General features: G+C 39.8%; 2 protein-coding genes and 1 long non-coding RNA gene across 4 annotated transcripts in view; 1 reads left to right on the top strand and 2 right to left on the bottom strand.

Moving 5' to 3' along the window:
• Window positions 1–16,476: 16,476 nt before the first annotated feature.
• Window positions 16,477–20,795, top strand: LOC137096641 (uncharacterized). The gene is made up of 2 exons (XR_010909571.1): window positions 16,477–16,571; window positions 19,912–20,795. It is a non-coding gene; the product is annotated as an uncharacterized lncRNA (long non-coding RNA).
• A 43,838-nt stretch (window positions 20,796–64,633) lies between these two features.
• EFNB2 (ephrin B2) lies at window positions 64,634–130,942 on the bottom strand. 2 transcript variants are annotated; one of them, XM_060769589.2, is made up of 5 exons: window positions 130,043–130,942; window positions 100,084–100,367; window positions 72,258–72,350; window positions 71,359–71,472; window positions 64,634–68,055 (listed from the first exon to the last, which is right to left on the bottom strand). In XM_060769589.2, the coding sequence occupies exons 1-5, from the start codon at window positions 130,195–130,197 to the stop codon at window positions 67,673–67,675; spliced, it is 1,029 nt and encodes a 342-aa protein (XP_060625572.1). In that variant the 5' UTR covers window positions 130,198–130,942; the 3' UTR covers window positions 64,634–67,672. The 2 variants fall into 2 exon arrangements, with proteins under 2 accessions (XP_060625572.1, XP_060625573.1); XM_060769590.2 differs by lacking the exon at window positions 71,359–71,472.
• An 11,653-nt stretch (window positions 130,943–142,595) lies between these two features.
• The window catches only part of ARGLU1 (arginine and glutamate rich 1), a 14,914-nt gene continuing 13,330 nt past the window's right edge, over window positions 142,596–144,179 (bottom strand). Inside the window, exon 4 of the mRNA XM_060769592.2 lies at window positions 142,596–143,393. Within this exon, the coding sequence (XP_060625575.1) occupies window positions 143,229–143,393 (165 nt within the window). The 3' untranslated portion in view covers window positions 142,596–143,228. The remainder of the gene's footprint in view (window positions 143,394–144,179) is intronic.

Here is a 144,179-nt window from a genome sequence, read left to right as displayed (position 1 = left end):
TGGCCCATGTTTTTCTGGCCCCTGGGTCACTTTCTTTTATAATGACCTCGATGGGGGAGTAGAAAGCATACTTACTGAAATTGCAGATGACACCAAATTGGGAGGGATAGCTAAAATCCAAGAAGACAGGATCAGAATCCAAAAGAAGCTCAACAGATAAGGAAGTTGGGCCAAATCTAAAGAAAATTAAATTCAACAGGCAGAAATGTAGGCAGAAAAAAAATAAAACACATATTTCTTGAAATCAGTACACATGAAAAGGATTTAGGAGCCTTAGTAGACCACAAGCTGAACAAGTATCAGTCGTATGATGGGGCAAGAAAAGAGGTCAATGCAATTCTAGACTGCATAAAAAAAAAAAAGGTATATCGAGGAGAATAATGGTGCCACTCAATTCTGCTTTAATCTGACTTTACCCAGAATACTGTTTGCAGTTCTGGACACCACAATTCAAGAAGGATATTGACAAGCTGGAATGTGTCCAGAGGAGAACAAAATGGAAGCAAAGCCCTATGAGGAGCAGCTTAGGAAGCTGGGTATGTTTAACTTGGAAAAGAGAAGATTAAGAGTGGACATAATGACCATGTTTAAATATCTGAAAGAATGTCATATTGAGTGGAGGGCAAGCTTGTTTTCTGCCATCCATTACTAGGACCCAAAGAACAAGAAAAGAGACTCAACTTAAATATTAGAAAGAGGGTTTGACCAAGTGGTTTATGAGGATCATAAATACCTCTTTGAGTCAAAGTAAAATGCCAACTTGCCTTAAACAGGCAATAGTAAAACTAATCCTGGAAAAGGCTGCCCTTGGCCCATCTGTTTTGAACAACTACTGGCCAATCTCAAATCTTATTTATTTATTTATTTATTTCAATTACTCTTAGATGCCTGAGTTAACTAACAAATAATACAGAAAGCAATTCAACAGTTAACAAATTAAAAACATCAATACATAGTAAAAATAGCAAAACAATCTCATGCTCAGTGTTCAGAGTCCGTATGTCCATTCCATTCCATCTGTCCTTATTTATCATCAGATCCTTTAGCTGCCAGAATGACCAAAGACTTGGTCCCAAATCCAGGTCTTCAATTTTTTCCTGAGCGTCAAAAGGGAAGTCGCTGATCTTATCTCCCCGGAGAGTGTGTTCCACAGGTGAGGGGCCACCACTGAGAAGGCCCTGCTTCTCGTCCCCGCCAACCTCACTTGTGATAGTGGCGGAGTCGAGAGCAGGGCCTCCCCAGATGATCTTAAGCTTCGAGATGGGATCTTCCCTTCTTGGGCAATGTTTTGGAGCAGGTGATTGCGACTCAGCTCCAGGGATTCTTGGACGATACCGACTATCTAGAACCATCTCAGTCTGACTTTAGGCCTGGTCACGGTACAGAGACAGCTTTGGATGCCTTCTCCCTGTCCAGAGAATTGGACAGGGGGAGTATGTCTTTGTTGGTTCTCTTAGATCTCTCAGAGGCTTTCAAAACCATCAACCATGGTATCCTCGGTTGACTCTCAGGAATGGGCTTTGGGGGCATTGCCTTACAATGGCTCCATTCCTTCCCTGGAGGGTCATACCCAGTTAGTGAAGCTGGGGAGGGGGGTACCTTCTTGGACCCCTAGCCATTGACCTGTGCGGTCCTGCAAGATTCTATTCTTTCCCCTATGATATTTAACATCTACATGAAACTGCTAGATGTTAAATCCGAAGTTTTGGAGTTCGGTGCCATCTCTATGCAGATGACACTCAACTCTACTACTCTTTTCCACCTAACTGCAAAGAAGCCCCCTAGATCCTTGACCAGTGTCTGGCTGATGTGATGGGCTGGATGAGGGCTAATAAACTGAAGCTGAATACTGACAAAACAGAGGTCCTCTAGGTCAGTCGTCTGACCAATCGGGATATAGGGTGGCTACCTGTGCTTGACGGGGTTACACTCCTCCTGAGGACATAGTTCCACAGTTTAGGGGTCCTTCTGGACTCCGCATTGACACTTGATGCTTAGGTGTTGGTGGTGGCTGGGAGGGCCTTTGCACAATTAAAGCTTGTGCACCAGCTGCACCCATACCTCGTGAAGGTATGGGCGCAGGTACCTCAGAGTGCAGGTATCTCCAGGTTGGATTACTGCAATGGACTCTACATTGGGCTGCCTTTGAAGACAGCCCAGAAACTGCAATTGGTGCAGAGATCAGTGGCCAGGTTAATAACAGGAGGTGGCTACAGGGAGAGGTTGACCCCTCTGTTTAAATAGCTCAACTGGCTCCCAATAAGTTTCCAGTCCCAATTCAAGGTGTAAGTGATTACCTACAAAGTCCTAAATGGTTTAGGACCTGCCTATCTTTAAGATCGCATCTTCCTCTATGAACCAGCACATACTTTAAGATCATCTGGGGAGGGTCTGCTCTCACTTCCACCACCGTCTGAAGCATAGCTGGTGGGAATGAGAGAGAGGGCCTTCTCAGTGGTGGTCCTTTAGCTCTAAAACTCGCTACCCAAAGAGATCGGATTGGCCCCTACCCTTTCCACTTTCTGCAAGAAGTTAAAAACCTGGATGTTCAGTTGTACATTTGATTAGGCCCTCCACACTCAGCACTTATTCTCTCAGCTATGATACTGTTTTTAAAATGTGTAATGTGATTCTAATGTTTCTCTGATGTTGCAGTTGACTTTATTTTGTCTATTTTATTGTGTGTTTTTAATCTGTATTTTATTGGGCCTGTCCCCTTGTAAGCTGCCCCAAGACCCTTCGTGGAGATGGTGGCGGGGTATAAAAATAAAGTTGTTGTTGTTGTTGTTGTTAAAGAACTTCCTGCTGGTAAGAGCTCTTCAGCAGTGGAATATGCTGCCTAAGAGTGTGGTGGAGTCTCTTTCTCTAAAAAAATTTAAACAGAGGCTGGATGGCCCTCAGTTGGGAGTGATTTGATTGTGTGTTCCTGCATGGAAGAGGGCTGGACTGGATGGGATATGTGGTCTGATTCTGTAAAATGTGAAAACTAGGAAAAGTGGCAAAAATGGTCCTGAACCCTAGAGAACTCTGAGAGCAATTGGAAGCAAAAAAATTAGGTGTGGGGGCACTTCAGGCAAGGATACATCCCTCCAAGATCTACCGGGTAGATAATGCCCCCATTCCCATTTTATCAGCCCCTAATATAAATATTAAATCTTATAAATAAATTTCTGGTGGGTGGAATTTGAACTTTTAGTCTTTTGGTGCTATGATTAAAGCCAGGCTAGTATTTCCTATCTATTTGAATTTGCTCTTGAGCATTTCCTTAGAATACTTGTAGACAACCCCTGATTAATTGTGATGCACCATAAAAATTGGTCAGACAAAATACTGTTTTATAATATTACATAGATCCCTCTGAAATTGCTTATATTTGGAGCTTTCTTGTGCTGTTTCCAATTAACCCCACAGCTTAAAGGCTGTGAAGATGCGGACATGTTTTGCATATTAATACACTCCTCCGCACTAATGTTGCAATTAAAGTCGCTTCATTTCTCTACAGCATTGGTCTTCAGCTGGCAGGTCATGACCCACAATTCAGTCTTGTCCTGACCTAAGGTGAATCTCACAAGGAGAACCACCAACATTTTCTCTTCAATTTCTTTTTATAAGATAAGAAGGGGGACGGGGGAGAGACAATACAATATGCACAAAGAAAAAGACAAATATGAAGAATATATATAGCAGTAAGATGATTATCAATAGCAATAAATGAAAAGTGACTACAAGCAAGTTTGAGTTCGTGTCTAAAATTGTTGAAAAATATTGATTTTATCAGGGCCAACCTGATGAGGCAAAATAGAGCAGGTGTCTCAGCTGGTAGAAAAGGCAGGGTGGTGATAGCAGCAGTAGAAAGAGTCCCACTCCACCAGTCCTCCTGAGACTCTGATGATACATCCACACTGTGGAATTAAGGCAGCTTGATATAACTTCAACTGCCATGGTTCAGTGCTATAGAATCTTGGGATTTTTAGTTTGGTGAGGTACCAGCACTATATGCTAGAGAAGGCTAAAAATGTTATAACTTTCATGAATCCATAGCATTGAGCCATGGCAGTTAGTGTTACCAAACTGCATTAATTCTACAGAGCAGATGAACCCTGAGCCACTACCCTTCTTTGGAGAATGGAGCTCACCCTGTGCCTCTGAAGTAATCTTCTGTCCTCTGAGGTAGTGAGATTTGTGCTACTATTGCCAGTAAAGGAGATTTGACTGCCATTTCAATTGACTTGACAGTGCATGCAATAGAAAAGCAGGAATCCCAGAAGCATACAGCCCATACATTCAAACATGTTGGAAAGTACATTGGGGTAGTTAGTTAGGAAGCCATGTCTGTGTCTAACAGTAAACTAGTAATCTGGGAAAATGGAGTATAATGTGATCTGTCTTGGCCACTTGCCCATGTTAAGGAAGCAAAAGTTTTATAGCAGAGAAAGGGACAGGGCTAATCTTCTGGTATAGTGTGATTACTTGAATAGATTTGGAATGACTACAGTGTACAATTTTTGGATTATGCGATTTTAATATTTATACTACGGTGCAAGAGCTGGACCATAAGGAAGGCTGAGCAAAGGCAGATAGACAGTTTTGTACTGTGGTGCTGGAGGGAAATTCTGAGAGTGCCTTAGATCGCAAGACAATCAAACCAGTCCATACTTCAGGAAATAATGCCCAACTGCTCACTGGAGGAAAGGATATTAGAGGCAAAGATGAAGCTCTTCAGCCAGATAATGAGAAGACAGGAAAGCTTGGAGAAGACAATGATGCAGGGAAAAATGGAAAGAAAAAGGAAGAGGGGCCGATGAAGGGAAAGACAGATGGATGTTATCCTTGAAGTAATTGGCTTGACCTTGAAGAAGCTGGGGGTGGCGATAATTGACAGGGAGCTCTGCTGTGGGGTGGTACCTGAGGTTACAAAGAGTTGGAAACAACTGAACGAATAAACAACAAAAACTGGAATGTTTTTAATGCTGGTTAAATGCTTAAATGTTGTTTATGTCTCATGTTTAATGGTTTTAATGATTTAATTTATGGATATATATTAGTGCTTAGTTATTATTTTTTCTGTCCACGTGTATGTTGGCATTGAATTTTTGCCATGAGTATATTGCAAACCATCTTCAATCCCCACCCCACCCCAGGGGTGAGAAAGGCATTATATAAATATAATAAATAAATAAATAAATAAATAGGAGTTGACAAAAAAGATTGGCCCAGGGCAGGTCAATGGCAGCAAAATATATAAGGATAAAATGGTATCTCTTGTTTTGTCCTTCATTCTACATATAGAAGTTGACCAGAAAAGCAATCACAATCTACTACGCCTAAGGATAACAAGGTGGACAGCTTTATTGGGATAAAAGGCAGGCTGGACAATACACATGACTTTGTAATTTAACACCCCACTCTTATTCTCCCAGCATCTGCCACCTATGTTGCTGTTTCATTTACCTCCAGTTTTCTCATTTTTTTAAAAAAAACAATCCTAACAAATAGTACAGAGAGCAGGAAACCAGCCCCTGCTCTTCAGGTGACATTCCTGCTGTCTTTCATTTAAAATATCTGAGATTTTTTTATCTTCATGAACTGTGCCTGTAAAAAAATGTATGTTCTTTTTGCCCTTTTCTAACCTGAAATGAAGGTATCAGTATTGAAAACTCTGGCAGCATGTAATGCAGGTTTCAATGTAGACAGGATGAAAGGTAGAATTATCATGCAGTTAGCTTTACTGGTCTGCAGGTTTGCATTAAATGGATGTCTTTGCCTTGCTATCCTTCACTGTAATTGCCATGTCTGGGAAGCTGACTCTCCCTTGAGATTAATCTATTTTAAGTTTAATGGATCAAGGGAAGCTACTGAAAGACTTATTTTTAAAAAAGAAAAGAAAACACACCCTAACTACACTTGATTTCTTAAGACCAAAGGAAAACAGCATTGTCTTCATCTGTATTAATTTGAGACATCTTCTTGGCACCATCCCAGGCAAATATTTCCATTCTACGACAACACATTTGTATTTATAAGTGCTGAATAGAATGTAAGAGTAACATGGAAGTGAATGGTCAAAACTGCTCTGGAGGAAAGTTTAAAAAAGAAAGCAGGCATGAATGCTCACTTTTCACATCAGATTTTATATGAAGAATCAATTGAAGGGGTTTGATCAGCACCATCTGTGTTGTTGAAAAAGTATTACTTTGTGTGGGAGAGAGAATCTCTACAAAATTCTGCACATCAATGGGAAGATGTTTTCAGTTTGTGAAAAAACACCACACCAACATAGCGTTACAAATATTATGAATATATTGGGACTATGAAGGGATTAATGATCAATTCAGATTGAAAAAAGATGCCAGACATGTGAGGATGGTGGTGATAACAATTTAATTCAAAGAAACATGTTTTATGTGAGATCAATACTTAATAAAATCAGGACAGACCTGAAAGGGCTTTTATTAAAGATTGTGCCAACAAACCAGATCCAATCCTACCATTCAGGGCATGCCAAAGCACTCCAAAATTCACAGAGAGTAAAAAAGACATTAACTTGAATTTTGGCAACTATTTATCTTGACCTTTCATATTGCTCTTTATAACCCAGGTCTGGTTATCAAAATGATATCTCTTATGGTACTTGATCCAAATGTCAGTTTATTAAGCACCTGTTTCCGTTTCCATCAATGGTCTGTTGCTATCACTTTCCCTACAATGACTTAGTTTTTCCTTCCCCGTGAAATCTTGGTGCTGTGAATAAAATACACAACAGGTTGCACCATATCTTCCTTCATGAATGAAGGCCTGTGTGATAAGTTTTGCTGACTCAAGAGACTGGAGTGATTGACTGGAGCAGAAGTCCAGTAGGAGAACAACTTGCTGGGGGTGTGCTGGAAGAGACAGCTGTTAATTCCTTTTGAATATGCAGAGTTCCTTATAAACATATACTGTACTGAAAAACAAATAAGCCATTGTAGAAGGGAACTAAAAGTCTCTTAGGGAAAAATGACTGAGATTCTTTTGCACCTCTGCTACCCTACTCAATGTGTCTCAGGCAGATGACCATTATCAGTAGAATTTTATGGACCAAAGATTTTCAACATTACTGGGGACCTTTCTAAGGATCTAAAGAAGCCAGTTATACTTGACCCAACTTAGAATTTACTGAATTCTCCTATAATCAGCAGAGTATTCTGCATACTTGATGTTCACAATCATATTGTGATAGTGGAAAATATAAGAATATCTTATTGGTGTGGTGATCTGTATGGATAGTTTAACAATTGCATTTTTCCAACTCCAGAGAGAGAGATACTATAGACCTCTTCACATGGGGCTAAATAGCCCCGTTTTGCTGCTTTTTCCCCCACAAGCCTGGATGGGGACTGCAGAGTGCCATCAGATGACGGTTGGCAGCCCCTGCCCACATTCCTCGCAAAGTGGAGGAAAAGCATGGGAAGAAGGTTTCTCTTCCACTATGGGGAGGAAAGAGTGTTTTGAGTAACTCCAGTGGAGCTATTCACACTTTCCTCCCCTTTTCCCCAAATGATGGGGGAAAGGGTGTTGATGAACTATGCCACCCTTTCTCCTATCTGATGGGAACAGGGTGCCAACACATCCTGTCCCTTCCCCACCATGTGATGGGGGAAGGAGGGAGGGTGTGATGGGCGCCACAAGGCACCTCTTGCACCTTCCCTTTTGCTAGCAGCTGCCAGTACAATGTCATGGTCCCCCTGGACCATGTGAAGAGCTCCTTTAACTTTCAGCATGATCACTCAGAGAATATAAAGACTTAGATCCCTATATGTAGATATACATAAACGTAAATCACAAATCCAGATCAGTAGACCTTACTTTCAACTCAACCAAAGTGACCAATTGGGTCATAATTTAGCAGTCTTCATTTGCTTTATTTTTTATTGATGCCTTTTATTATTAAGGTTGAAACATATCCCCATGATACTTCCCAGTCTTTTCCATTTGTTAGTGACAGTCTCTTACTCCAAGATGATTTTGGCACATCTGGTGCATTCTGAATTCAAAACCCACATATACACCTATTATTTTTGCTTATTTAATTCTGGCTGATGCCTTCTATGTGCAATGTTGTTGACTATGGGCACTAACTTTTCATGCTCCACCTGGCTTTTGTTCTCCATTATAAAGTGGAGGAGGGATGAAGGAACTTGGGAGTCTTCCTGTGGTGTGGAGAGAGTTGGCAAATGCTGCTGCCTATAGCCATTTTCCTGTCAAGAAACTGAGCCATGCTTACAGATGGGAAGACAAGGGGAAAGCCATCAGAACATGAGAGTAAATGTGTGCTATGTTTGCCTTTGTTGATTTTGGACTGTTTTTCCAGCCAGTTTCCAGGGAAATGTCCAGCTCCATCCACTGAGAGAGATGTTTTTCAATTATGCTTTTTAATCTATCTAGACTGCTAGTGCTAATTGTGTATATGAGTGTGAAAGCTCAACAATGAAGAAAACTGACAGGAAGAAAACCCATTCATTTCAAATGTGGTGGTGGGAGGACTTCTACAAAAACAGTGAACTGCTAAAGAAACAAATAAGTCATGGAGCCAATAAAATGAAGATGATTAAACTGAGGCTGATGTTCTACAGACATATGATGAGATGGCATGACTCGCTGCAAAAAGACAAGGATGATTTGTAAAGTGGAAGGCAGTTGGAAAAGAAGATGGATTCATTCAAAGAAGCCATGGCTCTGAGACTGAAAGATTTGAACAGTGCACTTGATGACCTAGGCTCCTGGAGGTCTCTTTCTCATAGGTCTCAGTCAAAATCAACTTGATGACAAATAACAACAGCAAATTATATGAGCTGTTGTAGAGATATTGATTTGTCCAATCCAGTTTCCCTGCCCCATTTTACCTCTAGCTGAGTTCCAACTTTGCAATCCACACATCTACTTTTCTGTCTCTCTAAGAATCTTATTTCTTTTTTCTTTAGAAGTAAAGTGCTCTTATGCTGGAGTAACTGAGTCCCACAGAGGTCTTCCCATGATGCACAGCCACTTTATCTCACCAGCATGCAAAGAAGGTCAGAGGAGTTCACTTTCAGGAGACAGGTGTTCCCCGACTCCTGATTGAAGATAGTGGCAGGAAGCAAAGGAAAGCTGGAAGAGGATGGGGAAATGTTGTAAGAGGATGGTCATCCCTGAGGAAAGCTGGAAGAGGATGGTCATCCCTGAGGATGAATCTTGGTGTCACAAACTGTGTCCCCACTCTTAAAGATGCTTTCCCCTGTTTCCCCACTTCTCTCCTACTCATTGGATAAGGTCCATAGTCAACTACAATGTTGTTATTGTTGTGTTTGTTTCCCTTGAGCAAGATCACCCACTTCCACTACACACCACAGAAAATGTGTTTGCGATAGGTTGATCCTGCTGTAGCACCATTATTTCTGGAATATCTCTCTATACTATATCATTTTAGAACTAATTTTAACCGATCTGAAACATCTGTGGAGGTGTGAGGAGTCTAAGGCATGAGTATAGTATAGTATAGTACATTACATTACATTGCAGTAGAGTAGAGTAGAGTAGAGTAATGTAGACCTTCATGATGGTTGTTGACCTATGGCAATGCTGTGAAATTTGTAAAGTTTATTTTTGCAATGGTAATTCAGATATGGATTGTCATTGCCTTCCTCTGAAATATAGCCTGCAGCACCTGGTATTCTTTAATACCTAAAGTTGTAGTCCATGTCATAATCCAGGGTGTCCTTTTAAGAAAATTCAGAAGAGCATTTCAACAAGAAAATGACAAGAAGCATAATGTAGCAACATGCAATGATGCTGTATAAATTGGCACAAATCACTGAGCCTTGAATGTGATTTAAGAAAGTTCAGTAACCTATATTTTTAGTAGCCAATTAAATTTCCATATTGTGCTGTCATTTTCTGAACCAAGTTGTCTATGAATAGCTTGAGGAGAAGAACACAACATTTAAAGAGACCACCTTGGGACTGCCAACAGCTCAGCAATGTTGCTGCTATAAATTAAAATTGCCTTCAATATATGATAATGCTGCATTTTGGCGCATGCTCCTTTTTTAACAAAAAGTTTTTATGTGTGCAGTGAGGGGACTTTTCCTGTAATTAAACTGGCAATGAATAAATGGTTACCTCTGTTTTATCCATAGCTACTTACCACATAACTGCTTACAAAAAAAAAACCCATTCAGTAAAAGGCTTTCCTGAAACCCAAACGGAATGTCCTCCCTTCAAATGTGAGCAACAGGAACGTTTTGTCTCCTGTCAGTCACAGCCCTGACAAGCTCTTCTTCTTTTAAAGCACTTCAATTTTTCAAGCTGTTGGAGGGATTGCCATAGATCCTGGGGGCATACGCCTGAAAGCAAGATCATAATTCAGCAGTAGGAGGTCTGCTTATCTCACTCAGCAGTGAGCTGGCAAAGGACAAGAGCTTGGGTTTTGTTTATGAAAGCAGTAAATAGTCCGCCTGTTTTGTGGCCGAACTGGTTTTAAGGGCTATTGCTGGAGAGATGTTTGGTGGAGGATATGTGAGTGTGTCCAAGCACAAGTAGAGAGCTTGTGCCCTTTAAAAAAACTTTCTTGGAGTTACAGCTTCTTGATCTCTTTGTTCAACCGTTCTTTTTAGGGGCCCATTGTCATTCAGGAAATGCCACCACAGTCACTAGGAGAAAAGGGGAAAGAGAGAGAGAGGAGATGGGGGACAGGTGGCATTGAGTGATTCTGGGTAGTGACTGAAACTTCCCAGCTTGTTTTATAGACAAACACAATACAAGTAATGGAAATGCTTTGAAGTACTCTTTTATGACAATTGGCATGCAGTCATAGTTAATAGCACTATTAATAGTTAACTATTCTGCCCATTCTTTTAGAAGTGAAGAAAACATTTGCTTTAAAAAAAAATAAAACCTGCAAATATAATGATAGCAAATTACTTTTGGAGCATTGAAATTGTAATTTTAAGTATTTTTTTCTAAAAAAAAATAACTTTTAAAGTTTTTCTGTCTGCTATAAAGTTATGAAGAGTCTCATTTAGTGTGCTTTGCAATTCTATCTAAAAGAGGCTACAGTATGACTCTTGTAGCTGCAGAACCAGGACCCATTATTTCATTTACTTGTGCCTGAAAACATGTCTAGGCATTTTGTAGGTCCTCCCGGAGAATCTATGGTATGAGTCCATCAGAAGTTAACTATAGGGTTGTGCTGGATGACCTAGCAATGTTTAAATAAATATTCTCAAAGAATCCTACAGGTATGCTTCTGCTAAAAGTTGTTTGTTCAATGAGGAACCCTATTACATGCATCTTGGGAGATCCATGCGAAGTCCTGAAACATATTTCCTGTAGAATGAGGGTCAAACTGTATTAGTACAGGACTTATATAAAAAAAAGTCTATGGCAGTGGTTCTTAATCTGTGGGTCCCCAGGTATTTTGGCCTACAACTCCCAGAAATCCCAGCCAGTTTACCAGCTGTTAGGATTTCTGGGAGTTGAAGGCCAAAACATCTGGAGACCCACAGGTTGAGAACCACTGGTCTATGGTGCTTAATGATATGAGAGTGAGTGGGTAGTCTATGAAGCGAGGCACACTGCCATAGTTCCAGGAACACTGTGACATAGCTGTTCATTACTAGTTTTCATATTTGGTATCGGGATAAAACATACTTCCTTATTCCATAGGGTCCAAGAGTGCATATAAGCATCAAATAGCTTGTTTATTTCTTCAGGTTCCTAGCACACAGGCAAAATCAGCATAGTATAAACTTTTTTTAAAAGCTTCACTCACCCATTGCTATTATCCTTTGTCATCCCACTTTTTTTCTGTTTTGAATTGTCCAAGCTCCTCTCCTCCACTCATTTTCCCACTTCTTCCTCAGCACTGCAAACTGAGTTGAAAGAGGAGGATATGGTTTTCTCTATAGACTAAGGGGCCTTCCAGAAATGGCTAGATCCTGGAACTGGGATATTATATCCCAGTTTCTCCCAGGATTTAGTCCCCACACTGACCCCAAACCCAGGGCTTTCCCGAGGGGTGAGGGGAGGCAATATGCCCTCCTGGGATAACCAGAGATTGACCCAGGAGGGCATGGAGCCAGCCCCCAGCATGCCATTTATCCCCTGAGGGGCCTGGAGATCTGAGAAGCCTGGGGGATGAGGCAGGAGTTTTCAACAGAGGGGTCTGAGCATGCAGCCAGGCCCCTCAAGTAAATTTAGGGTGCAAATGGGGAGCTAGAATGGAAGGGTAGGGGCGCCATCCTGCCCCTTCAGGCTCCAGGAGCCCAAAGAACTGGGATTACTGTGGAGATTGACCCCCAGGATCGCAATCCTAGGAGTCACTCCCCATAGGGCCCACACTTGGAAAGATCCAGACCTTATATTATTGTTCGGATCTTTCCAGGTGTCTAATTAATCCAGAGTAAACCGGGAAATCCCAGTTTACTCCGGATTAATTTGGGTTTATGGTGGTATAATTTGGATACCTCGGATAAACCCAAGACACATCCCACATCTGTAGTGTCTCATGTTCTTCATTAATATCCTTTGCTATCTTTACCACACTCTGGGTTTTTTTGGCCACACGCACCCTAGCTTTCATTTCTCAGATTTGGACAGTGTGAGATCAGGCACTTTGTCTGCAGCATACCTCTCAATGCTGCTAGTAATAATCATGCTATGCCGACTAATAATACAATGTATGTCCCATCTTTTTCCAGATGATGGGGCAGAATATTGGAGATGGTGGTGGGACAGAGAGAATGCCCTCTCCAAACAGCTCTGAAGAGTTCATACAGGGAGATACCATTATTCAAATAACTTGAACCCACATTGTATAGTACTTTATTAGTCAAAATCTGCTATATTAACTGTGGCCAGAAATGGACTGGCAGCCAATGGCACTGTTCCAATAAAGGAGTAGCACTTGTGAAACCTTCTTTTTCAGAAGCATAGTAATATGATGGGTGGGGGGTTGTAGAATGCATTATTCTACCAGTCATCTAAAGCAAATGGTTCAATGTACATATTTCTTATTATATTTGGTTACTGGAGATATAATCTGCTTTGACTGTTGCTTTTCATGTCTCTTACAGAATTTATAAATATTATCATATTCTTCTTGGACCACACATTATTTTTATCCTGTAAAGTAAAATTATTTGAAAGTAATCTTAACTCTTCTGAAGCATGCCATGGACTTGTTTACTCGTGCATGAAATATACTAAACAGGAACGAATCAGAAAATTAATTGCAAAAGAGTAGCCTTCCCACAGGCCACTGATTGAATCTGACTAGTAGATAGACTCTTGGTATGATTTGGCTTGGGTCTTTCAATGGTCTTAAAGTTTATTTCTTTTATGTGCTGCACTTTAATGAAGATCCACAACAGAGCTACAGAGAACTGCTGGGAAAGCTAGGGCTAGTTTTACATTATAGGATCAATGCAGTTTGACACTACTTTAACTGCCAGGGCTCAGTTGCTATGGAATCCTGGGATTTGTAATTTGGGGAGAAATCAGCACTCTTTGGCAGAGGAGGCTAAAGGCCTTGTGAACTGTCATCTCCCAAGATGAAGGGAACAGCAGCTCCAACCCAATGTGTTACATATTCCTGAGAAAGAAATGTAGATAGGTGTAGGGTTATGTGTGAGAAAATGTCTAAAATGCACAAAGCTTCTGGTAGTAGAGATAAAAGAGATCATTTTTACCTTGTTTCAGTAACAGCTGAAGGTGGCCTACGACATCCTCAAAATTAGCAGCTAGCCCACTGATAACCACCTAAAATAGCTGCCATCAAAATCAAATCACACAATGGCCCAGAAAAGCAACAGAATTGGATTTTGCCACTTTCACCACCCAACATCTGCTTGAACAAATGGCTTACAGAAATTCAAGACAAATCATGTGTTCTCTTCCGACAGAGCATATTCTACATGCTGGTGAGATGCTGCTCTCTTCCCAGTAATGATTCAATTGGAAAGATAACAGTACATAGAACAGCCCATCTTGAGGACTTGAACTGATGGAGGATGGGTATGCATAAACAGATATGCTTCTCTAGATAACCATGAATATTCCTTGGCTTTTACTTGCTGTTCTCTTCAGAAACTGCTGCGTGTTTGTTTGAAACTACTAGACCCAACCAGATGTGGAGCAAAAAGAAATGTAGCACTGGTGATTATGATTAGATGGTGTTGATAAGTTGGCACAGAGACTAAGTTTGAGGCAGAGATGCTGGGAATGAGAAACCCATGGGATTTAATTTGCTTCATTGTAATATGCTTTGTATGATGGGCAAAAAGTGTAAAACTGCATGGGTTCTCTGTTTAAAATGTTTACAAGCAGAAGCTTAACCTTTTCCTCAGTTTGGTGTAAGAGGCAAAATACATAGTAAAAATGCATTATTAAAATGCAGTTCTTGTTCCAGATGTTAACATCCCATTAAAATACAATGGTCATTTCTTATTTTAGAACCATGTAGCTCTATGGTGCATAAAATATTTGTATCAGAAGCACTTAACTTTGTGAATAGATGCTCAGTCTTTATAGATCTCTAGAAGTATTTTTACTTTCTTAGATTTGGCAATCTTGTTGTATGCTGTTATGATTTAAGAAAAAGACAGTGTATTGTGTTGTTGGGTTTTTTAGATTCTTGGGAAAGAACCAAGATAAATGTTACATTAGTAGTAGTCTCTTTTTAAAAAAAATAGTGTTCAGCTGTTCTCGTTGACATGAACTGAACCTTTTGGTGACCTTTTGATTTTAAAATGAAGTACTGTAGTAACAAAATCAAAACTTTGTTTAGTTCAGCTAGATTTGATGTCATTACGCTTAAGGCAGTCCTCATAATTTAATATCACAATAGCACAATATTTTTATCCAGACCAAATGCTGAGGGAAAGGGGCCTTCAACTCCCAGAAATCCTAACAGCTGGCAAATCGGGAACAAGCCACGAGAATAAAGATGAAGATCCACCCAGAGGAAAAGTGTTCTTGCCATACATCAAGGGAACCACTGACCGCATAGGGAAGCTGATGAGGAAACACAACATACAAACTATCTACAGACCCACCAAGAAAATCCAACAAATGCTACGGTCAGCAAAGGACAAGAGGGATCCTCTCACCTCTGCAGGAGTCTACCGTAAACCATGCAGCTGTGGAGAAGTCTGCATAGGGACCACCAAACGCAGCGCCCAAACACGAATCAAGGAACATGAAAGGCACTGCAGACTACTTCAACCAGAGAAGTCAGCCATAGCAGAGCACCTGATGAACCAACCTGGACCCAGCATATTATTTGAGAACACAGAAATGCTGGACCATTCTCACAACCACCATGTCAGACTACACAGAGAAGCCATTGAAATCCACAAGCATGTGGACAATTTCAATAGAAAGGAGGAAACCATGAAAATGAACAAAATCTGGCTACCAGTATTAAAACCTCTAAAATTAAAACAGCGAAACAACAGAAGGAAAACAATCAGGGACATCTAATCACCTCTCAACAAAAGATTGCTCCAGGCACTGCCAGGCTATCAAATGCTAATCAATGTGGTCAGTTGAAACATTCACACCTAGCTCCAGCAGACAAGAGTCCTTTGTCCCACCCTGGTCTTTCCACAGATATATAAACCCATTTTTCTAGTTCCAACAGACCTCACTACCTCTGAGGATGCTTGCCATAGATGCAGGCAAAACGTCAGGAGAGAATGCCTCTAGAACATGGCCATATAGCCCGAAAAAAACTTACAACAACCCAAAACAGCATCTATATAAGTAAAAAAGGCAATGTCCATTTGTGAGGGACCTCATATTTCCCAAACTACTTAATGGATTGCTACAAAACTTGGACACAACAAATACTTGAACTGGTGAGTGTTTTAAAGTATTTACATGCCTACTATCACAAACCAGTTGGACCTGAGACAGGTAAAACCATTACTCTTAGCAATGTCCAATCAAGCACCTCCTCACTTAGCTACCGTCATAAGAGATGGCTCCTTTTCTTAACACCGTCCAAGCAGCCTCCTCCTTTAGGAACCATTGTTGCAGACAGCACCTCCCGTTAGCGACAGCGCAAGCAACAGCCAAGCAGTCTTCTCCCTTTAACAACCGGCGTGCGCGAGGCTGCAAGGGATGGCCAGGCCTGCCTTCTTGCCACTCAGTTCGGCTTGCCAAGTTACATGAAGCTGAGACTCTGTGGGCTAGCCATGGAAAGGAGGGATACAGCGAGTGAAAATCCTTTTCATAAGCTTCAGCAAGGAGAGAGAGAGATACCATAACTTATATTATTATTACATGAATTTTGGTCCTAGATTTATAAATGTCATTATTTCTTAGGGTTTCATAATAAAAACAATGAAAAAGCTTTATTAAGTTGCAAAAACAAATGTTGTTATGGGACATCCTGCACCACTTTATATTATTATATTACTGTTAGATATTTACTGTATTTTTTTCCCGTGTCAGGAGCGACTTGAGAAACTGCAAGTCATTTCTGGTGTGAGAGAACTGGCCGTCTGCAAGGATGTTACCCAGGGGACGCCCAGATGTTTTACCATCCTATGGTAGGTTTCTCTTTATATATCTGTGGAAGGACCAGGGATTGACAAAGAATGTCAAAATTGGCCAGCTTGATTACTATTGAATAGCCTTACAGCTCCAATGCTTGGCTTCTTCCTGCCTTGGAGAATCCTTTGTTAAGAGGCATTACCTGGCCCTGATAGTTTCATCTCTGGAATTCCTCAGTTTTCTAAGTGGTTTTTTAAAAGAGTTTTTTAAATACTGGTAGCCAGATTTTCAATAATAGGGAGAAAGCAGCACTATGGTCGCTCCCTGGGAGGGCTCTATGGCCTCTCTTAGCAGGAAAATATTATTTTCCCCAAGGGGAGGGCAGACAAAGAAAGAGATCTATATCAATCCATCTAACTATGTTTAGACTCAGAGACTATCTTTGAAATTCTATGGTTTACATCAGGACACAGATAGCTTATCACATGGACAGTAATGTGTTCCGTGTTCCAGAGTCACCAAATCACACAATCTCCATATCTCCACAGACAATGGCACCACCTCAAATATTACCTACCCACAAGCATTGTGAAATCACATATATTTGCAACCTCCTCTTTCACTATCCTTTCCTTCCCATTGAACCAGTCTGAACCACAGTAACGTGTGGCCAGGTACAGCTACTTAACAATAAAAATTATTATAAAACATGGCACCACCATGATTAGGAAAGAAAGAGTAAAATACCCAAGCAATACATAGACATCTGGTGATTCTTTGCAAGAGCAATCAATCAATTCAGCCTTGTGAATTATACCAAGCTGCTAATCTACCAGATGATTTTGATATTCACACCCAACCCTTTCTTATTTTCTGAAAGTCAGCCCACCAAAAGGGGAACATTTGTACCCTTGCCTCCGTCATGTCCCATGAAGACTATAGATCTAGTAACCTCATTCACAGTCTCAACATGCATGAATACATATTCTGCTTTAGTGATACATCCAGATGATACTTATTTCACATTATGCTTCTATCTGCTCCCTTTAACCATAAATATGAAACATAATGTGAAATCTTCCTTTGGGGTGGTTGAATGTACTGTAATGGAAAGTATTGCTTAATGTCCTACAGTAATCTGTATTGTCAAATACTTCAAAATAAGAAAGTTCAAACAACACAAAACAATACTGTAGCATCATACTTTGTTCAATAGTTATGCCTTCCAGATGGTCTGATGCCTTATTGTCATGCCATTATCCTGGAAGGAAATAGGGCTCTTTGATTTTTTTGGGTTGCTGCTGTTTCTTGTAATCTTTTAAGGAGTCCTTTAAGAAAGTTGAAAATCCATTTGATGAAAGCTGGGAAAGCTTGGGAGAAAAAGAGAAGAGTCAAGTTATGAGGACACACCTACACATTTGCAATCATCAAAACACCAGAAATAGCATTCTCATTATGGAAGTGACTCCACACAGGCTTTAAAAACACACTACAGAAAGGCATCACACCAAATCACTGCAGTTTACATTTACTGAATTATTCTATAATGAAAACAGTGCTGGGAATAAAAGTTGGAATGATTGGAACAAGAGAGACATTGTGTGAATGATGAATAACAGGACATAAAGACATTTGATTTAACACTTGAAATGCCACAGTTCTCTCGTCTCAATTTCCCCTATGCTTCTGTTCCATTCCTGAGTTGCAAGTCTTAGTCATCCGGTCAGAAAATAAAATAATTTAAAAGAAATTATATAGATCAAGTTCTCATGAAAATGGGATCTTAAAAGGGTGTTTTTGAATATATATATATATATATATATATATATATATATATGCATTTTACAAACAGCGTGATTTTTGAAGAAACAGATTCCATTAGCTTAACTAAAACAAGAAAAGTGCTAAACATTCAGGGGCCCATCATCATCTGCTGCTGGCCTGTGGGGGGAAATGTCATCTCTTCAGCTGTTGGCGCTTAAGGAAAAACAAAGTCTGCACAAATCTATCAACACAGGGCACCATTGTGGGCTGCGGCGGGTCCTTTGAAAAAGCCCCGGTGTGCTGAATATTAACACCATTTCACACATTCCCAAGACGTATGCAATTACCTCCGGGAGAGGAGCTGGGAATGTGAGGTCTCGAGGGCTCAGATAATGACATAAAATAAATTGCAACAATTATCCATGTATTTTTCCAAGAGACATGTTATTTAAAGCCTATCTGGGCCTTCCAGAATGAAAGACAGAGGAATGTCCACTTTATGAAATTGCTATTAATGTGTGACCTAGAGCTGAAGACAAGGTTAATTATGGGTTTTTAACAGAAGTTTCATTTTGGCTTAATATCAGTGCCTGGCTCTTAAATATTGAAGTAAGTTACATTTTTCAGGGACAATTGCCTTTGAATGAAGAATGACAGGGCTCTGATCTTTGTTGACCCTTACAACTCCCACTGTGTAATCCATAGCAACTATGTTTCTAAGGCAACCGGAGAACACGTAGTAGAACAGGATAAAACCATGAAATCTGATGTCATACTTTCTCTGGGATACAAAATGGAAAGTAATCTCTTAAAGCATACTTATTAAATATTGGCCCTATTGTGTAGAAAGAATGAGATGGTTTCTGTTTAATAGACTTCCCATTCCATAGTGCTCTGAAGACAGAAAAATAAGTGCCGACAGCAAGTTAAGCAATTGCAAATATGTTTAGGATTGAGGTGGGTGACGTGTAACTCCCAAGTACTCCACTTCATAGTAAGTCAGGAATTAACAGTGAGCTACCTTTCTATCCAATTAATCTCATGGCTTTCTCCTTTATTTCTCATAGAAATGAGGCTCTGAATAGAAATTCCTTCAGAAGGACCAGTCTATTAATTATCTTCTTAAGCAATCAGTCATGAAGAAATAAGGTTTGGTTGCCACAAAGCTAAGGGGGACTGGGATTTCTGTAGTGCAATGTTGCAGTTGGTCATTTCATATTTAACAATTTGGCTGTTTAGATTAGGTTAGGAATGCTTCCTGGATAGAAGGTTTTAGGGTTGCTTACCATCACCCTAAGAAGCCAATGGCAGTCCAATGGCATCTGGAGGATCACCATTTGCATACCACTCTTTTAGATAGCAAGGGGTTAGCTTCATTTAAGATTGTGAACCAACTCTCAGGACACCCCTACCATTAGACAAAAGGAAACACCAGTTAGGTGAATGTTACAAGAAGCAAACCTTTTATATATTTTTGTTAACAAACAGAATAAATAATTTGTGGGATTTTCTGTTTTATTAGTATCATAATGCATTTGTGGATGTTTCTGCATCAGATTTCAAAATATTCAACTGACTTTAGATGTTACAAAACATGTTCATGTGAATATCCAATTTTCTTTCCTGTTTCAGGCAGCAACGTGTCATTGGTTGGTTTTGCCCATTCTCTTGCATAGAACTGTAGACTTCTGCTCCAGTGGCCTGTCTTGAAAAAAGCCCTGATGTAGTAGGGTGTCCTTCAACCCTAAACAATGTATGTTACCCTTAAAAGCATAGAATACTACAGCTGGAAGAGACCACATGGGCCATTGAATCCAAACCCCTGCCATGCAGGAAAAGCACAATCAAAGTACTCTTTCTAGAAATATGTTCTAACATGTTATCTCTAAGAGCTTTGTTAATACTACCTGCCTATCGTTTTGTTATGTGCCTTCAAGTTTTTTCTGACTTATGGTGACCCTAAGGCAAACTTATGAGGCTTTATTGATTAGAATTATTCAGAAGGCCTTTGCTTTCCTTGGAGGCTTAGAGTATGACTTGCTTAAAGTCACCCAGTTAGTTTCCATGGCTGAGCATGGATTCAAACCCGGTTCTATGTAGTGCAGTGCTCAAATCCACTATACACATTGGATTACTTGGCAGGTGTTAAACTTAAGAAATCACAAAATAACGCCTTTTTTTCCAAATATACATTGATGCTAGTTACATCCTAAAAAGCAAGCTGACCGGTTTCTGTAGGTCCTTGAGCCCCTTTACTATGTTGAAGTGTGCATCCAGAACTTGCAAATGTAACCTTTTCTGAACTACAACTCCTAGAATTTCTCAGTCAGCATAGTCACTGGAAAATTCTGGAAAAACAGAGCCATCCAAGCTCTATGACTCTGCATCTTGAATAATTCTTCACTGAGCTTTTCTTTGCTCAAAGAGAAATATATGTATTCATGCAATTATTTTCTTTCTAATTTGTATCAATAAATGGAGTCACTGTAATAAAGTTTGGAAATAGTTTAATTCTGGCTTGATGTCTCCCTGTGAATTATTATTTGAACTGCAAATAATTAACTGGACATCACAAAATCCCTTGTGCTAACAATACTGCAAATTAAACCATTTATCTGTACAAACAAAGGTACAGCCAACAGGGTGGGAAGATGCTAGAACTATCTAAATGTATATATCTCTGATGACTTGTGTATAATATTATGGCTGTTAGAATAAAAGGAACACTCTGCCTATAATTTTGAAGATCGATCCCATCCTGTGAACCAATTGCATGCCTGATCCAAAGGCCCAGGAAATGCTTATACCCATGATCATTCATATTCATTCCTCACATAATTGGAGCTGGAGCTCATCCAGACTGGTGAAAAGCAGCAAAGGCTATTGCTTTATGGATAAGATTTTTCCAGGTTTATTCTCCATTCCTGGGACTGAGTGGGGCTTTTGACACCCCGGGCAAGAGGTATGGGTTTTTTTAAAAAATCTCTTAAGATCTGATATCAACTAAGGGAGCTTCCTGCATCAGGATCCATTCATTTCATTTTTCCTATTCCTCTAGGCATCCTGTTTGCATGGGGGAAGACACAGAAGGAACCAAACTCAACCCACACAACAAATAACCACAACTCTAGTACAATGCAAAGTCCTAGTATATTTATGATGTGACTGGATGTATCCTGAATCTATTCATGATAGGCACAGATTCCACTGGAAACAACTGAGCACGTGCTTCCTCAATGCATGTTCTACAGAGATCTTAGAACTAATCTCATTACACCATGGCTTCTAAAATATCCAGGGCGCAATGAAAAATATTATTCCACCCTGCTGCTTTCGGACTCTAACACTACAATAACTTAGAGTGTTGCTAAGTTCTGTGCTGCTGCACTTAAAACTAGATGTATGATGATTGACCCCACAAGGCAACTCCCTGTTGGGAATGTAGTTAGAGCCACATGTTACAGCTGAAATGCTACTAGACTCGCAATGTGCCCCTCCCTTCCCCTTTAGTACTCCCCCAGTGTTTTTGACCCCCTCCTATCAATCTCTCCCCCCTCTTCAGTTCCATACCTGTTACAATAATCTGTGTTTTAAAATGTGATTTTAAACTGTCTCCTAATCCACTTTCAAATAAGCGCCCTGGTTGCCCTTCCCCTACTAGGGAGCTTGTGCCCTGTTTTGTACATTCCACTGAAGAAGTTTTCCTATTTCATGGCTTAAGTCATAAATCTTCATTTCCCATCCCATGCATATCAGAGTGGGATCACACCTACAGTATTTATTGTGTGTTCATTTAAGCCAGGATTTCATTGGGATCAACTGCTTGTTCTACAAACAAGCAGTTGATTTTCCCAGTGCTTGCGCACAAAAGCATCCACTTCCTCATTGCATGAGCAGATGCTGTGCTTCTGCAATGGCATGTTCCGCTTGCCCAGTTCTAAACATATTTTGGCAGAAATATGCCAGCATGTCTTTCCACCCTGCCAGTTTTCAATTTGATTTTGGCCTCTAACTGACCAACAATCAGGATTGCCTGAATGGTATGCTGTTTATCTATTTGCAAATATTTAAACACTGTTTATACCTGAAAAAATTTAAAGTAGCGCATATCAATAAAATATGGAATGGGCATATTAAAGAATATACATTACCTACAGAAATTAACATACATTCTTTTTGAGATTTATGAAAGAGATATCTATTTGAACTAAGTAGGGGAGATGTGCTCACATAATATGAAAAGTTGATGCATGTCATAGTTCTAATGGCAAAGCATTTCACATAGTTGAAATTACACTGAATATATTTCTAAAGCTCACTACCATTAAAACATTAAATACAAACAGTAAAATTGTGTCTAGAAGGTGACATGTTATGACACCAAGAAGAAGGCTAGTTGCTAAGTTGTTTTTCTTAAAGAAGTATGTAAAACCATAATAAAAATAGAATAAAAAGAGAAGCAAACTAAAATCAAAAGTTATGAATAACCACCATTCTTAAAATGTCTGAGAGGATTAAGAAACCCAAGATCTTGCACCAAAAGATTGTGACACAGATCTTTGGAGAGGGCATTTTCAGATTGGGAGCCACAACTGATAGGTCCCTCCCTCTTGTGACTATTTGTCTTGCCTCATTTAACAAGGATACTTGGAATAGGATATCAGACAAATCATTAGCATATGGGTATGCATATATGAGAGCAAGCACAACTTTTCATGACCAGTTAAAGCTTTAATCATTTAAAACTTTAAAGATTACAACTGGACAAAGATTGGGAGTGCAGATGGCATAGTACCATTACATCATAGAGTCCCATCTCAGTACTGTTGTGATTCAAACAGATGAAGATTAGAGAATTGGGATTCCAGAGTCTGGAGAGCCTGGGAGAGTGGTGGATGGTTTTTTTGATGAGAGGATTTTAGATCAAGATTCTGATTCTGAGACAGGGCTTGAAAATGAAATTGTTTCAGAGACCAGCAGACAGGGAAACAGCCTCTTGCCTATAAGTAGCTAGCAACTCCTGATAAAGACCTGGAAGGCCAAGCTAGCTCACCTGAGAGAGCAGCTGTGTTAGACAGGCATAACAAGCTTGATCTTACGGAGAACACCATCAATTTCAGGAAATCAAAAAAGCTCTGTGAAAAGGCAGAACAGAAAAAGTCTCCCAAGCCAGATTGCCAAGGACAAAGAAATGGCTTCATGTTTTAATGTTTAATGATGTCATGTTTTATGATTTAATTGATAATTGTATTGCTATGTTAGGTTTCTGTATGTGAGGCATTACATTTTGCCATAATTATGTTGGAAACTGCTTAGAATCTCCAGTTGGGGTGAGGAAAACAATATACAAGCGAAGTAAATAAATAAATAATGTTTTGCAGAGAGGAGAGGAGTTTCCTTGAGAATTCAGATCAGGCAACACTGCATAATAGTAAGGATATCAAGTCCTGCTTCAGTTCATGGTTTTAATCTAAGATCTTGGGTATTTTGATTCATGTTTCAAAAAGTTTTTATAGCCTTGTTTTTGGATTCATGCTCATGTTTTGATTCATAAACTAGATCCTGAGGGTTAAATTAGGAAGACCAGAACACATGCTGTTTCAAACAAAAAAACTGCAAGCAAGAAAGCTTGACATGAAGTGTTTCTCAACTGCTGCCAAACCATTATATCATACTATCCTACAGCGAGAAAGCACAATTCAGTTAATCCAGTCCTTTTTAAATTATTAGTCAATTTATACTTCACCTTTCCCTCCTAAATACGGTCTCAGGGTGTTTAAAAATAACAAAATATACACTAAAACAAAATCTTAACTAAACATACCATTAAAAGAAATACATTCAAAACAATTTTAAAAAGCAATAAAAGAGGTTGATAATCACATGAACCCACAGACTACCTGAAACCAAAGGCTGGTGAAAAGACACACACAGAGAGAAAATAATCTGTTTTGGCAGGGAATTCCAGAGTCTGGGAACAACTAGTAAAATGTCATATCCAATGGCTTCCATACTCCTAGACTCCAGCCAATAGGGCCAGTGCACAGAAATTCTGGGAGCTAGTCGCAAATATCTGGAGGGCCAATGCTTGTATCCATGTTGTATCACATACTGCTTCTGAAACTACTCCCCAATTCTTAAATGGTTTGCCCTTGAGCAGTAAATTTAAGTGGCTAATAACCAAGAATCTTTCTTGTGCTTTATGCCATTTGTATAGAATTCTTACAAAAGAGACAAAACTTCAGTTCCTGAGTGTTCTAAAGCCATCAAATATTAGACGATCTGGGGAAGACAAATTTGGATCCTTGCAAAGACATCCAATCCAAAACGTTAAGTATGATGTCTAGCTGTGTGTCGTAATAGAGATCAATGTAACAGCATGTGTCAAACGACACCACAATTCCTTTGTAGCTACAGTTAAACAACTGCTGCTCTGTGATGAGTGAACATTAAAAAATATAAGAAGATGCTCCTATTAAATCAGGAGGCATTTAATTCTTACTTGTGTGGAGATGTTCTGTTTATGTTCTAAGACTGTTTTTAATCTACTTGCCAGGATTAATTATTTTATCAGCTGAAACACTGGAAAATATTCTTATGTCTAAACACTTCCATGTTTACATTTCAAATTGTTTCTTTTGGCCAGCCCCAGTGTACTGTTCTAACTTGACTGTACTGCAAGACACATGTATAGAGAAAGATGAGAAACACCTCACAGTGCATCCTTGTATGTACATATGCAGAAGTGAAGAAAATCAGGGCAGAAAGTGCAGAGACTGGCTTACGGTGAACATTGAAAAACAAAAAGAATGACCACAGATAATGTACATAACTTTAAAGTAGATGATGAAGACATTGCAATAGTAGGAGATTTTTCATACCTTAATCATTAATGGGAATGGAGATTGCAATTATGAAATCAAAAGAAGACCATGACTTGAAAGAGCAGCTGTGAAGGAATTAGACAAGATGCAAACTGTAAAGATATTCATTGAATACTAGTTACGACAGTCTAAACCATTGTATCTCCCCTTTCTGTGTATAGGTATGACAACTGGACAGTGAAAAAGATTGACATAATCATCCGTTGAAATATGATGCTGAGAAGATTTCTGTGGATAATGTGTACTGCTGAAAAAAAAGACAAAGGGATTATCAGAACTCTCCCTAGAAGCTAGGAAGACTAAACTTTTTTTTCATGTCAGGAGTGACTTGAGAAACTGTATGTTGCTTCTGGTGTGAGAGAATTGGTCATCTTCATCTTGCCCAGGGGACACTAGGATGTTTTACCATACTGTGGGGGACTTCTCTCTTGTCCTCGCATGAGAAGCTGGAGCTGACAGAGCTTACCCCACTCCCTGGATTCGAACCATCAACCTGACAAAACAAGGGTTTAACCCACTGCACCACCTGATGACTAAACTGAGACTGTTGTATTTTGACCATATTGTGATAAGTCATTAGGAAAGACAATAATGCTTGTTATAATGAAGGGTAGTATGAAAACAGAACCATCACATTCTGGCTAGATAGACTCAATCAGGGTAGCCATGAACTTGAGTTTGCAAGACCTGAGCAAGGCTATTGAGGATAGGATAACTTGGCAGTCTCCATTCACAGGGTCACCATACGTTGAGGTCACCTTGAATACAGTTAACAAGAAGATATGGGCTGCACTGAGTTCAGTGAAGCTGCCAGGGACACTGGCATAGCATTGCAAGCTGTAATTCCAAACTGTTTTACCGATGAGTAAGCCCCATTTAACATAATGATGCTTCCTTCTGATTAGACATGCAAAGAATTGTGCTATAAATCAAATAATTCCAAATGGCTCATCCCAACTACACATCTTCTGAATTAGCAGCTGATTTAATTAGTTTCTGTAGTTGGATCAGAAGGAGTGAAAACGATTTGGCCCTTCAGATGTTGCTTGAGTTCAACCACAGTAGCTCCACCTAGCATAGCCAATGTTAAAGAATGCTGAAAGATGCTGTCCAACAATATTTGGAGGTCAATATTATTCTTAACCCTACCCCAGAACTCTTTTTCAAATGAATCTATTAAACACAAATAACCTACCACTTTCTATGAGGAAATAATGTAGCTTAAATCTTTGACCCCCCCTCCCCCCCAACCTCACAGTATAACCAAAACCCACCAATTGTTGAATCATACTGAAACTGAATATTGCAAAAATTACTTGGCTATTGCTATCTCTTCTCTCCTGTAAGTTTAGCAATCCAACAGCATGATGTGATACCACAGTGTTCTGTATTTCCTGGCCACTTCTCCAAATCATTGGCTGCTGTTTGTGGAGGTGGGGGAATTTGGGGCATGGTGACATCAAGTCATATGTTCTGGATTAGTAGACTTTATCAGAGAACAAGAGATGAGAGCTTGGTTTTCACCAGCAGCCACATGATGATTCCCATAATGTCTAGTTACGTGTTTATTGAGAACTGAACTTGGATCTTGTTCTGGTATATCAATCATGTAATCTCTATGCCCCTTGGCTGTCCTTTTCTATGACAGAATCCTTCCCATGACCATTATGTGTCAGAGGACAGCAGCTGCTCTGTTGTGTGACTACTTACAAAATAGGCTACAGTTCAGTTTCAAGAGTATAATAATGGCTGAGTCACTTCAGAGATACGTATACAAATATATAATGTCTTCTGCTGCATGAGATCATCTAGTTTAGCAGTATTTGTACTGACTGGAAAATTCATTAATCTATTACATTTATATTCCACATGTCAGTTCAAGGTGTTTCACATGGGCCTCCTCCCAGGTTTTATCATCACAACAGATCTATGGAGAAGCTTAGGTTCAGAGCTGTCAATAGGTTCAAGGTCAAATACTGTCTTCAGAGCTTAGTGGGGATTTTGTATTCAGGTTTCTCCCATTCCAATGCAACACAATAACCACCATAGCACATGGGATTTATCTCTTCTCTTCATTTGCCAAGGGCTGGAGGCAGATATATAATTTGATGTGAAATTAATATCTGCATGCATTGGAGTTCTGTAAATTGGATCTTAGTACATATTTTATATGGTAAAACACAACACAGAAATCTTTATATCATGTCACAGAATAACGATAAGATCGTTTGATTACCTTGAATGCAGGTTAAGCATCCCTCATCTGGATTTCCAAAATCCAAGGTATTCCAAAATCCATTATAGCTTTCTTGGGTTGCTGAAATAGTGACATGTTTCTGATAGTTCAATGTATATAAACTTTGTTTCCTGTATCAACATGTTAAGTATTGTCTATAAAATTACCTCCAGGTAATGTATAAAAGTTGTGTATGAAACATAAATATTTTTTTCTTTAGACTTGGACCCTATCTCCAAAATATCTCATTGTGTATGTATATGCAAATATCAGCTATTCTGATATTTGAAAAAATGCCAAATCCCAAATACAGCTAGTCCCAGGCATTTTGTATAAGGGATACCCAACCTGTATTCTGTGAATGAGCCATTAGTTTGATTTAAAAGCACTGATTTTAGAAATCATTACTACAGTAGAGTCTCACTTATCCGACATAAACAGGCTGGCAGAACGTTGGATAAGCAAAAATGTTGGATAATAATGAGGGATTAAGAAGAAGCCTATTAAACATCAAATTATGTTATGATTTTACAAATTATGCACTAAAACATCATGTATTACAACAAATTGACAGAAAAAGCAGTTCAATTCATGTTAACATTATGTTGTAATTACTGTAGTTATGAATTTAGCAGCAAAATATCACAACGTACTGTATTAAAACAGTTGTGGATCTGGGCAGAAGGCAGATTGTGAGACTCTACTGTACGTAGAAAAAAAAAAGAAACCTGAACATTTAACCTATATATTCTCACATTAACATCTGCAGAACAGAGATTAGTTTAAGCATCCTAAATGCTGTGCTTCTCCCTGGTACTTATTAAGAGACTTCTCACTCTTTTATTCCAGAGGTTTTTGCAAGCATGTGATCAAATTGAAATTTAACATTACAATAAAAGAAGTTAAAATGAGAAACATAGATATCCTGGTGCTATTGGAAATTATACCCTATATCCATATCTATAAAATGATATCAAAGATTTTTTTTGTTATATTGTGCACTGTGTTTTGTGCAGAAGCTAGGCTTTTTGGGAGGGGATCTGGAATATATATATCTCGTTGGCGTAGAAAACAGTTTAGAAAAGTTTTTTAAAAAGTGTCTAGTGGGAGTTCTTTCTCCCACTCTGGACATTCCAAGGATATATAAACCCCACTCGCTTTGTTTCAAACAAACCTCACAAACAAACCCTCTGAGGATGCCTGCCATAGATGTGGGCAAAACGTCAGGAGAGAATGCTTCTGGAACATGACCATATAGCCCGGAAAACTCACAGCAACCCAGTGATTCCAGCATGAAAGCCTTTGACAACACAATGTCTAGTTTTGCTCCTTTTCTCATTGGCTGCTCCTTTATCTCAGATTAATTTCTGAGTTCTACTGAAGTCTTCCCTTACTTTCAATTTATCAGCTACTCCGTAAAATATCCTTGGAGTCATGAAATAAAACTCAAATAATGCCAGGTTTTGCCAGTTTAATTTCTGTGCTTCATACATTTACATTTTGTTTCATGGTTCTTTTTTAATCATCTATTATTCACAAATAGGTTTAGTGGACAGCCTGGTGAGCAGCTCAAAGTTACATTTTTTTATATCAGAACATTTATGTAGCAATTACAGCTTGATGGCTTGTCAGATCCATGCAGTCAGTCACATAATTGGTTCTAATTAAAAGAGAAAGAGAGAGAGAAGAAAAGTAAGAAGAATATGAGTCCTGCTGTACAAGTAGCCAAAGAAAACAAGAAAAGGGGATGAGATGTTAAAATCATAGTCAACTGCTTTTCCTTGGGAAATCCTGTAGTTTCTACAAAATGAAAAGGAATGGAAGGGAATCAAGAAGAAAACTCTACCTGGGCAGGTAGTTCAGCACAAAGATGTTTTACATCCATTGGTTTTCATTCCACTACAGTTATCTGGACCAATTCTTCCCAATTTTGCCTAATTTTGCAAAAAGGGTGATGTTGGAACTGGTATGTGGTGTTTTGTTTGTTTGTTTTTTTTTGGGGGGGGGGGGGGGTTGGCATAATTTTTCTTTAAGATGAGAAGCCCCTGAATTAAAGTTGGGTGCCTGAGACAGAGGCAGGCAATCCAATAACCTCCAGATGTTTTGGGTCAGAAATCCCATAATCCCTTACCATTGGCAATGTCAGCTGGGGTTTGTGTTTGCAGTTCAAAACATCTGGAGTGCATCAGGTTGCCTATCCACAGAGAGCCTGAATGTGAAGCAATGCAGATAATGGCAACAAGACAGAGAAACGACCAGCAGGCTTCTTTGGAACATTTATAGCTTGCCTGTCCTACAAGCTGCTAACATGAAAAGGAAAGGGAGGGGAAACATGGAGATACAATAAATGCACAATAATGAAATCATACAAATACTTCCAAATGAGTCTAAATTTTGTTTAAGTATTTTTCTTCTGTTTAATTCAGAGGTTCCGTCTTGTGGACAGAGCTTTAAAAAGGTGGTTCAGTCAGTAACATTTGCAGATGTATTTGCAGCTCTATATACACTACTACTTTTTTAAAAAAAGTTTCATCACAGTCTGAATGAAAGGGTAGTATGTAGTACAGAAGTCTTCACTCATAAGCCATTGGAATGGATAGAGAAACCTCTTAATAATTTCTTATTATCCCCCTCAGGGAAATAGGGCAGAATATAAATAAAGCTTTTATTATCTTTTATTATTATTTAAAAATAAATTGCTTTTACTTATTACCCTACTTATTAACCCTACTTATTACCTAACTATAAAAGCATAGAAGGCTAGAAAAGCCTGATAAAGTGGCTTCATAGAGACATACAGCCGTCCCTCCACATTTGCAGTTTTGACTTTTGCAAATGTGATTATTCATGGATTTGATTTAAAATGTTTTCTCTGGGAATCTCTAGATCCTCCATTGTGACTGTGGTCAACTTCCTCCAGTTATGTTGGGGCACCTAGAGATAGAGAACCCTCCTCTAAGGACTTCATCACATTGGGGCCATAATTAGCCATGGATTGTGGTGAATCTGGTGGGGCCCAGCAGGGGGCATAAGGAAACTATTGCACCATGCCCCACATCACTCGCCTTGCCCCTCATCCCATCCCATGGGGGAAGCTTCACTGCCTGGCTTCTCCCTGTTGTTTCCTGTACAACACAGAAAACCTCCCATGTTGCAAAAGTGGCCTCTCACCACATTTGGACTTCAGTTGAAGCACGAAGCTCTGCAAGAAGTAGATTGACATGTGTTGGAAGCTGGTGGGCTCCGTGCCTCAACTGAAGTCTAAGCATTGTAGGATGGGCAATATTCATCCTCAAGTGTGATTCTATGTTTAGCTTCCAGCTGAAGTTGACTATAGAGTTGTGTTGAAAGATTTAGAAATTCCTAGATATGTGTTTTCTCAAATAAAAGAATTGCAGTTTTTTTAATTTTCATTGAATTGTGTGCCCCTAACCCCAGTAAATGTAGAAGTCTGACTGTATCTGTCTGTCTGTCTGTGTATTTATGTATTTCCTGGCTTATATCTGAGGATCTCAGGGCTTCACACAAAAAAAATCAACCTGAACAGTTTAAAAGAAATTAAAATTACCACAACACTATAAAGTCTAAATGTTTATTAAACCAAACAGCATAGAACGTTGGGCAGTGTGAGAACAGTTGCAACAATTTAAAATCACTCATATTTACAGATTTGGAAGAAATCAATAATCACCCCACAACTTTATTATCCAGTCCATGTATTCACTTGCCACCAGAATGACAGCAGTATTGATACCAGTGGGGGTTTGAAAAGGAGACTGTTCCTCAAGTGTGGAAGGACTCTCCCATCTCTTTCAACAGCCAAGCTAGACTTTCCCATTTACGCTTGGCTTCAGGATGCATGGATCATTCCATTTTACCTTTTGTTGATTGGCGAATACATTTTTATTCCAGTAAACTATTGTCTGTTTAAGGGTTGTGCTTTATTTTTGGTCTCTTTTGCTGTTTTTGCTATTGTTGTTTTATAGGTTAACTGACTGTCTATCTTTTTAAATGTTATATTGTGATTTTTAAACTGGGGCATGCTACCTTCAGCAGCACTAGAAGCAGTGGCTAAAACACACACACACAACCAGAAGCTTATTCTACATTGCTGGTGATCTTGAGCTTCCCTTGGGAGCGTAATTGAATGGGAAGTGAAGTGAATAATGAATATATGTAGATACAGAGAAAACATGGAATAGTCATGTGCAAGAGTCTAACATATGCAACTTTGCTTCTGCTACCATCAGCTAGACACATCTATTTGCATTGTCATCATCATCAACATAATCATCTCATATGAGCGATCCAACTTGTGTCTAAGGATGTCACTGTTGTTCCTAAAACTGGCCAGATTCACTTGCCCAGTGCAACGTTAGTCAAAAATCACCCCAGAGTAGAAATCACACAATCAGCTTTTATTATGGACGATCTGCAGAAAAGTTCCAACTGGGAGGTCATCCCCAAAAGACCAGTTAGCCAAAAATTACAAGTTTCAACATTATATTTACAGTATCAGGTTTCTCTTCATTAACATACATAGCTCCTAATTGGTTATATGCAAAAATAGTTACATTGTCTAGGTTATATCATGTATGCTTATCGCAACTACAAAACATCAACAATAATTTGCATTTAATTGTAATAGCAGAGGGCATCAATTTTTCCATGTAAATGAAGACAGTTCACCCAAAGTTTATGCTAATAGAGTCCATACCTGTCAGGTCTTTCCAGGACTAGTTTCAGCCAGTCAGCCAGAGCAGATGCACTCCCTTATCTCGTAACAACCTTTTTTTTATTGCTCTTTCTTTTAATTATTCAGCCAGTGGCCCTGCTAGTGGCCTTGGATGATCTGAAAATAGTGGATTATAACAGAAATGTGTGTGTGCATGTTGGTTATTTTTGGAAGGCATCATCATTAACAAGATGCCAGTCTGCTGTGGGGCTAATAAGTGTTGGTGCAATAAAGTTCAGACAAAGCTGGCAGAAATGTTGGAACTGCAACTTCCAGCCGCCCTAGCCACTAGAGTAAATTGAAGTCCAAAAATATTTGGAGGGGCCCATGACCCATCTCTTCTAGTTTATGACAAAAAGGAATGAGGGGACACTTTACTGCCATTTAGTGGTATTCCCAGATTCACCTCCTAGGGCCACTTCATCCTGCCTGTGCAATAGCACCAGCACTTAGCAGGAAACTTATAACTCTGTTTTACTTCATAGGTTTTTACAAACACTTGACCAAATGGAGAAATACACTCACACACATACACACACACACACACACACACACACACACACACACACACACATTATTGTAAAAGGGGCTAACTGGAGGATATTTTCAAGGGTCCTTTCAGGGGTTTTTTTTTGTTTGTTTGTCTTTTGGTAATGCTACTATCTTAATGAATAAAATACTATAGTACTGGAAGAGCTTAACATTGCACAAAAGTTCTTTTTAAAAGTTGTTGTAGAAAAGAGAAATCAGTGTGTAGTTTGGCTCTCAGTTCTCACTTAGTTTTTGTCTTCTACATATTACCTCATTTACTTTCAATTTATCAATCATGCCTTTAAAATATTTTTGGTATCACAAAATAATATTCAAATAAGAGCAAATTGATAGCTGGTCAGTTAAAATGGCTATTTCTACATGAGCTATTTTGAACGGTCAAAGGTTTATTAAACCTCACTGTGAGGCATTTGCTCAGTACCTTGTGGATAAAGTCACTCTGATCCATTTCAACCTGAATACCACTTTGACTGCAGTACCTGAAGATGTAACTCAGTCATCTGCTTGTCCACCTTTACTGAATTCATTTCAGTTGGTGCAACTCAAGGATGTGGACAAGATCCTTGGAGAGGCAAGGGCAACCATATGCATCTTGGACCCCTGCCCATCTTGGCTGATAAAGCAGGCCAGAGGGGCTTCGGTGGAGTGGGTGAAGGTGTCGTCAGTGGCCTTCGATACAATAGACCACAGTATCCTTCTGGAGTGCCTCATGGGAATGGGTCTTGGAGGCACTGCTCTGCAGTGGCTCCAGTCTTTCCTTGAGGGTTGTTTTCAGATGGTTTTGCTGGGAGACACCTGCTCAGTCCCACAGATCTCTGGGGTCCCATATGGTTCAGTGTTGTTCCCCATGTTTTTTAACATCAACATGAAGCCTCTGGGAGTGATTATCCAGAGTTTGGGAGTTTGTTGCCATCTGTATGCAGATTACATCCAACTTTATCACTTTTTTCCACCTACTGCTAGGTCCAGGTCCTGAATAAGTGCTTGGCAGCTGTGACTGTCTGGATGAGGGTGAACACATCGAAATTGAACTCCTAGTCAGTCAAAAGGCTGAACAGGTTATAGGGTTACAGCCTGTGCTGGATGGGGTTACACTCTCCCTGAAATCACAGGTTCACAGCTTGAGAGTTCTCCTGGATTCATCATTGAGCCTGTAACCCCAGGTTTTGGCAGTGGCTAAGAGAGCTTTTGCACAATTAAAACTTGTGTGCCAGCTGCACCCATACCTTGAGAAGCCAGATTTGGCCATGGTTGTCCACACTCTTGTTACACATAAATTAATGATCTTGCAGCTGGTAACGACTTGGCCTATAGGTTTTTAGACTCATTAATTTGAAGCTTAAGGTCCCAAATTCTCCTATCCGTCACCTTCTCCTCCCACTCACAGCATGAGACTGTTTGAAACCCATCCCTATTAGATTGTGGGACATGGTGCATATGAGTCTCAGTTGTATACATTCCTTGTGATTTTTATCACTTTACTACAAACAAACAAGCCTCTTTTTCGAATACATGGTAAGGCAATCATCACAATTGGTTTGCTACATCAAACAGTTCCCATATAGATGCATTTTTTCCAGCCCACAGCTATCACACTTCTATATGCTTATGTGAATCCAGTCAGTTATTTTCCCCTTGGCAATTAATTCATCTGCAACACTCCAAATAAATGCTAATGGAATAAACTATAAAACGAAAAGAAATAAATGAACCCCAATGGAAAGTCACTTTAATTAATTAGAGAAGCATCACAGAATGTATTCATTCCACAAATGCCTTATGGAAAGAATTGTCCCTGGTGAATACAGACAAAGTGAAATTAATTACTCTTAACCAAATGTAAAGGCAAATCTTGTTCACAGCTGATTCCAAATTCTGTTTCACAAAATTTCTATCACACTCGGCAGCATCTAATTGTTTAACATCAGTGGAATAGAGTTTAAAGAAATGTCTTTTTAAAATACAATACAGGCTATTACAATAACCCCTGCTTTACTCCAGGCATACATTACTTTCTCACCCTGTATTGTAATAGGATGTTTATAGGTGCTGAACAGATAAATGTATAGCTCTAGGATTGCCCTTCTACTATGGGGTTTGTACAAGAGAGAAAGGGAGGCCGTGAGTAAAGTATTTTTTCCACTGTTTCTCAAAACTGACAACAATAGAAAGAGGTTTCTACCACCTAGAAATTTGATCTTGCAAGCCTGACTGCTTGCAGGACATTGTAGGGCAGCCAAACAGACTTTTCTTTTTCACAGAGAGAAAAATCATCTGTCTGATGCATAGAAGTGCTGACATATGCACTTGGTAACCTTGGACAAGTCAGCATGCAGCAGTGTAAATGACAGTGCATTCTCCCAAGGTAGAGTGACCATAAAGAAACAAAGAACTTAGGCAACAAAGAATTTTATTTCCAAAAAGGGTAGCAGGAATCCAAAGGCCTATGCAATTAAATCCATGAAGAACATTTGTAAAACCGGGTTTTCTCCCAGAAACTGAAAGGCAAGCTGCCTTTATAACTAAAGGGAGTCTTTCAAAATGAGTTTGGCAGAAGGGATCATCAAGATAGATGATATAGATAGACAACAGGGTTACTTCTTTGGACTACACCTCACCATATACTCTGGCCCCATCCACACAGTTCCTTAATCATGAGAGCTCCCATTTCAAAATGGGGAGTGGCTAGATGATGTTACTGGAAAACCCTTGATGATTCTTTACAAAGGAGGGAAGCCGTGGGATAAAAATATCCCCTTTTTCTATCTGAAAGATGTGGATCTTCACATGTCTATGTGACCCCATATGCCAGAAAACATTATTCACTGATCCATATATGTGTACATGCAAGTATGCTTGTATTTCTTATACATGGATCAGTGCATAATCATATACTTAAAAAAAAAACTTCTGGTGGATGTCTGGAGGATGGTGGGCAAAGAAAGCCTGGGACTGGCAGGTCTGTGTGGGGACTTGCTCTGAGGTCCTGTTTTGTTTTGGTTTGGTTTGTTTGTTTTTGTTTTTGCCCCTCTTTTAAATCCTGCAATTTAGCGCTGTCTGGAAGTGCCCTCAGAAAATTAAAAAGGAAGTTTAAGACATGATGCTGTATATAGATATGCCCTATCAAGAATCTTGTTCAAATTCCTCCGCATCTACATTTTAGGCCAATCATTAACTATCTCTCATCTGAATCCACTTTATCATGTTGTTGAAAACATAAAATAAGAACTATTGTGTTTATCTCCTTCAACCTCTTAAGGATAGGACAAATGTCATGAAAAAGTAGCATTTCTTGTTTGTGGTTCTAAAATGATCCTGCAGATGGACCTATGGTTGAATCAAGATTTTTGGGATGCCCCATCTAATGAACTGGGGTTTCAAATAATGTCACTTTTTCTTTACCATTTTGAATAGGTGAAATGGCTGACAGAGGCTCTTCACCATTAGTTCAGAGAGAATGCAAACCTTGAGAAGATGCTCAAAGATGCTGCCAGAAAAAAAAGGAAATGCATAAGTTCACCATGGGTCTATTCCTCAGAAATCAATACCCTAAAGTGAGCCATATGCCTGGCACAGCTTACACCAAGAACCTCTGTATGCTGAAAGTACAGGCAGATGGGTGCCATATGCCAACGCCTCCAAGCAGAGGCGGCCCTAGGTAATTTTCAACGGTAAGCAAACAGTATTTTGCCCCCCCCCCCCAACCAATAATTGATATATTTTTCTGTTCGTCGTGGGAGTTCTGTGTGCCATATTTGGTTCAATTCCATCATTGGTGGAGTTCAGAATGCTCTTTGATTGTAGGTGAACTATACATCCCAGTAAATACACTTGCCGCACTTGCTCCCTTGCCTGGCCCACTTTGGGTCGGGAAGCGTGCCTGAAGACCCTGGCGTGTGCACCAAAAGTCACCTCTTCTCCTGACTTTCTCCTCAGTCATTGGGACCAAGAGAGAGAGAGAGAAAGAGAGACAGAGTGGAGATGCCCTCCTTTCCTGAAGGTAGGCACAAAAACAAAGGAGGGAGCAGAGGTTGGAGATACCTCCAGCTGGAGGGGCTCTCTCTCTTTCTCTCTCGGTCCCAATGGCTGAAGAGAAAGTCAGTAGAATAGATGACTTTTGGTGCGCACGCTGGGGTCTTCAGACACGCCTCCGAACCCAAAGCGGTCCAGGCGAGAGGAGAGAAGAGGAGATGGATGGAGCGCCAGGGGATCGGGAAAGAGAGCCGGTCATGGGGAAGAGATCGAACGCGGAGAACTATTGAGCGCTGGCTCTGCTCACGCACCCGGTGGCCAGGTGGAGCAGGAACGAGAGGGGCTAGGTGAGGCTCAAGGGCCCGGCCCCTTTGGGAAGAGGATCGCCCGGCAGCGAGGCAAGAAAGCCGAGGCTCCCCCCAGACTGTTAGGGCTGTTGTGAGCTGAAGGGGCGCTCCTCAAGTTGCGGTCGAGGGGCATTTACAGAGGCGCCTCTGCACCCCTGGCAAAAAAAGTGTTCTGCGACCGCTTACTTCGCGTAATGGACGAGCCGCCCCTGCCTCCAAGTATGTTCACTACAATATTCGCATGGATACTGCAAGCAAAAGTGCACTCTAGAGTTTCAGTTTCTTGAAGTGCTAAGTCTGCATCTGCACTAAACTACTTTAGATGGCAAGTAAGAGAGAGCTCATACTACTGAATTTAACTTCATATAAAACTTTATTTTAATATTTTAATAAATTACACATAATATACAAGGTCGCAATACAGTAAAAAAAACACAATCTAAAATTTTGTGTTATACCATCCACACTCCCTCCCCTCACAGACATTTACAGATTCCTTCTTTGTCAAATATCTTATTGAGAAATTATCTTTTATTCCTTTGTGTAATTTATCCATAACTAACATATATCCCTAATCATTTAACCAAAATCTCACTCAATCTAAAAAAAACCTATAAACTTTTAAGTGTGTGTTTATTAGACTTGTGCTATCAATGAAAAAAATGGTTTAAAACTCATTACTAAATATCATAAGGAGTCCATATCATGGTAAATATTAAACAGACCTAATCCTGCTTAGGTTCATAGAGCAGAAGAAATCTAATGCCTTTGGGTATTTTCTCTCAAAATCCCTGGATGTATGTCTTCAAGCTCCACATAGAATGCAATTGGGGTTATTTAGGGGCCCCACTTTCTTGTCAAGGAAAGCCGAGAATAAGGGTCAGCATAAGTCACTGACATGACAACACGTGGCAACAAGAAACAGATGAGGGGAAGGGGGAAGTAAGGAGTTCCCCCAATAACCTGAATCAGAGGAAATAGCCAATTGCATTCCTTAAAGCAGAGGTCCCCAAACTAAGGCCCTTCGGGGTCATTTATCTGCCCCCACCCTCAAATTTAGACTTAGGATCACATTATGATGAAGGGCAGCAGGGGAATTCACCACGCAGCGTGCCAAATCCATGGGCAGTGGGGGGAAACAGTTTCCCCAAGCCCCATGTTGCCTACTGCATCCCTTACCTCATGTCACAGGGGAAGCGCCACTGCCGTGCTGGGAATTGTCTTATGTCGTATGATGGCATCCAGTGGGCGCAAAGGAGGAAGCATTCTGGCAGAGTTTTAAGATGCTCATTTTCCTCTGTGTGATGTGGTCATAAGTCTGAAATAACTTGAAGGCACACATGAACAACAATCTTAATTAATTTGACTTTTGTCATCAGCCAAAAGCAGACCCACACTTCCCACTGGTTAGGATATATTGGTTAAAATTGTTCTTTGTTTTAAATATTGCATTATTCTATCAAAAAAATTGCACTGCAAATAGGATATGTGCAGTGTGTATAGGGATTATTTTCTATTGTTTTCAAAGTATAGTTTGCCCCCTCACCCAATAGCCTGAGAGACTGTTAACTGACCCTCTGCTTAAGAATTTTGAGGACCCCTGCCCTTAGGGTTGAATTGAAATTCACTTTTTGAAGGCCAAAAATCTCACTCGCCTCCAATTTTTGGAGTAGAAAGCACTGAAACACACAGAGATTACAAAAACATCCGCAAGGTCTTGCTTATCCCACTCCTGTTCTATAGGGCATTGTTTTGTTCTTGACTCCACACTCACTAAATCAAACCACTGCTTGATTCATAGTCAGTTCTTTCTGCAAAAATACTTAGAAGTGGACTCAGTTTTACAAAAATGACACTGAAAAGTGATAGAAGTCTCCTTGCATACAATATGAAAGGGGCAGAAAAGAAGTTAATGAAAGCAGGACAATATGAAAGACAAGGACAGAGGTAATTGTGTGCAAAGGTCCTAGACAGGAAGAAAATGTTACAAAAGAACAAATAACTTCAAAGTCAGCCATGTGTCAGAAATTAGACGAAAGTATGGCAATTCCAAAAATGGGAGTATGAATAAGGAGAAATGAACAAGACCATCATGTCACACAGGAAAGAAGATAGTTCTCATCAAGGCATGAAGTGGAAAGGTAAAATGACCAAGTATTAAATGTGCTTTTTTCAGTTGACCATTGCTTTTTTCCTCCCAGTCTTTTGTGTAAAACTCAAAAGGAACAAATGACTGTCTCTACATTTTCACATGCTATATTTGCTCTCTCATGATAGTGACCTTTCTCTGCTGTTAAATTGCTTTTTAATTCAATTTTTCATTCTGTCTGTGATGATATCCATTAATTTTTTTGATAGACTCTGATTTTCAGATACCTTTTTCAGGTTATGTGCACTACCACCACCTAAAAAGACTGACTTTTGTTTAGCGCTGTGCAGACAGGCAACTGGAGTTGATATCCAAGGGCTTTGCCATCACTCCTTGGAGCACTAAAGGATGGCTCAGATCTGACTGCACTCCAGTGCAAAGATTTTTGCCAATATTATTTTGCCTTGTTTTCTACTCTGTTTTAAGACAAATGGTTTAGGATTTGAATTTAATTTTCTGTTGGCTGGTCAGTTATACCACTCAAACTTTAAAGCTGTTTTTCGAAACATTTCTAAAGTTGTGCAGACCCAAAATGAATGAGTCTATGCAAATATACTATTGTTGCTTTTTCCCTTTTGAAATAGATGAAAACGACAAACTTACTTGCCAGTAAAATTGATCTTTTGGGGAAAGGGATTATCGTATATTTTGCAAGGCCACATGGGAATGGGGGGGGGGGTAATGTAGTGAAGAGATCCTTAAGAAAAGAAATTCAGCACCCTTACCTGGAAATTGAAAGAGTTGCCACTTTCTTTTTTCTGTCAATCAAGCATTAGTCAGGCAGGACATGGAGGTGAAGATATGATTGTTCCTTTTGTGCCACTCTAAAGGATTTGAATTTCCCAACAACTGGAACTAAGCTGAGAAGAAGTCTGTGTTACTGAAGGAAATAATGTGCAGTTGTGATCAGGGAAGAGACAATATCACAGAAAAGAAGCTATTGATTCAAGCTTCCCAGTGGTTTATACTCTGAGAGTTGGCTTTTGCTCTGGAGAAAAAAAATATAACAAGTCTCCACTTAATGTTGATCTTTCACACATGAAGCAATCACAGTCACAAAGAAATGCCATTTCCCACATCAGTGCTTGCCACAGGTAGGGGCAAAAAAAGGCATCTATCATAATAGCATCAGATTTGATAAAGCATTATGTAGTGAAAGTCAATTTGGTGTAGTGGTTATTTAGAATGCTGGGTTGGGATTTAAGAGATCCATAGTCAAGTCTTTGCTGGGTCTGAAATTTACTAGATGACCTTGGACCAATCACTCTCTCTGCCTGACTTGTGAGAGTAAATGGAGAAGGAGAACTGTGGATGCATGCTCCCTTGAGCTCATTAGAAGAGTAGTGGCATATAAATGTAAGTTATACATACAAAGTAGAACTCAACCTATTATTTTTGATGACAGTTTTAATTTTTTAAATTGAAAATTTGATGTTTATAATATTTGTTTTAATTTTAGACTTCAATCGTTTGAGTCCAATTATTCAAGAGCTTAGTGTCTGCTTTAGTGCAGTTTATGAAGTCTCTTCCAGCTTCTTCCAAAATAGAGGTATGTCTTTCATTTGATAGTGGATGTGAATTTGGGAGACACGTCTAGAGATCAGAAGTATCTTCTTGGTTGGTCATGGATGTCATATTTTTCTACGGAGGTATGGCAATGAGACCATAATGGTTGAGTTACTTAAAGTTGAATGTTACTTCATTGGAGACATGGGAGAGCAAATTGTTACAAAGCAGTTCCAGCCTTCCTGGATCAGATAATAACGCAATTGTAAGATGGATGTAGCAGGTCCAGGTTATTTGAAGGACAGTTTCAGTGGTGCTGCTTTTAAGGTTTGTATATGGAGATTTCCTGGATTTAAATATTTTAACTTTAAATAACTCTTATATTTTATACTTTTGGTATGACACTGTTTAAAATGTAATATGGATAGTATTTAAATATGTTGATAGCCACCATTGTTGGGAGAAATTCTACTGAGTACCAATATAGGAAGAAATACATAATATAAATTGATAAAATAATCATGTATAATGTGTAGAATATGTAGCTTTTCCTTCAAATGTGTCTTTTAGTCAAGTCTCACAATGTCTGTTTCAATAATACTTTTCATGTAGCAATTCTGTAAGATAAGTCTACAACCACCCCTCCACCTAACCCCTATTACAGATCGGAGAGATAATGATTTGCCCAGAACTCTCCGAAGCTGGTCATTTAGTCAAATATTTTTCTAAATAATAAATAATACTACAGCTTTTACAATGAATACACATAGATGAGTAAGCACATTCTGCCTGAATATTCTGCCTTAGTGCTTAGAACAAGTGCTTTCAAGATTTTCCAAATGAAATATTGTCAGACTTCATAAATCTGGAAGGGAAATTCAAAACTCCACAAAACTTTAAAGCATGGTGACATGAATGGAAATCTAAAACAAACCCTCTTATTTGGGATGCATCATAATCACATCTTATTGTGATTTAGGTCACATGGTTTCTGAATTTGTGTGCAGGGAACTGGATAAAGTTGGAGAAGTATGAACTTTTCATTGGGGTTGGGGAAAGAACTCTACTCAAAATCTTGGTAGACCTCTTCTATTCTTTGTCTGGATATAGCCATTAGGGCTTTGCACATTTCCATTTTTTAAAATGGGCTCTGGATAGTTCAGAGGATTTAGCTGCTGAATCCATGAAAATGAGCCAGGCAAGAAGCAGCTGAAGCCTTAGCTGGAACAGATCCCAGCAGTCACATCTTTTTGGCTAATGGGGGCTAATAGGGACCAATGGAGCTGAGTGAGCAGCATTGTCTCTACCTGAGGCGGGTGTGGCAGCATTTGGGCCAGGCAGCCTCACTAATCAGAAAAGCTCCTCCTCCTCTTCCTTTACTTTCTTCCCTGAAGCCCCACCCCACACGCCCAGTTGAGGGAAATGGGAACTCACTTTCCCAGAAGCATTTTGTGCTACGCAAGCAGTGAAGGAGCTTTGTGTTCCCTCCTGAGGCATGATGAGAGTTGAGGTTTTACTCTGTGTGTTTCTCACTTCCTTTCTCAGCCAATCAAAGACCAATCAAAATCCTCCTTTAGTCCTAATTAAAGTAGACCCATTAAATGTCTATATTTTTCTACATGTTGACTCACCTTTCAACAGTTAATTGAACAGGTTTACTCTAGCCGGGACTGAATTTGAAACATTCTTAGAAATCAATGTTTAAAACCAACATTATTTTGAAACAAATTTAAAGCACTTTTAAATTGTATTTTCAAACTATAAAACACTGGTGCAATGGTTGTGTGGATGCTGGTGGGCTGAACATAATCCGATAAATTTACACAAATCACTGAATGTACTGTTTCTACAGCAAAACCTATTGCAGCATGCTTCTAAGATAAAACATACTTAGTTTGAGGAGCTCCTTGGTTCCATTTTATATTGAGCTCTGCTAGGATTAATAATTTATTTTTATCTTAGGAAATGTCCCTAAATAACTGCATGACCTGATTGTTAATATATTAGTCAAGAATGAACAGTTTTAATTACTTCTTAGCCACTGGAGCTAATTTTCTTAATGTTTGTCATATAAAAACTTCCCAGTTTAAATGTTATTCTGTACATATCAGGCAAGCATGACATGATGAGGATAAATTGCTCAAGGCATCGTGATGTCATCAATCTGCTATTATCATAGTGGTGGGGGTCTTGGAAATGCTTTATGTTTCTAACAGGTTGCAATGTATTTGATGGTGCAATCAATTTTTAACTTTTGTTTTGTGTGAATTATTAACTATTCTAAATTGTTGGCAGTCTTGAGTTCTAAACCAGAATAAAAGTCGGGATATAAATAATTATAGCATAGCCCAACAACAAAAAAAATGTGTCTTCATTTTCAGACCTGTTATTGAGGTTATTTGGGGCGCTGATTCAAAAAACTGCATTAGGTAGACTGCATCAACTCCAGTTTCTTAGATATGGTTATCATGATTATGTATGGACGAGCAGATAAATACTGGTATTATGTCATATGTTCTGTATTTCAAAATCCACAGCTGACAGGGGGAAACTGGTATCATTTTTGGAAACAGCAGGTCAAATATACCCACAAACTGGTCTAACGTTTGAAATGTGTGTTGGTCAGTGTAATTATAATGTTATTTTCAATGTACCATTCAATTCTCATCATGCTAACTTCCAATTCTATTCCACCAAATGTAGCCGGAATGTAATTGACTTATTATTACAGTATTCACATAGGACTGGCACCACAGGACTTAACTATGAATTACAAGGTACACTTAGGTTGTGCCTTCATCTATTTGGGTAATGTGGGTGACAGCACTCCAGAATTGTTCTGTTGCAGCCCAAGAGCACCCCCAGAGCCTTTTGAGCATCCACACAGCTGGTCAGGTTTAGAGTGCATTGTTATATCACTGCCAGCAAAAAGCTCCTTTCCAGAGGTTTGCTGGCAACATCACTTTCTGATCATATTATTGGATGCCTTGGTGTAACATCACCAGATGTAGCATTGTCAGCAAGCCTCTGAGAGGGAGGTTCTAGTTGGCAATGGCACAGCGATTTGTCAGTCCATACTTCAAACACCAGGAATACTACAGAGCTTCCTAGATGCTCCAGAGCAAATCCTGTTGTAGTCTAACTGCCAACAGCAAATTCAGTTGTAGGTGGTCATCTGCTTGTGAGGAAAAAGGGGGCAACATGACCACCAGCCCATATAAATCCTTTGTATAGGACTTCTGGGGCTTTCAGAAGATATTGAAATATCCATGTGTACATCACCACCATTTATAATAAGGGACTTATTTTTGTATCCATTGAATCAAGAACCAAAGGTTATAGAACATGCACAGATTTTGGAAGTACACTAATCAGTCTTCTTAAAACTAAACATAGAACTTTGAAAGGTCACTTTTGGGTTATCCAAAATGGTCTGAGGTTTAGCTGTACCAACAGAGGGCAGTTCTATACTGACAGATGAATCAGGTTCAATCTGGCATTCCAGATGTCAGACTGAGCCCACTTCACTGCTGAGAAGGATTCCCATAGCAGCCTCAGCTGCAGCACAAAGTCCCCACTGCTTATCCAAGTCAAACATGATTTGAAACATCTGGGCAGGGCCCTACTGTACACACACACACACACATCCCGATGTTACACCCCCTCCTAGCCTCCTTAACAAGGCCCAAGACCTAGCAGAAGGCTGCCCATCTCCAGTTGTAAGGTAAGTGGTTGTGTCATGGCTGTCACCACAAGAGAAGGCGAGGGGCAGCTATCTGGACTACCAGATCCTGGGGATGGCTGTTGAGACAATTATGGCTAGTTCCACTTAGGAACCAACCCAGCTGTCTGTATCATCCCTAACTTGGGATTGGGTTTCACTCAAAGTTAGTTTAAGCTAGGGGAAATCCATGTTGAGTGGCTTTCTCCCAGGCTAGCCCAGATCATTTCGCCACTGCAGGGCTGGTTGCACCTCACCCTAATCTATGGTTAGTATAGTTGTGCCCATAAATGACAAGAGCAGCAAACCAAACAATTCATATACAGTATCCCAACTATTTTTACTGAACAGTTCTGATTTCCTTCTTTTCCTTTTCCTGTTTGTTTTATAAGATAATAGCAGGTTAGTGCTGTGCTGGTCCCATTTTGAGGAGTGGTGATCATAGCTGTGGCATGATGCTTCACATACAGAGATAGAGAGCACTGATATGATTCTTTTCCTCTCCCTCTGGTGAGTCATGCAGCATCTATGTGGCATTTTCTTTCTTTTAAGATTCTATTCTCTCTCCTAACCTCTCTGACCTGCCCTTATGACTAGCTGACACCTCCCCTGCATGGGGTTAGGCTACCTTCAGGCTTCCCTTTGAGGAGGCTTTTGTAAACTCTTCTTTTAGAAGTCAAACAAGGCGTCACAATTATGAAGTAATCCAGGATTCTTTCTCTTGCCGCACTCCCTTTCTGTCTCTCTCTCTTTCTCTGTTTTAACTTCTTGAGCAAGGCTTTATGCCTGCTCAGCTTGAAGGAGATAAATTATAGGGGTTAAAGTGACCTGTGATTATCTGAATTGAATCTGACATGGATATAGTGAAGTCTAAACATTACACTGGCCCTTGGCAGGCTGTTAAGCCCCTGCAATTCAACCAGCTGATATCCCCCTCCTCTCCACATTGGGATGATGACCCAGCTGAAATACTCATATTCTTATCCATTGCAGAGCTGGAAGCTTTAACTGATAATTGTATCAGCTAAAAACAGCCATTCTCTCAAATCAAGTGATAACCTTAGGCAGAAACAGGCTCATTCAATTAGCACTGCCCTTGTTCAAATGGCCTATCTATAAACTGATGCAAGCACAAGGAGTTAAATCAGAGGTATCTAAACAGCCAAATACTTGAAGAAAATACTGTGTTTGATCCTGGGCAACCTGTAAGAAAAACAAGAAAGGCAGACTTTTTTTGTTTGCGCAGATAAATTAGAGACAGTGCAGTAACAATTTTGCATTAAGGAGCAAGGAGGGTGGAAAGCTATGGACTGATAGGTTTTTTTGAATTTTATTTCTGTTTTGTAACTATTAATGCCCAAATGCAGGTGCATTTTTTTTTCAAATAACAAAATTGACAAAATAATGTGTATCCCAGTCTAGGAGGCTAGCTGGCTGAAGGAAGGAAGGAAGGAAGGAAGGAAGGAAGGAAGGAAGGAAGGAAGGAAGGAAGAAAGGATTTTGATTGCATTGATGGGGAGGACAGAGATTTTTTTAAAAAAAATAGCAGGAGGCCAAAATGAAGTTTTTTCCCCCCTTTAAACATTTTCAAAGTTTGATTTTGTTCAAAGTTTGATTTTGTTAAAATAGAACCAAAAAAGTGAACAAAATAAAATTGATGTTAACAACAATGCTTTCAAAACTGCAGTGGAGGACCCTATGGATTGGGGTGAAACAGAGAGGCATCAGGTATGTTTTAAGTGATTTCTAATGCCAACCACAGAATTTCATAGGATGTTGCCATGACAATTGAAGTGGAATCAGCATTCTGAAACAATGTGATGTGAATGGGTCTCTGGCATTAAATGGGCAATTTGTTTCTTAACGTTGCTGTGTGCCTTCAAGCCATTTCTAACCTAAGGCAAAATTATTGCACAGGGCTTCTTGTTCAGAAGAGATTTGCTTTCCTAAGCCTTTTTTTGTGTCAGGAGTGACTTGAGAAACTGCAAGTTGCTTCTGGTGTGAGAGAATTGGCTGTCTGCAAGAACATTGCCCAGGGGACAGCTGGATGTTTTACCATCCTGTGGGAAGCTTCTCTCATGTCCCCACATGGGAAGCTGGAGCTGACAGACAGGAGCTTCATGGTCAAACAGGCATTTTGAAACCAGTCTCCAAAGTCATAGCCCAATGTTCAGACCACAACACCATGTTGACAATACCCCACCCACACATATAATGTGCAGTTAGATCCAGCCTTCTAAACCAATCATTTCAAGTGCAACCAATTCATTGATGTGGTGCAGTGATTCCATTCTTTCCTGCTTATTATTTTTTCTATATATGGAAGAAGAAAGAAAAAAGAAAACCCATCTCAAGTATTACAATTGAAGTCCTTGTCTTGTCTCTTCATGAAAATCCATGAATATTATACAATAATTTAAATTAAAACTTCAATTTAAAATATTATGTTCATTGTTACATGTTTGTAGGAGGAGGATCACCTCCTACAAATAGTCCTGACAGGGACCTTATACATTTAATAGCTGTTTGAAATTGTAAAAGTTTAGTAAGTGAAGCTTTTCTTATCACCAGCTGATATCCCGGGAAAAACCCCTGGTTTCTAAATTCTTCTGGTCTGACAGATGACTGTTAAAGGCATTATTATCCTTTCCTGGGATTGTGGATTGACAACCCTGATCAAACCTTATATTGGCCTACTTCGTAAAGGATGTACTATCTGGTTGAGCCCTACATTTTTAACACTCAGTAGCTGAGTCAGTCAAATTCCTGTTATCAGTTGATGAAAATGTCCCATGTTAAGGCCATCACAGAGGATAACTCTATCACCATTCTCTTGGTTTTTAAGCCTGAGAATGTCTCAGCTGAAAACTGCCAGAATAGGTGTGGGAGGCAGAGAAAGGCAGGAAAAACTAAACATTATATTAGAGCTTAGAAGGAAAGAGAGAATCCCACTTCCATTTTATAACCGGAAAGTTGGAAATTGACATCATTAAGTTTATGCACCAGTCTAAATTTATTCCCTGAAGCATGCTGTTTTGCTCAATAGCTCTTGTATTCAATGGTCAGTTAATCTATTCATTTTATTGTTGTGCTACCAGAATGCAATCAATGCCAATTCTCACAGAGATCCATAAACTGAGCTTTCATCAAGACTTGATATTAAAGTGTTCTGTATGATAGCTATGCACATTGTCTACCCTCCTTTCTTCATATTACTCATCATCCACATCACCAGACTAAGTACCCTTCCTTTGGGAATGGGTGTCTCTGCATTCATCAATAGAAGCAGAGCTGGGGGTTCTGGGAATTATAGTCTTAAAAAAAGTATTTTTCCCAAATGTTGCACTGGAGGTACAATTATTGCCTTCTGATCCAGATTTTCTAATCCTCATACTCTAAAATAAATGTGAGCATACCATCAATGGCTGCCATGGTCCTTCACAAAGATGAGGTAGAATTGCAAAACCTACTCTGAAGCTGACACTGGCACCTTGTGAATTGATGGCAGTTAGTTTTATCTACTGTTGTTTTAAACTTGTATTATTTTGATTTTATGCTACATGTGTTTACAGGGATTGTTATTATAATTTTATATTACTTGTTTTATACCTCTGTACCATTTTTACTTGTATGTTATATGTGCACCCTGGATGGGGGATGGTGGTGGAATATAAATAAAGAATTAGTAGTAGTAGTCATCGTCGTCGTAGTAGAAGTAGTAGTATTACCCTCCCACTGGATGCTCTGTTCCTTGACAAAAGATAGCTGAAATTATTTTGGCATCTCCAAATTGCCCCACTTTAGCCAATTGTAGGGTCAACACTGCTATTCTTAATCTTACTATAGCAGGGCTTCCTGGCATGTTTCTTCACATTATCCCTTGCCTCTAACTCAATGGTCCAATGAATTGGTCAGGAAGCAATTGAGACAGATCGATAGATGAAGCTAACAAGGTTGGGCCTGAGCAGGGAGACCACATTTTATATCAGATGATGAATATGATGAACATCTCAATGAAAAAGATGCATACATGTAGCAAATTAATACAGCCCTTAATAGTTGCATTTTATAGATGTCCCAGAATATTTGTTAACATGCGGTCATGCCCATGCCTCCCCCACATACAAACAGATGACAATTTTCCATTCAAATTATTTTACACCTCAAAAAGTCTCTCACTTGTCAGGGATCTGTCATGTTTTTGTTTGTAAGGGAATTGTTAACATTGATTTGAACAACTGAAAGTTGTCACTTCTGCTAATAGAAGAGTGGAGGGAAAGTGTCCAAGAATTCCTTTCTAGGGATAAAACATGCAGAAACGAAAATGAAGGCAGCTTAGATTTGTGTTACCTCTCTTCCCTTCTACACCCACCCATCCTCCTGTGAATTCATGAAGGCATCCTATTTAGAAGCATGAATTAATAAGAATACAGAAGATGGTATGCTTCAAGCTTTGTGACCATTTTAAGTGAAATACTGAGACATGTTAGAAAATGTCAGCTTGAACCAGAAGGCAAACTGTGCACAAACTGGCTTCAAAAACAGTTATTTAGACATGCCCAGGATTTGACTTATTTGAGACAACAAAATATAAGAAGGAAAGGGAGAATTAGCCAGGTGGGCAGACATGGATACACAGTCTTCTGATATATTACTATTCTAATTGTGTCATATCAAGAGGTAGATATTGAGTCATGATCACTCTCCCATTTTTTAACCCAAACACAAAAGATGTGGGACTATGTGGGAGTGAGACCATCAAAGATACCATGTGCTGCTATAAAACCAGAACTGTGTCTTTCACCATAGTCTGGGAAAGAAAAGTTAAGTGGATTGAGCTTCTTGTATAAATTTATTTTCATAACATGAACTACATCCAGTGACCTGCCTGTTACTCAGCAGACATGAAAGCATGATCAATAAACAAATAAGACCTATCTAGGGAATGTCTTAGAAATGGGGCACCACTCTACTCCCATGTGAGGCATCCAGAGGAAGGAAATCCAACTGTATGCCATGGGTCAATGCTCCATTCCTTTGGATAGTTTTTGGGACAAGCCTAAAACAGTGGCCAGAAAAACTCACTCCTCTCTGAGATTGCAAAAGTGGCTTTCATTAACATTTCTCACATCTAAGGAGCTTTCCTTCATAGTCTTTCCTTTACTGATATTACTAGAAAAACAATTCCTGTCTCTCTTGTGAGAGAGATACAAGTGGGTAAGGTGATACGTTTTACTGGGCCGACTCCTGTCTCCCTTGCGGCAGGGCCATTAATCACTCATGGCTTCCCCCTTGCAGCAGGGTGGCATTTAGAAACTACAATTGTCCTTCTTGCAGGAAGCCTTAAATCATCCAAGTCCAATGCAATCAAGGCAAAGTACCTCAGCACTGAATATCTAACCCATGACCAAAGTATCCCTTAGTCCTATGATGTCTTTGTCCCATTATAGCTTATTAATTGGTTCCAGCCAGATCTTTCAGCTTTTTAATGGGCCATGGTTGTCATCTCTTGCTTTCAAAGTACTGGAAAATAAATTTTCATTCTAAGCTTTTCCATGGTGTTCAGTTCAGTTCACTGTAACAAAATCTTTTGGGCAGCATACACAATGAGGACTCGCTGCAAAAAATAGAGATCCCCAAGTTGTACATTGGAACATAAAGGCTTGAAGCCTTTCAAATCTCTGGCTCAAGGGTCACATATTAATACAGTCTTTTTCCATTTTTACTATCATTTTAGGACAACCTTTTGTCCTAGATTTCAGGCCCTCATTCAGGAAGAGCAGAGCAATAAGGCAGGGTTCATAATCCTGGGAATTTTGCAATCACATTCTAATAGGGTTACAAAGCTCTCTTCAGACTTTCAGATTGTGGAGTGGCAAACTTGAAAGAAAACAACAGGTCCTATTGGAAATGACAACCTTCTTCAAGCCTTTTTTAAAGTAATGTCTATCTATGATCCTGTTGCTTACTGTTTCCTTTATGTATGTTCCGGTATGCAATTTCCTTTATTATTTATTTATATATTTACAGTATTTATATACCGCTTTTCTCACCCCTAGGGGGACTCAAAGCGGTTTACACATAGATAATGGCAAAATTCAATGCTGTACAACTACAATAGTAAAACCACACATTAAACATAAATCATATTAACACAGTACATCACCAAATATTGAAACAATTATTAAAACCATAAAACAATTTCAACAGTCAGGAGCGAGGGAGCAAATCTTACCTCCTTTGGGAGTGTGTTCCATAGGCGAGGGGCCACAACCGAGAAGGCCCTGCTCCTCATCCCCACCAGATGCATTTGCGCTGTTGATGGGAGCAAGAGCAGGGCCTCCCCGGATGATCTTAAATTATGAGGTGGGATGTAGGGGCAGATGCATTTGGACAAGTAAGCTGGGCCAGAACCATATAGAGTTTTCTATGTCAAAACCAGCACTTTGAATTGGGCTCGGAGATGGACTGGCAGCCAATGGAGCTGGCATAACAGAGGGGTGGTATGCTCCCTGTATGCTGCCCCAGTTAGTAATCTGGCTGCCGCCCGTTGAACTAACTGAAGTTTCCGAACTGTCTGCAAAGGCAGCCCCATGTAGAGCGCGTTGCAGTAATCTATTCGGGACCACCGTGGCCAGATCAGACTTCCCAAGGTATGGGCGCAGCTGGTGCACAAGTTTTAACTGTGCAAAAGCTCCCCTGGCCACTGCCAGGGGTTCCAGGCTCAGCGATGAATCCAGGATCACTCCCAAGCTGCGAACCTGTGTCTTCTGGGGGAGTGTAACCCCCCAACACAGGCTGTAACCCTATGCCCTGTTCAGTCTTTCGACTGACCAGGCGGACCTCTGTCTTGTCTGGATTCAATTTCAATTTGCTAGCCCTCATCCTGTCCGACACAGCAGCCAAGGTCTGAACAGCTTCCTTAGTAACAATCCAGGCACCTCAACAGATGGAATGGCAGGCTGCGGCCTCTGGAGAGGTGAGCAGCAGTAACCGGGAGTGATGGAATGGTGGGTGGCGGCTTTCAGAGATGTAAGCAGCAGCAGCTGGGAACGAAGACTTCCAGACAACAAGTCAATTAGGGAGGGGAGGGCAGGAGCAAGGAGAATAATGAACATAAAGTGCTTGGCTCACCACTCAATCCCACTCCCAGGGAGCTGGTAAGAATGTTGGTGTTCCAGTTGATGTTTCAATTTTCAGAAATTTAAGTTCTTTTGACTCTGATGGGCTTTAGAAGATCCGCGTCCAGGAAGGGAGCATTTCAGCCTTGCTCTAATGGTGGCCACGCTCTACCCTCCTCTCCTGGTCTTCTTCTATGTCCCTTTTATCCCCCAGACCAGATCAATTTTCCACTCAGAGGCCTCTTCCGAGATCACCAAGAGATATACGAAAGGTTGAGGGGTGACGCAGGAGGGCCGATTGCATTGGATTGTCAGTTTTCTCACCCGGAGCCACTGTAGGTTCCTATAACCTCGGTGCCATCTTGGGAAAACTTTACTCTATGGCTCCTGAGAATAAAAGGTCCTGCAGACCACATGATCACAACAGACTGCACACTACTAAGAGTTGTCTTGGCCAGATGGCACAGAAAATTATCTCAAACATATCTGAAACTGCATTGATAAGTTTTGTACCTGTGTTTACTGAACACATGAAGGTTCTGAGTAAACTGAATCTGTTATTTCTTTTTATCAAAGTCTACTTCATTTTTGTCTCTTGAGTGCATGTTATAAAACAAGTTGTTTTATGGGAGGGTATATCTTTTTGGACAACTAAAAACACTTCTGAAACACTGCTGTTTTTTATGCAATGGCAAATTTGTTTTCCTAACAAATCAGAGATAACAGGTTATTCAATCTAACAACTGAAACCATTGTCTTGCATAATTATATCTGGTTGTATACCACAAGAGAAGATTCTACTCTAAAGAGTTTTGGCTCTTCTCTGAAAGATCATGCTTTTCTAAAAAGTCATGATCTCTAAAAGGTATATTTCCAAAAGGTCATCAGGTGGGCTCCCTGGGACAGTGACGGGAGCTGATTTCCTGGGTCTGGAGGCCATGAGGGCTCCTAGTTGCCAAGGGCTACCATCCTTCCCTGCACTTAGTGATATCAACCCTAGCGATACCACTGATCATATAGTAAGAAAAAAATCAGTGTTAGTGGCATTTTTCAAACAATTGTGGGTCTCCATATTTAGTTGTATAATGCTGGCTGATTCAGGAGGCTAAACTCTAAAACATCCAGAGGAGCAAAGATTGTGACCCATTGTTCAAGGGGAAGGGAGGAGAGCTTTTAAGGGGAAAGGTTTTGGCAACTCAGAACTTACCTCCTGGCCTTCCCTGCAGTGCTTGTTCCTTGCAAGATCACTAAATGTATGGAAAGTTACTGGCTGAACAGTGCATTTACAAATATTTCCAGTGAGCCAAATTTCCAATATGGCATCAAAATGACAAACAATCTAGCTGTACCATGAGAAGGAATAAACTGTCTCAAGACTGCTAAACGGAAAGTTTACTTTAAGCTATTTTATGACATTCTTTTATACTGTATTTGTGGTGAAGGAACAGCATGCAAACAGTGTGTTTCTACCAGCTGCAAGAAGAAATAGAAATGCTTGTGTAAGTTCATTTTTGGCATATGGAGCCCTTGCTGCTTTGTCTTTAAAATATTTACACTAGAGACGGAAAATGACAAAATAAAATAACCTACCGCTGTAAAGCAGAATGGCAACATGGAGAGAAAGGGGATAGGTGTTTAAGTTGGAAGAGTATAAATGGATTGCACATACTGGCTTGGGTACTGCCTTTGGTTTTATTGCTGAAGCAACAGCACTGCAAAAATATGCCTGGTGCCGATGTCAAACTGGCAAATGCACAACACAGTAAGAGCAGCAAATGTTCTACTCTCATCACTACTGAAGGACTATAAAGGACTACTGAAATTTCTGCCAAAAGCTGGGTTTATTTGTCTCACAGCTTTTGAATGTCTCCACCATGAAAGTGCATTCACTGTGAATGAATCAAACCTGATTGAGAGTACATTTTTTTATTAATTTCCAACTAATTGTTCATAGCATATCTAAAAGATGACAGGGCCTTTGCTTTGTAACTTGTGTAAGAGCAAAAATTACAATGACTGTTGGCTATTATGTTTAGCTCTGATTGACTGCTAGCCTCTGATTTCCCCCCCCCCCCCACACACACACACACACACACTTTGAATTTTCTACTTCTATCTAGAGTAATTAGGCACCTTTTAAAAAGATGTAGGTTTTTATTACTGTTCAGAAGTTAATATCTTACAAATTGATAAAATTGTCATGCTGGCTGAAGAGTTACACTGTAAAATTAAGACCGTTTGACATCACTTTAACTGCCATGGCTCAATGCTGTGGAATCATTGAAATTGTAGTTTGGCAAAGCACCTGCACTGTTTTGCAGAGAAGGCTAATGATGGTCTAAAACAGTAGTTATCAACCTGTGAGTCCCCAAGTGTTTTCGCCTACAACTCCAAGAAATCTCAGCCAGTTTACCAGCTGTTAGGATTTCTGGGGGTTGAAGGCCAAAACATCTGGGGACCCACAGGTTGAGAACAACTGGTCTAACACTACAACTCCCAGGATTCCATCACATAAAGCTATGGCTATTAAAATGGTGTGAAATGGTCTTTACTTCTACAGTGTAGACACATCCTTAGAGGCAGGGCAAGATTCATCACATGTGTTGATATGGGATGTACACAAGTGGAGCAGCAAATCAACTCCTTGTTTTAGTCTGAGCATTAAAGCAGCAATCTAAATATGGAACCTTTGGGAGGAAAAGGATTCCACACCTTGAATGGTTTATTTGAAGTTTGAACCAAACATCAGCAGACTCATTGCCTCTCTGACCATAAACCCATCAAACAATAATAAAGCATTGCAACCAATTAAACACCACACAGCTAAAAATTACATTTTAACCAGACTTGAAAAATTAAGATTAATCAAAATTACGTGGGTGAATAAAAGAGGTGTTTTTTCTCTCTATTTTCAATTTGTTATCTCTATTATTGTGTGCCTGAAGTCAATTCTGACTTGTGACAACCCTAAGGCACACCTTTCACGTGGTCTTTTTAGCAGAATTTTTCAGAGGGGGCTTGTTCCTTTGAGGTTGAGTATAACTTGTTTAAGGCCATCCATGGTTGGGCAGGGATTTGAACCTTGTTTTCCCAATGTCCTAGTTGAACCTTATCAGCTCTTGATCCCTTACAAGTATATAACACAGTATCACACTTGTTTCTTTAGTGGTATGTAATACAGTATGTAATCATTTGGTAAGCTATCAGACTGTTTTTATTAAGTGATAAGGAGACTTACTGTTCTTTGCCAGACTTCTTTTCTTATTCATTAATTAAACAGCGGCCAGCAGCCCCTTATAAGGCTACAGGTTGATCTAATCTAATTTCTCTGTGGTTTGCTGACGTGTATGCCTTCAAGTCACCTGTTAACTTATGGTGACCCCATGAATTTCAAAAGGTTTTCTTAGGCAAGAAATATTTAAAGGTGGTTTTGCTAGTTCTTTCCTCTGAATGTGGCCTACAGCAACTATATATATTTGCTGTCTCCCATCCAAGTACTAATCAGGGCTTACCTTTCTCAGCTTTTTAGACCAGAGAGGATCTGGTGCCTTTAGGGTATTAGGGTTTATCAGATTCAGAGAAGTACAGTTTAAAGTGCATGGAAGATTAAAATCTCCAGTTGCAAAACACTTAGAGTGATTTACGATAGCACATCAAACAGAGAGATATTTGAGATGCTTGCTTAAGAAGTGCTAAAAACAGAGAATACAACATTTATATTATTCACAATCCACATATAATTTAGTACAAAGACCACCTCTGGACTAATAGCCATGGTAAGCCAGGGTGGGGAAGTCTTTGAGTGCTGACAATCAACTCATTTTAACATATATTATGTTAGATCAAAAATTATCAGAATTATAAAACTTTGGTCATTCAAAAAGAACTCTGCTCAGTTTAATAACGAATGCAATTTAATAGCAAAACCTCAAATATATACACATGCCTCATGTGATTCCTGTGTCCTATATGCAAAAAAGGAAAAGGAGGGCAAAAGGCTGGGTGATGAAAAGACAGAGAAGTGTAATGTGAAGGGAAAATGAGAGGAAAAAAGCAAGAAGACTGGGAGGATGGAAACAGGATGGAAACTGATACAGGAACAAGGCAAATACGTTACTCAGATATTAGAATTCTAAACCAAAATCCTCAAGAACATGACATACTTTAATGAGGGAAACGTTTAGGCTGTGTGTGGTCTACCATTGTACTAACTTCCAATTTAGATGCCAAATAAAAAACATGTTTATTTTATTGTATTTACTTCGAAAGATTATAGCCTTGACTTCTATATCAGGATATGTTGAATGCAGCTCCAAATTATTTTAAAAGTAAAAAAAGAAAAGAAACCACAACACTAAAACAACAGGAATTATTGAAAAACACCAGTTAGTTTGAAAGGGTACTAAAATGAGTGCAACAATAACATTAATACGCAAAGACGGAAGAGGTTAAAAATTTGGTTGAGGAGTTGACCATACAGTTGTGTTGGAAGGCCAAGAGGTGGTCTCAGGAAAAATATAGCATTTTTATAATCATAATAATCTTAATAATCATAATAATGGCTTTTCCACTTTTGAAGGAATCCTGTGTATCTTAGCCCATGTAATTATATCAAATATAGTCACTATATCTGAAATATTTTTGCAAAAAAAAAAAAAAGACTTTGCTGTTGTTTTCAGGTGATTTTAGCCAATTTTGGCCAATGGCTGTGAAGTTACAATGAACTTTAGAGATGCACATATATAAAGCTGCACATATCCACACCTTGAGTAATTGACCTTTTCTTAATTCCCTGGTGAGACAAGGATTGGTGCCCAGAGCAATAACTTTGAAAATTGAAATGTTAATAGAGCTTCTAATTGGTAAACACAAAGGTAACTTGGACTGCATGGAAAACTCCTTCTTCTAGATAACTTTTTAAAGTTGAAGATCCTGGTCCTCCCTCATGTTTAGCCTGATCGCTAAAGATAATTCTAGGAATAAGAAAAGAAAACAGGTTTGTGTGTGTGTGTGTGTCTGTGTGTGTGTGTCAGGAGAAACTGCAAGTCGCTTCTGGTGTGAGAAAATTGGCCATCTGCAAGGATGTTGCCAGGGAATGCCCAGATGTTTTGATGTTTTACCATCCTTGTGGGAACCCTCTCATGTCCCCATATGGGAAGCCAGAGCTGACAGAGGGAGCTCATGCGCAGTCTCCCCAGATTCAAACCTGCGACCTGTCACTCTACAATCCTGTCGGCTCAAGGGTTTTTTTAACCCATTGCACCACCAGGGGCTCTGTTAATACAGGTGTGTGTGGCCAACTCCTTTTCCAATCTTCTACCAAATTTGCATAATTATAAAAATGCATAATATTCAGATTAGGTCAGAAAGATTCAGGAAGGTAGAATACAGCGACCCTATCCATGGACCAATATATTTCCAACCATTCTTATGGCCTCCATCTCCCCAATACTGCTGTAATTGCTGCCTTCCTCCACTATATAAGAAGTGTATTTCTGCTGAGAAACATGTAACACAGGAATCACACAAGCCAACAGAACCATCATATAACATTATTTGGCTGGGAAATAAAGTGCATAGAATCTCACATATTGTTTCCCAGAGGAAATGCACATTTTTTTATTACAGCCCATTGGAAGCATCAGCAGTGAAAGGACATAAACCTGAGTGTGCTCTAAGGAAGACAAAGGCAATCCTTTAATACCTGAATAAACTTACTAGCCTTGTTCTAAAATCCAGAGCAAGACTGTAGATCTCAAAATGAAGAGCAGGTTGGGCAGGATGTAAAATGTGTCTAGAACGCTTACAATTTTGTTCTCTTGAATATTTTCCCCAAATCCAGTGTCAGTCAGTGGAGCTCTCAGCATCTCCCTCTGGTAAAGTTCACATTTCTGAACACTTTTTAAAGGTGACCCCCAAATGGAGCACATGGCTGCAATCATGCTTGGAGCTCACTGGAGCATGGATGATACTGAATAGTTTCTCTAGGTTGAGAGGCAGTGAAGCAGTCACAGTAAATATCTTGCCCAGATCCGTTTGGAGACACATTAGCAATATCCAGTTCATACAGGATATTTTTTTGAAGTCCAAGCCACACTCATTTCTGCCTCTTATCTTCTCTAATTTTATATATTATTAGTAAACTCACATGAGGAATAGAGAGATTTGAGCCAAGGTAACTTCTATGCTCTAAGAGGCCTAGAGAGATAGGGATGCAAGTCTTTTTTCCCCCTGGCAGCACTTCATTACTTCAAACAAGCAGAAAATTAACAGAGAAATTAAGAATGTTATGCAGGCTGCTGTAGAAGGCTGCTAAAAGTGAAAGAAACTGCCCACATTGAAATGAAACTGTATCTTGGATTCTAACTTGTACAACTGTTGAAGATAGAACCACAGCTGATGGGACAGGAAAGGTAGGGAGAAAAACAACCCTGTTAACTCCATCCTATAAGAGAGGGATCAACCTATGAGCACGTCGCTTATAAAAGTGTGTTGCTTACACAAATTCCTCAGTCAGAAAATGAAGTTGTAATTCATGTTATGTTGGGAAATAATGTCTGCAGATAGATGTTATGTTTAATGCTGTTAATGCAGACACCTGGATGTCTAGTGTGCCAATCATACTTTAGTTGGCTGAACAGACACGACTCTATTCAAGATATATTTTTCTGTCTCTTTTGGTGAGCATCCTAGTCTTCAAACTGGCAGTGTTTCTAAAGGGAAAATCAACACAAAAAAGAATTATTTGAGAGCTAAAGCCCTTATTGGGAAATTATGAGTGCATAGAGTTATGCACACGTGATTATTTTATAATCATGGTCATCATATAGGCCCTAGTTTAGAGGATACATAGGGATCGTGAAAGTCCTTTCATTCTTGCCTCTGAAATCAATGAGAGTGTGTTCTTTGTCCCTCTGCATCCCCTGGCATGACCAATCTCAAGCACAAGGAAAATTATAACAGGGGTCCTGCTTCTGCCTGTCTCAATGGATATTGCTCACAAGGGAGTGGGAACATTTGTCAGCAGCTTCCCAATTAACAGAAGAATAAACCCATATTGCTCACAGTGGCTGCTGCTTGGTATGTGGGATCTTTAGTGGGATCAGAACTGGATTCACTGCTTAACACTGTAACTATGGTTCTTATATGCTCACAACTTCCCAACAGGATTCTAGCCATTGTTGTTGTGTGCCTTTGAGCCATTTCTGACTGAAGGTGACCCTATAATTATCCTTTCATGGGGGTTTTTGGGTCTGAGAGTGTGTGACTCACCCAAAGTTATCCAGTGGGTTTCCATGGTCGTGGGAAATCAAACCATAGTATGCAGAGTCATAGACCAATCCCCAAGCCACTATACCACACTGGGTCTGCCATACTGACTGTATACATGCACTTCTCACTGAACATTTTTATTGAAGCAATGCAGGCAGCTGGTGGTTTGTATTTTTTTTACTTCTTAAAAGACCATGTTGCATGTTTTAGAAGCAACACTTCCTCATGCAATAATCTCTGGGCTGCTGAGTCCCTTTCTTTTTTAATACATTCCTACTTTTGTCCGGATAGACCACAAACTGTGCTATTATCATTTTGTTTTCCACTTAGAGCCTATTGATCTATCTTGGGCTCTTGCTAGAGAAATGGGCTGTATAATGAGATACTAAATTCTGACTTTTGTACTCATTCGATAATTAATAGAGCCATGTCAGCAGCAGTTTAAAATGCCAGTACATCTTTTCCTTTCAGGTTGCAATGCATGTGTTGTAAGACATATGTTTCTGGTCCCAAGCATTTGTATAAAGGATACTTAGTTAAGCTACATAGGGAACAGCCTGATACCAAGCTGGACAACTGGGGTATTTAGCCAGGACTCTATCTCAATTATCTGTAAAATATCAGAGTAGGGTTCTCCAGAAATTTTGACAGTCCTTGAATATGTCAGAGATACAAATAAAGATCTTTCACCTGCAAGACATTTGTTTTACCACTGATTTACTGCTGCTACTAAGCTGTAATCTTGTATACACTTACCTAAGAGTAAGTTGATTGAACTCAGTAGGATATATGCCAGAATAGGAATGCATAGAGTGTCATAGAAAGCTAGCATTCTACATTTGCCCTTTGCAGTTTATTCAATAAGGAGATGAGTAATAGTAAATCACCATTAGATGAAGTTGGTAAACCTTGACTCAAGATTCTTTGTGAAGCTGAACAATGGAATGTCAACAATTCCTTGACATCTACTTGAATGTCTCCAACATATACATAAATAGATATTCACAAGTGGAAAGAGCAGTATCTATATATATAAATTTGTTAGGGGCATCCAACGAGGAAACAAAACTCAAAACCCCCCCAACGAAACTTAACTAAAATTCCCATGCCCATAACACAACCCACAAGGTACAAACATATCTACTCAAAATGAAAAACAACACAACAACACACTCACAAAACGGCAAAACAACAAAACTCAAAAAAAAACCCCAACGAAACTTAACCAAAATCCCCATGCCCATAACACAACCCACAAGGTACAAACATACCTACTCAAAATGAAAAACAACACAACAACACACTCACAAAACGGCAAAACAACAAAACTCAAAAATCCCCCAACGAAACTTAACTAAAATCCCCGTGCCCATAACACAACCCACAAGGTACAAACATATCTACTCAAAATGAAAAACAACACAGCAACACACTCACAAAACGGCAAAAGAACAAAACTCAAAAAACCCCAACGAAACTTAACCAAAATTCCCATGCCCATAACACAACCCACAAGGTACAAACATATCTACTCAAAATGAAAAACAACACAACAACACACTCACAAAACGGCAAAATAACTGAGCATGCACATTGGCGCCCAGCCGCAAGTTCCCTGGCGCGCGCACATGGCCTTCCGGCCAACGTTCCCTCTGCGGAAACCATGCCCACTCCAAGCCCTGCCGCGCTGCTTCCCGCACACACCCCCCCTGCCGCACACACACACGCAACCCCACGCTCCATCACTCCCCCCGCCGCCGCATACACACACGCAACCCGACTCCCCCCGCCGCCACACACACACACGCAACCCCACGCTCCATCACTCCCCCCACCGCCGCACACACACGCAACCCCACTCCCCCCGCCGCCGCACACACACACGCAACCCCACGCTCCATCACTCCCCCCGCTGCCGCACACACACACGCAACCCCACGCTCCATCACTCCCCCCGCTGCCGCACACACACACGCAACCCCACACTCCATCACTCTCCTGCCCCAATCTTACCTCCTTTTACTTCACGCCACCTCCAAACCCCACCCCGCCCCTTCCCGCCCTGTCAAAATCTAGGAAAGACAGGAAGGAAGGAAAGAAGGAAGGAAGAGAAAGGGAGGTAAAGAAAAAGGGGGAAGGAAGGAAAGTTAGAGGAAGAAGAAAAGGAAAGAAAGAGAAAGATGGAAGGAAAGAAAAGAGAGACAGCAGAAGAGAAAGAAAAAGGGGCAAGGAAGGAAAGAGATAGAGAAAGAAGAGGAGAAGGAAAGATGGGAAGGAAGGAAGGAAGGAAGGAAGGAAGGAAGGAAGGAAGGAAGGAAGGAAGGAAGGAAGGAAGGAGGGAGGGAGGGAAAGAAGGAGAGAAAGAGGGAAGATTGGCCACAGCAGCGTGTGGCGGGTAAAGGTTGTTATTTCTATTATTATTATTATGCTATTGTTCCTCTGAGACCCTTTTAGGGGGAATGGGAGAGGTGTCAGGTCCCGGAGGCAATGCATTGCATTATTGTTATTGTTATGATGGTGGTGAAATAAAAGGAAATAAAAAGTGAAAGAAGGAAGCAAACAGGGAGGGAAGAAAGGCAAAGGAAGAAAGGGGGAGGGAATGAAGGAAAGAGAGAAGGATGAAACCAAGTAGTGAAAGAAGGAAAGAAAGAAAGAGGTAGAGAAGGAAGAAAGGAGAGAAAGTGGGAGGAAAACGGGGAAGGAATAGGTAGGGACCTCTCTTTCATAATAGTCCAGATATCTACCTCAACTTTGATAAGTTTTACTATAGGCCACAGCAACGCGTGGCAGGGCACAGCTAGTATATATATTTTTTCAATTGGAGACCGAAGGTACACCTGCAATCCCATGGAATTCTGAGAGTTGTAGTCTGATTAGATGCCAGCACTCTGGCAAAGAATGCCAAGGACCTTGCAAAACTACAATTTATAGGATTCCATAACATTGAGTCTTGGCAATTAAAGTTATGTCAAACTGTCTTAATTTTGCAGTGCCCATATAAGCTCCCTCTCTAACCACATCAACAATCAGTTGGCTTCTACCACCATCCCTCTGCGTGGAGTACTTTATGAATTATTGTTACTAGTATTGTGGTGTTAATATTTTATGGACACAAGTTTGAATGGTTTCCGCTTGCGTTGCTGGATATTTTGTGATAGCCAGGGCCCCTTTCCCTTAAGGAGCCTCAAGGCTGTAGGCAACCAAGTCATGGGCAGATGATTCTGCCTTACTCCCAGGTGGCAGGGCAACTACTCAGTGACTTCTTTCTGAGTAGATACCTGCATCCCAGCACTAACCAGCAGGTGGGTGAATGAACTGCCATCAATATGTAGGTAAATTTGTCAGTGCCTAGTTTGGATTCATTCTGTAAGCAATCAAGTTGTGTCCTTCCCTATCCCAGCAAAAGGTGCCATTCTTGCTAAACATGAAGCCCTACATTCACCTCTATGGCTGCCATGGTGAGAAATAGATATGTCAGATTTGATGAATATGTCATAGATTATATCCAGTGTAGGTTTGTTGTCTTCTTTAATATGATGAACAATTAACATAGCAAAAATAACACAATTGTAATTGTGGGTAGTATTAGAAATAGAAGCAGGGTTTTTTCACATGAAATTCCACTATTAGTTTGTGGAGTGCTATGCCAGTTGTGCCCAATGTAGCCTCATGCCTATTTCTTTTCCATTTTTTTCCCCAAAAAGCATCTTATTGGATAGGTGGCTACATTGGTCTGGATGTTTTTGTGCCACTGTTAATGAAGGTTTATTCAATTTTTTTTGTTGTAAAATTTGTGACTTTTTTTCAGATGCTGCCTGAGAAGATCAATATAAAAATTTTGCACATTTAAAGAAGTGCTCCAACTCTAAAGCTGGTCTTTGGCCATGTCATAAATGGCATCTTTTTTTCTAGTGAAAGTTTTTGTTTGCTTGCATTACTTTCTGCTCAAATATTGATCTCCTGCCTATAGGACTAGGAATCACCTGACAACAATATTGTGAATGAGATGAAACATGGAGTGGAGGTATCCCTTTCCAAAGAGCCTTTCCTCAGAGAACTGTGAGTGGGGAAAAATGAAATAAAATTGCTATTACCTTGAAAATCCCTGCTAGAAGAAGACACCGATGATGGACAGTTTCAACCGGGAGAACAATGGATTATTGAGATAGTATAGCTATATCGTCATAGCCAACATGATGTAGTGTGTTTTAGTGTTGGACTATGGTAAGCCCCTCTGAAAGAAAATCTTATGAAGTAAACTCAAGATAGGTTTTCAGTTCAGTTCATAAGAACACCAGGAAATGAACATATTGCCCCCCAAAAGCTTGTGCCAACAATAAAATGAAATACAAATGCAACAAAAGTGTGTTTAGTTGTTGTCACTTTTCTAAACCTTTGTGGCAAAAAATAGATGGGGCAAAGTATGTTTACTGATGCAGATGTCCAGAGCAGGAGCAGCTGGCTGATTTTACGTTTGCAGTTAGGTGAATCTGCCTTAATAATCCAAATATGAAAGGAGCTATCCAGTGTTCTGAATCTCTTTTGTGAACAGATTCAAGCTGCTTGCCAAACTAAAACCTGATATGAATGCATCTGACTATTCCAGGGTTGGTTGGGCGGGGGACATTGGGACCCTTGCTATCAGTGGCAAAGAAAGTTATTAGGCTTCCATGCCATGTCTACCTTTGAAGGAGCACCACAATTTAATTGCTAAAGTTATAGCAAAATGGCTAACATGTTCATTACTTAGATCCAGGGATCTCATTGTAGTCACATTGTAGAGGCAAAAAAGAAATAGGTTTGCATCATTACTCTGCATGTACATGATGAAGCAGTGAGGATGTGGGAGAGTCCCACCCATGGGGAAAAAGCAGGATAAAAGTAAATAATAATAATGATAGTAGTTGTAGTAGTAGTAGTAGTAGTAGTAATGGGAGGGATTATATCTTAGGAGGCTTGTCCATTGCAGATCCTGTATCTTCTCCCACAAGTGAAACATAACCAGAAAAAGAGCTTGACTTTGTAGCTATTCTGGAGCAAGTCATCCTAAAGCTGACAGGCAATTTTTTTATCTCCTCTTGTATTTTCTGCCAACAGACCCTATTGGATCAGGCCGACCCAGAGAAGCTTTGTGCCCCAATGAACGGACAGGAAAAAGTTGCTACAGAGCCATTATCTGCTTACAAATGTCCTTGGGTTTTCAGATAGGTTAAGCAGCATTGACCCATGTTCTCCTGTATCCAAACTGAAGTACTAGGTAACTCATCATCTTGAACACTGACATTTCATTTGAAGTGGGCAGAAAAACTTGGAGCCTCAAACACCAGGACAGATATTACATAGTAAAAATGGAAGTGAGGAGAGAAGAACACCTTGGAGGTGAAAAAAGAGCCAAAGAACATCCATAGAAGGCAACATTTCCATAGGAAAAAAATATTTTTATTTTTTTTAAAAGAATGAATTCATTTTGAAACAGAAGTGGAATGTGATCTTCATAGATTTCATTTTCTGGAAGGGGCTAACTGCAATGTAGAACAAAAGCAGACTTCAAAATCTATGATAATCTAGGGTTTTTTTTAAAAAAAGAGAAAAAAATATTTATAACTCAAGCATAATACTGTGTTACTTACAAACTGGACAAAGGAATTCTTAAATAAATATTCATGGTACACAATTACAGCACAAATATGCAGCAATTTGGCAACCTTTTTATACCTTTTTTTTTTCCTGGATACTGTGCAAAGGGGAATGACACGGCCTTTAAACAAGCTGTAGCTAAATACATAGCAAAAAGTCAGATTTTATACAAAACATCTCGCTTAGACTTTATAAAAAACCAATGTTGCTCTATATACACAATCCGGTTAAGAAAAGATGTTTATTCTCGTTTCCATGTGTATTTTTATTTTATATTTATTTTTAAAAAGGTGAATAAGGCTACTGTAACACCCCGAATCCATATACAGTCAATCTGAATGTATTTACAGCATCTTCACTCTTTAGACATTGTGGTGAAAATTTCTCAAAAAAGTTAGGTGATCAAGGGGTAAACACAAGCAAGGCATTTACAGTAACTTTTCAAAGCTGAACCAAACACCAACTAAAGGTACAGTTGGCAAGATTGTCATTATTCTGCACAAGACACAACACAGATACACGGGGTCCTCCTCTTCCCCCCTCCCCAATCGGTTGCAGACTCCTCGCCATTGATTTGTCCCATACGATCTCCCCTTCCCCAGGTTGAGAACATAATCAGAATGGAACCAACCAACTCAACAATATTCTCAATTAAAAGGGAAAAGAAAATAAAAGGGAGGGGGGAAAACCCAGGCCCATCTATTTTCCCCTCCCCCAAAATAAAATCTTAATGACTTACAAGGAAAACTTTGCATGGATGGATTCACAGAGAAGGCGGCTTCAGGGGAAAAAACTGCATCTGTATTGTAGTCAGTTACCATGGTAACCTCCCACAGGCCCTTGCTTCTTCTCCTTCTTCTCCGCTCTTCCCTCCCCTCCTTCCCTCCATCTCTCCTTCTTGGACCAACATCATTTTCGGGTTCAGGAAATACAGAGAGTAATCATTTTGATGACAGTACATTTTTTGCACGTGCTCAGTGGAGGCTCGAGACCCTTAAAATGCTGTAGTTACATGTTCTTTCCAGTCCAGAAAGTGAAGTGTTGCCATGGGAACAGGACTATGTGAAAAGACATCTATTTTGCATAGCACATAAAAAAGTAGATTTATTTTCCCCAGGGTACAGAGAGGCTGGAGGCAGGACAACCACCAGGCTTCAAGCAGAAACTTGATCCCACAGCTCTCTTACTGGTGTCCAGCTCAGTTGCTCCATCTCATAAGGCAAGGGACAGAAAAACAGAAGCAAACCGAAAGACAGAATAGAAAACCCTCATCAGAATATTTTACTGTTCAAATACATGACACAGATACGCTGACGTCATGATTCAGAGGCAGGGGTCGTATTTCCTATTCGACTAGTTATGCAAGACAGCTTAGAGGGCTTGGTTATTTTTGTATTTCCTTTCTCCGTATTGTTCTTTTTGGAGCAAAGCAATTTCAACCCCTTAGAAGTAATTACCTAATTGTTTCGCTTAAGAATGCTGACACAATTTAAGATTGATTTCATTGTCACAGATGAAGTTCACATCTTCTGGTATAGATTCTGTGCAATCTCAATACATAGATATATATATATATATTAGTAATCATAACAAAATCTGCTACTTATATCCCTTGGGTTCTATACACCTATTATAAATAAGTCGCACCTTACTCCCTCCCCTCTCTTGTGTCTAAAATGTGTTGCATCTTTATGGACCATGCAGTTTACCATGTGTGCTTTAACTCTGAAAGAGACTACCCTAGTAGCAGCAGTGTCTAGGACAGGTTTACCTCGCAAATGCACTGCCAGAAACCAGAGTGTTAATAGGCTCGGTTGGAGGAAAAAGTAAAATCCTGATCAGTTCCGAGAGATGTGAATGCTTGTGAATACTTGTGTGTGTGTGTGTGTGTGTGTGTGTGTAAAAGTGATGGAATCATAGCCCTCTTGACTGTTAAGCTTGTGATTTTGTTCTTCCATGATAGAAGTTACTGTTTTTTAAACACTCCCCCCCACACTTTGTGAACAGATAAATGTGTTAAGTATAGCAGCTGTGTCTGCTTTTCTTTTCTCAATAAAAAATGTCATTTCAAGCAGACCAAGATTTTTTTTATTTTATTTTTTTTGCTACAGCTAGCTCAAAGCTGTGCGTCTTATTGCTGGTACAGTACCACAGCAGTCCTGCCCTAATATATCACCAATGGCCTTCTACTGTCTTGTCTTCGAGGCACATTCACCTACTTACACTCTTTGTCCTACTTTGAGAGAGAGGAAACTATTTTCTCCTGCAAGTTACTATTGGAGAATAACCTTGGCATCCTTCCACCATGGACCTGAATCGGCTGTTTGTGTGTTGCTGTGTCTCACATGCTGCTCAGAAGTCCAAATGTCAAAGTGCTGTGCTACCTACATTGTTTGGCTTTACCCGGTTGAGCCTCCAAAGGCTGTAGCGTTTCATCAGCCCTTCCTCCTCTCTCTCTCTCTTTATCCACACACCCCTTCTCTTATATTCTTGACTCTACTGGCAAGCTAGCTTGTAAGCTAGAAGATTCCCTTTTTAGCAAGCCTGGGTTCTCTCAAAGCATTATCCTTTTCAAGTGAGGCTGCTATCACAAACAGATGGAGTATGAAATGGCAAAGGAAAAAAACCACACAAACAAAAAAAAGCCCACACATTTTAAGATTTCCGACAGCAATGCAGGATGTGGAGTGAAAGAATTCTCAGGTGAAGGATGCCAGAGTGCTACTCAATTGAAGTAAAATACAACAGGGACTGACTAAAAGCAAGAAAATGATCAAAAGTCTTACTTAAAAGCCAAGGTCTGTATGACAAATCCATACGCGCCATGAGAAAAGCGCACACACAAAGTCACAGGGCTGCATTTTCAAGCTTGATGACTTAAGACTTCTTTCCCAGAATGCCAAAAACTATTAGCATCTACGAGTTGCGCCATCTTCCCTGGGCTTTTTATGTGTGCCTGAATGCCTGCAGCACATGGCTTAGAAGGTGATGAACGAACAGCAGTTGGTATGGGGATCTTCTACGTAAATTCTTCCAGCTTCCAAGGAAATGCTTGTTCACCAAGGCAGGATTTCTACAGACTAGAGATGTCCATCTCGAAACTGCTCTTTGTCGACGTGGTGGGACTTGCTGTTCTTGCCACTGCACCTGGTCCAGTAACCAGCACAGGGGTTCACCATCCCAAACCCTGTCCCCCCGTGTCACGGATAGCATTTGACAGGAGAGAGGGAGAGTTTCCAAAGGTACCACGCCGAGTGTTCATCAGACCTTATAATAAATGTTTGCTGGACTCTGAGGGGGCATCTCTTGAACAATGTAGACTGGATGTCCATAGTCACCACTGACTTTTTCATAATGAGGGCAAAAGACATTATCTGCAGTCCTCAGAGGTATGATAATGTCACTGGGCTCAGACCCATTGTTGTTTCCACTACGCTTTGGGGTGGCTAATGTACTAAGTGACAGTGTCGTCGTGTGCTGTGGAGAATGCTTCCTGTGTCTCCTTCGATACTTCAACAAAAGAACCACCAGCGTGATGATGATGATGAGGAATATGATGGACCCTGAAGCTATCCCTGCAAATAAGGCCACCTCTGTACCAAGGATACTGGTATGTCCAGCTTTGTTTCCATCTGAGTTGGAACCTAAAGTTAGAAGCAGGATGGGGCATAAGGAAAAGGGAGGGAGAGAGAAAAAAGTGGAGACAAGAGATCTATGTTTAACACGAATACTGCTCCATCTTCGCTTTGTAGTACTGAAAGACTTAACTGTCAAGCTGACTTTGGCAAACCAATTACCCTGCAAGATAGCAAGGCACAACCGGTCAAGCCCAGCCATTCCTATTAAGCAAGATGCTGCATGTCTGTTGCTCTCGCTTTTTATGTTGCTCCCAAACCGCACTGTGTTCTTTCCATCTATCATCACCCATCAGCAGAAAGGACTGGCACTGACAAGGCATCCCTTTGATGCACACTACCTCTTAACAGATGCTGCTCAGTTCAAGGCAGCTAATGGGGATGAAACAGGAATTCAGGACTTACTATTGCCCTGACACTGCGTTTATTTCATTTTCTTTTTTCCAGAGACCAATCTTGAGTTAATCTCTTTACAGTATTTCTGGGTGCCCTTTCTAGAGAGCCTCTCTTTGACACAAATCAGAAGCAATTAAAAGAAAGTAGAAGAAACAGAACATATCTGACAGCTGGGTAAATATCCCTTTGGGATTGTAAAATATTTTAAAACTATATAGATCATGTTAAATAGGAAATGAAGTATAAGGCATTTTGGCTCCATTAATCTAAAGAGCCAGCTAAGTTTTCAGAAGCATCAGTAAACCTGTCCTAGCACTTATATGAAGGGGTAACTGCTTATCTCATACCCATAGTTTGGAAACTTTGCTGGTTTTTTCTTTTAATTTTTCTTTACTATAACTCCAAGATTTCACCAGACAGCATGCTGGCTGGAGGATTCTCAGATTTGCAGTCCAAAATCAAAGTGTTCTGAGCTATGCTTATATCAGTGTTAAGACTTTACTCAGACTCCAGCTCCACAGCTAAATTCAGTAGCTCCCATGATTTTGTCCTTTCCTTTTTTTTTCAGTCTCGAGTGGAGCATCTTGGCTGACTGGAACTATACAGGACTGCCTTAATGTGTAGCAAGGGATCATGCAGCCAACAGAATTTCAATATGGTTATGACTAATAATATAGCAAGAAGAAGGCAAGAAATTGGTTTGTAAATCACGCTGCAAAGGTGTTTCTAATTTAATTAATTAATTTTTGTATTGTCTCATCTAGAAAAGTTGTATCTTAGAATAAAATTGTTAATGACTGCTCAGGAACTGCCATGATTGCAGACAAAGTTATATTGATAAGAAGCTGTGAAACAACCAGTGACAATAGCATGGATGAACAGTAATCTAAATTGACTATTCTTCCCTTCACACTATTTTTCCCCAAGTGGCTCAAAGGAAAGGAAACAAAGTTGCACTGGTGACCAGAGGTTACTTGGCTTTTTTTTTTTTTTTTTTTTGCTTCCAAGGTTTGGGGCAGAGATACCTTCCTGCTTGTTTGTTAGTGCTAGAAGGAAGGCAATGAAGATTCAGAATGTTATAGCCAGTATCAGGCAGACAACAATCACTAGATACAGTGGTCACCACAGACTTGACTCAAGCTGCAGACATTACCAGGGTCACCATTCGTCCAGCAGCCAGAAATGGACACAACACTATTAGCTGCAATATGCTATGTATCTACCATGACCTCTGATAGGCAAAATTAAGAAGGTCTCCCCTTCCAATCCCCAAAGGGACATACCACTCACTGTCTACCATTCCTTTTAGCCCTGCCCACCTGGTTCTTCCCAACCAACCCTGTGGTTTATCTTTTCCTTTTTTCTGGGGAACTGGGCACATTTAAACACAAAATGCTATTACTGGCCTCAGTGCTAATACCATTCTGGTACCAAGTCAAAACATGGAATTATACTAACATCTTCAGGCTTTTATTTGATTGTCATCAGGTTATATTCAACACTATTTTATTTTTTTAACTCGTTTTAAAGTATCTGGTTTGAAGTATTATGTTAGTCAATATAGTAAGCTCCTTCACTTTTGTGGGGGATAGGGCTGCAGGATACCTGCAAAAGTGGAAAAAATCTCTAGGAATATCCAGGTCCTCCAGCATGACTTCATGATCATATTGTGCCAGACATTAACTATGAGCCGCACTGGAGGACCTAGAGATTCCTAGATAAAATATATTAATCAAATCTACAAATAATCAAATCCGCAAATGTTAAACCCACAAATGTTGAGCGTGGACCATATATTTTAAGTCCTTTCGAATTATTGCATTGGTGCTTATTGTCCTAAATTCATACCAGTGTATGTCAGATAGTCAGATATAGTTTGGGATATAGCTATTTTAATTAATGAATTAAAATTAAAATGAATACCCTAAAGCCATTTTTATTTTGAAAAGGTGGTTTTTGGGTCCATCAGCAGTCAGAGGCCTTGCCAGAACTAAAATGGTGCTTAAGAAAATTTATTTACTATTTAGTAACCTCCAAGATTTTTTTTAAAAATGCAACATAAGCTACATCACCCATCCAAATGCATCCAAGGGTTTATTTATTGGCATCATGTTAAAGACCACAGAACCCAAGTTATGTATGCTTAACTATGTGCTGGATTGCAACCATAAATGATCATAAAGCCCGATTTTCCCGAAAACTAGTTCTGACAGTTACAAACCCATTTAGATCAAAGCCTATTTCCAACAAATCAATATTCTTCCATGAAGTCATTAAGCCTCTATGGAATGCAAATGAAGAGAGAGGGGCTTGCTTTTGCAAAAATGTAATAATTTCTGACCTCCCACATTGGTGCTCACTTGTTTTCTCTCACTGTATCAATGCTTCTTTCTATTTATTAACAAATAAATGATTTGCTTGCAATCCAAGTGTCCATGGACAAATACCAAAGGACATTACTGATCTCCCCTAGTGTGGGTGAATTGAGACACTGGGAAGGTCTTCCCTTCATCAGAAACAGAAAGCTATGCTGGCTGACCAGGGCAAATAGCGGGGAACTTTGGATTTCCCAAACCCACGGCCCTTCCCTTTCCACAAATATGCCTGAAGTTAAGGAGGGAGACTATGTCAGCTATAAAACTGGCATGATCTCACACTTTCTCCCACTGGAATCAATGAGTGAGGCTTGAAAAATTGGTGGCGGGGGAGGGGGGGACAGGGGAAAAGAAGAAAAGCCACACTGCCACATTGCCTTCCATATCTGGCATAAGCCCTGAAGTGCTTAGGAAATCCTCATTAGTCTCTTCACCCCACATCCCACCAAACAGCTATCACTGGATTGCTCTGTTAAACAAAATGTATGTGAAGTAATCTAGAAAATAACCTCTCCCAAGATCTATAAGCTCTCCTGTTTACCTGCATGATCCTTTACAAAGGGACTTGTTGTGGAGCTTTTCCCGTTGGTACCAGCTTCCTGTTCCGGGCGTTTAGTTGGATCAGCATTATTGGGGGACCCACCAGAATTGGGAACTGAAAGAACACAAATTATTCACTACAAACTAACAATATAGTGCTTTATAAGCTGATTATCAATTATCATGAGGAATGAATGGCTTGGAACAGAAGATCCTTTATGCAGGAGGAGGAGGAGGAGATATGAGAATGTAATTTTCCACTTTAAAACAAGCTAAAAAAAGCCATGTAGCTATTTCACAGATTTAGATTGTGGAGCTATCAGCAGAAAATGAAGGGGATTCCTGAAAATAGCAGAAAAACCTTTGCAGATGACATTTCAATGTAGTCAAACAAGTTGATAGACTACTAAACCAATGTCTAATTAGATTTTTTCCTCAAAAAACCATCTGCACAATAGGTTATCTGTGTATGAGAGAAGGCCAGTGAACAAAACCTTCTTCTTTCAATGAAGTTTTTGTTACAAGCAAGCTATAGAAATGTTAGCTCCCTCTCCTTTTCATTTGGTTTTGAATAATTTTGAGCTGTGAGACTGCATGTTAATATTTAAAATACAACAAGAACAACTGGAGCACATGTTGTTCATGGATGACCTTTCCCTCCAAGAGGAGCTCATCAATGAAGAGATCTTATTACATTTACTCTCTTCTTGAAAAATGTGTCTGTAACTTAGGTGCAGAAAATAGGCTTTGTCTTCAGAATCTAAAGGAAGATGAACTAATAGATTCCACTATTTCACACTGTTCCTTCTTATTTGAAGAAGCTGAAGCACTCCATGGGGTTAAAGACAGATCAAAGTTATTTGAAGTGGGAGGGAGGAGGTACAAACAGATGGTCTTTACCTTGTCCAACTTTCATTAGGATCTTCATGGCTTTTGTCAGGCACACCCCTCCCTCCTGGTTATCCAAGCCTTCTAGGGATCCATTGGATGTTGCTGATTGAGAAACAAAAACAAATGCCAAATGAAACACTTCAGGATACCACCAGGTGCGGTCACACAAAACAAAGAGTACCTGAAAACTGATGTAATCTGTCCAAATTCTCTCCTGCTGTTCAGGTTTGGCCAGAAAAGGCGGTAGCATGTTGACAGCCAAGAGAACAAATACAAAGCCAAAGCAGGCTGTGTTAATATATGTAAACGCTGGAACACATTCTCAGGTTGCAATTTCATCCAGGCACTTTTCTTTCATAAACAATCAACCGTCTTGTTATTGTGCCACTGCTTGAAAGAGTAGACGTTCCCCGCACCCACACTTGGCTGGGAAAAAAGGGTGAGTCCTGCTAGGCTCAGTAGAGCAAGAAATTTACTTCCTTTCACTCCTCTAAAAACTAGAACTCTATCAGCAGATGTGCATGCAATATAAAAGAACTGAGTCCATGTTGACTTTGTTTAAATGTCCAGCTCTTTGTTGATACATTTCAGTATCTGTCAATGTTTTGCTGATTTAAACTCTTTAGATGGGTGCTATCTGTGTCTGTTGGCCTAAATCTGCCATAACCTTAGGTGCACAACACATCAGAAGCAGCTAGTTGTAAAGGGATTGTACAACTCATCAGAAAGGAAACTCAGCATCCATTTCCTTCTTTTTCCTTTCTGCAAGAGGAGAGATTTTGTTCTGGCCTATATTTAAACACCCAAGGATTCTAAAATTTCCAATAAGCAGATGCACAAGCACAAAATTGTGTGAGGACACAAAATAAATGCAATTGGTGAACATTTAATATTTGGTAAGGGGAACTACCAGTATCTTTTTTCATCTGTGATTTCTTAGCTTCTATGTGTTTGCTATTTCTTAGCTCATCTCTACCTTAAAAGAAAGGTAACACAGAGCTTAAAGTTTTAACCAATGGTTTTGAAATATATAGTTGTGAACATTAAGCATAAGCAATGTTATTTTAAAGTGATAATTCGCATTGATTATCATTTTAATTAATTACTGAACATTTCTATGGGGTTCAAACTATTATTATCATTATTATTATTATTATTATTATTATTATTATTATTCAATTTAAGGGCCTCACCACTGGATATTTTGTTTTGTTTTCTAAAAATCTTAATGGTAAACATTTATAATGGAAGTTTCTTAAATGATTTTTTATACAGTTACCAATGCTAACAATTCCTATCCCCACCACTACCTTGCTCCAATTTATACAGCCTCAAAACCTGTCCCTAAATGGCAGGGAAGACATGAGGATCATCTGAGAGCCAACTGGAAAGGCAGAAACTACACAAGAAGGATGTTAGAAGGATGGAGTTGGGCACTTCAATCACTGGTTGAAAAGGAGTAGGATGCTCTAAAAGCCATGATGGACTGAATGGAAAACTGAAGATCATCAACGTGATTTTTGGTACTCAGAATTAACGGCAGTAGATTTTGCAGGATCTACTACAAGAATCTTCAAGCTGCAACCCATCTTCCACACTTAGCACAAGAAATAGCAGTGCTGATCTTTAATGAAAAGAATGTTGGTACCCTTTATATTAGCAATTGATTATAGTCCTATTAAATTTGATGTTGATATATTTAAAAGCCCTCCCTCGCAGTTATGTCTTTTCAAGCACATTTGCAACATCTGGCCATTTACTAAAATATTAAAAGAAAAAAGGAAGACTATGAAAGTACTTGCAGGGGGTTCCTATGGAGAAAAAGCAATTAAATGGCACTTCTGGCAGCAAGAAGAATCTCCTTTTCATCTAATTTAGATAGGGGGCCCATAAGTCTTCTCTTTCTTTAGTTATTCCAGATCTTTCCTTGGGGATTTTCCAAAAAATCAACCGTACATACATTTCCTATTTCCTTCATCAGGCTGTATTCCTCGTTTTCACTGTGTCTTCCCAGCCCCATGTTGATATTTTTCTTTCTCTAATCTTCTCACTAGCTGCAAAAACTATTAACTTTTTCCTTCCCTTTGATCTACTTCTTGCTTTTGTTCTACTTCTCCCTCCTTGTGGGTGTAACATAATTCCTCACGACATGAACTTCCCTTCTTGTGGCTCCCTCTTGCATTGTGCTCAAACCCAGAGGTTTCAACCACTAACTCTTTTTTTCCATCTCACACAAACAGTGTCAGACAAATTTCACCTCTTTGTTTTCCAATTATGCGTGTGTGTACTTTTTAAAGTAATTTGGTGGGGGGGAAATGGATCCAATGTGTACACTGCACTGCAACGCCGAGAAAATAATTGAGATGTATAGTTTTGTTTTCTGATATCTTTTTCTCCCTCCCCAGAGAAAAGAAAATCAATATAAAGAAGCAGTTTTGGACATAAATCAAATATCTTTTTGCTATGTTCTTTATGACCTCTTTTTTTCTGCCCTTGTGCCTGAACATTTGCTAACAGTATACCAAAATAGCAAAATTGAAGTTCAGCAGAGAGGACAGCTAATAAACAGTGACCATTTTGCTCCTCTTAGTGCTAAGCTACAGAAATTCACCTTCCTTTACCTACCTTTCCTGATTAAAATGTAATAGAACCAAAGTGCAGTCAGTGTCATTCTGTTCTTCAAAAAAAAAAAAAAAAAGACTTGTAGGCAAAAGAAATGTAGTCTAAACAATCCACAGCTTAACTACTATATGACAGCAAAGACAGCTGAACAAGAAACCCAAAACGACTATAGAAGGGTTATTATACCACTGCATTCTTTAAGGATCTCAGTCTGTCTTGCTTCCTCCGAATCAGTTTTAATGCTGGTTTTGCAGAAATATTCATAAGACCCTCCTAAAATGTACATTATAATTTAACAATGGAAAACACAAAAGTCTCAAGAATGATTTTGCTCCCAATGTCGGAGGTTTCCAAACAGTTCACCCCTAATAAGAGATATGTACACATACATAAGTAGTAATAATAAGATGTATGGTGATACAAAAGAATTGATGACATTTTTTAAAAAATGTATTAAATATATATTATTTATTGCTTATTTCATATATATTCAGATATTTCCCCTTACATTTGTGTGTTACACCTACATACTGCATCTGACACACAGTTTGGAAAGCTCTGATCTATGCTGACTGTTGGCTAGTAGAACTGGAGGAGTCAGTACCTCCTTTTGGCATCAATTCTCTGTAAATGTCATCAAATAAGTCTCATTTGCTTTATTCATGTCAAAAAAATATGTGTTTGATAATCGTTTGGATATGGACATTTATAGAAGTTAGGGTAAAATCTCTTAAACTTGTTGGATTCCTCATTAATTTTATGGTGCTACCATTTTGGAATGCCCCATACCAGTGATGGTGACCTGATTATCAAGTGCTTTGTTTATTATATGATTACCAAATGGAGAGTCAAGCATAGTGGTCTGAGTGTTAGGTTATCATAAGTTGAAATCAACTTGAAGGCACTGAAAAACAAATCAGGTGGAGAAGAGCAATTTTGATTTGTTCTTGGTTATCAGTAAACTGCAAGGTATAATGTGCCCTTTCATATTCCTCTAATTGCTGCTTAAAGTTGAGTGTGCAAACACCCCCCCCCCCCCCAAAAAAAAAACCAAGTCCAGGGTATTCTCAAATACTGTATCTCTCAGAATACAGGGTGATTCCCCCTTATTGGGGAAATACAAAAGATTCCTAAAACCTTCTGCATTAGATAACCACTTCCATCTTTGGTGAAAAAGGGTTAGTCACTCATCCAGCACCTGCTGAGTACTTGTTTTGCAACCCTTCCATGTTCTCTCCCCCGCCTCCCCCCCCCCCAACTTTCCACAAGCATAAATTACTTGTGTGGCCTTCCGCAATTCATTCTGTCTTTCTCATTATCTTGTCATGTAAGGGTTAGAGCAGGAGTAAATTTAGGGTAGACTTTAGGTTGCTTGGATCTACTTTGTTTTTAAATAGAAACTCAAGATCCAAGCAAAATAAGATGAAAGAAACATATTTAACAGGACAACACTAAGCATTTATTTTAAATACAAAAATTGAACTGAAATCATAACAGTTTGTATAAATGGCACATCCTTCTACTCAATATCTTCTTTATTTCATCATCCTAATTTTAGGGAAAAAAGTTGTTTTATTGTTGCCATTATTTGAATGAGCCATTCTCACCAATCTATGCAAACATCCACCATCCACCAATACATTCCAATTTAACATCTGGACACCTATAACTCAAAAATATTCTTAGCAGGAAGTTAAATAAGACCTTTATTATCCATTTCATAACAGACACAAGAATACCCTGACTCGACCAAGATATATGGTGATCAGGTCCATTGCCACCTAGTGATTCAAAAATATAATAATGCTATCCACATCCAATTCTCCACCTGCAGTCACATATACCAATGGCCCTCCAAATGTTTTGAATTTCATCTTGCTATCTCAGATAAGACTTCCAAAACAGTGTGAGCTCAGAAGATCAAAGAGCTTTATTGATCTATATCACTACAGGACTACTGAGAGTCAACATGTAAGTAAAATGCCAGCATCACAATATAAATGAAACAATAATAGTATGTTAAATGACTCCAAATTTCTATTCCAGCTGACTAAGAAGATCAGTGGCCTTTTCCACATTTGCTGACACAGCAAACAAGTGAAGACAAATCTAAGTTTCCAACATGGATAAAAAGATTTAACTTACTGTTCTGTGAGAGAACAATTCTCCCCTCTTTTCTCTCTCACAGAAATATAAATATATGGCATAAAACAAGCTATCCATATAAAAAGGCACAATAACTTGCAACATGGTTGAACAGTTGGCTAAAATTCTAGAAATTTAAGACACCCACTTGCAAACAGAACTGTCTAACTTCTCATTTAAGAACAAAACAAAAATAAGGCAGTACTTGTGACCTACTGTGCCAAAAGCAACTTAATATCGATGTAAGGATAATCTGTTTTTAAAGTGCTTTCAATGTGCTCTGTAATTTCATTTTCTATTTTCATATTTTGAATGGTTTCTGAGCTGCCTTCAGTATCTCATATTAAGGTAGAAAATCTGGATAGTTATTTTAAATTAGTATATGAATATCACTCCACTGTGAGCTCTATAAACATTCAGTTTGCCGGCCATATAAGAGTACAAAACACCTACACACCTAGCTGTTGAATTGCGGTCAGCATGGTATGTCAGACATTGTGAAGGTCTAATCTAGGTAACATGTTCTCATCACTGATCTTTCATATTATATCAGTGTCCCAACCCCACATTAACCCTAAATTACAGGAATTATCATACTGGGGGAAAACGCAAGATTAGAATTATCATGAAGTACATTCTAAACATAGCTTGTCGCTCAGGATTGGCTTGGCTGAAATATGAAGATAAGTTTGGCCTTCAATAGGAAATCATATGTTAAAATTGGAAGAAATTCTATATACCAGTATTTGATTTGTCATATTTATATGCTTCAAAAACTAGGCAACCTCTATTTATAGAGTGAAGTGCATTTCACTCTAAATGCAAAGGAAAAGAATCAGTGAGACAGACAGACAAAAAGAGTTTCTGGGTTATGATTTTTATATAGTCTCTGTGGAGTGGAAGTAATATTACATTAATACATCTTCATTTGATTGTTATTACTCTGCCTCCCAGGAGGTTAAGCCACTGCCTGAATCTTGGCTGTTTTCAACCTATCAAGTTAGTAACATTGCTCTAATCAGATGGAGAATTAAGCTGCTGGATTTGTGCCTGGATACAGCCTTTCATTCAGAAAGAGATTAAAAATGAAGACAAACAGAAATCCCCCCCCCCCCCGCAACACACACACACACACACACACAAACAAAGAATCGAGTCCCCTTTCCAAACTGAACATATTTTAATATACAGAAATGTCACTGGAATGAAACCACATAGATAAACAATCAGTTATGAGCCATTATTTCAGGTCCTGCATTCTAGTGCTCCTTTCAACCACAACTCCTGTTTTATGTTTAATCATATATATGATAGTATGATTAAAATTAATAGTTTAATTTACACAAATATGTAATCCAATTTATACTTTGACAAGCAGGAAGAGGTTACACAGAAATGGCTAAAAGTTAATACTGCCAAGCAGCTCTGTGTTTTCTGGAAAGGCAGGATTGCCTGGTATAGGAAAAGCCAGCTTTGAACTACAGTATTTCAGCCTAATTCAGTACATTTTCCATTACTATTTTGCATAGCATTATAAAGAAGTTGAGAGGAGTTGGGAGAGGAGATGGTTAATGGAGCCAGAAGGATCACAAGAGACTCCCCTAGCAATCCTGGAAAAATTGCTACTTGTTCGTTTTGTTAGAGAGGACTGTCAATTGATCTTTCTTATATATTTTGAATAATAACAATAAAATAAATTATATTTGTTACCCACCTCTCCCCATGGGTCACAGCAGGGTACATCATAGTTCAAATACACAGATAAAATGTAATACCATTATAATATATATATTAAAATGCACTGGACAAAGATAAACACCAGTAAATAATATGGAATGCTTCCAGAATTTGTGTGCCAAAATGCATTTCTGTAGTCTTTATGGGGCCCTTCCAGAGGGTGATGGAAAACCAACCTCTGTACCCATCACAAGGCTGAAAGAACATGCCTTCAGCCTCAACACTCTCTTGGTCAATCTAGGCTGGTGCGTGTGAGAAGAAACAATAGAAACTGCAGCCTCACACACGATGAAAGAAAAAAACTGAGACTAAAGACATGAAGGAATGAGCCCAAGGGTAGTTTGTTTTCCTGAACATCAGATAGTTGACTGATTGTCTGCTATGGCATACAAGCTGTGTTCCATATCTGGTCTCTATCTATGTATTGGTATATGGACTTTCATGCTGCCAAAACAAACAAATGAGTTGTTTTCTATTAAAGAAATGCCTCACTGCTCAGAGAGATGGGATGAATATAATTATAAACATTTGGCATGGTTCGTCTTAAATTTTTATGACCTCCACTGCTGCCTTCACTTTTCATTCCCATGTCAATGAAATGTTATATAGTTTTGAAGAGAAAAGTTGGCAATCTCATTTTGAAGACATTATTACCCTCAGTAAACTTTGGAATATACAAAACAACCCAATTTTGGTATAATTTTAAGTTATGGTTCAGCATTATGCACCTCAAGTTCATAGGTTCTTCCTCTCTCCCACATCAAACACTGCCATGAGAGTGAACAGTCTCCCTCAATTTTAAACAAATTGCAATTATCTGAGTAACATGGTTCAGATATGTAAGTCTATTTTGAACACTAGCATGTTTTTACAAATCACAGATTTGGACATATTGTAATGATAAACAGTAGTGAACTGAGATAAAGAATTAAAAACTTCACACTTTCTACTTATTACTAGGAGGAAAGGAGGAAAGCAAAATGAACCATTGTTTTGATGTAAGCCATAGTTTTTAACATAATGATAAATTATGGTTAATTGAGAAAGAAGTTAGCCATAATTTAACATAAGAAGCTTCAGATTACTTCTCATGATTGACTATTTCAAAAGAGGAAAGAGAAGGCATGACTGTACAATCTGAGGCTCATATATATAAAGTCATGATTACAAAAAGTAAGGCCTGTGTCATGCACTCATTTTTAAGACAAGACGTGGCTTGAAAATACATCTTGCTCTCTATAGTCCTGCTACCGACATGCCACCCTCAAGACATCTCATTTTGTCTGATTTTTCAAGATTAGATCTGGATAGTACTTGGAATAGAGACAACCAGGGAATATCAACAATCTCCCTGGGGATCTCCTACCATTCACAGTTCCCTATCCTGGGGAAAATGAACTTGTTATTTGAAGCTTTCTATGTTCATCAATATTATTTCTTTATTCTCCTGCCATTCCTGAACAAATAGGATTTTGGAAACTATTTAGAAGAGGCAGAAGGTGGGTGAGTGTACATGTCTGTATTCTTTCAAAGTGTTTGCAGAGAGGGAGGCTTTTATGTTTCTGGTCCGTAAGACTATCATGGCCAATGCACAGAGCTACTGCTTTCTTGAGATTAGCATGCACTGGTCAATAAGAATGGCTGCCATCAAATCAAAGGAACTACAAGGTCAAATGTCTTCTCTTGGGTGATCAAGCACAGAGACAGGCTGGCTGCCATCCTCCACTCCCTTCGCCTCATTGCCTTCAGTGTGATTGCAACCAACTGGTATGCAGAGAACTGTCAAGCCCATCCCACGACTCCGTCAGAGAGAATAAAGCTCATTACTCAAAACTCTGCTTTCAGAAATTAAGGTTCTTAAAAGTTAAGAAGCCTGCAAATGTGAACTGTTATCCAACTTTCTCCAAATATTCTCCTTAAAAGACAGATAAGCAACAAAAAAAATCCTAAAAGGAAAGTATGTGTGGATGGGGATTGGGGGGAATAGCTAAAGCTTTAGATTCAGTAATAGCAGTAATAACTATTCTTGATGCAAAGCTGTCTTTGATCTCATGTGAATTCACGGGATTATGGAGTATGTTTTTTAAAATATATATATATGGGTGGATGTTCTTTCTGTAGGATTGCATATCTGTACTGTGGCTTCCGCCATTCGTTCCTGCCTTCACTGAAGCCCTTCCTTGGCAAAGAATCCAGTAATTACTACTCCTTACAAATATGTTATCTAATTTTACAAGACAGCTTTTAAGAACATCCAGACCTAAACAGACAAGCAAGACAGAAAACCCCTACAAATCAAGGTGCTTGTTTCTGGAACAGCTAGAAGCTGCACATAAAGCAGCTGTGGTGATCTAAGCAAGTGTTTTAATTAAATGGTTTAAATGTGTGTTTTTACACATGAAGCCCCCTGATCACTGCACTTCATGAGTTTGGCATATGTAGGAGAATCTCACAGGGAAAGTTCAAAGCCAGCCTCTTTTATTGGACTTTTTGATCTGTGACAAATTTACATTGGGAATTAATTCTTTTTTTATCTAACGGGGAGAAGGAAAAAGAAAGAATAACAACCACAAGCAACTATTTCTGCCTAATGTGTGGTTTACAGAGCTTTGCAATGCTAGAGAGGGAAGAAGATAATAATAATAAATAATAAATAAGAAACTGCATTTGTATACAATAGACAATAGAGCAGTATTCAATTACCAACACAGAATGTACAGAGTAGCCATTATAAAACATAAATATAATACTATTGAAACAATCATATACATTTAAAAACCATTTCCAAAACTATTCCATTGTGCAAAATTAAACTACCAATGTCCAGAATTTCAAAGATGGTCTAGACAGTTATGAAAGGGCTAGGCCAGGGCTAGTGCAACAAACTAACGTAGGGTCAAGGGAGCGGCTAAAGTGCAGAACTGGGTGCTGACTGATGGCCAGGCCAGGGTGGAGCCTGGGGCTACTCATTCCAAGGACTACTGGGCAGCTACTGTGAAGTCTCGGCCTAGTTTTACTCCTCTGTTTATTTCCCTGTTTGCTCTCTTGGAGGTGGACTGTTCCATTTGCTGAGTTTTAGGGGAGGAGGTTAGGATCCCCCTAGAGGCCGAGCTCTGTTGGTTCAGTCCTTCTAGCTCAGAGCTTGGTGGAAGGACTTTTTTCCTCCATTCTTCTTTGGCAGAGCTTTTAGCTAGTTGAGCCAGAAAGTGTCTGGTCTGGCTTGCGATCTGAAACAGGCAATCCTAAGCACTTGCATGCCTCATAGCACATAGATTGTACATGGCAGATATCAAAGTTGTTCACCACCCCAAAGATTATAGTACTTGCCTCAAAGATCTAAGCAGTACTGGCCTTAGAGTTTATAGTTTTGTATTTGCCCCAAAGACTTTAAGCTGTGCATGCCATAGATAATAGATGTACATGTCATAGATAATAGCAGTATTTGCCCATAGATCAGAACATAGATGTACTTGCCCCATAGATTAGAGCTGCACCATCATAGAGAGTAGTTACCTTAAGAATATAGTTTTGTTTTTTTCTCAGCGCACATACCATCATTATACCTCATAGTCTCCTGTTATCTATACTTACCTCAGAGTTTATACTTTATATCTGTACTTCACTATTCCAATCCTGTGTCATTTTAGTAATCAAACTGCACCTTTGTACTACCTTGTTTTGATTCACCTTGATTGCTCCAGTAAACTTAATTGGTTAAATTTAGTCTCGTCTCCAGAGTCTTATTTGGGGGAACTAAAGTACATATAGGGCATACTGATGGTCACTGGGAAAATAGCCGGACATGTATAGTTTTCTTTTCATTCCTGGTGTGCCATCACAGCAACAAAAGGTCTGGGCCAGGGCTAGTACCACAAAGTGGCAAAGGACTGGGGAAGTGGGTAAAGTGCAGAGCGAGGTCATAACTGATGACCAGGGTAGAGCCTGGGGCTAATCATTTTTAAAGGCCTGCTAGAACCATCAAGTCTTCAAGTCCCTGTGGAAGGAGGATAGTGATGGGGCTTGTCTTATCTCTCTGGGGAGGGTGTTGCAAAGGCAGGCGGCAACCACCAAGAAGGGCCTCTCCCTCATCCCCATCAACCGTGATTGGGATAGCGGCGGGAGTGAGAGGAGGGCTTCCCCGGTAGATCTAAGAGTCTGCACCAGTTCATAGGGGGAGATGCAATTGCGGAAATGCAACCCGCAAATACCTATTTGTTTAGTATTGCAATTTATTAAGAAAGATTTTGCATCCTCAACTAGCAGCCAGAGGATCAGAAAGTTTTCTCCTCCATAAAAACCTCCAACACACACTTTTTTTAAAAAAAAATCTACACTATCAATAACCTATCATATATTGGAGGCCAGAACCCTTTCCTTTATGGGAGAACCCAGTTATAAATTATTATCCCCGCATTGTCTTTGCAACTGACAACTTCTTTTTTCTTGTGTATTTCCTCCCAATCAGGATTTACCATTATAAATATTGAATCTATAGAATGGTTCAGTATCATCTATGTACCCTTTAATTTCAAAATAAAAAGAAAGGGAAGTTAAAGACGTGAACCTGCTTTTGCAAATACTCCACACATTTACACTCAGCATGGAGAGAACATGGGATTGTACCAGCTGAAGTCCCATCCCTATTTAAATACATTGCTCCAAAACTGAGAAGAATGTTTCAAACACAGTTTGGACAACTTTGGCTGCGAGGTTCTGGCAGTTTTAAACGAGTCTTCTGGCTCTTTAAGACTAACCAATTTATTTCAGCATAAGCTCTTGTGAGCTACATCTTACACCCGAAGAGCCCACAAAATCTTAGACTGAAATAAATTGCTAAGTTTTAGTTGTTACAATACTTTTCTATTTCTCTCTCTCTCTCTTTGCTGAAGCAGATCAACATGAAAATTAATCAAAGCAAGCAAATTTTTCAAGCTCTCGTTAGTACATCAAAATAGTGGTATAAGATTAGAGTCTTTTCATCCTGGAGGAACCGTGGTTTCAGGGAACCCCTGCCTAAGTATTTATGTGTCTCAGTAACCCCCAGCCCTACATAAAACTGTATAGATAGCTCAAATACACACACACACACACACATACACAAAATCGCTCATGGAAGTCATAGCAACTTCTTGAGGAATCTTGATTGAGATATCCTAGATTAGACCATTTGGGAACTAATTTTATTTCATTGGCAAAATCTCATGAACCCATCAAGTTGAAAGCAAACACATGGAACATTCACTGAAAGCCCAAAAAACTCTCCCATCCATAACTAATAGTTGCAACCCCTTCAAAACCCATTATCCTCATTCAGCAGCAGACAAGTCAGGGGAAGAAGCATCAGAAGCAAAGCACAGGGTAAAGTTTCATTAATTTAAGAGAGCATTTAGGGCTCTGTACCACACAGGATAATTGTTCTTGAATCCAGCATAAATCACATTATTTAATATTGAGCTTAGTCATACCAGTAAAATTATAACTAAACTAACAAGAGAATTAAGCACAATTTAAAAATAAACCTATTAGAAAGCAACCAACATTAAAAGTACAGCACACTTTTAAAAGTCCTTAAATAGTTCTGAAATGCCTGTCAAAAAACGCCAAGCCTTCTGCTGGTAGAAGATTACAAAGGAGAAAGATTGCTTAGCCTTTCTAGGAAGATGTTCCAAAGTCCGAGCGTAATCACTAAAAAAATCCTACTTCTGCTTTCCCACTTGATGTGCTTCTGAGGAGAACAGGACAAAGAAGTCTCCCCTGAAGTTCTCAAAAAACTTATATGGGAGAATATGTTTATTCCAGCTATACAGGGCTGTAAAGGTCATAGTCATTGTTTCTAATTGTGCCCAGAATTAGGCTGGCAGCCATCAAAATTACTGTAATGGGCTAGTTTGTTTTAATTTCTTTGTGACATCAGATTTTTGTTTTGAACCCTTGAATTCACCCTCTCCACAGTAAAGACAGTGTGCATCTTTTCTATCAATTACAGTAAAGCCTAGCATATGAGAAATGGCCTAGAGCGAAGCCTACAATATTCCATTTTCTTTCTATAAGCAACAACATACAAAGGCTACAAATGTCAAGGGAGGATGCAAAAGTAATGCAGCTCCTTGCTTAAGACTCCTTGCCACATTTCCTCTTGCAAGGTCCATGGTATCTTCAATGCCTTTTCTCTCGATATGATCTGAAATGGCGAAAAGGACAGACTTGTTTGGACAACACAGCAATCTATGAGAATTTTCTGTAGTGTTGTTTTAGTCAGTGGCCTCTTCCCACTAAGAATTGCTCATGAGAATGCAATGTACAGCTTTTTGATAGGGGAAGAAATGTGTTAACACTGAAAAATAGTGCTACACAACTTCCTTGACAAGTTTGTTGTCCCTGCAGTGGTTGCAGATACAATTCAAGAATACCTTCTCAGCAGTGCCCCCCCCCCCCCCCCCGCCGCCTATGGAACACCCTCCCTAGAGATATCAGATTGGCCACCTCCCTCTTGTCTTTTAGAAGGTAAATCAAGACCTGGTTATGGGACCAAGCATTTGATTAGTGAGCAGCAAGTAGAAGAAGATCATACAACTTATGGCAATGAATTGACCCGGACTGGTTTTTGGATTCGATTTCAATGGATATGTCTTAATTAATTGTTTTAATTGTTGCTTTAATTTTTAATATTTTGATTGAACTGTGGTTGTTTTTATGATGCTAGCATCGTATGATGCTTTTGTTAGGCTGCCCTGAGTCCCCCTTCGGGGGGAGAAGAGCGGGGTATAAATATAGGAAATAAATAATAATAAATACATTCAACCTGGACGAAAGGAGTACAGAAGGAAGGAAGAAATCCAGCCAACCAGACAGCAATTGGCTGTGAAGTGTGTATGTGCATGTCACCAAATCTGTATTTTTCCAGATGTAGAAGAAGTGAAGAGTTCCAAAAAGATAGTAAAAATATTTCCCAGCATCTTCTATCATTTTCTTTTCATCTCAAACACTCTACTGAACAAAATGTATAAACATTCAAGTTGCAAGTTTTCTTGTTCAAAGGAAAATGGCTGCCTTAATATAATATGGGAAGATGCTGTCTATTATCTGTAATATTTTTTGTCCACCGTCTTTGGGTGGTTCTTACCATTTCTTACTCCATTCCCTGCTTGAGAAAGGTTAGAACTGAAAGTTCCTGCAGGGGCTGGAAAAATAAAACAAACTCCTTGTGCAGTCTACTGTCACTAATTGCATGCAATGATATTAATGACCCAGTAATTGCTGTAAGAGTGGCACTGATGTGGAAAACATCATCTTGAGGCAGGGTTCATCTCTAGGTGGTAGGACATCACCATTGACTGAGTTAATGCCTAGTGACATTTTAGAATATAACACTACAGACGAGAAAATGTGCCACTCGCACAGTTCTAATGGCTTAGATGGACATGACATTATTTGCTGTGACCGCAGAGAGTCCAGTGGTAACCCCAATGAAGTAACACAGTCAGGATTTGCCCTACAGATGAACCTCATTCCTTTCAGGGGAGACATTCTCCACTATAACAATCTTGTGCAATTTTCCACATGTTTGCTTCAATAAAAGAATACCTTCATCTCCTCTTTTTACTTTTAACACAAACAAAAGTAAGCTTTATTGAACAACACAAAGAGCTATTTGCCACTGTCTATCACAAAAATTATTTGGCATTTTGAATCCAGATCAGTTATGAAGCCCATAAGGAGTTTTAACTCCACTGCAGTTTTTGTATACTTTGTGTCCAAAGCAATATATGTATTTAAAATATGATCAAGAACTGCTATCTGGAATTGTGTGAAACAACTGACTTCTAAAAGGTACCAGACACTTAAAAAATAATGTTTGGCCACTCTTTCTTATCCCGGCCAGCCAAAAGGCCAAGCTAACGTCTTTCACACAATAACAGGCTCATGAATTAGAACATGTGTACTTTTTGGTTAGCTCAATGCTTTGGCAGAATAAACAAAATGTTAACCAAGGTGAAGGAACTGGCAAAACCACCTCATGAAATCCATTAGGTCACCAGAAGTCAACAGGAGTCTTGAAGGTATGTACACTCAAATGCAACCAAGGCAATCTTCCTTAAATATACAATACAGCTCCTATATCTGCAGAGAATACATCTCCGACTTCATGTGGATACATGAAACTATAATACCATAAAGCTGCTCTAGAACAATTAGAAAATGGCTAGAGAGTACATATTTTGTTGGATATTGCTAAATGAAACTGCAATGACTTGTTCCACAGATATGGGGGTCATTGTCATTGTCTAATATGTTGGTGTGATTTACCTGTATTTTATGTAGTTATGGCACTTTTATGTGCTTCTGTAAGCCACCCCAAGCCTTTTTTTAGGAGATGGTGGCAGGATATAAATAAAGTTACTACTACTACTACTACTACTACTACTACTGTATAAGTCAATTCTATACACAAAATTTTGGTTTTCACACAATCAAATCTTTATGGCAATTGATTAGCTCATACCACAGTTAGGAATTATAGTTCAAAAAGGTAAATTTTCTAAGCTTTATCTAAGATCATACTCAGTTTTGAAAACTTAGTATAAGCTACATACACATGGTGGATATTTTATATTGATTTTGATCCATACTCAAATTATTTTGACTGTCATATATTCAGTGTATTTTTGGGAGAAATCTGTTTTGGGGATTAAAAGAAAAACACTGTAATATCCACAACATCAATATCAAGAATGCATGCAAATCACTTTGCGTTCTTTGCAACAGTGACCTCACCCTATTCAGAGCAGTAACACAATGTAAGGGCAGAGCACAGTCTTTTACATACTAGAACTTCAACTAGTGCTGCATATGTAGTTTCCATTGTTGATTTCTTTATCCACCATTCTCCAGACTGAACTTTAAGTGGTATGTGCTGTGCCAGGTGGATCAACAGTATGGTCAATGCTAAGATCATCAATCATATACTTGGGAAAATAGGAACATCCCTCCTCTACTTAGGGGGAAAGTGAGCTTAGGCAGGTTCTCCTACCCTTCTCAAACAATAGCACTGTCATCATTGATACTTGAAAGAATTTGTTGGTATGCAAATTTGATATTGCTATATATACATCTTTTGGACTTGGCGTACCACGCATCTGGACTCTGACTAAGGCTATACAAGCAGAGGCCTAGGATAAATAAATCAGATATGCTAATATATGTGTATCAGAAATACAGGATTCTGACACTGCAAGCAATGAAAATCGTAGTTGATTAGACTGACATTGCAGTTTGTCTAGGATGGGGTCCTAAAGATATTCCAAAAACACAATGAATCTCCTTCTATGCAGGCAGGTATGTTAAACCATCCAGTATAATAAGAGTCTGACCATTCAAGCTAAGAATATGTTCTCCTAGTCTTGGAACAGAGAGGATGAGAGAAATCCTTATACTTCACTGGCCTCAGAATTCCCCCCCCCCCCATTTTTTAATTCATCCCACCAAGTATTATAAGTAGTCGTGGCAAAGCATTTAACGTCTTTTTCATATTTTTCATAACATACATACAAATAATTGTACATGTAAGTTGTGATGTATGCAAACTTGCATTATTCCAAGCTGAAATATTTTGGTCATCTATGTGCACATCACATTTAAAATATTTTATAAGATAAACTGTGATGTACACATTGAACATAATCTTTTGGTTTGGAGTAGTGCATGCATTCTTAATTTTATTATGGGGTATGAGCATTTATTAAAAAGAATAGCTTCAAATGGGAAAGCCATTTGCACTTAATAATGGGGTATATATTTGACATACAATATATTAGTTGTATTCCCCCCATCTTTTCAGCCATTTCTATTGTGGTGTAGAATGCAGAAAATAATAAAGTATACTCCCACAGTTCTTGCGTCAGAGTTGGTTCTGAAAGAATCGAAATAAGAAAAAGAGCATGCAGTAATTTCCCTTACTCTTGGCACAAGACTCTCTTGTGTCACTCTACAAAATGAAATACATCCGTGGTAAAATATAAAACTGTAAAACCTATAAAGTTTGCTGCTAAGTTGATACAGACATGCTATCACCCCATCTGTACTATTTAGGGAATTGCATTTTGCCTACTTGTATCTATAGAGGAAAAATGAAGAACTTTTCCAAATGGCAGTCTCCTGCTCATTTAAATTTATTCTGGCTCTTCTTTAATGGGCCTATCTTCAGCAGGATGCAAATGACTCCCTTTGATTTAATGAGAGTTCTCCAAATCCCACAGCAAGAGAGAAAGGGCCTAGGGGCACTCATTTTGCAGAGTTTTACACTAGTAGTTAACTTTACACAAGGGAGTAGTCCTACTTAAGTCACAGAGATGGTTTATATACATAAAATTAAACCTCTGGGTGTAAGCCTTTGTAACACAGTGGCTTAAGTTATTTATTATGTTTAAAACATTTTCATTCGTTTAATGTTAATCTGCATAATGAATATATAAAAGCTCCTTTAACAGAGAAACGGCACTCTTCTTTGTGGTATTTCATTGTTAAATCATTTACAGAGCAAAGTGTGTGTATAGAAAGAGGGAGCTGGGAAGAGAGGAATGCTATAAATAAACAGTAGTTGGAAATATTCAGCTACATATTATAAAATATTAAAACCATTTCATTCTGAGCAATTCCTGAACAATTCCTCTTCCTTCTATGCAATCACTTTTCTTTTCCTGTCTGGTTTCAAATCTAGCACACGCCAGGGAGGAAGACTTCTCATTTTGCTCACTAGCTCCCACCCATTAACAAGCAAAGCCATCTTGTTCTCTCATTTGCTACCCTTGAGAATAAAGAATTGGTACTTACAGATTTCTTGATGTAGTACCTTTTCGCCTAGTTTTAAATGAAAGTGACTGCCAACATTACCTAGGTAATGGCAATGAATATGAACAAAGAGCATTTAAAATAGCCATATTAGTGAGCTTACAAGCCTCATATGGATGAGGGAAAAACACCCCGATGAACTGTAACCCCATTACCTCTTCCAACTCTGTACATAGACAGAAGCTTTGCAAATCCTGCTTCCTCCTCCAATTCAGTGATATGACTTGGATAATTTATATTGAATTTGAAAAGAGATGAACTGCGAACAAGAATTCCTTTAAAAGACTGTGTGATGGGTCTTCCCATTTCATCTTAAAGTAAAAAAGAACTGAAGATCATTTGTTTAGCTTTCTAAGTGAGGAAAAGCATGCAGAATTTATTTTGCCTATGGCCAGCAAAATGTGCCTATAATTTTAAAAAAATCTACCTTTTGTGTCACTTTAACTTAATTTCTTTGTTATAAAAATACAAAAATGAACAAAATTGGTATATCAAAACAAGACAAGGCACAAAAAGCATATTGATATTAAAAATGAAAAAGGAAGAATCAGGAGGGAGATGGGCATACCTTCAGACAAATATTATGTTCTTGCAATCTAGAAATGATACTATTTTTTAGAAATATGTAGAAACATTTTTAGAAATATAAACAATATAGTAGGTGTTCTATATCCATGGGTTCCACATCCATGGATTCAACCAACCACCAATCGAAAAGCAGTGAAGGATATCTCATCTTTCTCTTGCCCTGTCCAGTGGTCACTTAAAAAGAAGGTGGCAGAAACTGTTTTGAGCCCTCCTTTGTTATGGGTGAAGAGAGCACTCAAGAAGGATGGAAGAAAAAGCAAGAGGAAGAAGAAACAGAAAGGAAGCAGAAGGGGGCTCAAAGCCAAACCACAGCAGGCTTGGCTTATGTCAAACTGAAGCTGGGCAGAGATCAAGGAGTCTCTCCCTGTAACAGCTGACCCATAAAGTGGACATGTGGATAGGCAACATCTTGGCCACTGGCTGCTAAGATAGGGACATGAGCATCTGCGGACTCTAGCATTTGTAGGGGCCCTGGGGCAAATCCCCCACAGATGTAAAGGGTTAGCTGCATTGGTGAAAGTGGAACTGTGACTTTTTTGTTATCAATTCACAAAGCAGATAGACTAATTCATTTAGGGGATATTTTACTTTAAACTTCAAGATAGGATTAACTTCCCTGTGTAATCCAACCTTCCATCTGTTTGAAAAACACTATATTTTAATTTGTTTTAATCTAAGCTTTATTATTTCTGTATACGGCTTTGAAAACTTCAGATGCAAGAAGTTTGTAAGTGTCTGTCAATAACAGCAACAACCTTTTTTATTGCCATTCAACCTTGGAAACTAAAGTGTTGAGCTTTCCATCTTTGACTCATTATTTTATAAAGCAAAAGAAAACTTTAGCATGCAGAGGCACAGAATGGGGTGAACTCCGTGTCTTCAAGAGCTATAGGTCTCCTGGTATAGTGACCACATTCACTAGAAAGCCAAAACGATCAAGTAATTGTTTGTTCTGGGTGGGTTGCGTGTTTCTAATTCTGTCACAAGCCTTGCCCAGATAAGAAGAAAAACACTGCTTCACTCTCCGGATATGGGGTTCTTAAGATGCCTAGTGAACACAAACAGCATTTGACTAAAATAGTTTATACAGGTTTATACAGGTTTATTTTTTGTTGTAAAAAAACTATTAGGGGGAAAACATGGTGGGAGTTTTTCCATCTGAGCTATAATAACACTAAGGGCACATCTACACAAGTCGGTTTGGAACCAATTTCTAAATGCCCTTCCCTAGTTCTCTCCTGGGATTCTACAGAATGGAACCATGGCAATAAAAATAGAGGCCCCTAAATAAAATCATAAGAAAATATCATCCTTATTTGTATGATGCTTTGTGGTAACTTTGATGACTGAGGCCTAGAACAGTAAGGGTTCTCTTGTACAGTCCAGTTCAAAGTTCCCAAATATACCAAAGTGTGATTTTCGAAATGTATCTCAAGGCCTGGTTTAACTTTTGTTTTTTAGCTCTTACAATGTTTTTGCATTCACTTGTTTTGCATTCACTACACTGATCCTAGTTTTAATCTTTAAACTGCAAATACATCTGGAAACATAACTTTATGTTATGAAAGAAAAGATGTGTGTGGGAATTAAGCATATATATTTATTTCTAACACCTGAAAATACATCACTGTTTGGCTGAGATTCAGGAGAACCACATAAATGCCTATCACTACTTTTCTCAAATTATTGAGATGAAGCTATACCCTTTTTCAACATTGTTCTCAAAGGTCAAAAAACAGAAACAGATTTTTAGGTTTAATATGTACATCCACTGCCTGCTTATTTTTAAGACAACACTTGGCTTTGATTGCTACCAGAAGAAAAGTCTTTGTTCTTCATTCAAGGTCTGCTAGCTTTTCTAAATGAACCATTGGTGTAGAATAAATTAATATTATAATCCAGAATGTTTAAAATGTGGCCTGGGGATAAACAGTGGGCTTCACTCTATCTTCAGGTTGGTCTAAAAAGCCAATGACCCTGTCAATTTCTTCTTCACATCTTTGTAAGACATTGGTCTGCTGGGGTTCTTTCATTGGACAACAGCCTGCAGCAGCAAATCCCCATGTGTGCAACATATGGGCACATGTGACAGGCACAAAATGATTACAATATGGGAGTCTAGCAGGCAAAGCTAGAAGGATGGATGGATGGAAGGAAGGAAGAACAAGCCATTTTTTTCAAAATCAAATTATCACAGGGACAGAAAGTGAGGTGAAATCTTCTGAACAGGGACACAGACAGCAAAACAAACACCACAAGCTTATAAGCTTTGGATAGTTTAGAGAAGGTTTAACATTCCCGTGGTGTTTGTTTTTCTGTCTGTATCCCTGTTCTCTCTCTCTCTCTCTCTCTCTCTGATAGATAGATAGGTAGGTAGGTAGGTAGGTATGGCTGTAGCAGGGCCGTAGCCAGAAAAAAATTTCGGGGAGGGTTGACAATTTCAGGGGGGGGGGGTTGAAAATTTTGGGGAGGGTTGAAAATTTCAGGGGGGGGGTGAAACCTGCCTCCTAGCTCACGCTGAAGCAAAGAGCACAGCAGGGGGCAGAGCAATCTTCAATAGCCTGCAGCTCCACCCCTGTCAACCACCTCCACCAAGTCTGGCCTCCTTAATGAGAGCATTCAACACACACACACCCAACTTGGTTGCTTCACTGCATCGCCTATTGCTGCAAGTAATGACAGTGTGAATAAATTGTCACTATTTGCTTGAGATAGCGCTTGCAGTTCTGGAGGGACTCTTGATTTTTTGCATCTCATAGACTTAGCATGGGGATTTGGTTAACCAGTTAAAATTCATGAAAAAAACAGTTTTTTTTAAAAAAATCTGAAACATTTCGGGAGGGGTTTGAACCCCTAAAACCACCCCCTCGCTACAGGCCTGGGCTGTAGTTAAACTTAAAATTGTACCTGTACCTGTTCTGACTTACATACAAATTCATCTTAATAACAAACTTTCAGAACCTATCTTGTTTGCAACTTGGGGACAGCCTGTAATTGTGAAGATAAGACCATGGTTAGCTGAAACTGCAAATATGACTGAATGCCATTAAATCACCTTTCTTCCAGTCCCAGCATAGAATAGAGTCACTCTGGAGGACCTAGATATTTCAAGAAAGTAACCTCTGCAGTAATTTGTTGGGTCTTTGGGGAGACCTAATGGTAAATTCCAGGGGAAGCATAGTGTTAAATTGCCTGGATACCTTAGCAATATCTAGAAAGGTTGTATGAGCATCATCAACAAATGAAACTGCTTTTCCCCCCTTTTGCTGGCAAAACACTAAAATTAAATGCTACTTTCAACATTTATGGTGGTTCTGTAGAAAAGTATCTACATTCTGGGATGTATTTTTCTCTGAAATAATTTATATTGCAGACCGATATCACAGAAAGGCTTCAGAATTAGCTCTCTTCTGCTTCTTTCAAAGGTATCTCATCAATCTGTAATCAGTTATTTATTTGTAGCTCCCAGTTTGGTCATTACTCAATTATGGAAAGCTTTAAGGGGAAATCTGTAATGACTTGGTATAATCAAGTGCATCAATTAATTTGATCGAAAAATTAAGTGTAAACTACAAAAAGCTATGGAAAATTATATTTTTGCTTGAATTGTTTTATTGAATATGAGGGAGGGAAACATAACGCTGGGTTTCCAAAAGCATTCAAGTCTTTTCCTGTGAGGGAACACTTTAGTCTTTTTTAATTTAAGTATATTGGCTGTATACTTTAATATGGAATTAACTTTGAGTACCACTGGGCGAGGATGTTATACAAAATCAATATTTTTTAAAGTTATCAGAATTGTATCAAATAGGATTGTAAATTTCAACTGAGAGATCAACACCAGATTTTCTTAAGATTTTGTGTCACACCATGATAACCCTGACACACTATATAAATACTTGACATTGGCTGACATTGTACATTAACTTCATATTTCTGAATTAGTTACTTTTGTAACTAATAACCTCAATTAATGTGGCTATCTATGATATGTGGGATAGCTAAATGTATCTTTTAGATTACATGAACCTGAATAAGACTCATGAATTCTTATCTCTTCATAGAATGTTGACATTTAAATAGGGAGTAATTTATTTCAACTAAAGAACACCATATCAAAATAACTTATTGCCTCTAATAGTAACTGCAATATCACAATTTTTTTCATGCTTAGAGAGAAAGGATATCGTGACAATATTTCCAAATCACACAAATAATCTTTGATCTGTCATCATGATTAATGGGTGGGACAGATATTTACAAAAAAATAGCCTTGACATATACAGAAACACTTAAACATTCACATAATCTTTGAAAAATATCACTTTTTCATGGAAGAAAAAGAAAAGAAAAACTGGAAATGATAGTTGTAAATGAAGAGTTGCTCAACTTCCACAACCCTGGTTGTGAAGCAGTTGAAAGAAAAGGTTTTTTTATCCTTATGGTTTTTGGGTTTTTGTCCCTGGGAACTGAACTGTTCTAGAACCCAGATGACCTCTTGCTTCCTTATTCCAAATTTTGTTCTACTGAGGAACAAATTTCCCAAGGACCTTCCTGAAAATAATTACAAAGAAGATCTGCCCTACAGCTCCTTAACTTGGTATTAATAAAAGCTTGGCCAAGAGATGCTTCAATACATAAATCACTGAGAAAGGCTTTCAACAGCTGTTGATATCAGGATATGGCCTCTAGTTAAGTAGACCTTAAGAGATTTAGTCCTATTGCCTTGAGCAATTATTCCAATTGCTTTTCTAACCCATCCACCCACAACAGCAAACTATCAAAGGGATCAAGGTAGAATAGTATAGACAGCTATATAAAGATCCAGACTTGAATACATACTAATCAAATGTACTTGGGAAATTTACAAATGATGGAAAAGTACACCTGTTCCAAGAGTTTCAAAGTTCTGGAATTTCCTGTCAGGGATGGCTAAACATGTTTCTCCTCTGTCCTCCTTCCATTAGCATATAAGTACTTTCTTACTCATTTATTCATATTTTGTATCTAAACTGGGTTAACATCTTTCTTTTCTTTGTTTCTTTGTAAAAATGTATTTTCAATTGTTTTAACCCAGGGGTCCTCAAACTATGGCCCAGGGGCCGAATACGGCCCTCCAAGGTCATTTACCCAGCCCTCGCTCAGGGTCAACCTAAGTCTGAAACAACTTGAAAGCACACAATAACAACAACAATCCTATCTCATCAGCCAAAAGCAGGCCCACACTTCCCAATGAAATACTAATAAGTTTATATTTGTTAAAATTGTTCTTCATTGTAATTATTATATTGTTCTAAAGTGTTTTTTGCACTACAAATAAGATATGTGCACTGTGCATAGGAATTCATTCATTGTTATTTTTTTCAAATTATAATCCGGCCCCAGTTTGAGGGGCTATGACCTGGCCCTCTGTTTAAAAAGTTTGTGGACCCCTGTTTTAACCAATAGAATTGTAGAATCTTATAGCTTAAAGTGTGTGCAAGGACCACCCAGCTAAATAATTCTTACAAAAAAAGAAATGTTTATCAAAAGTTTACAAGGAATCTCTTTTATTGCAATCTGAATGCATTGGTTTATGGTCTTTGGAGCAGCAGAAACAAATTTGTCTCATCTTATAAATCATTGCCACTTAAACTGTGAGTCCTCACCCCAAATGGGGTTCCCTTAGTGTAGCAGTTCCCAACTTGTGGGCTAAGGCTCACTGGTGGGCCACGAGACCTAAAATAAAATCCGCGGCTCTGGATTATTAAATATGGTTTTCTGTGGGTGAGCAGATGGTGACTACTGGATATGTTCTGTATCCGAAACTGGAGCTGATGTGTTCTATCCGGTGCCATTTTCTGAATCAGCACGCCAAATAACCAAACCAAATCTAAAGTTGACCAAAAACTGATTTGTAACCCTTTTGCTACTAATGTTGGAGAGTGGTCCCTGGTCAAAGTTGTCCCTTGCCAAGTGGTCCCTGGTCAGAGTGATTCCTGGTTAAAAACAAGGTTCGGAACCACTACCTTAGGGCAATTTGGAATCACGAAATATTTGGCAACAGTAAAAGGTTTCTGAACACCACCCATTTACACAAATCTTTAAGGAGCATCATGCAGTGTTTTCAGTGGACTCTGCAGAAACTGCTTCAGTTGTACTCCACAAAAAAAGAAAATCAGCCTGTTTAACAAGTCCTGCAAATGCCGGTTTATTGCAAATATTCTATTTTATATCTATTTTATATCCCTACATACCTGGGGTCATATAAACATTTTGCAGGCAGAAAGGGGTCATGAGTGGGAAACTCAGAGGACTATCACATCACCTCTCAGTCTTCTCCAAGCTAAACATTAAATGCAATGTTTAGAACAGAAAAGATGGGCGCCTAAGTTTAATCATGGGACAATTGGTTATTTGATTAATTACTAATTAATAACATGTAGCCACACACTACGATTCACTGACTTCCTTTTCTTTCATTTGGCAGCTTCATCATCTTCCTCATAAGCACCAGCATGGCCACAGTTCTCTCACAATCTCTCAACTTTTCTTTGTTCTCCTAATTTTTGTGGTTCTCAGAAAAAAAATCTCATCTGCTATTTGCTGGTAATTTGGTGTAATATTCCATTGTGCCAATGTAAGACATTTTTGCAGTAGTGTGCAATGATAAGAAGGCCACAAAAGAGCATTTCCATTGCCAGAAATAACCCCTTTTCTGGCTCTACAACCAGGAAGTCAGCTTTCGCTTTTTACATAAGAAGCCTACTCATGCCTTTTCAGGTCATCACAGCATTCACAGCCATTTCGCTCCTGCTGCTCCATCTGCACTGCCACTTCCACCTATACTACCAACTACACTATAGGTGTCTGATATGGTTTGGGGCCGATTTTATGTTTACCTAATTTGGTTAAGACAAAAAATAATCTATAAAAATTTTGCAGCTTAAAAATGCTGAAATACTTGCCCTAAATACTAGCTGTTTGGCCCAAGTGCAATTTGCAATAGGATACGAGCCCTGGCTTCTGGGAAGGAGAACAATAACTGTCATTCTTCCAGTAATATGCCAGTATTGACAAGAAATGTTAGGATTTATAGCCTAAACTTTAGGTCCTTTGGTGCTGTTTTTAGATATTATACAGAATAAAAAGGATCATAAGTGGATATTGGAGATGCTAAAGGTGGGCATGAGGACCGGATGGCCTTTCTGATATCGAATGTCTGCCTTTTATAAAGAAAATAAATACCTCACTGGGATTCAGCTTGGGAATGTATAGTCTCAGTTGACCTGAAATCAGACCCTTTTAGACACCCACATCCATCAATTATATAGCCTTCCATCACGGTGTTCCTATTCTTAGCCATTTTTCCTGGAGTATTATGATAAGTCTAGCACCATTTCCGAGGCACCAGGCTGAAGGGACAGCGAATTCTATAACCTCTAAAGAATGCCATAATCCTCCCGGAAATGTAACGTCTATTATACCTTATTGCCATAATGAAATAATTATACAAAAATGAAGAAAATGAGTCCTACTTATGGATTTACTCAGAGGGATTACCGACAGAGATACGGCAAAGCTGACAGTCTACCATGAAGTTCCATTTGTGTCCATAACTCTCAAGTCATAATTAAAATGGTGCCATTTATGTCACAGCTGGCCTACTGTGGAGAATTAATCCCCATAGCATTAGATAACTGAAATATTTCATCCTCAGAACCAGCTATTTGAGCAGAGACAGACATTTTTATGTTGCACTTTTTCATCAGGCCTACTTGGCAACTGTCTCTGGTTTCAACATTGCACTTTATAATCAAGCAAAATAAAATTCACTGCTACACTGTCTCAAAAGTCAGAAGCTACAGCACTGAACGATTCTACATTTTATGCCTATCCAGACAGCAATATTTTAAAAGATAATCTTACAATCAGCAAATTGCACTTTTGAGCATCCCACATTTGCCATTTCATCAGTTCTCTTATTACTACATGGCTTAATTACGCGAAAATTGCTAAACTATACAACTGTCACTTATTTTATTTATGACAAATTTACCAGAAATAAGACTGAATTAACATGATATTAAAAGAGTTGCTTATTTTATTGCCATTTCTTCAATATGGCTCAATTTTTTAAATGATTTTAAATATTAAACGTATTCATTTTCAAGCAATATAAAAACAGTAAAAAGGGAGATTTTTAAAAGATTTGTTTCAATGTAATTCATGGGTCCAGCACCTATGCAAGACAACCTGGGGGGAAATTAATGCATAAAGAAATACTAATTCTGTGCCTGTTGATAGGGTAATGTTCCACTAAAATCTGTGAAGTTAGTATACATATAACAAAGCAACCCTGCCACAAAGATATGATTGGGAATTAGATCAACTGTGGGGTAGAAGTGTGTTTTTTCCTCCTCTCTTCCATCAAATACAGTGGGAAGGAATAACTGGCCTAGGACTGTAGTATTTCAATAGGCATTATGGAAATGAAGGCTTGGGTGATACATAAGCATGCCTGCTCTTGTCACATCCCAACTTCTGCCACTCCACTCATCATGCGGATTTACTCCATATCAGCTCTAGATTATTAAATATGGTTTTCTTTGGGTGAGGAGATGGTGACTACTGGATGGCATATGTTCTGTATGAGAAACTAGAGCTGATGTGTTCTGTCCAATGCAATTGTCTGAATAAGCACACCAAATAACCAAATTGGATCTAAAGTTAACCAAAAACTGATTCATAACCCTTTTGGTACTAATGTTGCAGAATGGTTCCTGGTCAAGTGGCCCCTGGTTAAAGTGGTCCCTGGTCAAGTAGTCCCTGGTCAAAAAAGGTTGGGAACCACTTATTTAGACTAATGACACAGAGGTTGGGTGGGGTGTCTTCTAGTAGTATAGAGGGTGGAAGCATGAATGTATTAAATGAACATGTGAGAGTATGACTGTTCTGATTTTCTGCAACTGTTGGAACATGCCAAAGGTCTTAAAACTGCCTAAGGTTCCATGTACCCTGACCATTTAACGCAGTTTCAAACCAGTATTGAAAAAAGCGGATTCCTGTGTAGATGATTATATGGGAAATCATGTAATCATAGGAACCAGTTTGAGGCCCAGATGATAGTGATACAGACCAAAAAGCACTGATGCGCATTAAGGGCTTTCTTTCATGTACTTTTATGGGAATTTGTTGTTGGGCTGCCACAGTTTGAAGCTAGTGTCAATAAATGGTCAGTGTAGATGAAAACAAAGTAATAACCAAAACCTCTTTTATACACAAGGCTAATTTGTGAGTTAATTTTAATTTAAGGGTTGCTTATTGTCTTATGTAAACACACTATTTCATTTTAAAAAATATATTTCCCCTACTACAAATTGTTCTGAGTGTACATTTTACTGATGTGTTTTTAAAGAGTGATGCTATGATAATACTGGATTGCTGGTGCTTAGCGTTTAGCAAACATTGATGGATAGATACAGTGTCTCAAGAGGGTGATACTCTAACACTGCAAAAATATATCATGAGGGTTTAAGGTTTCACACAAAATGTAAATAAAACAATTCCACAGTTTGGCCTACGGAATACAGTTCTATTAATCTGTAGCACAAAAGGATCTTTCTTCGGGCATATATTGTTTTGGAAATCAATTAAGATACTCATGTTTTCCACAAATTGCATTACTAGCATCACTTCCACAATTACACAGCCCATATTGGTTCTATAAAAACCTGGAAATAAAAAAAAACAGGATCTAAAACAGTAGGGAAGGTGGTTAATAATAAGCTGCCATGAAAATACTTTAAAAGAAAACAATACAAATCCTTTAAGCTTCTTGCTTGATTGAATACAATGAATAAATTAAGAAACAGCCCGGCAGAAAGAAAGGAAACAGAAATCATTGTTCACTTACATATGATGTAATAATCTTTGTTTCTCTGAAATTCCAGGCCCCAGAGATTTGGGCTGAACTCTTGAAACTTGATGGTAAACTTAACATCTTGATCAGGCTTGGCACAGTTGAGTAGAGGCGTGTTGTCCTTTTTAATAGTGCAGCTATCTGCTTGGTCTTTATCAACCATATAGACCTTATAGTACTCATACTGTCCACCAGTTTTAGAGTCCACTTTTGGGCATATAATATCCAGTTTGTCTCCTATCTTTGGGTACAGTACCAGTCCTTGTCCAGGATGGAATCTGCAAGAATTAGGAGAAAAGACAAAAGTGAGGCATTTGATTTTAAAGAAAAGTCTTCCTTAAAATGGCACATTGAAATGGAGAATGAAGGCAGATTGGGAACTCACACAATCTTCAACAAACCAGCACTACAATCTAGCTACAGTGCTGGGATACAGCACACCAGAACCACTTTTCAGATGACAAGTACCAGCACTATAAAAGAATGCTGGCCCTCACGATTAAAATACGTAAAGACTGCTCTATCCTACACTTGAAGCGAAACTAATGTGATGACAAGATTAGCTTCACGGATTTCAAGTGTAGCTCTCAGTAGAATTTAGTAAATGTGATGAAGTGGCTAGATTCGGGTGATTATCAAAAATAGAGATAAGATGGTAGGAGAGAAACCCAGAAAGGGATTCCTAGCTTCCAATAGATCTCACAATCTCTGAAGATGCCTTCCACAGATGCAGGTAAAACGTCAGGAGAGAATGCTTCTAAAACATGGCCATACACAGCCAGAAAAACCTACACCAACCCAGTGATTCTGGCCATGAAAGCCTTCGACAATACCAGAAAGAGAACCTTGGGTACCATCTGCACTGTAGAATTAATGCAATTTGACACAAATCTAACTGTCATGACTCAATCTGGAAGTTGTAGTTTGGTGAGGCAGAAACACTCTTTTTCAGAGGTTAAGAAACTTATAAAACCATTCCACAGCATTGAACCATGGTCATTAAACTGATATCAGATGGCATTTATTCTACAGTGTAGATGCAGCCCTTCTTACGGGGGCCATTCTCCACTTTTTAACAATAGAGACAGGAACATGGAAACATCCTGCATATTAGTATATAAATGATCTCCAAGGAGAACAGCTACAAAGGAGCAAGTAGTGTTGCTTTGAGATTACTTCTGTGTTTGTGATACAGAATAGAAAGGTAGTATAATGGAAGCATTTTATTCTCTCCAAAATGAGGTGGCCCACTTATGGGGTGGGGAATACATCACTTTTGATACTGTCCCAGGCACCATCCAATAAGAGTGACAGCTGTTCAGTTATTTGACACAGAGCAATTCTAACTACAGCACAGGTATTGGTTGATGCCCTCCCTCTCTGTCTGCCATATGGGCAGAGAGGGAACCAACGGCAGCTGCAGTTTTCTAATTTTTCTCTCTCTCCAGGCACCAGATCTGACCTCCTTTTTTCTGTTGGCTGATCCTTTAGCACAGCCTCATCTTCATTTTTCACACACACACACTCACACACACACAGCACACACAAAAGCTTCACCATTCCTTCAAACCACAGGCAATTCTACATAAACCGTTGTGTCAAGAATAGGATCAAAAAGACACTTTAAATATTTCTAATTACTTCCAACTAGCTGCACAGCTAAGCAACTAGCTTAATTTTAATGAAGCAAGGTAAATATTTCAAAATGAAAATAATTGCTTATAAAATTGATTAAATTGCAAAATGAAAGCACAAGCTTGTAAGAAACAAAGGACACTGTTATCCTTTCCCCCCTACATTATATTTATTTCAATCCATGTTTGGATACTGGTCTTTAGAGCTATGGATATAAGATCCCTCTGATACCTGCAGATGAAAGCCTCTTTCGTTTTCTAATCATTTCTTGTCTGCCATGTTGCTACAGAAAATCTCTCTTAACGGAAAATGTCTCTGTGCGCTGAAACAATGGCTTCCTAATGAAAGTCCCTGCCCAGCAGTTATTTTTAATCTCCCTCTTTCATATATACATTGAGGCACATACACATAGTTTAATCAGATTTATCACAATAAAATTTTAAGTGCTTAATTAAAGAAGCTTATTAGACACATAGACTCTATAGATAGGAAAGACCACAACGGTCCAAGACCTCAGTTTAATTCTAGTTCCCGCCTGGAATAAACACAATGGCTTGATTTACCACCCAGCTACTGATTCAACAGTTTTTCTTTAGTTGAAAGTACTACTAGGATTTAGATCTTACTTGATATATAGCAATAAAGTGACATAGTATCCTAGATTTCCTATTTTTCTCTAGTTGGAAGTACCACTAGGATTTAGATCGTACTTGGTATATAGCAATAAAATGACATAGTATCCTAGATCTCCTATTTTTCAGTTATCTTCATTTCCAAATGTGTCAGACTTATCCAGACAAGACTGATCCTTTTCCTTCCTAAGAACTGTAGGAAAGTAGTGTACAACCTGACAGAAAATAAATATTTCCAAATATGCTGTTTAAAAGTTATTGGTAGAAAAACTGATATAAATCTATGTTGTTTCTCATATTTCCCTGCTCTGTTTTGGAGTTTTTTAACTTATCAAACTACTTTTTAAAACATGTATTCATCCACAAAAGACATTGATAGGGACAAGTTTGGGCTGTGCAGATTTTTAAAGCAAATTTAGAAATAAGAAAGTTGTATATATTCCACATTAAACAGCAAGAAAGTATAAGTATTTTTCATGCTTAGTTTTTTTTTTCTTGAACTGTAAAATATGGATTCATCTCAAAACCAAATTCTCTGACTTTATTGCTGCATTGTACTATGGAAGTAGCCTGAAGGTTTAAATTCATGAAAGGGAGTCAGCTAGATGCCCTGACATCATTGGAAAGTGGGGGGTGGATCTTTCAAGACATTTCAAGTATCCATAATCCAGCCATGCTCTCTGGCAATACTTTGAAAGGTGTATGTAAGACGGCAGCCCTTAAGCTAATTAAAAACTTTGATTCAACCAGAAATGTAACTAATACACAGGATCAAAAGTCTTCCAAATCCCAGGGCTGGTGCCAAACCAACGATGCCAAGGCCACGTCTTTTAAAGAGTTCTGCTTGGAGCATCACAGCTAGGGGAGGTTAATTATGTCTGTAGCGGTCGGGTATCTTCGAGAGCAAAGGTATGTTGATGCTAAGCGCCAAATCCAAATGCAAAAACCTGGAACTATAAAAAGCAGCACTCCAACTGCTTTACTGTTCACAATGACTCATTGCGGATTTTTATTCAAACAAGAAGTCACAGAAATTAAGCAGGGCACAAAACAAGCAAATGCTGCGTTGCTAAACGCAGGAGACAGTCTCAGACAGAGAACATATTACTTTTAGGGCTGGCATACCCGACCAGATGGAGTTGATGAACAAAATTGGTTTTAATCTCCCTTTGTCTGCCTTATTCGCCCTTCTCATGGCTGCCGAGACAGAAAATATGGAGCTGCATATGGTTACTAGGATCCTTTCCAGCAGCCAATAGGCACAGCCTGATGGCACCTTTTGCCTAAGTATAGTAAGCTTTTATGTGAAAATACAAGGGCAAGAGTTGGAACATAGAATACACAAGCTTCTGGAACAGATTTGTCAACATCTTTCTAAGCCTGGAAAAGGCTGCTGTGGCTCTTTTGATTTTTACTCCTGAAGTATGAATCAGCATGATAGAATTCTGAAACTGAAACCAATACAGACAATACATGACTACTTCCATTTTTGAGGTTTTCTTTGTTGTTACTAAGTGATGTCAAGCTGCTTCCTGAATTCTGCCTCTTTTCTCTTCATCCCCTCCTTCACTACAAGTGTTGGGAGTTGGTAACTTGAACATAGGATATAGATTTTGACTTCATACTATATATGCTACAATTTTTGTTTTCACATTCAGTACACTGTCTGGACAGGATTGCCACTAAAGGTTGACAAATGCATTGCCATGTTGCCATATGGTTTAGTTTTTTTTTAAAAAAAAACAAACCCAAGATAAAATAATAGCTTTGGGGTTTTTTAAAAAAACATTTCTTCATGCATATAATGGGAGGTAGAAGTAATCATGCGCATCTGGACATGTGTGTAAAAAAGAGACATCAAAATATTGCTTTTTTGCAATACTTATAAATACCTGGAGGACGAGGTATGTTTTGTTCTTATTGTTTTAGGGGCAGAGTGAAAAATTTCAATCCAAATTTGTATTTTGTACTGCCTGATTCAACATTGTGGTGGATGAAATAGATTTTTAATCTTGTTACAATGTTCATGGATGTGTTTAAAAACAAGATACAAACCGTGAGATTCAAATAACAACCAAGGATATTCTGGTTACATTTTAAAAGGCTTTTCTACAGAGAAAAATACTATCTCAGAGGTAGTAGACCTTTTCCTGTAAGATTTTTTAGTAGAGTTAGATGGTCACTTCTCAAAGGTGCTTTAGCAACGGATTCCTAAACTGAACATGAGTTGGACTAGATTTGGGGTGAGGCTCGCAGGGAGTTAATTGCCCCCAAAATGACCCAAATGCCCTCTAGAGAGCATGGGGTAAATTTTCCATTATTTTGTGGACATTTTAAACCTAGTCAAGAATGTAAACAAAAACAAAGCAGGATCCCACTTCCAGATTACTGCCCATTACTAAAGGACTTTCTTGGATGTAAAATGGCATGGGAGACCAAAACCATGGCAAAAAACTCCCATGTCCCATTTTGAATTTGAAACCCTTCAAGGTCTCCTTGGGGAAAAATACAACCACTGATGTAGCTGGGTATTGAGGCCTTTTTCATCTTTATTAGTCCATGTAAGGCAAGGCACATGGAAAGCTTAGAAGGCTTCGGCTACAGTACTATCATGATAAAAAGGGGAATGTTTTATTCCTATTTCTATATTAAATGTTCATTAATTCCTTGCCCTGACATGCTTATTTATTGTTTTATTGGAGCTGCAGATAGTACAATGGGTTAAACCCTTGTGCCGTTAGGTCTGAAGACTGACAGGTCAGAGGTTCGAATCCAGGGAGAGCACGGATGAGCTCCCTCTGTCAGCTCCAGCTCCTCATGTGGGGACATGAGAGAAGCCTCCCACAAGGATAGTAAAACATCAAAACATCCAGGCATCCCTTGGGCAATGTCCTTGCAGATGGCCAGTTCTCTCACACCAGAAGTGACTTGTAGTTTCTCAAGTTGCTCCTGACACACACAAACCTCCCACTCTTTCCTTTGTTAGACGGATTGAATGTATTTTTACAGAAGCAGAGAACAAAATTCCTGAATTATTCAACTGGAGCAGAATCAGTTCCAGAGAATCATGCCATCAGCTTAGCAGCAGGACAAACATTTTTACATCTGCCACACTCAACACCCAAAAGATCTTTTATGGAATGCAAACCAATATCAATGCCAATATCAGGATGCTAAAAAAAATTCTCCTTGATTATTTTACCCCATTAGAGGTGGAGTGACTACATAGCAAGAATGCCATATGTTCTTAATGAAACACATCGCTTGAAGATGTGTTGCTAATTATGGATGATTCTGGATGTTAGTAAGTAGGTCAGAGTGATCAAGGTTACAGCTATATGACTGTCACAACAAGGGCCACCGCTGGATAAACATCATTGACATGAATAGCACTTCCCAAATAGTAAGTTATAATCACTCCTGCATTCTGAAAAGCTCTGAAAGAGTAAATAGCTGAGGCAGTTCCTCCATAACTCTATAGCCTTGTTGTATTCTTATTGTGAAGTATATGTTTTCTACTTTGCTTTTTCTAGAATCGCCAGAATACAGTTGCCAGATGCCAGTCTGAAAGTAGTATTTGTGTCTTAAGACTCTTTTATTGACTCTATTCTCCTGTTCCACAGTGAGCTCCAGCCTTAAATGAAACAAAATATTAAGGCAGGGCTAAGGAACACTTGTTCTGTCAAAATCCCAACTTCACCTCTCCAATACAGCCAGATCTCATGTTTAAGGTATTGGTGCCCATGTAAACGGCGACAAAAAAGAACCAAAATTCCCATAGCAACGTAATGCCACATCTGGTCTTCTGTAACAGCACAGAGTAGATTCTAAGGCAGTGGTTCTCAACCTGTGGGTCGCCAGGTGTTTTGGCCTACAACTCCCAGAAATTTACCAGTTTAACAATTGTTAGGATGTCTGGGAGTTGAAGGCCAAAACATCTGGCGACCCACAGGTTGAGAACCACTGCTCTAGGGGGGTTGACAACTGCTGAAATCACCCTCGGTACCTATCCCACATTATGGTCTTTCACTGTGTATCAAATATAAGGAGATTTTTAAAAGGCTGTTAACTAAACACAAATACCTAAATACTCTGAAGGTACCAGATTCTGTATGATCTAGGAAACTATATTTCAGATGAAGTAACTAAAAAAACCCACTTCTAGAGTATTCCTCACTTAAGAAACCCCTATGAAATGTATGGGGGTCATCATAAGGCAACAGGCAACTTGAAGGCACACACATATATACATACATACACAGGCATACAAATGTATTGATATTCAGTCATGTGTCCTTGAAGTGCAGCTTCTAGCAACTTTGAGAAAAACACCTGTTTTTAATAAAGGATCACCACAAAATGTCATTAGAATGTCAATTAATTCTCTTTTACCATTGTAACTCTTTTGTTTCATTCCATCCTCTTCAAAGATGAACAGTTTCTACTCTGATAAATGGGATTTCACAAATGGAAAAAATGAGTAACATCTGAAATGGAGTTACACATTCCCTCATCTTAGGCCACTTCCACACAGGCCTAAAACTTGAGAGAAACCAGCATTTTAAAAACAGCAGTGCTTAACCCCGCAATTTTGAAAGGGTGGCATTTTGCCCTCCACTTGCTGGTTGAAGCCTCCGACAAAGACCTCAAGGCTTTTTTTCTTCCTGGTCACTACTTCATCACACTAGAGAATGAATCCACTTTAAATCCCATTGCTGCCTCCTGCAGAATTATGGAGTACAAGTTTAAGGAGGAGCCTTTAACAGCCTCCCTAACCTACGAACCCCAGAATTCTGCAGGAGGCACAAATCAGATTTAATGTGGATTCATTCTCTAGTGTGATGAAGTAGCATTGTCATCAGAACAGCCAACAGAGGGCTTTGGAGAGAGGAGGGGAGATTCCTTCTCCAAGGCCCTCAGTTTGAGGGAGGAGGGAGAGAAGGGAGGCCTCCCGGTTTCTGTCTCAGGCTATGTCAGGTAAGTTGAGGGAGGAATGGAAGGCAGGAAGGGGACTGTGGCATTTCATCTATCTTTCCCAGGCTACCTGAGCCTGGGGAGGAGGGATGGCTGTGGAAACAGACACTGGGATCCTGGAAAGGGACAGCTGGATTTCACAAATGGGACAAATTAATTACATCTGAAATGGAGCTACACATTCCCTCATCTTCGTCTTACAGTTACTCTTCTGATTTGGGGGTTGCTATTATCAATATACTGGTGAAATTTAATTCTATTTCTCCTTTACATTCACTTAGAAGAAAAGACTTTCAATGTTAGATCATGCCTGGTATAAATACTGATCTAGATAAGAATGAATGAACTGAAACTTAATCCAGACAGGGCAGAGGTGCTTCTGGTCGGTCGTATGGCAGATCAGGGAATCGGGATTCAAGCTATGCTGGATGGGTTACATGCCACCCAAAATGTCGGATTCATAGGTTGAGTATACTCCTGAAATGAAATTTGACTTTGGATGCCCAGTTTTATTTATAGCAAGGAGAGCTTTGCACAAGTAAAGCTGGTGTGCCAGCTGCAACCCTGTCTTGCAATGTGAGATCTGGCCATGTTGATACTTACCTTAGTTGCATCCCATCTAGGTTAATGTAACACATTCTACATTGGGATGCCTTTTCAAAGTATTTGAAACTACAGCGGGTCCAACATGCTGCAGCCAGAATGTTGACTAGGGCTGTTGTTTACAAGGAACATCATCTTAGTACATCAACTCCACTTGTTTTCCATCTGTTTCTGCCACAATTATAACTTATACAGCTATAGATCCATACCGTTTGAAAGACCAAAACTTGCATCCCGTTAAACAATTATGATATCATAAACTAGACTTACGATCTCATAACTGTTTTGTATCCACATTTACAATTTATAATGTTCTTAAAACCTACATTGAAAGCCAGGTAGCTGTACTGAATTAGGAGGTTACAGTGTATAGGTATTTCAAACCAAGAATGGGCAACTTGGAAGTCCCTGAACAGACTCAGAAGAGGAGTGGGCAGATCAAAAGACAACCTGGTAAAATTGCACTATCTGGAAGAATCCTCCACCTTATGAGACTGTGGAGTAGAACAAACAACTCTGCATCTGTATGCTTATCCACAATGTCCTACCTCAAGTACAGAGGAAGTACCAGACAATGCTGTCGCTGTTTCTCCTTTTTTGGTCAAAAATTATGTAGCTGCTTGTACTCCCTATATTTTATCAGTTTTATACTTATTTATGCAATGCTTTTGACACATAATAATAATATAGGTATTTTTTGGATCTCAGCCCATATTAATCCACACAAGCCTATATGGTTCTTCAAATCTGCAGAGGGACCCTTCTCCTAGTCCCATCACCTTCCAAGATACATCCTGAGTGTATACAAGAGGGGGCTTTGTCAGTAGCTAGCTGTGGAATTCCCTACCAAGACAGGTTAGGCTAGCTTCCTATTGTTCTTTCCTGCCCATATATTCCCTTTCTTTTAAAAAAAATAGATTGTGCACTTACAACAGGATGCTCTCTTTCTCACACTCTCCTCTTTTTGTATAGTGTAATGTACACTGATGGCATAACCCTTATGATCATTCTTCTGTCATAAGACAAAGATGTTTCTATTCCAACATGCTTTCCGCAACTGCCTGTTACAACCAGAGGACTAATGTGGATGTTGTGGGCTCATTAATACTCTAATTCCTCATTTTTAAAAAATTAATGTGCTGTTATTAAACTGTTTTAATGGTGTTTTAATTGTATAATTTAATGATAGTATTCATACTTTATTATGTAGTTTAATACGTATGTGTGAGTTTGTGTGTTTGTGTATATGTATATGTATTATATAGTGTTGTTACTCAAAACTTCTGAAGTATGACATATGAGAGACATGAGTATTGTGAGTATTAAAACATATAAAGACACCCATTTGATTATCCCTTTTTCCTTCAAAAATGTGTATGCACATCATTAATTATTTATCTGGAGTCTTTGTCCCATATGTTAGATCGTCTCTTTAGTAGCAAGGATGAGTGGCACTGCTTCACAAAGTGAAAAACTCAAGTGACTTTTTAGGAGAAAAAAAAATAACTGAGGAGGGTTGTGAAATTCATTATGAAGTACAACAGGTAACTGACTGCTTCCCAGATTCTAAAAATGTAGCATCTGTATAAGCCACAACTATCTTATAATGCTTCTTCTAACTGCCTGTAGAATCCCTACATGTGTTTGGTCTCTTTTACTGTTTTCTAGTTCCCATAGTAACTGCAACTAGTAGACTTGCTTCCCTCTATCAGTATTTTTACATTACACTGAAAGTGGGTTTTTTTTGTTTTGTTTTTAGTTTTCCCATATCTGTAATGAAAACGTACTATCGACCATTGGCTGGAATGTACATTCCATTTCAAGGTCTGTGCTTTTTTTCCACAAAGATAACATTGTTAATAATATTCACATGGGCACAAACTAGGCGAGGTAAGCTCAAAGGCACTTCTCGTGTCATGTATGAGAATAACACCAGTCTGCTTTCATCTTCTCTGAGGAAATACATACAAAAGGACGTTAAGGTGCTCCCATAGGCCTGTCCCCCTGGCTACAAAAGAGTAATATGCCTTTATAATGGTTTTGTATTGTATTTTTATTTCTTTATATTTATGCTGTGTTTTGTTCTATATTGCTGTATTGCATTGTTGGGCTTGGCCTCATGTAAGCCGCCCTGAGTCCCCTTGGGGAGATGGTGGCGGGGCACAAATAAAGATGATGATGATGATGATTATTATTATTATTATGTTTCCACCAACAATATGTTTCAATGCATTTTCCCTAACAGTTCACCTGAACTCCCAACAACCTACAACTGATAGACAAACTTATACTCTCAGTTATTAGATATAATAAGGTCGCCAGATAGTACTCTATTGTGCACTTCATTCACTTCCCCTTGCCCAGCCCTTTTATAGTTTGGTCTTGCCCATTTCAGAAATCTTGGTCATTGTTTTTGTTGAACTTGGTCTGATGGAGCTCCAATGCAGTATGTTTTATTTTGTTATGTTTAATGTGTTTTATCTGGTGTGTTGTATTTTATGATGCTGCTATTAAATGTTTTATTTTGTCGATAGTTTTGTTTTATGTTTTGTGGACATTGGTCCCATGTGTAAGCCACACCAAGACCCTTCTGGGAGATGGTGGTTGGGTATAAGAATAAAATCATCATCATCATCATCACCATCACCATCATATTATAATAGCAGTGTGAAAGGCTACATGTTGAACACGGGTTTTCAGTGCTGTCACTAATAAAATTGAGTCCAGGGACTAGTGGCCATACACCAAATCTAATATTTTTTTATTGCAATACAGAACTTCATTCATTGGAAGTTTTTTTCCGAAGAGAAATTTGATATAGAAATCAGCTCTAGGGTCTCCTTCCACACAGACAACAAGATGGTGATGTGATAAAATTAAACAGAGCACAATGTGTGTTGAAACAATTTTTGAAAGAATCACACATCCTTACAGGGAAAAACCAGGCCATTTTTTTTCATAATAAACTCCTTATATAATAAAATTAATTGGATGTATTTGTCCATGTATGATCCCATATTTCTGCTAACATGGGCTTTCAAAGAATAAACTAAAAAATTAACACCAAAGTTAAAAACCGATTAAGCACCAATTCTATTTTAAAGACACACACACACATTAAAACAGTTTGAACTTGAAAAAACATCATCAAATAGCAATACAAGACACTCCATTAAAATTCCATCTGCTGCAGGAAGTTAAAAACCAAAGGCCTCCTTTAATTTAAAAAAGATCAATATGCAAAATGATGCAGAAAGCAATTGCCAGAACATTGTATGTAAGCAGCTGAAACACTAGAAAAGTTGGGTTTACTTTATCAACTCCCCGCCCCCCATAAAGAAGCAGCAAATGTGTGGCAACATTTTTCTTGTACTGAATTTTCTGTTTTACTATTGTAGTATCAATCCAATAACATTTCAGTACCTCATAATTATATAGAATTCCAACACCTGCGCTAGATTTGCACCACCACTTGAAAACCACCATCTAAGAATTAGGCAGCTGCAGTCCCTATATGTCGTAGGGGATAATATCTTGTTCTACTGTTCTTGGGGATGGGGGAGGAATGAAAAGCAACTGTAGTAAAAAAAAAATAGGGGCATGTTTGCATAGAAAGGAACTAGCCTTCAAGAGTGATAGTTAAAAAGGAAGCCATGGGTAGATGAAGTGCAATTAGATGCTCATTCCAGCTACTTCTTGATGAATCATGCATGTGTCTCTGGATGAGAGCCCAACTCTTGACCCCATGACCCCACTCCACATTTTACTACTCCAGATCTCAGTTGCTAGTCTCAAAGTCCTCTCCTTTTTCCCCTTTTAGCATTGCTTTCACAGGAATACACTGTTAATACTGAGGGCTAAATAGCCGTTACAAAAGGAGAGCCTTGCAAAAGACCTTTGTCATAAGCTATGCAGAAAAAGGAGGAATTCTGTTTGAAGGAAAGAAAGCATAGAGATTTCACACAGGGGCTCAGTAGAGAAAGCCATATTCCACCGCGACATCGTTTACTACTTTTATTGTTTAAAGTGGCAAGTCTCATATGTAGAGAAACATACACTCACACTTTTAAAAAACATCAAATGCAGGGAAGGGTCACCTAAAATAACAAAGCTATGACAATTGAGATAACAAATTGAGATTAAAATGAGTATCTACATTTTGCTTTAAAAATGCTCTTCAAAAGATAGCATTTTTCTGGATAGCACTTTACTGCCCCCTTTTGCACTCTTAACATTAGAACAGGTTTGAGCATGAAGAAGCTGTTGTAAATCCCAGTGAGATAATCAAGGAGAAGAACAAAGCCATGGGTTTACACAGGAACAGACAGTCAAACAATGTATTTTGGAACATTACAGTAATTACAGAAAATATGAATAAGTGTGATGGTAAATCATTGCATAAATCTATGGAACAACTCAGCGACTGGAGGGTTAAACCCAAATGCCAAGTGTTTTTACAAGCACATCCACACATGAAGGTCTTTCCTGTTATTCCATGCATTCTTTCTTCATGTTTATAAAAGGCAAAATATACTGCCATTTTCGGGGAAAGAAAGGAACAGTAAAGAGACTATGTGCTATTTGAATGTTGCAGTGTCAACATTTGCAGAACCATAAACAGGCACAACTATTTTTCATCCCCGGTCTTTTTACAGAGTGGCATGCCAAACATGAAATCATAAAAGGGAAAGATGAGAAGTCCAAGTTAATTCAAATGTCTCTGTAAGGCTATAGGGCAAAAAAACCAGTCTGACAGCTCTGAACTGCAACTGCACTAGTAATGTTGCCTGCACCGCCATATTTCTATATACTTCTTTTCCTCCTTAAAAACAATAAATCCACGATCTACTAGATGGTTATTTACAAACTACTAATTCACACTGACAATAAGAACGAAAGACACTCCCTCCCTAAGTAACCTCAGATTCCATTTGACAAAACCCATGTGTGCTGTGCGCCTTTATATTTAAACATAATCCATTTCCCTCTGTCATCCTAAAATTACTAAACAAGTCACAATAATATTAAATTTCACTGCCTACAGCACTGTGCAATTGAACCTTTGCTGTAATGAAAGCCAACTCCCTTTGATATAAAGATTGGTGTTCTAGTTTGTAGCCAAGAAATACAGGAAAAGTCTGGTGATGTATGAAAGCACGGTGTGTGGGGGAGTGTCTCCTCAAACTATACAACACAGACCATTCTAAAGAGTCCACATACGGATAATCACTTTGCTTTTTTCAAAAATAAAGGTCTGGGCCATGATTATCACAGGCATGGGTTGAATTAAAGTAACAGTACTTCAACACTCCCATCTGGAGCCCCCGGCGGAGCAATGGGTTAAACCCTTGGGCTGGGAGGACTGAAGACTGACAGGTCAAAGGTTCGAATCCGGGCAGAGCATGGATGAGCTTCCTCTGTCAGCTCCAGCTCCCCATGCGGGGACATGAGAGAAGCCTCCTACATGGATGGTTAAACATCAAAACATCTGGCTGTCCCCTGGGCAATGTCCTTGCAGACGGCCAATTCTCTCACACCAGAAGCAACTTGCAGTTTTTCAAGGCGCTCCTCACACACACACACACACACAAATCTGGAAAGCAGGGCACATCTCTTCCTTCAAAAATGCAGGCATTCCATATATGAAGCAAGAAAAAGTCAGAACGAATGTATACTTTTTTTCAGAAACCATAGAAATTTCATCTGTAATTGAGCTAACAGAGCCTGGCTAGCATCTGTCCCTGAGTTTGCTTTGTAAGAGATACAGTAAATAACAGGGAAGCTGGTAGAGCCAACACAACTAGATGAGTCTACTGTGGGACTACCAGTCTCCGGCACTCAGAAATCCTTTAGTCAGCCAGAGTGTAAGGAGGGAGGATTCAAGCAATAAGACTCCTTTCTTCTAATTACAATTCGTCAGCACCTGCACAGTCTTGTTCTGAGTCACACGGCAGGAACAAAAAAGGGTGGGGATTGTCTAGAATGCTACAGACACGATTGTGCCTTACAGTACTGGAGAATCTAGTTTCCCTCCACCCTGAGAGAAAAAGTTTAACTGTATGAATTAAGACAGCACAGGAACACAGACGTGTCCTAAAGGATGCTGTTTGCAAGCTGGGACAGAGTGCATCAGTTGTGTCTTCACACTGGCATTGTGAATAGTAGAGGACTATTTATGCCAACACTTTCTCCTCGGAAAGCTTTTCCTTTTCGTAATCATTCCATGACTTGCACCATCATGATGGCAGTCCTGTGAGCAGATCCACAGGTTTACATTTAAATGATATTGCTAAGTTTAAACAGTTAACATTGCTTTTTCTTGTCAGAGTGTTTTAGCTCCAGAGTTACTTCTTACATTCTTTGAAAATGAATTCTGACTTATCACATACCTTAATGACAAAGCAGCAAACACGGGATAATTAAAATTGCAAGGTATGCAGCGTATAGTAACTGAAGTTGTTTTGCACCACAATAAAGCACCGAGATTGCAGAGGGTAATTGAAGATGTACATAGAAACTGCATGAATCAGCAGCCTTTCATGAATTTCAGAATTTATATCTAGATTTTCTTCCCCCAACAATTTTGGATCAAAGTATTCTTACTCAAAACATGATCTCTATATATACACCTAGTTTTCAAAAAAAAAATGCAACCATGATTTGTTACAAAAGCGTTAAAAGGAAACCCAATTCAAAATCCCTGAATTGCAATCATTATCTGATTTGGTTTATTTACATATTTAAAGTACATCTATTATGAAACAGATTGCAAAATACAAGAACAGTATATGTTTTAAAAACCAACCATATGACAAAATCCTGTCTCTATACCCCTTCCACAATGACGCTAGCATTATAACAGCAGATTTAGGCCCCTTCCACACAGCTGAATAAAATCCCACAATATCTGCTTTAAACTGGAATATATGGCAGTGCGGAGTCAGATAACCCAGTTCAAAGCAAATATTGCAGTATTTTCTGCCTTGATATTCTGGGTTATATGGCTGTGTGGAAGGGCCCTTACTAGCACTACCTTACAGTGTGGCTCTTACAGAGGCAACCAGCAACCAAATCATGGCGAGCACTACATAGTTCAGCTGTGACTAGAAGAATTGCTTCACACACTGCAGGAATGCAAAGATAGATTTGTCATAATGATTCATGCATATACTTAAGCGGAAATAGTCGTTATTTCTATTTTCCCAAGACTACATGTGTAATGCACATTAAAAAACAAGGCTGTGTATGCTATACTAACACTACACATTTTAATGTGTAAAACTTTTTTAAAAGTAAGCAACACATTTACTAAACTAATAAATTATTAAAAGTCAAGAATGAATGATAAAGCCAAGTCTACAATATCTGAAGACGAGGATTAAAGTCTGTAGAGTGATGGTGCTTGAAATCCATACACATCAAAATGGATTGCCATATCGTAAGTCACTATATGGCATATAGTATACACATGATGTGGGTGTGTTCACTGGTTATTCATTTTTAGTTGCAAGTGAGACAATATATTGACTTTGAATATAAAAATCTTTGACATTTGTCATTGCATATGTTTAAGTATAATTCTGTGAAATTGAATTTAACTGAAGATCAGTAAAAGTGGGTAGATCCTACCTGCTTTTACTGTTGCAAAAATATTCTAAGATTGAAAAGATACACATTCACTATCTATGTATTTAGCTCTTACTGAAACATGAACATAGATTTTATAGACCCAGTGGTACAATGGGTTAAACTCTCGTGTCAGCAGGACTGCTGACCAAAATGTCAGAGATTCGAATCTGGGGAGCGGGGTGAGCTCCCATCTGTCAGCTCCAGCTTCTCATGCGGGGACATGAGAGAAACCTCTACAGGATGCTAAAACATCCAGATGTCCCCTGGGCAACATCCTTGCAGATGGCCAATTCTCTTACACCAGAAACAACTTGCAGTTTCTCAAGTCAATCCTGACACATAAAAAAAAACTTGAAAAAATATGATAGTTTGTGGGATATTGATATACATACATCTGTATTGCCCAACCTGTGTTCATATCTTATGTATTTTCCTTTTACTCTTTTTTCTATCTCATTCTTTTCTTTGGAACCATATTTTCATAAATCTATTTTGAAAAATTGAACAAACCCGTGAACACGAGATATACCCAGATATGGTATGAGTATCAATGGACAAAGTAGCTTCATTAATTTAGTATATGTTTTATTAATAATTCCACACCACCAAGTACTAGTTTAAACAATGGTTTCAAGCTGGAGCTCCTGCTGAGGTTTAATGCTATGGTTCAGCTTGTTTTTCTGAAATAGATGCCCATGCATTTTATTTTCACTTTCACAGAAAACCCTTTTCTAGCAGCTCCACTTTACCAAAAGCCTTAAAACCAGGCATGTCCAAAATATGGCCCAGCTCCTGTTAAAATTTCCACCGGCCCTCTCTCTCCCTCCCTTCCTAAACGGCTTGAAAGCACACAACAGCCATCCTATCAGCCAAAAGCAGGTCCACACTTCCCATTAAAAGACTGATACATTTATGTTGGTTAAAATTGTTATTCATTTTATATATTGCATTGTTCTTTCTTACATGGATGTAATTCTTTGCAGTGTGCAAAGAACTACATTCATGGGTTTGTTTTTTTTCAAACTATAGTCTGCCCAGTCCCCCAACAGGCTGAAGGATCATGAACTGGTCCTCAGCTTAAAAAGTTTGGACACCCCTGGCCTAAACATAGCCTTAGCTTTCAGTATGGTGCAAATACATTATTACAGTAGAGTCTTGCTTATCCAACATAAACAGGCCGGCGGAACATTGGATAATAAGGAAAATGTTGGATAATAAGGAGGGATTAAGGAAAAGGCTATTAAATGTTAAATTACATTATGATTTTACAAATTAAGCACCAAAACATCATGTTTTACAACAAATTGACATAAAAAGCAGTTCAATAAATGGTAATGTTATGCAGTAATTACTGTATTTACGAATTTAGCACCAAAACATCGCAGTGTATTGAAACGACTGTGGATCGGGACGGGAGGTAGACTGTGTTGGATAATACAAAACGTTGGATGAGCGAATGTTGGATAAGCGAGACTCTACTGTATAACGTCTTCCCTAAATATGTGGACTATAATAATTAATGTACATCCTATATTTCAATGACCAAAAAGATGTAAGGATTTTCCAGGCAATACTGTAAAGAAATCAGATCAATCATATATATTGTGTCGACTTTGACATATGGAATTATGGAACATCACATGTGTCTTTTCAAAAACTCCCTAGACTCCAATCCTGAACATGTTTTTCTGACAGTAAGCTGCCTCGCTGAAGATAATGGGACTTACTTTGAGTATGCATGGCTAGAAATGCACAGTAAGGTTAGCTGTCAAGATGCCTGATTTTCTCTGCTCATCTCACCAATAAAATATAGAGTTATCTTGGGGAAAGAAAAGAAAGAAAAGAGAGAAATCAAAGGTTAAGCACTGCAGAATGGTTAAACCAAGCTGCTCTTAAGATAAAAGATTAATTAAATGTGAAGAAAACAACTGGAGTGTGGACGGAAACTGCAAAAGGACAGCAGAGCTACCCACAGGAGTCAAAATGTTCTTCATCTCAAATGGCACTTTTATCCAATCAGGCATACAAATCAACTGCTGCCTGGGCACCAGTTAAGCAGATGGTAGATTCCAGCAGAAGTAGACCTGCATTAAAGATTGCCCACTTGAGAGGCAACATTACATCAGTGTACAGATTTACCTACGTGTCTCTCTGCCCAGATTCTTTACCTCCCACACTGGCCACATATCAATAACCAAAGAAGTTTTGATGCCCATTTTGCCACGCAAGAGTAAAGGGAAAAGCACCTTGCAAAATGAGAGCTGGGCTTCTAGCTGTGCCTTCACTTTCATATCAACTAGCTGTGCGTCTACACTGTTGAATTAGTGAAGCTTGAGACCACTTTAACTATCTGTAACTGCCATAGCTCAATGTTATGGAATCCTGGATCCTGTCATTTCAGGAGGAACAAGCACTATTTTTCTACAATGTTGATGCTCCCTAAGGGCAGCAGCTTCAGCGTCAACACACTGTGATATTATGCTGGCAGTGAGCTGATTCCACGACCCGCCATCTGAGATAAAGGATAGGATAGCAGTCTCCCTCTGCCTCCTACGTACAAAACCCAACCAGAATGAAAGAATGAGTTTTACTTCAACTTGTGACACAAACTGTATTTTTGTTCAGTGTATATAAGGAATGCCAAATGACACACACATCTGTCCTCCAATATCTCACAGCCATTTGCATTTAATGCTCTCCATTGCCATTTCCATGTTGCCAGATCGAAGGGAATTAATGGGAAAACATCATTGGGAGTCCTCTAAACAACTGAAAAAGTGAATCGTAATGGCATGAGTCTGATTTGCACCACTGTATTTCGTGAACTGAATACCAACCAATGTTTCTCATTATTTTCATTCACTGCTGGTTGTTTTGCTTTTTTTAAGTACGGTAACAGCCTCTTAATGTTTCAACACCAACAAATGTTAGCAGCATTAACATGTCAGTGCTAATATTTGCAAGCTCTGGCCAACTAAGACATTTCCAAAAGCAAGCTAGCCAAAGCAGATCTGAGCATGAACTGAGAGAAGTTTCTATCCTCCCTGGTTTTTTTTGTGTGTGTGTGTGTGTTTTTTGTTGGTTGGTTGGTTGGTTGATTTGCATTTGTCAAAGGAGGACCAGGAAGGTGATGGACTGATAAAGATCACAACTAATGTGGGTGTTCCTCCACTATTTTCATTGCTTCTTGCTCTCCCCCATTCCTCCCTATTGTGTTGAATACCAAAACCAAGATTACAAGCATGTTTACATTGTGCACAATTTCACAAAATATTTTAGCAGTTTCAAGCAATGGAGATATATTTTAAATAAACAAATGGTACTCTGTGCATTGCCACATAAATAATAAATATACTCATCCCTATTTATAATTCCCACTCACATCTCACAGGGGTATCAGAATGGCCTTGCCCCACTTCTTATGTACTAGATTTTGCTGAAGCTTTATCACTACAAGGCATTCTGGGCAAGCTTTCTCTTCTATGTCCAGGACAGGGTGTTCTGCTTTCACTGACTATGGTTTGGCTGAGTTTCCATCGGCAGTATAGAATGATATGTGGCTGCATGCTTCTGTTTCAAAAGGGAACACACACAGTTTTAATGTAGCTCAGAGTGACTAGGACCTGGCTCTTTCCCCACATTGCTTCTATAAAATGTTCATCAGTCCAAGTCATGGGATATCAACACAAGATTAATAATTCTAAAATGTAAAAATCCAAGGAGATGTCACCCTTAAGTACATCCTTATCTGTACATCTATTGTTCTCTACACATCTGCTAGGCACACATGAACTCTTAATCTATCAGTTTCTACACCTCATTCTCAGCAGAAGTCTTGAATATAAAACAGCCTATAACAAAGTTTAAAACATGGTATTACATCATTTTAGGTAGCCAAGCCTGCTACATTTAAATGTTAATTACTTACTACGCTGGAAATGGCACTAAATTTAGGTGGCTCCAGAGACATGCTTGGTCTACATCACACTCCCCAACACCATCACACCTTGCTACCTTAAGGTTGCAGCAACCCTTACTAGATAAAGTAAGCCTGTGTAAGCCACATCGAGTCCTGCGGGAGATGCTAGCGGGGTACAAATAAAGTTATAATAATAAAGTTATAATAATAAAGGTGAAAGGCTTTTAGGTAATGTATGTAAAGGCAATGTGCATAAAGGTAACGTGTGTAAAGTAAGCAAGAAGGTGACTGCTGTAGCAAACTGTGGCTGTTCTTTCCTGTATCTGCTGCCCACAGCCCGCACCTAACTTCTGAATCATTTTACACCCACCTAATTACCTTGTTAAACTGACTACATCATGCAATAAGAGTTGCTTTATATATTTGTCATGACCGCTATAAAGTTAACCAAGACAGCTGTGATTCAGCAAGAAAATTAGAAAAGTTTCTAGCTTCTTCAATTGATAAATTTTAGGAACAGATCCAACTTTCAAAAACTGTATCTCCAGGTATTCTAATGAAAGCTAGCTTGATGACCTAATTACATGCATTTTGGAAAATTGTAGAATAATGTGTTAGTTATGGAATGTCCTTCTATGAGTGAATAACTTGCAATGCTAACACGTCAAACAAAAGCAACCCATGTAATTTAGGTCTACATTTCTTACTAAATGACTTGGTTCAGTGAGGATAAGTCAGAGGCAGCATTTAAACACAACATTTCTCTATCACACTGCCCGACGAATGAAATACCAAGCGATTATTTCAAGTATTCCATAACATTGCTATGTACATCCTTCAGATCCAGGTTATAGAGGATAGTTTCCATATATATGTAAACACACTCTTTATACTAAGCTACTCAGACTCTCCTAGACATCTTTGGAGAGGGAGTCCATGAAATAGAAAGTTGGCTGAAGGAGGCTTTGGTTAGATTGAGCATGGTTCTTCTTATGTTCTTGGATACATGGATGTGCAAAGAGTGGAGAGATGGGGAAAATAGAATCCAAAATGTTTGTGCTTAAGTTGAAGATTCATACACACAGCAATATTTGCAATTACAGTAGAGTCTTGCTTATCCAACATAAATGGGCCAGCAGAACATTGAATAAACAAAAATGTTGGATCATAAGGAGGGATTGAGGAAAAGTGTATTACACATCAAATTATGTTATGGTTTTACAAATTAAGCACCAAAACATCATGTTTACAACAAATCGACAAAGCAGTTCAATACATAGTAACGTTATGTAGCAATGACTGCATTTACAAATTTAGCACCAAAACATTGCAATGTATTGAAAATATTTACTGCCTAGAGAAACAGCTGTGGATCTGGGCAGGAGGCAGACTGCGTTGGATAATACAGAACATTGGATGAGCAAAGGTTGGATAAGCAAGACTCTACTGTATGTGCATATGCACACGCACATGCGCGCACACACACACACATTATTTTGACTTTTAAAAAAATCACATTAAACTTTCAAGTCATTTGTAATATCAATGATAAACTGAGTATTATGATAACTGTTCCAAATTAGCACGCATGCTATCAGTAAGGTTACACTACAATTATGTATATCCTATTGATTCAATGGGGCTACCCAATTTGGGATTCACTCATCATCAATAGTGGTACAAGTTTAGGTTGGAGATGGGTTTAAGAAGGATAATCAATGACATGGTGATGGCTTGCAATGCAAGCGTAATTCAAAACCATTAAAACAGTGTCCTGGGCTGTACCCATCATTAATCTTTAGTGGAATATTTGCCTTGCACTGCCCGAAGAGGCAAGAAACCTAAAAAGTCAACTGCTAACAGCCTTGTTTGTGTGAAGAGAGAGAGTAAAGACACAGCACTCACCTCATCCTGGGTACTCCTAATCTAAATAATGCATTTGTGTAAATCCCATTGTAAGATCTGCCTCCACTATTTCAGGAGGGAGCAACGCAAAGAAGTATGCTTAACAATAGTTGCATAGGGAAATGCTACATAAATAATTGCCACTTCTTCCTTCTTGCTGTATCAAAATGTACTCGGTCTTATCTGCAGCATTTTTGAAATGTGACATGACAGGGAAGTTCAGAAAGCTAAATGCTAGATAATGGTTAGCAAACAAATGACATTGGTTTTTACATTATTTCTTTAATCACTTTAACCCTTGTTGCAACAGAAAGCATAAGGCCACAGTAATTCAACGGCTTCTTTTGTGATTTGCCTTCCATAAATATGCACCAGTCTGTATTTGAAAAGCTGAAGGAGGCCGCAAGCTTGCTGGACATTTATCATGGCCTGTTCCCTATGAACAAGCAAATACTTTAGCTGAATAGCCCATTAGCAATCATTGTCAAATACAGAATGCAAGGTGCTTGGATGTGACCAGCCTGCAAAGTAGAGGACGCTGCCCTGAGCTTTGCATGCTATCTACAGCCAAAATGGATCTTTTGCTATAGATTTCTGAAGGTTAAGTTGGGACAATGGAAAACATTGCAGCGCTTAAAGACTTCATACACTTACACAAATATATTCAGCTCTTTACCGCGCATTTGTTAAAACCGCAGCAACTTGGAACAACTTGTCAATTTGGGTTTGGAAGTACTGTTATGGGTCAAAAATTGTTTGAAAGAGCCTTGACAGAGGGGAAAATGTGCAGGGCAATTTGGAGAATTTTACCCGTCGGCTTACTCAGAATATGCCAAAACCCAAAGCATGGCGACCCACAAGAATAACAGATTACATCTAGTCTGGAAGTGTCAACATGTGGATTTTTGCCAAGCTTACCCCATGATCTACTCCACTAAGAACTTGGATTTCCTTGCATGTTGCTTTACAATTCAACGCTCTTAGTCTTCCATGCATACAGCCGGGTGATAAACTTGGCAGTTCTCCTCTGTTTTAGAGAGCTCAGTATACAATAATAGCTTGTGGTTTCTTTTTCCTTTATAGGCTTTTTTTACAAACTGTGAAGCATCTAACAAGTAGAAGTAAAAGTTATGTCTCAAAGTACATTAAAGTACATGTACGGAAGAACACATCACTTTGAACCTTTCTTTTCTTACTTTCACAAGTGCTATCGGAACCTAAGGGTATATGACAAAACAGCAGTAAACTTCCTTTAAGATGGTGCTAATTCCACTGATGTACAGATGGATTTTGTCATTTTTCTCTGTCCACCCCCCCCCCAACCCCAGAAACATAGAAATAAGAAATCAAAAAAGTAATTTTCTAGAAGAATCATGTGGCCAAGGAAGTAGGACAATGTGGAATGTTTATTTTAGCTTCTCGTGTGGAGTGCGGGATCGAGAGCTCTGTTTGAAAGATGGCAGAAATCAAAAGCCTTCTCTTTTCTTTTCAGATAACCTCTGCACCACCTAACCCTCCGCTCTCTGTTCTTTGCCAGCATGGCCCTGCCTGAATCCCAAATAGATTAAGGAAACAAACTCCCAAGTGCAGCTAATCCTACAGAATGGGTGTCGCTCTTAGACCAGGAGTTAAAAAGGAAAATCTTCTCTATCTGAACAACTGCAGTGATCCGGAGTTTTAATCAGGCCAAATCTCAGCAATAAAAAAGGCAGTAAATGAAATCTACCTTTACCATATTATGCTCCACCAATGAGCAAGAACTGAGCAGCTTTTCTTTACTGCCTTAACCAGCCTGGCCACAAGTAGGCCTTTCATACTTCCTAATCCCAGCCCCCAAATTGAGTCCCCCCTTCAGTTCCCACATAATACCTTGCAGCCCTGAAGCAAGGCCCTTGGTTTCTACATCCCTTTCATAGACGTGTCATTTCTAACATCAAGCTAATCTATATGTTGCCATGGTATCCCCATTTATCTGCCTTTACATCTTATGAGCTGCATGGATTTACCACATTATTTTTATCTGAAAGACAGAAAATGGTGGTTTTATTGCCATACAATCAGATTACCGCTGCTAGTTTCTCTATGCCTTTTTACCATACTTCAATCAAAAGGGATCACTTTCTTTATACCCTGCCCTTGATTTACATTACATCTGTAAAGGCCTAGTCTGGGTTGTAATCCCCTTATTAACTAGGAGCAGGGTTGATTTGCCTAAAAATAAAAGCAAATTGTGTCAGACCTTTTCACTTTGTTTTTGATTCGGAACTACAAAATGGATTACTAAAGAAATCTTCAGAGTTCACACGGCCGCTATACTACTGAATTTAAAATGAGAATTAAACAAGTTAAACAAGGGGGACGGTGTCAACGGTTTACATTTTCCATTATGGCTGAAGGGCTGAATAGTGTTATGCCTTTGTGTGCACTAGCTTTACAAAAAAACAATGAAGCCGCAGGAGTTTTGTTCCCAAGGAGTTCTTAACACTGTCTTTGGCCTTCACCCCTCCTGTCTACTTTACATTGGCCATATACAAATTAGAGGAATCTCTAACTTGGAAATAAGAAAAGGTGTTCAATCTTCAGCCTGATAAGTATAGTTATTACAGTCCTCTTACTTTAATCAAAGTACTTTAACCAGGTAATCCCTCTTCTTAACTTAACATCTTCCTAGCACCACGGCACAAGGTCTACAGAGAAAGCTAAAACAATGTGTAAAATTCAACAACAACAAAACATATATATATATATATATATATATATATATATATATATATATATATATATGAATGTTTTGTCTACTTCTTTATCCTCAAAGATATCCTGTTAATTCTTTGCATCAGGTAAGGTATAATTAACCTGGGTTATTTAAGAATAGATTCTTATCCATCTTGATTTTTGTTTTGGGATTTTTCAAAAAAGATTCTCTAAATGTCATTCCATCACACTATGAGGATTTCTCCCCAGGTGATATGCAAACAAAAGTCCTACTAAAATTAATGTTTAATGAGCAGGGAGTATATTATAACTGTTGTATTCTGGCTGTTTATGTCCCTTTAAAAAAGAAGAGGAGGGAGTGCATTTTTTTCTGATTTCAGCCTGAGTCAGACACTACCTGTCTTACAGCAATTACTGAACTATGAGTTGTTTTACTTTATAAGGCACAAAGATAAGAGACTTAGAGATAATTGGTATAAATATAGCAATTATGCTACCAAATGACAGACTGTGCAAAAAAGGGGGGAAACAAGAATGAATCTAAAATCTAGGGGTTTGCTGTAAGTAAGGTTCATGTCGGGGGGGGGGGGTTCACCCAAGTCTCGCTCTTTTTCAATGGCTGGCCCCCAGATAGAGTTGATCCATTAAATTAATGGAATTTTATGTTAACCGGTGGATCAAGCAACTGATTCTATAGTTCTGCTATAGTTAAGACTGGTCATTGGATTCAGGCCTTCGTGTCTAGCAGCATTTAAAGGCTGCCATTTGGAAGCATTCCCAATTAAAGACAGAGACACTGAGTAAACATTATAGAATTGTGATGCACAAACCTTTCACTTTGATCAGCAACTAGCAAAAGTATACTCTACCCGAAATCCGAAGAGACGTGTTTCCATTGTATATTGAGTTCAACAAGCTGCAATATATATTTTTGGCCGCTATAGGAAAGTGTCTTTTGCCTTGGCCTAGAGTACAGGCCTCTCTCCGATGAAGTAAAACCAATGAGGAAAGTAATTATGAAGCTCCTGCTGTTTAGCCCATGCGGGAAAAGAACCTTAAACATTTCGAGGCATCCCACATATTTTCCCAGTGTAAGAAGGAGACACAATTATTCTATTATAGGCTTCTAGCACATAGGGAAGCACCAAACAATTCGGATTGGTATCTAGTGAGAGAATCAGTCCCAACCATCTTTATAGAGTATATACGCCATATTATGTTTGTCTAACATTAAGTGAGGATTAAGCAGTAAAGCTCCAAGATTCCAAAATAAATCCTTGCCAACAAGGAAAGATACCATAAATATTGCAAGGCAACATTTTGGCAGTTCTTCATGCTCCAGTAGGTTCAGTTTTCTTGTGAAACAAGATTGTCCATTACTTATAGTTTATCATTCTGACAAAATGGTAGGAATGGGGGATGTGAAGGCACTAACAATTCCTCCCCTGGTGCTCTGTTCCCCTTTCTGTACATTAAAACCGACAAGATTAACCCAAACGCAAATTGCAGAGCACAGTTCAAGGGGATATTCATTGGAAGTGAATGTGCATTTGTTTGCCTACCAGAAAAAAAATAAAAAAGAAAAGAAAAGAAGAATTTCACAAACAAATGATGAGGAGCAGGCTGTTTTATGCCACCGAAAAGGCTGCTCAAACAGGGCCATCCATTATAGGCTATTTTATCAGTCTCTGACAGCTTTAGTGTTTATTCAAACTAACTGTGGCTGATTTCATGTGTAATAGGTTATCATTGGAGATATTACTAAGCTATTTGTTTGCTTTCCTTTAGTTAAATGACATTTAGTTAAGGAAAAGAGGCCCACTGTGGGTGAGAAAAGAAAAATTATTTGCTGACAGGGCAAATGCCCGCTAACAAAAGGAACCTTAGATTGCCCAACACTATTGAGAAGTAGAGCTTCATGTCCTTCACACCTAAAGCTACTAAATTGCAACTTAGGGGTTGTAGCATGGAGTTGGGCAGTTCTTATTTGTTGACTCCAGAAAACAAGTGACTAAGTATGTAAAGTAATCTCTCTATTGACAAGAATGGATTTTGGAAATACCATTCATTGATGGATGTCACTTGCTTACACAAGAGTTTGTTTTACTAGGCTTCCTTACAATCTAGTTTTCCGAGGTCAGAAAACTCACAAAAGAGACATCTCAGTAAGGTATTATTTCCCAACTAACTTTATGATCATGGTTCTTGTGCAATATTTTAACAGAACAGTTTTATGGTGGACTTATTAAGTTATTGCTTCAGATAAATATAAATGACATCCATCCCCCTTTCTCACTCTCCTTTCCTGGCACCATTGAAAAATTAAAGGCGCTAAAGTGACTCAGAGCAGTTTTCATTTAGTAGAGTAGGCCGTAAAAGGCCCAATGTGAAAAGAATTTACATCACTTTCACAGATGTGGTATGAACCTACTAAAATTCTTCTTTAATTACCAACAGATGTGTAAATAGAAATAATTACTTATCTTCAGTAAATAAATGCAAATGGTGCATAGAAATTTTGCTCTCTCTCTCTCTCTCTCTCCCTCCTAACAATGAAAGGATCTCATAACACAACCCCACTGCTTTGTTTACGAAGAAACAAGTCTTATCCTGCTATCAATGTTCTGGCTAGGGACTCCTGAGAAGTGGAGAAGGGAGACTAGTTTCATTCCACTACAAAATCATTCATTCTTCAGGTAAGGAGCATCTGAAAATAAACTATGTTCCTCAAAAGTGAAGGTCACTCCCATTCCCCATTCCCTCCCAAGGGAATAATATCGCTAATGCATTTACAAATATATGGAAAAGCGCAGGAATGAGGTATGCCTGAATTGATTAATTTACGGCCCCTTCCACGCAGCTGAATAAAATCCCACATTATCTGCTTTGAACTTGAATATAAGGCACTGAGGACTCAACTAACCTAGTTCAGATATTGTGGGATTTTCTGCCTTGGTTATATGAGTTATATGGCTGTGTGGACGGGGCCTCAGAAAGTTGGCATCACTTCAAAAAGAAGTGATATATTTAAAAGTGATATATTTAGATTGGGAAAAAATAGGGTTTACCAATTAAGTTAAACTTGTTAGCAGTATTTCAGGGCAGGTTGTTGCCCTTGTCACTGCTGTTGATTTTACTCAAATTAATGTACACAACAGAAGGAAGTAGCAACATAGAACCCCCTACTTTAGGGACAAAGCCTTATATTACATGGCAGACAAGCCATTTAAGGTGGGAAATGAAAGTTGTAGATTAATGCATTGGGCAAGTCAAGTCGCAAAGGCAGGTTAGGCCTTGGAAGGGAGTAGAAGCAATGGCCAGCGCCTGGGAGATATTGTTACATATTGGAAGAGTGACCTCTGTAGGAATAAAGCAATCACTAGACTGCAGCGGCAAGCAGGGAAAATGCCTTTCTCCTCTAAGGCTAAACTTAATGCTACCCAATATGCAACACTAAGACTTCCCCCACGGAAACACATACACACACACACACACACACACAGTGAATAAGTTATTCTGCTTCTCTGAAACAAATTTTATTCTATATGTCTAAGACATAAACTGAACATCCAGGCTTTTACTGGGTTGGAAGGAGTGCTATAAGAAGCTTGAATCCACAACATGCACAGCCATGTCTTTGTATTCCTGTCTAGGGAGGAAAGAAAGCACCACTAAATTGTGCAAGACTAACATGATCCTGCTAAAAATGGCCCAGGTTCTCACATTTTGAAAATGCAAACCAATGAATCTTCTTTGCTTCTCCTTGTTGAAAACTATGGGCCTCAAACCCGCCTGAAAGCCCCTTTTCCCTCAGGGAACAGCAAGGAAATTAATCTAATGGCACCCAAGGGATAATGATAGAGTTGGAAAGTGATTTCTCAAAGCTCCTGGATGCAAATTCCAAACTTCTGTTATTTCGGCTAGATTCTATGGAGCCTGTGAGTAATATACAGCACACCTCACTGAAGAGGCATTTTGCACTTGTGAGGAAGGCCATTTCCCCAAAGCGGAGTTGTTCACTTAAAGGCATTTTAACAGCCGTTTAATCATGCTTTATACAAGAGCCTATACTCAATTCACTTCCAAGCAACCTTGTGGGTTTTATGAGCAAGCCGATGTGCTTGTTTTCAATAAACTATGTCCTACAAACCCATTAAAAGAAGCCTCCCTTATCACAGCTCCTTAAAAGATATGTCCTCTAGTAAGACTGTTAAGGCACCTACACTGATTTATAGACAAACAGAGAGAAATCTTAGTTTGAGGAAGTTCTCCTAGATTTGTGAGATTAACTTTCCAGGAGAACAAAACACAGAACTCTCTCTCTCTCTCTCTCTCTCTCTCTCTCTCTCAAAGTAGGTCTTCCTTTCTTCCAAGCTGTTCAGGGAAAGACCTTTTATGCTCTTATCTATCCTCATTCAGTCACACAGCCCTGTACTGAAGATCACAACTTTATCTTATGAGGAAAGCCAAATTAACATGCTAAAAAGCGACAAAAGGATCTTGAATTCCAAAGTCCTACACAACTCCCACTTTCTGCTTGCATTGCATCAGCTGGTTCTAGAGAAACTCTTGTCTCTCAACCCACTCCTGGAGCAGCAGTTCTGCGTGGAGGGAGGCCACGACCCTGGTGGGCGACCCACGCAGCCTTCACAGTCTTGGCTCTGCCTGGACTTGAAAAAAAAGAGGGCAAGGCCTGAGAAAGTCCTCCCTGGGCTCAGGCTTTCGTGACTCAGCCACCTGATTCTTGGAAGGGATCTCTGCAAATGTGCAAAGGAGTGCCGAAGCTCCTCTCCTGCCTTTCCTAGATGCCTCCCCAGGAGGAAGGGGAACAGGGGCCTAGTATTGTCACAAAGTGTCTAAACTTTGGCTGGTCCAATTTTGTGTGTGTGTGTGTGTGTGTGTCACGAGTGCCTTGAGAAACTACAAGTTTCTTTTGGTGTGAGAGAATTGGCTGTCTACAAGGATGTTGCCCAGGGGATGCCTCAATGTTTTACCATCCTGTGGGAGGCTTCTCTCATGTCCCTGAATGGGAAGCTGGAGCTGACAGATGGGAGCTCACCCTGCTGTCGGAAGTGGCTTGAGAAACTGCAAGTCGCTTCTGGTGTGAAAGAATTGGCCATTTACAAGGATGTTGCCCAGGGGATGCCCGCATGTGTTACCATCCTCTGGGAAGATTCTCTCATGTCCCTGCATGAGAAGCTGGAGCTGACAGATGGGAACTCACTCCACTCCCTGGATCCAAACCGCCGACATTTTGGCCAGCAGTCCTGCCGGCACAAGGGTTTAACCCATTGTGCCACGGGGGCTCCAGCTGGCCCAATAGACCTGGCCCAGTGCTACAATTATGCAGTGGGAAAACCTTTTGCCTACAATGCTCCCCAATCCATTCATAGGTGGATCAGGCCCAGTGCTACCATTACGCCATGGCAAAACCCATACTTATACACACACACCTTTTCCCCACAATCCTCTCCAATCCATTCATAGAATCTTGACATTCCACAATCTTGTGACTTGGGGATGGAGGGAGGGGGGCATGGATTTCCCTCTAAACCAGGCATTATCAAACTGCGGCCCTCCAGCTGTTTGGGCCTCCAACTCCCAGAGGCCCTAACGAGCTTGTTCAATTGTCAGGAATTCTGGGAGTTGAAGGCCCAAACAGCTGGAGGGCCGCAGTTTGAGGATGCCTGGTCTAACAAAGGATGGGGTCTTGGGGATAAAGCCCCCCCCCTTTTTTTCTAGGCCTGGGGGAGAGCGTTGGGCAGTGGGGGGGTCTCCTCCTTCTCTTGAGGTTTGTACTGAACCGGACGGCCATCTGCCGGGAGTGCTTAGACGGTGCGTTCGGGCTGTCTGGCCCTTGGGCGCTCTCTCTCTCTCTCTCTCTCTCTCCCGGCGAGGGGATCCGGCGCGGAACCCCCCGCGGCGGCGGCGTCGCACTTACTTGGAGTTGGAGGAGTTCCAGTAGATGGGCTCCAGCACCAGGGAGCTGGCCAGCGCCGTCCGGCAGAGCAGCACCCAGAGGGCCCAGCAGCAGCGGCCCAGCGGGGAAGGCGCCCCGCGGCGAGGAGGAGGCAGAGCAGGAGGGAGCGGCGGCATAATGGTCCCCCCGAGGAAGCCGAGACGGAGGCGGCAGAGGAGGCGCGCCCGCCCGCGATCCCCCCGGAAGGAGCCTCCCTCGCAGCCACAATCCCGGGTTAGAGAGTCCCGCGCGCCGCCATCGGCCCTCGAATGGACGGGAGGAGAAGAAGCCAAGGAGGAAGGAAGGAAGGGAATGTGCCCTGCGGTCCTGTCCCTCCGAGAAAGACGCCACCAGCCTCCCTTCGCCGCTCCTAATAATCCACCTGGAGAAGACCCAAAGGCAGCAGTAGCCCGGAGGAGGCGCCGCACCGGCACCCGCGGGGCCCCATCCTCCTTCTCTTCCTCCTTTTCCTCAGAGGAAGGCAGAGAGGGATCCGAATATCCTCCAAGGACGCCCAAGAGCAGCAAGAGACGGGTCCTCCCAAGCCCTCGACGCGAAAGGCTCCTCCGGCGGCGGCGGCGGGCTCCCTGCGCCCGCGTTGGAAACCAAGCCAAGCGCTTCCCCTCAAAAGCGCCCTCCTTGAGGATTTCGAGGGGTTTTTTCCCCCACGCGCTCTTTTTCGCCCTCGCTGGATTGCTTGCTTTCTTTGCTCTCCCCCCTCCCGCGAGGCTTGGCTTCCTTCTTCTTCTTCTTCTTCCTCGAGCTCCGAAGGCGAGAGTGAGCTCCTCCGAGTCGCCGCTCTCGCGCCCGGCCTCCGCGCTATAAACGCCGCCGCCCCCCTTCCCTTGGCAGCGCGCGCGCTGGTTGGGTGGCGCCGCTGTCACTTAAGGCGCACCTCGCTCCCGGAGACAGGCGCCCTTCGCCCGAAAGGGGCGGGACTAGGAGGCAGGCAGGCAGGCAGGCAGGCAGGGAGGGAGGGAAGAGGAGGAGGCAGGTAGCGCGCGCCCCTCCATGCCCAGGCGCGCGCAAAGAGGGGGGGCACGGCTTGGGGGTCCCGAAAGGAAAGAAAAGTCGCTTTCAGATCTATATGTGTGTGTGTGTTGGCACATATTTGTATGTATGTATGTATGTATGTATGTATGTGTATATTGAGAAATAGATTTCTTTCTTGAGAGAATGCAAGTCGCTTCTGGTGTGAGAAAATTGGCAGTCTGCAAGGACGTTACCTAGGGGACACCCAGATGCTTGATGTTTTTATCATTCTTGTGGGAGGCTTCTCTTATGTGACCGCATGGGGACCTGGAGCTGACAGAGGGAGCTCAACCTCCTCTACCCGGATTCGATGCTGGCACAAGGGTTTGACCCATTGAGCAACCGGGGTCTCCTGATAGATAGATAGATAGATAGATAGATAGATAGATAGATAGTTGTGAATTTTCCGGGCTGTCTGGTCATGTTCCAGAAGCATTCTCTCCTGACGTTTCGCCCACATCTATGGCAGACATCCTCAGAGGTTGTGAGGTCAGTTGGAAACTAGGCGAGTGGGTTTCATATCACTGTGGAATGTCCATTGTGGGAGAAAGAACTCTTCTCTGTTGGAGGCAAGTAACACCTCCCAACAAAGGATTCCCCTGGGCAGGAAGCAGCCAGGCTTTGAAGCTCCAAGGCTACTCAATGCTAATCAAGCTGCAATATTCACACTTTTCTCAAACAGACGAGAGCTCTTTCTCCCACCCTGGACATTATTCTGCAGATATATAAACCCCACTTGGCGAGTTTCCAACAGACCTCCCAACCTCTGAGGATGGCTGCCATAGATGCAGGCGAAACGTCAGGAGAGAATGCTTCTGGAACATGGCCATACAGCCCAGAAAACCCCCATCAACCCAGTGACTCCGGCCATGAAAGCCTTCGACAATATGTGTATTTAAAGGAGGTTTGAAACGCACACCCGTGTTGGCACGCTCACACGTTTCAAAGCATATCCAGATTGACATTGGACTCTTCTAAAGAACACAAAAACTCCAGTTATAGTTGCATGCAACCCGCACCATCCCCTCCCAAGCCTCACCCAGCACCGTGTCCCTCTCTCCCCATGGCACAGAAACTGATGGCACAGGAGCCTCCCTGTTGCAGCTCTCGCCTTTCTGCTTCCTTGGGAATAAGCCCCTTTAGTCTCAATGGGATGGAACTCAAAGAGATTGGCTCAGCTGGAAAGGGAAGGTTGTGGTTGGGACCCCCCGCGGGTCTTCCTTGACTTTTTGGAGGCCCTCCAAAGGCGGCTTTTACATAACCTCCCAATGGATGTGTAGCCTTCCCCCTCCCCGCGTTTCCTCTGCTTTTCTAGTTCCTCCCTGGTCGTAGCTGTTGGCCGGCTTGACCCTGAGATAGCCGGGCCTCTCCTGTGGAGCCGAGGCCTAAAATGGAGTCCCTAAAGACGCAAGGGAGAGAAAGGCCCCGGGAGGGAAAAGACGCGCCGAGCCCCATCGCCGCCGCCTTTTCGGCGAAGCTGGCCGGCCTCGCGGGCGCCATCCATAGAGCCACAGCGCCCACTAGCGGCGGACGCGGAAAGCGCGGGCGCTCGGGGAAAACATCCTCTGAAGATCCTGACGCCACTTTGCCTTGGAAGATTTTCAAATTCATTCTTGCGCTTTCCAAAGACGGGACGGAACTGGATCACGAGCCGCCTTCGATCTCTCTCTTCCCCTAAATCGTCCGATGGAGACAAAACCCGAACTAAATGCGTCCTATACATTATGAATCACAAATGTAATGGGTTTCCGGGATGATCTCAATTTAATGCATGGTCAGGTATCCAAAACATCACACAATTGCTCTGTATTATGCGAAAGACGCGCAACATACGCTCTTAGGGCCATTCATTTGAAAACAATTGCGACCAACAGACTTTACAACCTCTGAGAATGCCTACCACAGATGCAGGCGAAACGTCAGGAGAGAATGCTTCTGGAACATGGCCATACAGGCCGGTAAACTCACAGCAACCCAGTGATTCCGGCCATGAAAGCCTTCGACAAAATGCGACCACCTTTCCCAACACGATTTTTTGTTCTCTGCGGGGCGTTTCAAGCGTCTGGAACCAGAGAAAGTGGGAGAAAAAAAATATTTTTTGAGGCGCATTTATGGATGGAAATTTTACCTTTTCCTTGAATCAAAACACGGCGGAAAAAGTCACAGCCGAGAACCTCTAAATTAATACTTCCTCGATCATGAAGTGGTGATAAGACAAAGAGAAACTCTCCAGACAAAAACGAGCGACTGGGAAGAATGAGAAAGGGGGACCGGTTGGGTTTCTATTTTCAAAAAGGACAAGAATGTCCTTTCTTTTCGGAGGAAATTGGGGGAAATGAAGCCCCCCCCCCCTCCCCAAAAGCGGCGCAACTTGGCAAGAAGCGAGACCGCCTCGTCGCCTTCCTGGGCTTTGGTCGTTTAGGACGCATCTACACTGCAGAATTATCGCAGTTTGACACCACTTTAACTGCCGTGGCTCAATGCGATGGAATCCTGGGAGTGGCAGCTATTTAACTCCCATGCAAAGAGGCCCAGGGAAAGTTCCTGTGAGTTTTCCGGGCTGTGTGGCCATGTTCCAGAAGTATTCTCTCTTGACGTATTCTCCCCACATCCTCAGAAGTTGTGAGATCTGTTGGAAACTAGGCAAGTGGAGTTTATATATCTCTGGAATAATGTCCAGGGTGGGAAAAGAACTCTTGTCTGTTTGAGGCAGGTGTGAATGTTGCGTTTGGCCACCTTGATTAGTTTTGAACAGCATTGCAGCTTCAAAGCTTGGCTACTTCCTGCCTGGGGGAATACTTTGTTGGGAGGTGTTAACTGCTCCTGATTTTTCTTGTCTAGAATTCCCCTGTCTTCTGAGTGTTGTTCTTTATTTACTCTCCTGATTTTAGAGTTTTTTTAAAAATACTGGTAGACAGATTTTGTTCATTTTCATGGTTTCCTCCTTTCTGTTGAAATTATCCACACGTTTCTGGATTGCAATGACTTCTCAAAGCCTTGAAGGCTATTCAATGCTAATCAAACAGTAAATAAACAAAGAGCAACACTCAAAAACAGGGGGATTCCAGGGAAGTATCAATCAGGACCAGCTAACACCTCCCAACAAAGGATAACCCAGGCAGGAAGCAGCTAGGCTTTAATGCTGCGAGGCCATTCAGTGCTAATCAAGCCGGCCAATTGCAACATTCCCACTTGCCTCATGCAGAAAAGAGTTCTTTCTTCCCAACTGGGCATTCCACCGATATATAAACTCCTCTTGCCTAGTTTCCAACAGATCTCACAACTTCTGAGGATGTGGGCAAAACATCAGGAGAGAATGCTTCCGGAACATGGCCATACAACCCGGAAAACTCACAGCGACCTGATTAAAGCCTTCCACAAGACAGGCTCAGGGGAATCCAAAAGAGGCTGAGTTTTTGTTTTGTTTTTCCAAACTTGGGTAAAGAATATAAAGAAGCATTTCTAATCGTATTGTTTCAAGTATTTGCGGGGGTCCCGAAATGTTTCCTTCCAAACAGTTTTCTCTTCGAGATCAGGACTTGAACGATGTGCCCCACCTTTGTTTGTTTTCCTTTCCCGGGAAAAAGAAGGAAAGCGGGGAAAGAAGAAGGCGAGCAGACTCGGCGGTGGCTCTTTCCAGGCTATTTCTGCCTCCTTCCAGCCCTCTGGTCCAGGCGGAAGTATTTTTAGCCCCTGGGGGCTATTTGAGGCACTCCAGATGCGAAGGGAGAGCCTTCCTCCTCCTTTGACAAGATTGACTCTGATTCCGGAGTTGGGAACAGGAGAGAGGAAAGGCGAGGGAAGCTTCTCCTCTCTCCACGGCCACTCAACGCCAAGCCCCAGAGTTCTGGATCAGCAGTCCTTTGGGAAACGTTTGTGTTGCTGTCCTGTTCCTGAGGGTCCACTTAGACCATTCATGGGCCAATGTGGGCCCTCTAGGTGCTTTGGACTCCAACTCCCACCATTCCTAACAGCCTCGGGCCCTTTCCTTTCCCCCCTCAGCCGCTTAAGGGGGGGGGGGGGAAGGAAGGAGCCCGAGGCTGTTAGGAATGGTGAGAGTTGGAGTCCAAAGCACCTGGAGGGCCCCAATTGCCACATACCTGATCTACACAGAATTAATGCAATTTGACAGTACTTCAACTGTCAATTTTGTGGACTGAAACGTTGATATTCCCCCGCCATTTCTGGGGATTCCTGGCTTAAGAGAAGCACAATATCCGAAATGCATTTTTTGTGTATGTATGGCAAACAATGCCCTCAATGGTGCCCAATCCTGTGAGCGTCCCTTTTTCTCCAAGGTGGCTTAGTCGACCCTTTCTGTTCAGGTTATGTCTCTCTCTCTCTCTCTCTCCTCCCTTCGTCAATTAAAGTTTCCCTTCTTTTTAAGTTATTCTTTTTCTGGGAAGAGAAACCCGAGTCCTAGCCAACCGCCTCCCCCCCCCCCCCCTTCCTTTCTCTCTCCTCTCTCTCTCTCTCTCTCTCCTAGCAAAGTTTCCCTGAGAGCCGGGCTGCCTGCCAAAGAAAGGCATGGGATCCTCTCTGAGACGCACTCGGTCTCTCTTTCCGATCCAGGAGATCTTGTTGGGCTCCCTGGGAGACCCGGCGTCGCAAAATGATCCACTCTGGGGCCTCACCTCGCGAGAAGAACCGGGCAAGTCGGCTCTACAGACGGAAAATGGAGGGCGGGGGGGGGGGGGGTTGGTGGGGGGGGGGAAAGCTTTCTGTTAATGAAATATTGCTACCGTTGGAAGTTTTCTTTCCTTTGTCAAAACCGGAGTTCCAAGCAGTGTGTGCCTTGCTTGATGGCGACCCTATGAGTTTCCTGGGTTTTCTTAGACAAGGGATACACCTCCTTCCCCTGAAATACGGGATGTTTCAAAAAGATGGTTTGAAAACCACTCTCTTTCTGCAATCATGAAACACCCAGGGAAGAAACTCTTACTGGTTGAAAGCGTGGGACAAACCCAGGCCCAGGAGCCGGATGCAGGATGCGGCCACTTGGTCTCTTTTTTCAAGCCTTCCTCTCTCACACTGTTCCTTCCTTCCTTCCTTCCTTCCTTCCTTCCTTCCTTCCTTCCTTCCTTCCTTCCTTCCTTCCTTCCTTCCTTCCTATTTCGTTCCTCCTTCCCTTCCTTTCTCCCTTCCCTCCCTCTTTCTCTCTCTTTCCCTTTCATCCTTCTTTCTTTTCCTCTTTCTTCCCCCCTTCCCCCCTCTTTCCCCTTCCTTCCTTCCTCCTTCCTTCTCTTTCGTTCCTCCATCCCTTCCTCTCCCTTCTCTTCCTCTTTCTTCCTCCCTCCTTCTTTCCTTTCCTTTCCTTTCATCCTTCCTTTCCTCTTTCCTCCATCCTTCCCCCCTCTTTCTCCTTCCCTCCACCCTTCCTTCCTTCCATCCTTCTCTTCCCCCCTCCCTTCTTATTTCCTTTCCTTTCCTCTTTCCTCCCTCCTTCCCCCTCTTTCTCCTTCCTTCCTCCCTCCCTCCCTCCCACCCTCCCTTCCATCCCTCCCTTCCTCCTCTTTTCCTTCCTTCCTTCTCTTCCTCCCTCCCTCTCTTTCTTCTATTTTCCTTCTGCCTTTCCTCTTTCCTCCCCTCTTTCTCCTTCCTTCCTTCCTTCCTTCCTTCCTTCCTTCCTTCCTTCCTTCCTTCCATAAATCCTTGTCTTCCTCCCTTCCCTCCTTCTCTTTTTCCTACCTCCTTTCTTCCTAGGGGATGTTTAGCTGGGAGAAGAAGAGCTAGAGAGGGAACATGAGAACCATGTTTCAAGATTTAGAAGGGTGTCCTATTGAGGAGGAGAGGGAAAACTGACTTTCTGCTTCTCTAGAGACCAGGGCACAAGGGAGCAATGGTTTCAACTGGCAGGAAAAGAGATTTGACTGAGAAGACTAGTAGGAAGAACTTCCAGAGAGTAGGAGCTGTTGGAGAGTGGCATAGGCTGCCTCAGGGTGTGGTGGGGTCTCCTTCTCTGGAGTTTTGCTGCAGAGGCTGTCTATTGGGAGTGTTCTGATTGTGCCTTCCTGCATGGCAGGGATTGGACTAGATGGCCCTTGGGGGGTCTCTTCCAGCTCTAGAATTCTAGGATTACATATCAAGAGTAGGCAATACGGGGCCTAATGGGAACACTTTTTTCTCTCCAGTCCACCATTTCATCCTGACCAAGGCTAATCCTTTTGGGATCCAAACGTTTCCTGTCTTTACTTCACTTTCTGTCTCCAAAAGAAAAGAGGAAGGGGAAGGGGAGGGAAGGGCAGGGAGGGGACTTGGGGAGAACCCCATCCCTTCTAGCCCACCCTGCTCCTGCTCCACATGCATCCCCCAAGTTAGAAAGTTTGCCCTTGCCTGCTCTAGATATCTCCTTCAGCATACAAACAACCTCTAGCCCAGGCATGGGTCCTCCAGGTGTTCCTAACATCCTGGGGCCTTTCCTTTTCCTTGCTGAAATGGCTGAGCAGGAAAAGGAAACGGTCTGAGGCTGTTAGGAATTGTGGGAGTTGAAGTCCACAACACCTGGAGGGGCGAAGTTTTCCATACCTGCTCTAGCCTCAGTTATTTGCAACACGAGACCTTATGAGATGTTCTCTGGGCCTTTCCACACAGCCACATCAAGGCAGAAAATCCCACAATATCTGCTTTGAACTCGGTTATCTGAGTCCACACTGCCGTATATTCAAGTTCAAAGCAAAACAATGTGGGATTTTATTCAGCTGTGTGGAAGAGGTCACAGTTTGCAGTTATTTATTACATTTGCTTTTGGCTCAAGATAGTTAATAAAGCATTTGTAGCTTCTTGTATAATTGTGACATGCTGTCATCCTGAAACAGACTGCTTTGAAATTGGGTCCATCATTGAAATTGGGTCCACCCTACAGCACTAGGCTTCCCAATCCAAGTACTAATCAGAGCTAACCCTTCTAAGCTTCCAAGATAATACAGAATCTGGCACCTCCAAGGTATTCAGGCTCCGGCCTTAAACCTGAACCTTTCCAAACTCTCCCCCTGCAGTTAAAGGCTTTTCCTTGCCTACAGATTACACCTTGTCTTTGCAGTTTAAACGAACCAAGTTTTTTAAAATCATGTCAGAAGCGACTTGCGCTCCTGGTGTGAGAGAATTGCCTGTCTGCAGAGATGTTGCCCAGGGGATGCCCGGATGTGTTACCATCCTATGGGAGGCTTCTCTCATGTCCCTGCATGGGAAGTTGAAGCTGACAGACAGGAGCTCACCCTGTCTCTCGGATATGAACCACCCAACCTTCAGGTCAGCAATTCAGACGGCACATGGGTTTAACCCATTGCACCACCATGGCTCTTGAGCCAAGTGATCAAAGTGTAGAAAGGAGTTATACCGGGACCTTGCTCAGCCAGCAATTCTGGGTCAGAAGCGCCAGCTATGAATCATTCTTGTCTGGATGCTTCCTCTAAAGTCACCGACTATCCTTTGAAATTAAAAGTGTTTATGGGATTCAGCAGATTTGCTTTTCTTCATCTGAGAATGAAGCAACTTCAAAACAGGGTATCATACAGAGAGCGTGGAACCTCCCTCTGGAAGTGAGGCACTATTTTTACTTCAATTTCAAGGTAAAATAAGGCAGGTGTACAACCTTTTTTAAAAAAGAAACGTTTAATGCAATCCCTGGGACTGACTATCTACTTTTTGGTAGCATCAGAGGAATAGGATCGGGGCCAGTTGCTTTGCTGGTTAATCTTTGGCTGCTAAACCTACATGCATCCATACAGACCCTCACTTTTCTGTTTTGCTTTGGAAATCTGATCAGCTTATCACTTGTTCTGGATTCCCAAATCCAGCAGCAGTCATTGTTGGAGAACTTTTGGGCTTTTCAATGCCCTTCCCTTGAACATAACCCTGTGATTCACCTTAAGTAGGTTTCCCTGTGAAAGCTGGAGGAGCAAAAATATTGCCTGTTTGCTCAATCTTGCCATGGTGTTCAATGAGACTTAGTGGGCACCTGTACTGCCATTTACCATTTGAAAGGTGAGGCACTGGCACACTTTGGCAGAGAAAATGAAAGGGATTTCAAATTCCAGCTTCCATGTTTCCATAGTATAGAGACACTAGTTAAAGTGATGTCAAACTACATTAATTCTACACCGTTGATGCGCCCTGCTTCTTCACACTGGGCTTTTGCAAGCACATACCAGTCGGTAGCCAGGGCTAGATGCCGCCTGAACTGAAGCTGCTTGGTCTCAAGTAAGGAGAGAATGTCAACTTTTAAAACAAAAATGAGGATCATGTTAAAAACCTCCACTATTACAGTGGAAAGATCCAGAGAAAGTGCCTGGGAAATAAGTTTAAGGAAGGCAGCTGCTCCTGAGACTGACCCACAAAACAGGAAAAGTCAGCAACAGAAAAATAATAAATTACAAAAGAATACTCCCCTTTGATTCAGCACATAGAATACGTTTCCCATCAACTACCCTTAGCCAGTTTCCTTCCTTAGTTCCCCAGTCGAAACAGAGGTACTAAAAGTTAATCAATATTAACTTTTTCAGACTTATTCATCAGGTGGCAACTGTTTCCATGTCTGGGAACAACTGCAGTAATCTGTGAAGGTTCCTTGGCAGTTATCCATATATTTTGATACCTTTATATGGAAACCAAGCACTGCTATCAGGACACCATCTCACTCTTTCATGTCATCCAATAGGGAAAAATGAACATGGAAAATGCAATGGTAGAACCAATCAACTGCCCATTTCAAACCACAGCAGTGTACTAGGAAACAGAACCCATCCCCACACAAAGAATCCATGTCATCTTTTTCTAAACCCTCCTCTTTGTCATATGCATTCATGTCAATTCTAATTTACAGTGGCCCTATCAAGAAGTTTTCTTGGCAAAAATGCTTTATTGGGAGAAATGTCTACCCTGGAAAGAGTTCAAGAATTGACAGAGGCCTTAAACATTTTTTCTGTGTATCTTTCCTTGTAACATGAAAATCCAAGAAGAAATAGGAAATTCCACATATATTTTGCTTAAGAAAGCTGATCAGTGATTGGACCACTTTGTTGTCCTGTTTATGAAGTGACATTTTCATTAAAGTAAACATTCCTGTCAAATTGTAAAGCGACCGTCGTGTGCTAGATTAATATGATAAGGACAATTTATCTTAATTATTGGTGTTTTTATTACATTTGTTGTTCTTGGGTGCCTTCTTGACAGGGTTTTTTTTTCCCTAGAGGGGTTTGCCATGGACTTTCTCTGTTGCCAAGAGTGTGACTTGCTCCACAACATTCAGTCAGTTTCTAGTTCACAGCAGATTTAAACCCCAATCTCCGAGCAGTCTAGTCCAGTACTCAAACTACTAAACTGTCCTTGCTCTTAGACCATATTTATATTTTCCCAAAGTTGGGATTCTGTCAGTAATATTGTCCTAAGCCACTGTAATGATTATTTGATGTACAATAAAAGCAGAGAAACAAGCACTGCTTACTTTTCTTTGTTGAGCAGCCACTTGCATTCAATCTATTTTTATTCACGGGAAGCCGTAAGTTCACTGTGGTCTACTGCTGGTGGGTTTTGCAATGTCTCAAAGAACACTATGCAAAAACCAGGACTTGTTTCTTTTAGCAGAAGCTGCAAAGTTATACAATATTCCTCTTCCAGTGTGGCATCAGTTCTTGGAACGGTTATGTTCTGTGTGTATACTAGCTGCTTTATGTAGTGTCATTGTTACAGGTTTTGATATGTTATGTCAACACTTTACTTTTAACCCAATACCTATTCCAATACAGAGTTTCCCTTTCAGTATTCTATAAAGGAAAAAAAAAATCAACCTAGCAAATTGTATGTTCTGGGATTCATGCCCCATCTTATGATGATCAGAAAGACTGCTCACTGGCATTTTGATTTAATGCAACATTTCTGTTGATGGAATAGAGGTGATTTTTCAGATTATTCCCTTATACCCCCTGAAAGTCTGCTCTGTGATAGTGGGGAGCCCTCACAACAGAATGGAAATGGAGAAAGAACAGTGCAACAATTACTCTTGTTTCAAGACCATCCTGAGCAAAACTCAGGGAACACTTGCATTAGTATGAAACGATTTCAGATCTAAGCTGTCAAATGCACTGAATATGTTAATGAGTCTATGCACCTTTCCACAAATTTACTATCCCTCCCTCTACAATATAATGCAATCACATTCTTTATTTAAACCACTGTTTCTCTAGGTATTTTGGACTTCTGCTTCCAGAAATCCCAGTCATCTTACCAATTGTTAGGAATTGCGGAAGCTAAAGCCCAGAACATCTGGAGGAGCACAGTCTGAGAAATTGATATAAACCATATCAGGGCACATAGATTAAAGCAAACTACTGAGACTTCAAACAACTTGACATTTCTAGGAATGTTTTGCTAGAATTTAAATAAATGTAGGTGGAATTAAGAGCAGCACAATTCTTACAGCAGTATTAATTTATTATAAACATTCTCAAAAATACTGACTGTTCAATGGTGTATTTCATCATTAACTTTTAATCTTGTATTCTGGGCAAGCAAAACAGGAAGTTGCTCCAGATCTGGACCACAGACTGGAAACCTGGCACAAAAGATATTACATATTTCCAAAACTAGAAGGGCACCATTACTATTTGAACCATTTTCCTTCAAAGCTGAAATAAGACATTAAAAATAAACCATGAATTCTTCAAATCTAGTAGATATAGTACATGACAGCTGAGCAAAACTCCATAACAGTTATGTTAGATGGATTAACCCTTAAGCCAGGCATAAAAAAACAGGGAAGAGGGATGTGCTAGAATTACTTGCACATCACCGGCTTTGCTTTCAGGACAAACTGCATTTGTTTTTATCATTACAATATCCATGAAAATTGCTCTCATTACAAAATTATTGTAATGACTGAATTGCAAGACTTGTCATGCCAAGAAGTAAGTGCTTCACACAGCATAGATCAATTCTACTGATCTAGTATCACATACTGTGACTATAACAGTGAACATATTCAGGATCACAGGAGTAAATATATTTGGATTTAGGGTAGACCAAAGGGGGGAAAAGTAAAGATCAAAGAAATGTGAAACTTGTTTAGAAACCTAAGGAAATTTTGACTTATTCTTAAAGTAATAAATACCATAAAATTACTTTTAAAAATGAAGAAAGTTTCAAGAAGTATGGACATATCATGAATCAGAAATTTCTCTAGTCAAACATGAAATAGTTTTCTTGATTATTGCCCGAGAGAGGGGGGAGGGGGAGAGAAAGAGAGAGAGAGAGAGAGAGAGAGAGAGAAAGGGAAGGCTGCTGATAAATAAAAGCTCAATTAAAATAAAACCACCACTGAACCAAAAACAGCCACTTAACAGTACAACTGAAGTAGTTGCAAATGTATGTGAAAGCCTGGAGCCGAAAGTATGAAAAAAAATACTGGTGACCTTCATACAACTATGCTTAGTATGCTTTTGAATAGGGGAAAATAAGATTTCTTTTCATAATATAAACATACATGCACTAAAAAAAATACTTAAACATATTAATTTAAGACTTCACTTTATTCAGCAAATTAATTTATTTACACAATTGGGAATGCTGGTTGAATTTTATCAGTGGAATAAAAACAATTCTAGCAGATACAATACTGAACTCCCTTTACACATCTCCAGAAACACTGACCAACGTTTTCCTTACCTGTATCAGGAACATCAAGCACAACAGTGGGATAGCATCATAAGACACTGATATAACACACCACTGAGGATCCAGTACACTGTGGGAATTTACCAATACTTTTGCCGAACTTTAAAAAAAAATTCAGCAAAACCAGCATTAATAGTTAACATCAGAGTATAACTCTGAGATCAGTGGGTCAGTAAAAACCTTATCAGATCATACATAATTTATAAAGTGACCTGATCTACATCAAGCCATTTTATCGCAGAACCAAAACAAGATGAGATTATATTATTTAAGAAGTCAATGATCTGATAAGGATCTAACTCAATTGAGATTAAAATAAGAGATGCAGAGCACAGCCCCTATTAGAACAAGCTAACTTTTCAGATGTCCAAAAAGAAAAAAAATCACAAAAGAAAATAAAAAAAACACTTCAACATGAAGCTACTATACAGAGTTTGTTTCATTTTCCATGAGAGTTCAGAGCTGAAATTTAATCCTGACTCTTAAGTGAGAATGACAGTTTGGGCCTAGACTTTCCCTTGCCTAGGATAATTTTTTGTTCTTCCTTTTGCTGACGTTGTCTTTCTTGTTCTAGTTTCATCCTTTCCTCATGAATTTTTCTTTGCTCTTCAACAATTTTCAATTGTTCTTCAGCCTGTAACACAAACATAGAATTTAGATAATGTATTTCCTAAAAATAGCACATATATTTTCTCATCATCTGTTACTCCAACATGAACACTCAAAAGATACTGTGTTGCAAAATGTATTTGCTATGAATCTCAAATGCTACATCACTAAATTATTTAACAACAGCTGAAAACAAAATAGAAGGGATTATTTTTATAACGAGGGATCAAATCCACATTATGAAATCTTAAAACTCAGAACTCAAGACTGAACCACTCATTTTCTTATTGCTGAAGTATGCTGCCATGGATTCTATTTTGGGTGGGTGAAAGTGATGTCGCATCACTTTCAGCTACCAGTTGTGTTTTTTCTTTCTTTCTTGGATGTTTGTATGGGATGAAGAGTAGCATTTTAAAATCTCCCCCATCTGCTAGCTGTTTTTGGATTAACTTTTTTTAAAAAATATTTTGTCCCCTGGAGTTTGGGGTCATCAATAGAGGATCCCAAAAATAGTGCTTGTCTGAAAAATCACACACTTCTCACTCCAGACTTTAAACAACATAATATTGAAGTTCTTTTCATTACAAATCCAAGGCATTTGCTGTTTTTAAAGAAACAGGTATTCACAGTAATAGAATATGCATGACAAAAACAGTAGCACAACTGCAAAGATAATTAAGAAATGTCTTCCTGCAGAGATGGTATGTCTTAGACTGAGGTTTTATTAGAATCCGCAGAATAAAGAGGTAAGATCTCAGAAACCAGTTTAAAAATGAACAAGAGATAAAAGTGTAAAGATGCTTTTTCAGAG

This window comes from Anolis sagrei, chromosome 3, assembly GCF_037176765.1.
Source record: "Anolis sagrei isolate rAnoSag1 chromosome 3, rAnoSag1.mat, whole genome shotgun sequence".
Lineage (NCBI taxonomy): Eukaryota > Metazoa > Chordata > Lepidosauria > Squamata > Dactyloidae > Anolis > Anolis sagrei.
This window is presented reverse-complemented; position numbering and strand designations above follow the sequence as displayed.

Excerpts from the sequence above, each read along its gene's own strand:
- EFNB2 (XM_060769589.2), bottom strand. The coding sequence starts at position 130,197 with ATGCCGCCGCTCCCTCCTGCTCTGCCTCCTCCTCGCCGCGGGGCGCCT. Across the intron at positions 100,368-130,042 it reads TGGAACTCCTCCAACTCCAA|ATTCCATCCTGGACAAGGAC; the intron begins GTAAGTGCGACG and ends TAATTCTTGCAG. Across the intron at positions 68,056-71,358 it reads CTTTGTAAAGGATCATGCAG|GTTCCAACTCAGATGGAAAC; the intron begins GTAAACAGGAGA and ends TTCTAACTTTAG.